The 144179-nt window shown below is 47.3% G+C and overlaps 2 protein-coding genes and 1 pseudogene across 9 annotated transcripts; all 3 read left to right on the top strand.

The window, feature by feature from the left end:
* The first annotated feature begins 5361 nt into the window (after nt 1-5361).
* Nucleotides 5362-22389, top strand: LOC144107014 (myeloid leukemia factor 2-like). 2 transcript variants are annotated; one of them, XM_077639991.1, is made up of 4 exons: nt 5362-5686; nt 6544-6654; nt 10980-11101; nt 22079-22389. In XM_077639991.1, exons 1-4 carry the CDS (start codon nt 5474-5476, stop codon nt 22209-22211), a joined length of 579 nt encoding a protein of 192 aa, XP_077496117.1. In that variant the 5' UTR covers nt 5362-5473; the 3' UTR covers nt 22212-22389. The 2 variants fall into 2 exon arrangements, with proteins under 2 accessions (XP_077496117.1, XP_077496118.1); XM_077639992.1 differs by having other exon boundaries at nt 5364-5635.
* Nucleotides 22390-60577: 38188 nt separating this feature from the next.
* LOC144107015 (ninjurin-2-like) lies at nt 60578-128693 on the top strand. Of its 7 annotated transcripts, none has more exons than XM_077639996.1 (5): nt 60578-60906; nt 85538-85649; nt 88824-89066; nt 116616-116759; nt 128263-128693. In XM_077639996.1, exons 2-5 carry the CDS (start codon nt 85611-85613, stop codon nt 128359-128361), a joined length of 525 nt encoding a protein of 174 aa, XP_077496122.1. In that variant the 5' UTR covers nt 60578-60906; nt 85538-85610; the 3' UTR covers nt 128362-128693. The 7 variants fall into 7 exon arrangements, with proteins under 7 accessions (XP_077496122.1, XP_077496123.1, XP_077496125.1 ...); XM_077639995.1 differs by lacking the exon at nt 60578-60906 and adding an exon at nt 82760-83431; XM_077639997.1 differs by lacking the exon at nt 85538-85649 and having other exon boundaries at nt 60586-60906.
* Nucleotides 119525-128693, top strand: LOC144107300 (uncharacterized; annotated as a pseudogene).
* Nucleotides 128694-144179: the final 15486 nt, after the last annotated feature.

The raw sequence follows: 144179 nt of genomic DNA, 5'->3' as shown, positions 1-144179 counted from the left end.
GTCTTTCTGACAGATATTCAAGGATAAAACTTTCATCTTCGGCCTCCTGCAGGGCGAAGTCGTTGAGCGGCACAATTTTTACTGGTGGCAGAAGGACCAACAGCAATACCAGGAAGGATATTACCTAAACGAGACTAGATTGCAAGATCCCACACGTAGGTAGAAGGCGTGCATAATACCCATGCGCGCTTGCAAAAACAGACCTACAGCGCAGTAGCGCATGCTCAATGCAAAATAACATGTTTTTTTGTTGTTTTTTTCTGAAACAACAGACTTCAACTTGAGTCGAATGTTTTTCTGCAACGAATATTCGCTGATTCTCTAGTCTGCAGCGGATAACTTTTATCGCTGCGTACATTTTAGTCTTGTTATTTCCATATAGTGATAACGCATTGAGGCACTAGCAAGTTGAATTACTAATGATTGCTTGCGAAGAATCTGTGCGCCGTGTGTATACGTAAATTCTAAATTGTGGGGCTTAACGTACCGAAGCTACACATGGACTATGAAGGACGGCGTATATCGGGACTTCAGGTTAGTCTCAACCTCCTAAGGTTCTGTAACGAGCGTTTACTACGCGCAGCACACTGTTTTTTGTATTTTGCTTGAGCGAAAATACGGCCACCTTGGCCGCGTTCTAACCCGCGAACTTAAAGTCAGCACCCGACTGGCAAAGACTCACAGCAAACACGGCGTGTATTGGGGGGGTACTGGCATTAAACTTTCATGACCATGTGTCGAACACAACATCGTCGAAGGAGCAAAGTTGCAAAAAGTGACAGCTGGCCTCAAAATCGACGTGAAATATAGCTTACCTGTGGAGGCTGAAATGAATGAATGAATGAATCCTTTATTGCAAGGAAGGGATGGCTCTCAAATGCGGTTGGGAAATTAGGAGGGATTGGGGTGTATGTGTAGAGGCAACTTCTACTCGGTCAAGAAATAAAGGCGAGAATTTGCTGATAAGTTCTTTGCTCAGCGAAATTGGCTCTAATGCCTTCACTGTGCATAGGTTATGCATATTTCCGGTTCGTGCCTGCTCTGCACAGTTATAAGTGTTTTATTTCTTTTGGTCGCCAATGTTCAGCCCATATTTCTTCGAAATCAGGCTGATTTTTTTGCACATAATGGAAAGCAGACGCGCTGGTAGGCATCTGCTACTTTTTATTGCTATTGTCATGAGTAAAAGTAACTTGACGCTTGGTTCTCGAGCCAACAGTGCAACGGCTTGATCACCCAGCCATTTTTTTTGTAATAAATTTGTTCTTACAAACAACGGACCTAAAAACCTCCAGGTTTCATCGCATAATGGCCAAGTCTGAGGTCTGAACTGCCAGAATGTCCGCTGCTACGCATCCTGAAATCCTCGTGTAAGGGAATGAAGCGCGCGGTGCGATGCCCTGCATTAAAGTGGCCGAAAACGTGAGAGTCTCCCCCTTCTCTTAAGTTCTGACGTCACTTCTTTCAACAGCAGAATCTGTTAGCCGTTGCGAGCATTTACTTCATAATTTCGCTTCTTCATGCAGAATCCAAATGTTGCAGAAGGCGTCTGTATTGACCTACTACCCTCGAAACGATGTTTTTGCGAGGCGGTTCATCGAGTTGCTGGTGAGTACCACCACCATCCCTACCACGAGCGGCCAGAGAACAAGTTCCACTACTATCTCCATTACCGCCATCAATCGAAGCCCTACAACACCCAAGTCTAAACGCAACAAGAAGCCAAACAAGACAAGGAGAACAAAGCTGTTCAGCAGAAGAACGAAGCCATCAAAAAAAAAAGACCAAGAGGCCCACCACAACCACCGAGGGTTCACCATGGTGAAAACATTCGGAGAATAAACCACCTGTCTGCGCAGTTCAGGGCAAAAATCCACAATGCATGTTTTTCTTTTCGGAAGCATGTGTGAACTGGAGGCACATTAGGAAAAGTGACTTGCATATACATGAAATAGGATTGTTTACTTCAGAGCTGCTCCGTCACGAAGGAGCGGCCTCAAATGATGCAGCTGATATGGAAAGCCTTGTTCCGCCGGGTACTAGGGCGAGAGGCCTCACAATTACCAGAACAGAACGGACGCCATAGCCTGGCACCAGCTTCCGACGCACAATTTCTCAAACTTTTATTTATTTATTTATTTATTTATTTATTTATTTATTTATTTATTTATTTATTTATTTATTTATTTTATATATTTGTTTATTTATTAAATACTGCCAGCCGCCTTTTGGTGGCCAAAGCAGGAGTGGCGATACAATTGCACAGTGCTTTGTCAATAGCAAACAACTAAATAAAGAGAAAAAGAAGGCCTCCAGGCAGGCAGCAAAATTTCTGCGCAACAACTCAAATAATAGACGAGTAACAAACACTTTACATTAAAATCCAAAATAAAACGCGACAAGGGCAACACTCAAGAATCGAACCAAATACCGTAACTTGACCGGCTGGGGTTGATTGCAGATAAAAATGTTTCGGCTGACGATAAGGTGACCACTTCGCGAGGTAACGCATTCCATTCGGCTATCGTTCTCGGGAAGAACGACTGCTTGTATGAAGTGCTTCTGCATTTGGGCACAACAATTGTTTTATCGTATTTGCGCCAGGTTTGTCGTGTTCTGTTGTACTGCATATAAGCGTGAAAGTCTATTCTGGTGTGATTATTGACGCTGTCGAATAACATTTTCAAGCGATGCATTTTGCGACGAGATTCCAAGGTGGGCAAACTGGAACGGCTAAGAAGATCAGATATCGATACCTGTCTTCCGTAGGCGTTGAAAATGAAACGTAGTGCTCTTCTTTGGACACGCTCTATACTTTTGGCACCCCTTTTCGTAGGCGGGTCCCATACTACGTCAGCATATTCGAGTAATGGACGCACTAGGGAAGTATGCGCCAGAAGCTTTATTTTAGTAGAAGCATGTTTTAGCCTGTATCTTATTAGTCATAGTCTTTTAGATGCCACTTAGGTTATGTTATTAATGTGCTGGCTCAACTTAGATTCGAATTGCTCGTTACGCCAAGGTACAGGTGCCCACAAAAGTTTTCGGAACGCCGTAATCACGAAAAACGTCGATTTCCTAGCTGACTAGAAGCACAGCCACGTTCTGAGGGTTGCATTCAGAAGGTCGCCCTGTGAACTACAAAGCATACCCTTCAGTTCATGGCTGCCTGCTTAGGCTGACGAGTAATTAGGCTTTGTTGTAATTTTCGTGTTCCGAAAGTCTCTGTGGGCGCCTGTACTTAAATTCATCTACCCGTTCAAGAGAGACGCTGTTAATTTTATAAGAGTACAACAATAGCAGTACAGTACAAAGAGCTCATCTTCACCAAGCAGTATCCAGGATGTTTCCCAACATGCAGCAGCCCTACACCCACACTCTTTTACTCCCTATGGGAATGCCCTTACCCACCGGGGCACCAACCACTCATCCTCCACCCCACTTTCCCCTCTTGTGGAGCTGCTCTGTCCAGTAGATCGAGGTCTACACGAGCAGCAGCAGCTGATGAAGCGGGCGCACAGGATAGCGACAGCCAGCGGATTCCTGAACTATGGGCACCGCCCGAGGAGGATACCAGCCAATTGCCGTTAAATAATGGTTTTTCCTACTCCTTCTCTCTGTAAAGCCTTATTTTTTCACATTTCCTAAGCGAGCATTCATGAATCTCCGAAGTCTTCTCTAATTAATATAATTAATAGCGCGAAAGCACTAATCCGGAGGATCAGAGCCTAGCAAAATTGTCTAGCGTTTGTCTGTCCGAGAGCAACCTGAATCGTACAAATTACACCGGGGGCAGCACCCGCCTGCCATCTCAGGGCAGTGGCCCAGGGGCAGCAACCTGGATCACACACGCTCCATTGGTGGCATGCACCTGCCATCCGTTGTTCACGAAGCAAGATGTTGAAAACCGTAACGGCGGAAAATACAAACAACAGGCAGTTAACGACGATGGTGACATAAATATGCTCCTCTTCGCATTCCTTTCGTCTTCTTCATCACATTGTGTCTGAAAAACCGCGAAAATCATTCAACGGCAAGTAGCTGGCATGTCCGAAACAAACGCTAAATGTCGTGGAGGAGCCCGAGGTAACTGAACATGGGTTAAATTTTCCTGTCTCCGGTGGGTGGACCCCGTTGTGTTTGTGGTTGGTCGAGCATCTCGTGAGCTGGGCCGCACCGTTCGACAATCTTGACGCCCTGCCTGACCTGGCCAGGCAGGCCAGTAATGGAGTCGAGATATATGAAGGATCAGAGCCAAAACTCGCTGTGCTCATTCCCATCCCAGTTCCCATGACCCTTCATCAAACCCCTTCCGCTACTTTCCAGGTGAGATCAGGGGAGTCTCCCCGGGCCCGCTCCCCTGGCTGTAGGTCGCTATGAAACTTTCTAACCCCCCCCCCCATTTTTGTCTATTTTCTCTACCTACGGGTAGTAAAATTATATCATTGCCTTCGGGCCTTTTCATTTATCTTTAATTGGATAAGCCTGTTGTACGTTAGTAGTGCAGGCAGGGGCTTATTACTTTCTTTTTAGGTTGCCCCAACCTAACGAATGTCCTATTTTACACATTCGCTACCAAAAAACGCAAACACTGAAACTAGGCAGTCTAGAGGTGGTGCAGTCTCATTTGGCAGCATGGCGGTGAGGACCGATCCCGACTTGGCCATGCCAAGAAAAAGTCGGGGTTCTCCAAAGTAGGTTTGCTTAGCAGGATACACCTGAGCCTACTTTAAACACAAAGCACGTGAAAATTGTCCACCTCTAGTAATTTCTTTGTTAGAAGTACTGCTAAAAATACTCGAAGGAGGGCATCACTTGGTGGAGGGGACAATAAATGAAGCACATAGCACACAGACATACATAACATATAAAAAATCCTATCAAGAATAGTAACGAATACGACGTCGTAAAAACAGGTGAAGATTCAGAAGCGAGAAAGATGTAATGAGAACACTAGTTCGGAACATAGTAAAAAAAAAAAGTCTAGTGTCGGCATAAACTACTAAAGACCGGACAAGAAATCTAGCACATATAAACGCAGTGCGATAAAAATGCGGTTACAAACAAATAACACATGTGCATCATGGCACAATTATACAGAAATACGAAAAACATTACAACACGAAAAAAATGAGAGAGCGAAAAAAATGGGAGACAGATTAACTGACAGTGTCTGAGCGGATGAGTTCTCGAAACTTCCTCTCTTTTCATTTATCCTCTTCGTTCGAATCTAGTAATAGGCCAAAGACGTGTTCTTGCTGCCGACCACCCGACTTTCCCCGTCAGTAGACATTTCTTTCTCTTCCTCGGCCGCCCAATGGCTAGTGTTCTGCAAACTGCACCAGCAGGTAGCTGCGTGACGCGCCAGCAGTCATCATCATCGTAGCCTCTGCTCCTCAGCCCGCCGCGCTCGTCGCCATCGCGAGCTGCTTCGCCTGGGCTTAAGGCTACCAGGCGCCTAAATTTAAGAGCCATGAGCGGCGCTTCGCCGAAGCACGTCCGCATGGCCAATCGCGCCAAGTCGCCTCCCAGCAGTGCCTCCAGTCACCCGCTGACCGACGACCTGCAGCCGAGCATCACGGTCTGCCACGGCGGCGACCACCGCATGCGGCAGTCTATCACCATAAAGAGCAAGGTGCGAGCTACTGTCACCAGCGACTGCACGTTCACTGTCCGCAACAAGACGGTAGGAATACGAAATGCGCCTTTCGTTGTCAGGCTACTGCGTTTTCTTTGACTAGGCGTCTGAAACCGCTGAAAAATATTGCGTAACCGAGGCAATTCCTCAAAAGAATTATTTACAGCTCTCGCTAGACTGCCCCTTTCTTCTGTGCCGTTGGCGTAGCGTGCGCTAAATTGTAGCTGGTAGCGTGCACTGAATTTTGGTCTGTACCTCACGCTGAAAGACTGAGATGCGATTCACACTGTCGTCGCCTGGGCAGGGTTGCTCATCGGAAAAGAACCAACCTACTTAAGTACGCGCTCCACTCAGTGACATAGTTGTATCGAAAAACTGCTGTGTCCAAAGGAGTTACTTTTGATTTTTTTTTTCGATGAGGCTACTGTGCCGGCAGTCGGCAAAATACCCGCAGGCAGCCGGCAAACTAGCCCTCAGGAAACTGCCGGTAGTTTAACCCCGTTGGCGGACGCCGGCCACATCACGGCAGACAGCCAACGAAACGGAGCTACCAGAATCTTGGAATGCTGCCTACGCTCCCAGGGGAAACAAGTATTTATTTTTCCAGCGTTCTTTTTTGTTCATAAAGACAAAGATTCCTTCTCATGGGGGCTGTGCACGTCACGTGACTACACCGAGCCAATCAACCAACATTGCCGTCAACCTAACCGGACAGCTTTTCTGCCGACTGCCCGCACAGTAGCCGCTCCCGAATTTCTTTTTGCCGTTTCCTTGGCCCTTGACCTTTACTCTTGAAATTGACATTTGATTTGAGACAGTGGAGACGATGCTTAACAGAGCTTTCGCTCGTATAACTTGGTTCACGAAACGTTGAACACCAGCCATTTTTGTGATCGACCACGCAGGTGGAGAATTCGTGCAGCGCCAAGACCGTGATGACTAGCGTCACGCAGAAAGGCAGCTCCACCCGATGCGTGGTGCAGCAGAGAAGCATCACCAGTAATGCACACCCCGAGGTGGGTGCACTCTTCTGCGACATAACCCTCACCAATTTGATGGATTTTCCGTCCCACACTACACCCGCGCACGCGGACAGCAGCTCGTTATTTCTAGAGGGTGCTTGAATACTCGAAATTGTCAAACTTCGAATCGAATATCCACGTATTCGATTCTTTAAAGGAACAGATCGCGCACGTGGAAATTATTCGCACCATATCGAGTATAGTTTCAAGTTTTCCGAAAGTTTTGGATAACAGGACGCACTCCGACGCCGCATAGCTTGCTTCTGCTATCAGACTATGTAGGATGAAGGCTTCAGTGCCGCTACGAGGTCCATTCGAATCACCGCGTTTATGATGCTCTTACATGGTGTCCAATATTAGGCAACACAGCAGGGCTGTCAGGTTTAGGAAACCCCGCTTTAATGCTCCATCCCGGAGGCCATGGCTCTTACCTCTCACATCTCTCATCTAATGATAAGCGGCGCTATATTATTCCTCGTCATCAGGAGCAAAAGGGCGCTTTTTCTTTGTGTTTGACAGGAAGGTCATACAATTTCATGTTAGGAAATACACTGAGATTGTGTTGACCCGTCCTAGTAAAGGGCTGCGTGCTTTGAAACCTATAAATCCGCGACTTGTAACACCCAACCGGATCGCCGCCTCTAGAGATTCCCCGTTTCGCAGGAATTGTCGTTTTTTACGAATAATCGCAGAAGCTATGAATATTCGCGCGAATGCTCGATTGGTATTCGTTCGGTTCGGGTTTATCACTATTCGATTCACTTTCTATCCTATGTTCGGTTCCGTACCAAATGTATGCTATTCGTATTGGATTCACTTTTGAAAAAAAAAACACTATTAGACGCCCATTGAACGTATTTTCATTGCTGAAATATTACTCCTATACAGCCTCACTGGGCTGTGGTAATTAGCATGGCTTTTTTTCCAGTTCAAAAGATGTAGTTAAACGGCTGCTCTCCGAGTGTGCTTCATATACACAGAGCTTTAGCTATGTATTCACCAGATTTATCATTTTGGGAAGCGCACATGTAGGTTTACAAGTTAGGACCAGACCGAGAATGCGAGATAAGCTGTCTGTAATTAAGACTTCTTACACATTGCGAAAAAAGAGCTAATTCACAATTTGAGCACGGCTTTAGCGGCAGTGTGTCTACCAGCCGCGGTGGCTCAGTGGTTAGGGCGCTCGGTTAGTGATACGGAATTACCGAGTTCGAACACGACTGTGGCGGCCGCGTTTCGATGGAGGTGAAGCGATAAAGCGCCCGTGTGGTGTGCGAGGACAGCGCACGTTAAAGATAATAATAATAGTAGTAGTAATAATAATAATTGAATTTTTGGGGAAAGGAAATGGCGCAGTATCTGTCTCGCATATCGTTGGAAACCTGAACCGCGCCGTAAGGGAAGGGTTAACGGAGGGAGTGAAAGAAGAAAGAGGTGCCGTAGTATAGGGCTCCGGGATAATTTCGACCACCTGGGGATCTTCAACGTGCACTGACATCGCACAGCACACGAGCGCCTTGGCGTTTTGCCTCCATAAATACGCAGCCGCCGTGGCCCGGTTCGAACCCGGAAACTCCGGATCAGTAGCCCCGCGCGCTAACCAGTGAGTCCCCGCGGCGGGTACGTTAAAGATCCCCAGGTGTTCGAAATTATTCTGGAGCCCTCCACTTCGGCACCTCTTTCTTCTTTCACTCCGTCCTTTATCCCTTCCCTTACGACGCGGTTCAGGTGCCCACCGATATGCGTGACAGATACTGCGCCATTTCCTTTCCCCCAAAACCAATTCCTCAATTTGAGGAGTTTCGTTTTCATATAGCCGGTTTCTTGTTTCTTCCGGTAGCGTTTCTCGCCGTCCGCCAGGCAGGACTCCTCAAGTAACGCTACAGCGGCTTACCATAAGCACTTCTTGAAGCGAGTACTTTGCTCGCTTGGTCCTTGGCATTGGAATCACAGTTATTTATAAAAGCTTCCTTTGTCGCTGCTGTCAATGAAAGTCGCTCACTCGTTCAAAGACAATCTGCGGTTCGCCATAAACATTTCCATTGTATGAAGGTATTATATTCGTTGGACTCTATATTCTGCAGAATTTAATGATCCGTTTGCCAGATAAATCAGCTAAACAATTTAGAGCGGTGAAAAAATGCAAATCGAAACTGCCGCTATAGTTACGTGGCTGCAGTCGTGGCTTCCCATCAACTCCTGGAACACCTTTCATGAGCGCGCCGAATGGCTAAACTGGAAACTGCAGTCGTAAACCCTCTCCATGAAATAAGCAAGATGCTCGAAATCAAGACTCATATTTTGGCTTTCACCAAGCGCGTAGCGACTACTGAATAACGTTTGTCTTGTCAAACACTGTTGTCCATACAAAACAGCACACTTGAGGTAGCAGCACGGGTCGTGGACGGGGAGCTTTGAAAATTATTTTGTCACAAACAAGTCTTACTCCGCCACGAAACTGTCGCGAATGGTTAGGAGAAAGAAGAACCTGAGTTTAAACTTCTGCCGTAATGAATGAATCTTTGGAAGCCACTTTAGGTCTCTTTCAAATTTGTCTGTAATGTGCACCACTGACTAAGGTAACTTTAAAAAAACTTGGGTATTGTACTCAACATAAGTGAAGGTGACCCACTCAGCATATTGTCTACCGTGTGTCTCATGTAACTGGTGTCGCAGATTAAAATTATGCTCTAGGATGTTGGAGATAGCAGCTTGAACCACTCCTTTGGAGGCTCTGGGGAACACGTCACAATATTTTATAACTGTAGCTCTTCGAGGAGCGTGTGTAGAAAAACCTGTAAGGGGGCGCTGGTGGATAAAAAATGCGTGGGAAGAAGGCTGCCGTTATTGAGCACTCAAACTCGGTCAGGCTTAGCGTTGCGAGGAAGTTATGATGAAAAGTATAATTCATGTATTCGAAAACATCTTGCAAAACCACACGTGTATGACACATATTCCATTGTAGTTCGCACGAGATTTCGGGTGACCTTTTGCAATGTTACGTATGTTGTCTGATTCAAACAGTAACCACTTATCCACGTATATTTGGGATTTCTGAAGGAGATTCTAGCTTAAAGTTGTACATTTAGAAAAAGCCATTTAAGTTTTCGCCTTGACATCTATTACTGGTTATTTTTTTCGCATTGGAAAGAACAGCTTCGCAAAGTGCCTAATAAGCTTTACGCTTGCTCCATCTAGTACGCAGCGACAGCTGCGCTTTATAAGCAGTAGCTTATGAATTAGACCTGCTCTTAAATTAGTGGTCACGTGGCAAGGGAGGGAAGTTATTCACCGGAGAGCCCCGTTTCCTCACTTATCCACCGGGTCAGGAGGACTCGGGGAATATAATAAAAAAAAACAAAGCCGGAGCGTTCGTACGCAATGATTCATGGCGTAAAGTCAAAGACGTACTGAGAAGACAGTAAACTCCACGAGCCACACCAAAGGCTTGTGGCCCTTGAGAATTAGCTGCCGCTGTGGTTCGTAAGCAAACTGTCGAATCCCACCGGTAGCTTACAACCACTCCACTCAACTCAACTCGCGAAGCAGTGGACAGCAACTGTCCCTGTGCACAGTACACACTCGGCACTATATCCCAGGAGCAATTGGTTCTTTGGCTCTCTTTCAAAGACATAGTAAAATGCATTTTATGCTAGTGCGAGTAGATTTTGTGCCACATGAACTGCATACACATTCTCTGCCAGCGGTTCTGGAACATCTCCGTTTTGATACTGCCCACAGTAGCCCCTTTCAACAAATCGAACTCTGATAGGCGCATGAACAGGATTTTACCTTATTGTCACTGTACCTAGTACATTTACAACTGTGGACCGTAGATTACGCTACGCTTACAGTGGGCAATGGAAAGTTGCAGGGTGTCCCCCATTGCTAACGGCTGAGCTCACGTGCGGCGCCACCATCTGCTTACCTAATAATAATAATAATAATAATAATTGGTTTTGGGGGGAAAGAAAATGGCGCAGTATCTGTCTCATATATCGTTGGACACCTGAACCGCGCCGTAAGGGAAGGGATAAAGGAGGGAGTGAAAGAAGAAAGGAAGAAGAGGTGCCGTAGTGGAGGGCTCCGGAATAATTTCGACCACCTGGGGATCTTTAACGTGCACTGACATCGCACAGCACACGGGCGCCTTAGCGTTTTGCCTCCATAAAAACGCAGCCGCTTACTTGCGAAAAAAAGGCGCGTAAATCATTCTTGGGCTTTAATTCGGAGCTTGTTAAGCGGTTAAACCAAAGAACTCGAACGGCGGCTGCATTCCAAGTGGAATATCTCGTTACTGTGCCGCCGTCAACGTGCAGATAGTCCGGGCCACGGCTTTTTCACGGGAGGCAGGCAACGGTGCTGTCGAGACCGTCGCCACCTACGAGGACAGCCGCACTGGTGTCCGGCAGCTAAGCGTTGGACGCCACATCGGAGACAGGTGAGCGCGTGTATGAGGTCCGCCTGCCTTCTTGGTGGTACCATGAGGCCCTCAGAAACAGGCTCGACAGCGAGCTGCCATCAGTAAGAATTATGAGCGCACAACCGACGATGTGAACTATAGCTGCTGTGAGGCAAGCAAAGCCATTGCGACCAGTTAGGCAGCCAGGTTATGCGACGGATTTCGCGGTACAGAATATGGGCGTCCGAAACCACGGTGTCAAAACAGTGTTACTCACAATTGTTATTTTTAACGTTTTCCCCATTTCCCCCACAGTGGCCTGTGCCTGCATCCCAAACTAAAGTACTTTGTTGTCTCATTAGCCAGTCAAATGATACTGTTATAGAGGATGGAAAACACATGTGTCCTCGTGCTTCTATGCATTTCACTAACAAGCTGCGCGTGTTCACAGCGCAACAATTTTTTCTGAAAATTTACATCCCGCAAACATTTATCCATGACTGTACTGCAAGACGGACAGTATTTCCGGGATAGAGCATACTGATTATGCGATTAAATAACTGCAATTAAATAATCACTGATTTTACTTTTGATATTATAATGAAATATTACACTACGAAATGAAAGGCCGTCAGCATTGAAAGTGAACCTAGTTTTTAAATTTTCTTAATACGCAATGGACTTCGAATTATCGAAAGGAAAGATTGCTTTGGTTTGGTTTGGTTTATTGGGGTTTAACGTCCTAAAGCGACTCAGGCTATTAGAGACGCCGTAGTGAAGGGCTCCGGAAATTTCGACCACCTGGGGTTCTTTGAAGTGCATTGACATCGCACAGTACACGGACTTCAAGTATTTCACCTCCATCGATATTCGACCGCCGCGGCCGGGATCGAGCCCGCGTCTTTCGGGTCAGCAGCCGAGCGCCATGAGAAAATGTGTATTTGAAAACTTGTTTTAATGGGCTTTTCCACATTGCATATCATAAAATGGTGTCACTGCGCGTCGCATTGTCGCCAAAATCACGTTAAATTCTTTCACGTAATCAAATACACAAACGACGTCTGTATTTGACGCATAAGAAAGGTGAGTAACATCATTTTTTTAATGGAATGAGGGAAAGCCAACTCAACAATATTTCAAATGCGTGTTTCTTTTTCGCTTGATATTTCGAACCACATTGCCGACTAAAACATTCTAAAAAGGGGCCTCACTTTTGATGATGACGGTCCGAATTCCACGATATCATATTGCCCCTTACAATAAAAATGGCGATCAGCTCGTTGCAGTTAATTGTCTAATCATTAAGCTCTATCAGATACGTGATGTCTGCCTTGCTGTACAACCCAAGTGCACAGAACGCACAAACTTACCTCTCACAGTTTTTGAAATGCAAATCTGTAAACGTTGAAAAAATCGCCCAGTATATTGTAGGGTTTCAACCGCCACTGTTTCCGCTACTGGCGTGCGCCGATGCTACGCGGTGCCCGAAAGCGACGAAGTTGAGAGCTGGATTAGTTCGATGGGAAAGAAGCAAACTGCAGAACTGGAAATTCCTGAACTGCAGAAATTGCGAAAGCCAGATCAGGAGTTACTCGTTCTACGACGACTCAAGGGGCAGTGCCCTGCTCTTTGTAGCTAGATCAGAGTGTGTTAGAACTCGAAGCTATTGAAACAAATTTAACCAAGAACATGACACCTTGACACCTGTTCAGTGTGTGGTAAGTCTGTAGAAAAAAATCTGAACGGCTGATACTAGTACATGGCAGTATACCTCCACATGTCGATGAAAGCAGAGTTAATCTCCCTGATAATAATTGTTTTTACCTTCTACGTACATTTTTGTTCCTATTTAATGTCTAAAATGCTCGCAAAAGCTACAAAAGACGTTTGGGGCGCACTGAAGGGTTAGTCAGCCTTGCAACACAGCAGTAGTTGGTTAAAACAGGGGGGCCAGAATTGCAGTTTACCGCACAAGGCGAATACGTTGTTGGTCGGCGGAGCGAATCACGGACCCAGTGAACAAACGGTTTGGTCAAAAACCCTCAAAACCAGCGTTAAGGCTCCTCTTCTGCAGGAAATCTGGCGTCGGCGTTGTGAGTGAAAAATACCCGGAAAAGCAACTTATGTACGCGGACCACCTAAGTCACGTGACCTTGTGTCGTCATCGCAACCTGCCCACCGGATTGTTAGCAAACTGACCACCACGGCAGGTGGCAGTGAAATAATGACTGGTCATGAGAGGTTTTCCGAGAAGAGCAAACTGGGTCGCATACGCCCCACCCACAGCAGCATCTGCCATGGGAGGGCAGTGCCGCATCGCTTAACTGCTGCACCACTCTGCCAAGAGCGGTATCACGACTCCCAAGGTCCTATGAATGCAAAGTCGAGAATAACTAATTCCGCGTATATGAGCATTGATCCATTAAGGCTATCGCGTCATACACTTAAAGTGGAGCTTAAGTGTACTCTCAGATTTCCTTCCTTTCCCCTTGCCCACCGACCAGGGTGGCCATGTGGCAACCTGACCACCGGCTTGTGGACAGCCTGCCATTCTCAACCCCAACTTTGGAGGTATCTAGTGCTAGCGCACTAAAAACAATATAGAACAAGTGGCACGTATCACTTGAACGACTAGCCAGCTTTTTGACGAATACGTCCGGCTGTTGGAAAGGCGTTTCGTTCTAGAAAAAAAAATTGGAGGGGACACTGAGCTCTGCCTTACGGGTATGACGCAATAGCATTAATGGGTTAGTGCCCATACATGCGAAATGGTTCGTTCTCGACTTAGCCTTCATAGATCCCTGGAATTCCTCATACCACTCCTGGCGCAGTGGTGCAGCGGTCAAGCGATGCGCCACTGCGCTTCCATGGCAGGTGTTCCTGCCGGCGTGGCTTTTGCGACCCAGGTTGCTCTTGCCGAGCAGCCAAACATTAACGTTCACCTGCCACGGTGGGCAGCATGCTCAAAATGCGGTAGACAGGTTCTGATGACGCCACAAGGTCACGTGACCTAGGTGGCCCACCTAGATTGCTGCTCTAGCTGGGCATTTTTTCGTCCACAACGTACGCTAACGACGGTGCAAGTCTCCTGGACTTTGCTTTATGGCATTTGTAATTATTCCCAAGCTCTTCTGTTCTTTTGCACGAAAATCATTGTTTTGCGGTACATTCTTCTGTAAACAGTCCTATCCTCCTTCTTGTACATAGTTTTCTAAAACTTTTCACTTTTTTCCTTACATGTAGCTCACCAATGAACCACAATAAGTAAAATTGTTACTTTTGTAGAGGTGCATTTTTTCTTTAAAAAAGTTTACATAAAGCCATTGTTTTTACCCATTTCAATATTATAGAGTGAAAATTCATTATACAATAGTTATGTTGCTTCCTTGCACAGTTCACTCTATGTATACTGCTGCAGGAGTAATGTTCATTGTCGCGCACTAAATTTAAGGTATAACGGCTGGCGTCAAATGTATATTTTGCACGTCTTCTGCAAAGTATGGATATTCGTTTTTTATCTTTTTCAATTCTTTAGAATAAAACAATATGGATTTTAAACAGCCCACTAATTTGCTGTTTTTATTTTCTAATAACTCTTTTCCGACATAGTGGCCTCATACCTTAACTGGCCAAGCAGACATTTTTGTATGTTCACGTCTTTATTTCTTCCTTACCTGTTCAGCGTGAAACAAACACAATATGCAAACTTCACTACCACAATAAAAAAAAGACACTGGCATCTAACCTTTGGTACCAGTACATTTCCCACGCACAAACGCTTGCTTTCAAGGGAAAAAACCAACGCCATCAAAGGCACAGGCCTCCGAGCGCTGCCTATTAACATCCAACTAGGTACGGTAGGGTGATTTGGCGGCAGCGGAAATTTGAAATCTTACCTTCCATGTCATCACACCGAGCTTCTCCTCACTGCTCTTTTGCTATGAGAACAAGCCTAAAATTCAATCGTCGATTACGTCAATATTTTAAATGCTAGCGCAAAAACACTTGGCATGCTTTACCTGCAGCCTATAGAGACTTAAATACTTGAATAGCGCGGAATTTTCAAAAACATGTGGAGGCGCCCTTTACGACGGAGCTTAAGGGTCTCCTCCAGTATTTTGTTTACGAGCAGAAATCATACTCCCTATTGCCACAGTACCAATGAATCCAGTGGCGCCATACTGCGGCCGAACTGTTTTAGATAGGACTTGCCGTGCCTTGCGCACTCTAGGGGCTAGAAGTTTTTATCTTCTTCCTCGATCGAGCTCCTCGCTGTCTTGCACGCCCAGCACGTTTAATTAAAACCTGGTTTGAGTGCTTCGACCGTTTATCAGTGACATAGTTGGTGGAGGTGCGGGGTTATGGTCCATGTACGCCGACCTCGAGGACACTCTTGACGTCAGTTCCCAACGCGTGGATACAACACCAATCCACAAGGCGAGCCGCCGGCTGCGAGGCCTACAACCAGAGTTCGGTCAACTCGCAAGATCAGCAAGGGCCATGACGTCCACTACGGCTAGCCAGACAGGTCAGCATTTTGGGAATGTCCCGCCGTTCGTCCTTCACACACCTCAGCCGCCCCCATCATTCCACGGTGAGAGGTTTGAGGATGTCGAAGACTGGTTGGCCAGCTTTGACCGTGTGGCGGGCTTCAACGAGTGGGACGGCGAGCGCAAATTGCGGAACGTGTACTTCGCCCTACAGGACTCGGCCAAGACGTGGTATGAGAACCACGAAGCTTCCTTCACTAACTGGGAGATCTTTCGCCGAGAGCTCTTAGCCGCGTTCAGCACCAGCGAACGAAAGGAGAAGGCTGAAATCGCCTTGCAATCGAGGTCGCAGCAGCCGAATGAGAGCGTCACCATGTTCATCGAGGACATGACGCGGCTCTTCAATCGCGCCGACCCTGCTATGCCCGAGGACAAGAAGGTACGCCACTTGATGCGCGGCGTCAAAGAGCAATTGTTTGCCGGACAGGTACGTGACCCACCAAGAACGGTGGCCGACTTTTCCAAAAAGGCAACAAGCATGGAGCGTTCTCTGCAAGAACAGGGCGCGCACTACGGCCGTCAGGCTAGTGTAGCAGCCGCTCACCACTATACGCCCTCGTCGCTACCCACTGAGGAGCTTGGAGAGCTTGTGAGGAGCCTGGTGCGCGAAGAACTCGAGAAACTTCGCTTCGAAGCTCCACAGGCAAGCGTCGCTGCCATACCGGACGTGGTCCGAGATGAAGTCCGGCGAGCTGTTCAGTCGCCACCAGCTCCGCAGCCAGCGCCCTATGTGATGACATGCAGTCAAGCACTACAAAGTCGTCCTGGGCCAGTGAGTCAAGCCTTTTTCCCCGTCACTCCTGTGCCTTCACCGCGGTACCCAACTGCAGCTGTACCCGTCGTACCGCAGGAGCCCCTGACCACCATGAGCAAAGCGCGCGTTTGGCGCACGCCAAACAATAGGCCGCTCTGCTACCACTGCGGGGAGCCCGGCCACATCCTCCGCCACTGCCCCTACCGCAAAATGGGCTTAAGGGGGTTTTCACCTGACGCACCTCGACCACGCTACGGAGAACGGCCGCGGGACATCGAGCAGTATCTGTCCGATAACGTGCAGCCAACGACCTCGCGGCGACGCCAGTCCCGGTCGCCATCCCCAAGCCGGTTTTCTTCGCCAAGCCGCCCGTCTTTTTCTAGCCAGTTCAGAGGCGCGTCCCCACATCGGGAAAACTGAAGACGGCGTCCCCCGGGGGTAGGGCCGCCGCTATTGGATCAAGTCAAGAGCCTCCACCCGACGATTTCAACGACAACGATGTGCTACGACCGACTGGTGTCTGTCGAAATCCCAGTAATCGCTGATAATCGCGATGTGACCGCACTTGAGGATACCGGCGCTGATTTTTCTGTAATGAGCAGTCGGTTAGCCACGGCCCTCAGAAAGGTTCTGACCCCTTGGTCTGGACCACAGATCCGCACCGCCGGCGGCCATGTGGTTACGCCAATTGGCGTCTGCACGTCAGGAATCCAGATCCGCGGTGCTACTTTCCCTGGTTGCTTTGCTGTGCTGCCCGAGTGCTCCAAAGACTTGATACTTGGTTTGGATTTCCTTCAGGAGTACGGTGCTGTCATCAACCTTCAGGAGCTTGTCGTGTCGTTTTCCACTCAACCCCCTTTTGACGGCAATCCCGAGCCACGCGGGACTAAGTTACCCGTCTTTGACGACCACGTATTAATCCCGTCGAGAGCTAGCATGTTTGTTACCGTAGATTGCGACAACATCACTGGAACTCGTAGCATTGCTGAAACCAACATGTCGCTGCTCCTTAGTCGGCAAGTCTGTGTTGCTCGCGGAATTGTTGAGCTGAACAATGGCCGAACCGAGCTCTTGGTAACCAATTTTGGCTGTGAACCTCAGTGTTTGCCGGGCCGAACAGTTATTGCGTATTTCGAAGTACTCGGCGACTTCGCGGGACAGCACTCTTTGTCCGAAGCCTCGGCATCAGTGGAGGCACCGACCACTCCCATAAAAACTGGAATGAACCCGAACCTCCCGTGTAATTAGAAACGCTGCCTCGAAAGCGTTATCCAGTCTTTCTGTGACTGCTTCGCCCCGACCTCTAAGGTTAGGCAGACACCGCTCACAAAGCACCGGATTATAGTCGACGCCAACCAGCGGCCGTTATGTCAGCCGCCTTACCGGATCTCTCCAAAGGAGCGTGATGCCATTCCCCGCCAAGTTCAAGAAATGCTCCGGGACGACGTGATACAGCCGTCGACGAGCCCGTGGGCGTCGCCTGTTGTTCTAGTAGCAAAGAAAGATGAAACCCTACGGTTCTGCGTTCATTACCGACGTGTAAACAAAGTCACAAAAAAAGATGTTTATCCTCAGCCGCGCATTGATGACTCCCTGGATCGGCTGTGCCACGCCAAGTACTTCTCATCGCTAGATTTACGCAGCGGCTATTGGTAAATCGAGGTGGACGAACGCGACCGGGAAAAGACAGCCTTTATTACACCGAACGGTTTGTACGAATTCCGGGTGCTCCCTTTCGACCTGTGCTCGGCTCCTGGAACCTTCCAGCGGATGATGGATACCGTTCTTGCCGATCTGAAATGGCATTCCTGTCTCGTGTTCTTGGATGACGTTGTCATCTTCTCTGATACGTCCGAAGAGCACCTGAGACGCCTGCGCGCTGTGTTCGAAGCAATTCGGTCGGCCGGTCTTTCTCTGAAGCCCGAAAAGTGTCACTTCGCTTTCGAAGAGTTGAAGTTTCTGGGCCACATCGTGAGTGCTAAAGGGGTTAGCCCCAACCCCGATAAGACAGCCGCCGTGGCTGAGTTTCCTTTGCCCACCGATAAGCTAAGCGTACGCCGCTTTCTGAATCTCTGCGCCTATTATCGGCGTTTTGTGCAGAACTTCTCCGAGATCGCTGAACCCCTTACCCGCCTCACGAAAGATTCCGAACCGTCTTTCTGGGGCCTGGAGCAACAGAAGGCTTTGAAGACCTCCGAACGCGTCTCCAAAGTACGCCCATCCTTGGACACTTCGACGAGTCGGCCGCCAAAGAACTGCACACAGACGCCAGCAACATCGGCCTCGGTGCGGTCCTCGTGCAGTGGTAGGATGGTCTCGAACGCGTAATCGCATACGCGAGCCGCAACTTGTCACGGTCTGAGGCAAACTATTCCACCGCCGAAAAAGAATGCCTGGCCGTTATGTGGGCAGTGACCAAATTCCGCCCGTACTTATATGGCCGCCCTTTCAGGGTCGTCAGCGACCACCACTCGCTCTGTTGCCTGGCGAACCTCAAAGATCCCTCGGGACGGCTTGCACGCCCCATACATCTGTGGCCTGTGCACGCTGAGGCCTTCGACTTCAGGAATTCGATGTCACCATCGTCTATAAGTGGTAGGAAGCACAGTGATGCCGACTGTGTCTCATGCTCCTATCGAGGACCCCCGAGCTGACCCCGACGACGATTCAGTTTTTCTTGGCGCCATCTCCACGTCCGTTCTGATTCAACCCCAAAGAGACGACAGTGAACTACGGCCCTTCATTGAGTATCTCGAAGGAAGCGCTCAATCTCCCCCACGAATCTTCTCACGCGGACTTCCGTCGTTCTGTTTACGCGACGGCATCCTGTATAAGAAAAGTTACAGCCCGATAGAAGCTGTGTATCTGCTCGTCGTGCCTACGGCTCTTCGCGACGAAGTCCTGCAGGCGTGCCATGATGACCCATCTTCTGGTCACCTGGGTTTTTGTCGAACTTTGGCACGAATACGGCAAAAGTACTACTGGCCCAGGGTTGCTGCAGTTGTGAAGCATTACGTAAGAACTTGCCGCGAGTGCGAGCGTCGCAAGACGCCGCCGACTAAGCCAGCCGGCCTACTGCAGCCTATTGATCCGCCTCAGCTCCCCTTCCATCAAGTCGGCATGGACTTACTCGGCCCATTTCTGGTGTCCTCACGGGGTAACCGCTACATTGTGGTCGCCACTGACTACCTCAGCCGATACTGTGAAACTAAACCTCTTCGCCGTGGTACCGCTGACGAAATTGGGAACTTTATCTAAAACATTGTGCTTCGTCACGGTGCACTCACCATCGTTTTAACTGACAGGGGAACAGCGTTCACCTCGGCCCTTACGCAGGAGGTTATGCGCCTGAGCGGCACCAGTCACCGCAAGACAACCGCTTACCACCCTCAAACCAACGGCCGCACCGAACGGCTCAACAAGACGATCGCCGACATGATTTCCATGTATGTCGATGCGGACTACCGGAACTGGGAAGTCATACTCCCTTACGTCACATTTGCCTATAATACTGCAGTCCAGGAAACGACATGCTTCACTCCTTTTCGTTTAGTACATGGTCGCGAAGCCACACCCATGCTGGATGCAGTGCTGCTTCCAGCTAGCACTACCTGCTCAGTTATGGGTGCTGCCCAATTCGTTCGTTACGCTGAGGCCGCCTGCCAACTAGTTAGAGAGCGCATCCGGCACCGGCAAGTTCTCGACGCTCGGCGCTATAACCTTTGCCACCGAAATGTGCGTTATTAGCCCGGCGAACAAGTTTGGGTGTGGAGCCCAATCCGCATGCGTGGGCGCTCCGAAAAGCTTCTACGGCGATATTTTGGCCCCTACGAGGTGCTCCGCAAGTCAGTGAGGTGAACTATGAAGTTCTCCCCGGGGAACAGTGCACTCCTCTAGAGGGCCGACCACCGAAGTCGTCCATGCCGCACGGATGAAGCCGTACCACGCCCGCTAGCTCTTCAGGCGTGTCTACACCAGCCGCCGGAACATTCGCCGTCCCTTGCCTTTCTGCTTCTTATTGTTGCGGCACCGAGTCGTTGCCCTTCAGAGAGGGGGAGTAATGCCACAGTACCAATGAATCCAGTGGCGCCATACTGCGGCCGAACTGTTTTAGATAGGATTTGCCGTGCCTTGCGCATTCTAGGGGCTAGAGGTTATCTTCTTCCTCGCTCGAGCTCCTCGCTGTCTTGCATGCCCAGCACGTTTAATTAAAACCTGGTTTGAGTGATTCGACCGTTTATCGGTGACAATATGATGTAGTCCACTGCAAGATGTCCCATAGAAATAGTGCGGCCCACCAATTAAATAAAATGCGGTTTGTGCTTTCCAATTTGCCACATTTCAGGCAGCCCACCAACCATGGAAAAACAAGAAAATTCGGTGTTGGCGTTGCGGCTTCGGCATTGTAAGATATAAATAGGTGACGTAGGGTAGCCCAGTCATCCACCTCCTGAGAAGCAACCTAGCTGTGAAACGTAGGTCACATGACCTCGTGGGGTCATCATAACGTGCGCACCCACTGGATTGTAAGCAAACTAACCACACTGGAAAGTGCAGGTGATCGTGACAGGTTGCTAGGGAAGAGCACCTTATGTCACAGATGACCCACCATCATGGAAAAAATATAAAGCGCACTCAGGACAATGGACAAGGAAGACCAAACAACACAAGCGCTTCAGAGGTTAACTTTAAGAAGCCTATCAGATCCGTAAGAATGAGCACACGTGTGTCGCCTACCCCATGGTGGTTCTGCATGAAAAGGAGTTTTCTCATCTTGACGCGCCTGCATAAATACTTATCCTGATGCGCCTGCGTGAAGGTTTTTTCTTTTGTTTGTGGTGCTTCTCTCTCTTTGCGGGCTTTTTGAATAAACACCCAGCTGCGAGTAAGCGCTTGTGTTGTTCGGTCTTCCTTCTCCGTTGTCCCGAGTGTGGTTTGTATTTTTTCCATGATGCTATACCAAATAGCTCAAATATCGATTCGTCTTCAATACCCCCCCCCCCCCCCCCCGTAACAGCACCCCCACTGCAGGGCATTGCCTCAACTCTTAATCGTTGCATTATGGCTTAAGGAGTGGTATGAGGACTCCCAAATACATATGAATGTAAAGTTGAGGAGGACCAATTCCGCATATTTGGGAATTAATTAATTAACGCTATTGCATCCTATCCTTAGGCGGAACTTAAGTTACCCTCCATTTTTTTTCTACAAGCCTTGGTTTAAACGGCAATGCACTGCGATTCGCGATACAGTGAATTCGTGAACACGTGCGTGGAGCGCGCTCGGACGGCTTCTGGGCTGCCGGTGACGTCACCGGTAATATACCGCTATTCTCGTAAGAATGAAGCAATGCCACGAACACTTGTGGGTAGCGCGCTACGGACAGCTCCGCGCTACCGGTGACGTCACCGGTCACGTCACATGATCCGTAACGTGACCGTGACTTCACCCTCACAGGGTGTTATGTGAGGCCGCTTTACCGGTCACGTCATGGGCTAATGATGGTCGCATGATCAAACAATGGTCACGTGATGTGCTACGCTGACAACGACGCCGCTCACGCCATAAGTGAGTCACCAACAGCTTCGCTGTAAAAGAAGCTCAAAGTCGTAGACATTACACGTCTACACTGCAACCTTGTGGTATGGTGCAGCAAACTCCTCCTTTGGCTCACGGTTACATCCCCTTCATGCCTCACGCGTTTTCCCGCAGGTCCCACCTGAGCGAAAAGAGTCGAAATGAGTTCACGGGAGAGGAGATGAAGCGCGAACAGCTGGTGAACATTCCCTACGAGGAGCTGGGGGGCTTCGACACCGAGTGGCAGAAGCGCATGGCGCAGAGTTGATTTCCCGGCCAGTGCATGGGCCCCTCGTCACGGGTGGCACCGTGATGGGAAGTGCCGTGGTCACCGCCCGTACCGTGGCCTCTTGCCTGGCGGCAACATCGAGCTTCGGCAAAGCTCCTGTAGTTTTAAATTTGACTGCATACTCTGTTGAGCCGAAAATAAATTGAAACGCTGAGTAGCATCTCTCCGTGCTTCATTCTCTGCGTAGTCAGTGTCCGGAGACGACGCGATTCAATGTTTCCTACCTCTCCTGCCTCGTTTCAGGATTGTCTTAAAAAGTAGCAGCTTGTTCCGCGTTCTTACATGGTCTTTAGTCAAGCGCCAAGCCATCTCACCCTCAAAGGTTGTCCAATATACCATGAAAATTTATGCACTACCACAATGGTCCTTTACTTCATCGGCTCTGATGCCAGATGCGGAGTCAGCCTACCGAAGCAGTACAGTCCCTTGTAAACATTAGGCCAAAACCATTTTCCAATCTCCGTACGAGCTACCACCAAACCAATTCTCTTACACGGGAACACGGAACATGCGTATATCTTAATGCACATTTATTTCAGCTCCCGTCCGTTGTCTACAGAATGCTTTCTAAAGCCGAACCTTCTGCATGGAATAACGATTTAGCAGTAGTGTAGGTGCAATAGCGTCTACGCACCATTTTCTTACATCCAGAGTTTACGAATAAGAATTGTGCTTAAAAATACAAGGAACTGCACAAAGCATTGTTGGCATTTATATAACCTCGCTTGCACAAGGTGACCATTCGTTGAGTAGGAGTTACTTTCAATCAGGCCCCATAGAAAATTTCGAGAACTTCATTACGGCCAGAGTTATTCATGCCAAGCGTGATCACTTCAGTTCGCACCTGTCGTTATAAATACCTATGGGCTTTCACTAAACAAAATTTCTCACTCGTCTCGTATAGTTTAGCACTTCGCTTTGAAGGTTACTTCGCTGAAGCAATCTTAAACACCTGCTATCCGGAAGCCTCAGGGATAGCATCCCACTGAGTGCCTCGTTTCTCCGACCCACGTATGCTTTCTGCCACCCTCCGATACTTGCGATTTCGATTCTGAAATCAATTCCAAGACCGATTTGCGTGTGTGTTTGTTTTCAATGAGTATCAGGTTGTTCCAAGTTCTTGCATGCTCTCACATTCTTTCGTTTCGAAGATGGCTTCGCTGAAGCAATGTCCGCTTCACGCCAACGGCGTTACAGTGATCATAATTTTCTTAACTAACCTCATATCTTGAGCCTGGAAAACACCACCCAAAACTCTTTAAAGCTCCTTGTTTCCAGCGCCGAGAGTAAGGAAAGCAAGGGGATGAAACACATTTATGGCACCGTTCATCATCAACATCGTGAGCCTGACTACATTCACTACAGAGCAAACGCCTCGCCACTCTCTCCAAGGGTAGATGAGACTATACGCGTTACATATTAACACCAGCAAATAACCCGCCGAAAATACCCTCCACTTCAACCTCATTACGTGATAGCCTATGCAGCTCGTTCAGTCGAAAAGCCCACTGCGTAGCAGTAGTTTGCACCGCGTGTCGGAAATGATTGGGGGCTGCGTAAAAAAGAAATTATCGTGGTAATTTCTGGTTCTAGTGATTGATGATTTTTTGGTGTGTGATAGGCGATGACCGGTTAATAAACTTGTAATTGATTAATAAAAGTAATGGAAAATGAGAAAAAAAAACTTGAAAAACTGGGTTCAAAGGTCTAGGAATGCTCAGCATTAAAAGCCAATGCTTGATGACGCTACTTAAAAAAAATTTGAAGTGTGTAATTGATCAATTAATTAATTGCAGCAATTGAGAAAATGAAAAACTCGTTCAAAGGAGTAAACTGCTCTGAATGGAAACCAGATGAGCAAAAAAACCTGAAGAGTCGCATTAGCATCAGATGACGCACCAAACGGCTAAGCCATCGCGTCAACTCGTAGGCGCAGCATAGGAGTCCTCGAACGTTTTTTTTTTTTCTCCTGCTTACGCCATGGAAATCTTTCGCTTATTTTCGACGCTTGCAAAATGTCAGTTTTAGCTGCCATCTGGAAACACTGTCGTGTCAATCTTCTGCCTTTCACTAAAGGTTGATGTGGGGCTGTAAAAAGCAATGAGCCTATGCTCGAATTCGATTACCTATTTATACATTTTTCTTCAAGATGTACACCGCCATAACATATAAGTCATAAAATACTCCCTTGAACAATGACCCCTGAAACTAAAATCTTCTTGGCGGAAGCCTTGCGAACAGGTACGAAAGGGGCGGTGCTGATTAGGGATCGGAAATAAAAGTTTTTTGTCTCATATTAAGGCGGTGACATAATGCACCACATCCTTCTCCTCTCGGTGGTTTACACAAATTATATCGCCTTGAAAAATCCTAATGGCTATAGGTACCGAGCAATTTTAAGTTCTAAAACTTCAACTTGGGATCGTAATAGCTTAAGGCTCTGTGCTTGACGCATAATGCGCGGCATGTAGTGACAATCAGCGGTCTGAACAATGCACTTGAGGATAGTCGCGAAGTTGAATGCTGGCCACCGCTGCTACATGGTTTCACCACGAACATATTACCGAGAGAATGCTTGCCAGGTGACACCAAATCTTTGTTATTCTACTAATTAGTATCTACATTTATCTATTTCCTTTCCTCATTTGCTTATTTTGTTTCTGTACTCTTTCATATCATTTCGTAAAAGAGCCCAGTAACTTCGTGGCAGGAAACATTTTTCAGAAAAAAAAAAAATGAGTGGCGGTTTAGCTACGCAAACCACGAAATATTGTGCGAAAACACAGTTTTTTGCAGTTGGACACCACCGCTACGTACTCGATCTAAAGCGCGATTGAGGTGTCCACTGACTAATCCGAGCCCTCAATTTTTTCATCGTCAGTGCCGATTTACCCAATGTGCTACGTCGGCGGCCTATGCTCACGTGTCCTGTTCCTGCCGCAACGTTGTCCACGCAAACGCATGCAGCGCACATCTATCTGCCACTACCGTCACGTGGCTCAAAGCGCGAATATTAATTAGATATAAGTATTATTTATAAACAAAACAATGTGCAATGCAGAGTGAAAGTGTGTGTTCCAGTTTATTATGAGGCGCGCGTTCTCTTGCGGCGATAGCCTGGTGCTCTCGCTCAGTGGCCTGCGAAGTTGATGAGTTAGCGCTGCCACGGGTTCGAAGCACAGTTGCGGATATTTCTTTCATTTCTTTATTTATTCATTTTATTTAGGACAAACCATGAAACATCGCAAGATCGTGCTTGGAGTTTACCCACTTGAATAGTGATTGCGCACCAATATCGGTAAATATTTAGTTACATGCAGAATGGTTGTTTTTTTTTCCACGATGAGCAGTCGATTCTCGTGCATGAATAATTAGGACTGTCTATCACGCATTGGGAAGTTTTAAACTCCCGCACAGATCTTCCGTGGGCAAATCAAAATGCGTTTCGTTTCGAGCTTAAGTTGTTCTCTTCGACCTGTGTCCGCAGACATGCTTGTCAGCCGCTAATGTGGGCTCTTACTAGTTCTCAGAATCTAAAAAGATACTGTGGATTTCTGGAGAATGAGTATCCGGATCAATGAGAAGACTCCTGCTTCTTCTGAAGTTGCACACTGACACGTATTAACGTCAAGGTGACTGGCATCGCTGCAAAATAGGGAGGCACGGCAATTTCCATGAGCTGTCGGTGCCTACCAACAACAGACCGGCAGAAAAGGAAGTGAAAGTGGTCACGTATTGAAGCAGCGCGAAATGGATGGCCCTTAAAATGGGGACACCAATATAGCAAAACTCATGCCACAATTAAATATAAGACAAAATTTGGGGGGGGGGGGTCACACTAAGTCGAAAACAATACCCGTTTCACAGCCACCACAGGAAACCTGCGTGCCTTGACAAATATAGAAACGCATTGGCACACGTTCTTGAATGCCTTAATTGCAGAAGCTTGTTCTCGCCGACGTAACTGTTGAACAAGCATGCTCGCGCGACTACGCGTAGCACAGTGCATGAGATGTAAGCGCATAAAGCGAAGACGCAGGGAAGAATGCAGCACATTTAGATGTATTTGATACACTCGAAACAGGCTAAGAACCTCTGTAGTAAACTTGTAAACTTGACGTTCTGTTTAATGCGATAGTGTTAGAAGGCCCGTACACGAGAAAAGCTGCCGTCCGTCGATGTCACGAAAAAACAGGTAGCCCACCTTCCATGGCGGCAAGGTGGCACCATGTTGTGCGTAATCTATATATTCATATTTTTATTTATAACACCTTACACAGCCCAGAGGCTAAATCCCCCGTGATTTTTTTCCTTGCACGTCTACGCATTACCCAAACGCTGAGTGTCAATTCCACATCATGCCTGCAAGAAATTTGGTTCATAAAAGGAGGCGCGCGATTACGTGGTCGCACGTTTTACCAGGGACATAAAAAAACAGATGTTTTAGTTAAATGGGGAGCAGTACACCTTTTTCATTTTTAGCTCGTGGTGGCTGCTTTATTTTTATGGTGAGAATACAGTGGTTGGCTTTGCCCACCACATTGCGGCACCATTTTCCTATACCGAAATTCCAGCGAAAATATTAAATAGAAAGAGAATACAACTGTTCTCAACTGCTCACTGCGTAAATGAAAAAAATCCACATCAACGCCATCTACAGGCTTTGATTTGACGCTGTAATTTCACAGGAGCATTTCTTGCGCTGCAGCCAGTTCTTTGAAACCTCACTGTGCTGAAACCAGATTTAGTTTTATGAAAGAAGGCTTAGAACTTGGAACTTCAACACCCTTACAAGGTATAATGTTTTACTCTATACTCTGATCATCTCACAGACTCGGGGCTGATAATGAAAATGCGGCGACCCGCACGGCCTTGCCAGTGCCACTTTGTTAGCGCTCTAAAAAGGGTGCTTCACCTAAGACTACACATTTTTTTAAATAGTATTTTTGAGTTAGAATAGCGCTTTTTTTCGCATAGCATTGTCAGCGGTGTAGTACATCGCGGCGACGCAGAAGGGGTGCGACTCTGCGTTTTTCGTGTTCTCCTCGTCTACCTCCAGACCGCAGAAACTACGCCTTCCCCGGGAATCTTCTCTTTAATAACTAGCGCTTTAAAACGGGATTTCATAACGGGCTGCACAGACAAAGAACGTTAGCCTTTAGAAGTTCGGACCACCACCCTCGCCCCCAGACAGTGCATCTTGCCCTCCCTCACCCTCACCTCATCATGTCTTCTCTCCCTCATCCTCACTTCACCATATCTTTCTTCCCTCACCCTCGTCTTCATTAATTTTAATCCGCCCTTCCTTCCTTCCAGTGAAATCCTCATGAGGTGAGTGTGAGGGCGCCCACATGATGGCCGCCTTCGTGAGGATGTCCACCTCTGGTTTAGGTTAGCCTCTGGATGGACAAGGTGGCTGTGATTCAAACAGCTACCTGCCGGGGCAGTGGCGCATCGCCTAATCAATGCTCCACCCCCGCGATTATTGAATCTGTGAAAGAGGAGGAGTACTTGCGTGGGCGGGACTTTAATGCTGGAGCATTGTACGCTTAACGTAAGGCTACTAGGTTGCACAGTACTTACAGTACGCTCAACACTAAAGCATGCAAGTATGCTGCCAATAATGTTACGTGACGGCCAGAAGAAGAATAAGACGGGTTGACTGATGGCAATGAGGTGATATAATGGCCGCTGGCATGCCGCGAGCGCTCCGTCCCGCGTCACTGCCAGCTTCGTCTTTTTCGTCACACTACCCGAGGCCACCGAGCGATCGTCCCGATCGGTGATAAAGAGGCGCGCGAAATGATGATGGGTTTCAGAGGATGGTTGGACAGGAAGGAGAAAGTGGTGAGGCGTTGGCCACCACGATGAAGGATATGGCTGAATGGTTCCTTGTCCGCGAAACTTCCGGGCCGCAGGTCCCCAGGAGCCGACGGCCGAGGCCCCAGGACGCGCCAAACGGCATGGGCAGGGGAACGGTGTCGTCACAATATGTCACGCAAAAACGTATTCATATGTAGCCCTTTAAACCGGATTCAATATCTACAGCTGTGTGGTGTAGTGGTAGTGTGTCCGCCTGCCAAGCGGTGTGCCCGGGTTTGATTGCATCCTGGTGAGTGTCTGGTTGGTTGTGGTCCCCGATCTGATGCGCGAACCTAGAAGTGTTGCAGTGTGCATCCACAGCGTGGCTAGTTTGACGCCTTTTTTTATGAACTGCAGTAAATGCCACATAATTCACGGCTCGTCTAATTGCGAACTGTTCCTGCTGTGAGGCACTTATATGACAGGGCAGTGATCCCCAGCCTCATACGCGAAGAGCCTTTTTGTTGTGCGAGCCTCCTAAACAGTTCGCTTTTTACAATGTAACCCGCTTTCTTTGTGAACCGATTGGCTGCTTATTGTGTGAGCCGCACATCCCTTGGGCTCCTTGAACGGCGAGCCGCCAGCTTTATGAGCCGCAGTCATGACGGCCCATCCACTAGGTGAACCACTTAAACTGGCCGTTTATAAGCGGCGAAATTTCCGGCATACTTATAAGCCCCATATATAATTGGCTGCTTACTTTGTGGGTCACCTGAACTGGTGGAGTACAAGCGGCGAAAATTTGATGCCGAGAGCTGGTATTGAAGTAGTGTTTTATGCAGGAATTCACTAATATTGTAACACAGCCCGCCATGGCAGCTCACCTCAGGACCCAAAGGCTTGCATTGGAGAATCCGTGGTTCACCAGTAGAATTGTCATTGCCTCCAGCAGGGTGCACCAGATTTCAGCCACCTGTTCGAGCAAGACAGTTGTCCACAGCTAATTCTAATGCGATTAACGCACAGCATTTCATCATCTATCTGCCCCTTGCATCAGCTGTTTACCTTCTTTGATCAGACGGCATCAAATGGGAGGAGTCCAACACGCGCATTCGCACAAACCATGGTCGCCATTAATAACGCTCTCCCTCAATTTCAAACTGACAGCGCCTCGTACTGAACTCGGTACCAAAAAACGGACAGCGTGAAGTGCAAGCATAATGACGTCACAGTCGCTGCCCTTTCGGTCTACCTACGGCTTGTAACATCATCCAAGCTTCGTTGGACTCCTCATGGCTCGGAGCCCATCAAAAAGCCGGCCTGCAAGCAAGGATTATCGTAGCCGGAGATTTTAGTGTACAACGCATAATCTGGAGTTGCACCAGAACAGCCCGCCGACGAGCGGCTCTTCACAAAGTCATGGAATAGGGTGGACTTGTGCTAGCCAACGACCTTTACTGCCTACCCGGCTCGCTTTGCACAGTCGACAGAGAGACACCACGTCTTACCTAATCTGGACAACTTGAAGTTTGGCTCAAATACGGCAATACCACAGCAGCACTTCAGGCAGCGATCATTATCCAGTATAGATACAAGTCTCCCCCGGCACATCCGCAACGAGAAAGACCCATAGAAAATTCGACTGAGCCACCTTTTGGCGGAAACTGCTCATATGTCAGCAGAGCATTCCCATATTGCTCAAGCTCCAAACATCATACAGGAATTGAAAACTAAACATTTTCACAGATTTGCCAGTCTGGTTGGGTTTGAAGACTTATAATAAATTGCACATCTCCAACCAAAAAATTTAATTTTAACCCAACGTTTCGAAACCGACTCGGCTCCATCAGGGTGACTGAGGGCAGTCGCTAGCATCTTTTAAGTATGGAGGGGAGGAGGGGGTCAAAGGAACGACAGCTGTGATGCGAAAGGCGTGGGGGAGGGGGAGGGGGCTTAAGGCTGTTAGTTACGTTGTCGCATTGCAGGGAGGTGGTCAATGGCGACTTTTTTTCGTTGAATTGAAGAGCGAAGTCCCTGGGCACATACTGGAGGCAGGTTTCCTTTTGTGCGGTTGATGTTGTTCGGGTTGGTTTGGATGTGCCAAGATTCCAGAAGGAGCCTTTTGTGGAAATTTGTTTCGGTTCCGTGGATGCGGGTTTCTTCGAAGTTGACCCTATGGTCGGAGCCCTCAGACTGTTCGGCTACTGGATTGCGATCTCTTGCGGAGTTGCGGACGTCGTTTTTATGTTGCCGAATTCTTTCTTTGAGATTTTTGGTTTCGCCGATGTAGCTTGCGTCGCATTCGGCGCAAGGAATTTTATAGACAATGCCTTGGGCTCTTTCTCTCCGCGGCCTGTCTTTGGGAACACGTTGGCAAAGCTTTGCCTACCTGTTCCCAAATACCGGCCGCCGAGAGAAAGAGCCCAAGGCAGAACAGGTAGGCAAAGCTTTGCCTACCTGTTCACCAAACCTTTGCCTACCGTTGACGCCAAACCTTGCAGCCATTTCTTCTCTAGTTTAAGGAAACTTCAAGCTAAGGTGAGCTTGATGCTCAAAGTGCTTCAGAATGTCTTGAGGCATGTAATATCAATACCGTCTCTTATGTGTTTAGAAAGACAATACCTCAGATTCAACCAGACTTAGGCCAAGTGGAGGCGTAGACCCAGCAAACATTTTGCGGTCTTCACGTTAAGACCGTTAAGAGAGGGAGCTTTTCACAGCCTTGTTCAACTTTGCAAGTCAGCTCGAACTTTTGCCCCTGAGACTTACGTGGTCCCTCAGAAAGCACCTCCTGCTTCAAAAGATGCTGTGGCGGACTGCTTAAAATTTTCGTGATTCGACTGACTAATGTCGCGTGTTGCCGTACTGTCGCGGTACGGTAACAAGCAGTACTGTTTAAACAAATAGACCGAAAAGGAAGCCTTTGGCATTTGCTGCAAAAGAAATTGCACTGCCGACTGCACAGGTTCCCATGTCTAAGAAAGACTTGTCAAGTTTGTGCGGTTAACACTCGACATCAAACATTACACAGTTCCCAATAGCGACCATTTTTTTATCCTCTCAGCTAGTATCAATTCCAAGGCTATATCGTCAAAGTATCCCCGCCTGATAAAATGTGTCGACGACGTCATGTGAATGGGTTCCGGATCCGTTGCCTTCAGGAGGTGTCGACGAAATGGTTCACGCATTTGGCTTTGTGAGATGCAGTTTGGAAACTCTTTTTATCTTTCTGTTTGTCGGGACCCGCCCCCGTAGGAAATTTGTGTTGAGACGAATCAAGGAGTCCTGGCCTAACACACTGCCACAGACACCACCGCGAGGGCGATCATCACTCTTGTGAACGCTGCAAAAGTGTACCTCGCCAAGGTCGAACAAAACTGGCAGGTGCACTGCTGTCGAGGGTACAAATCCCACGAAAGCAATCAAAATAATGAACAGGAGATGTGTGATATGGAGCTTGAAAGCAAAATCACTTGCTGACGTTGTGCTCAAATATTCAATGCTGAACAGTGAAGTCATCTGACAGTTTTCGACAATGCTCTCTCACGCTTGACGTTTCATCATTCTTCTTTCAGTTTCTGCTGGCTCATTTCTTTTGCCTAGAAACGACCTCTTTATCAATGCGTTAGCAATAAAAGGGTATATGCAAGCGGAAATGGCGACCGCCGTTACACGTGGCCACCTCGGATATAGCAAACCTTATTGTGTGCACATCGGATATAACGACAATAAGTATGCCACTGCGGCGCAGAGGGGTACGAGATGCGTAACGGGCACGTTTATTGAAAAATGAGCCCGGCCAAGGAGGAAGGAGGCGTTGCCAATCCCTGAGCGTAGCCTGATGTCCGCTGTGCCACCGAGGCGCTTGACGCGTTCTGATGGGCTCGCGCTCGAGGTTTTCAATTTCCTCGCGCGTGCACAAGCGGTGGCGCTACATAACCTGGCATATAAAGAACACTCGTGTGTTGATATCGGATATAACGAACCAAAATATACCCCCACAAGAAAAAGAGCAATCAGTGTGCGTGTGATCGAACCAAGCGATACACTGTGTTGTAAAAATGCAATTAAAGACATATGAACAGCACATGCTAACGCATTCAACTGATACACCGAGGATCGTTGAGTTTTTTTTTTTTTTCTGCGGCAAAGAAGGCGTTTAGATACTTGCGCCCTTGCGCGCCGATGACTGCATATGCGTCACTGAGCTTAGAGGTTAAAAGCTCTCTGTGAAAATAATGCTGGAAACTTGCATTTCAATCCTCTGCTTTCTTAAACGCTGTTTCCTTGTAGCTGCTTCCGCAAAGCCTAGGATGTCAACGAATGATGCCAGAACGCTGTTGTCTCCGTGCCCATCATTCAGCGACCAGACACTTGCACAGAATGGCGTAGGCGCCAGGATGCATAGCTACACGCAGCCCGCGACCGAATTGAGATGACGGCAACGCGCAAGCAAAACACTTGCGGCTTTGTTTCTACGCGCAGTTCGCAGTTTCCTTTCAATTATTTGAGGTTATTCCAGTGCTAGAACAACCTCTGTACCCCTGATAATCTCCTTCTTTCAACTCAATAGCTTTGTGCAGCTCGCTGGTGCCAGTTAACGTACGCGCGACGAGATAATGTGGACGCCGGATTTTGAGGCCGGAGATAGGCGTGTATCCGCTCAGTGGAATGCGTTCTGATGCCAACATTCTTCGCCGAAGAGTAACGGGCGACGCGAAACTGATACCCATCGTGCGACTGGAAGGATGCAGCATACGGATGCGTATTGGGAACGATATACGCGACACTGGACAATAAGTGTGATTCGCTTGCCTACGTCGCATTCGGTGTGTTTGAACGCGCGTTGCCCTGAAAATAAACTTCAATTCAAAAACGCAGACACAATCAAACATTAAGAGAACGCTGTGCGAGAAGGAAAGAAAGTAAGCTTGTTCTATACAATTTTCAAAACAAAAATATTATTTACTCATACGCAGCTGGTGGCTCAGTGGTTATGGCGCTCGGCTGCTGACACAAAAGACGCGGGTTCGATGCCGGCCGCGGTGGTCGAATTTCGATGTCTAGAGGCCCGTGTACTGCGCAATGCATTTGCACTTTAAGGAGCCTCATATGGTCGAAATTTTCGGAGCCCTTCACTACGGCATCCCTTATTGCCTTATTTACTTTGAGACGTAAAACCGCCATAAACTAACCAATCTTACGCAACTGCGCAGAAGTGAGATAAATGAACCTTTCTATTGACAGCATGTTGATAAATGCGTTAGCCAAGCTTATTGCACTCAGATAAGACAGAATTTCCCCCTATCTGACAAATATCATGACCGAGATTTTTCTCATTTTCTTTTCTCTGTTCCAGTAAAGTTTGTTATGATCTGCGCGTGCGCATTTCTTGATGGAAGCTGCTGTAGTAAGTAAGTTATTAAAATAATAGTAAAAAGGAAGGAAAAGATTTTTGCTAGCCCCAGCATCTGTCATCCGTACTGAAGAACCTGAGTTCGGGCTGCGGAAATAAAGGATAGCAGGCATAATGGAGAAATGAAATGAAAGAGGCGAGGGGACAGAAAGAGAAGATAGGGGGGAGAGGTGATATACAAAAACTATTTACACAATAAGAAATGTGTCCAGGTTGTGCGCCTGATTAGTTCATGATGGATAAATAAAAACACGCGTGCACAGCACTATGTACTTTGCAGCTGGAGTGGGGCGTCCAACTGTTAATCATCCAAGGTAGCACTCGCGGAGCGTTCGGTCACTGCGAGTAACTACCTGGCGGAGAACAGACGGGATGTCAAGCCCGTCTGTTCGAGGGCTTGATGGAACGTAGTCTGCGTTTTAACAGAATGGGTGCTCGTGCTACTAAAATTCGTGCCTTGCATGCAGGTCACAAAGCTCATCGGCCACTGGAAACAAAACATGTCCTTAAAGAAAAAGACAGTTATTGGACAACTCAAAGTCTCCCTGAAACAGGAGCGCTTTGCGTTTTCGTGGTTCGCAGCGTTTGGCAGACTACGGTGAATACAAAGAAGAGGACACAACTGCGCTGAATCCTTCTTATCTTTCCGTTGTCTGTCAGCGCTGGACTCCGCGAAATGACTGCAAAAAGCCTAGGGGGACACTTATTCGCTGATTACGTTTGACAAAGTGATAGCGTCGCTTTGCGTCCACCAAAGTGTTTGCGGCATATGTGGCCGACAGGCTCCCATAGACACGCTTGCATCTGTTGGTCGGTGGTTCGATTCAATAGTAACTTAACGGCTGAATAACGTTACGACTCGCAATTCTGTGGTACATCTCAAGCAGGTTAGAACACAACTGGCGCCGTACTTTAGCGACATCTTGGAGAGTCGCAATATTTGACTCGAAACCACATCAGTGGGCGGGTGCGTCGTTCTAGGGGTAAATAGAGGACTATATAGGAAATGGTGCTGGTAATGTTCGAACGGCAACGGCTCCGGACGCGGTTGGAGTCGTGTCACGACACTGAAATGCATTCTATTCTAATTATATTCTAATTCTATTGGATTCCAGTGCGTTTGTGCATTTGTAAGTGTCATTGCTGGATAAAAATAAAAATTGGTTATGACGAAATGAAATGACGCAGTAAATGTCTCACATATCTCGGCGGACACCTGAACCGCGCCGTAAGGGAAGGAATGAAGGAGGGACTGAGAGAACAAAGAAAGAAAGAGATGCCGTAGTGGAGGTCTCCGGAATAATTTCGACCACCTGGAGATCTTTAACGTGCACGGACATCGCACAGCACACGGGCGCCTTAGCGTTTCGTTTCCATCGAAACGCGGCTTCCGTTGTCGGGCTCGAACCCGTGTACTGCATTACTGGTTAACATTTTGTATTTTCCATCACTCAATTACAACCATTGGCAACTTTCGTAACGTCAATTTGTGGGCGACGCTGGGTTTTCGTGTCGACGAGCCATCTAATGCTTTCGCGTTATTATAATAACTGCTGCTAGTGCTTCTGCTCGCAGTGACATAACTGTTTCTATTACGCCTGCATACAATGTTTTTGCTGCGGTACTGGCGGGGTCTATAACAGCGTGACGAAGAGACATCATGCGACATGACATTGCTTCCTACATCACGCATATTTGCCTTGTAGAAGCTATAGAGGTACACGAAAAGAGCACAATTTCGTCTTTTTTTAACCGCAATGTTGCCTGGTTTAACAGATGCTAGCTTGAATAAGTGAGCATGGTGCGCAGTGTTTGCAATGCTGAATGTTTCAGAGGCAGGCTGTCGTGAACTTCGCCAGTGTGAATGAGTGACTATCGCCCGTAAGCGGCCACCCATATCCTCTTCATAGCGAGACACCCGCAATAGGAACCACCTAATCCTTTCAGACACTTTGGGAGTTACGGGGTGCGGGAGTTGGGGGAAAACATTGATTGTTGCACTGCCTCGCGTCCCAGTTGTGTGGTATAATTAAGCGGGTGAGGCATGCATCTCCCTCCAACTCGAAAGCAAGGGCGGGGAAATGAGGTGCTCATTATGACATACATATGAAGAAATTCAATAGTCACAGACAACAAGGAAAGGATAGGGGAATGTTCCCGTCTTTCTTTTATTTGGGGTGTAAGCAACGAGAAATTAATAGCGTAAATACAGTTTGTCTGAAAGATAAGTGATTACGAAGTTAAGCACGAAACAACGACATGCCCGCAGTGGGATTCGAACCCACGAGCTCCGAATTTGTGTACGGTGCCCTACCAACTGAGTTACGGCAGCGGCTGTGCAATCTTCTACTTTTTGGGGTATTCATGTGTGCGTGTAACCTAACCTTGGGAGTACTCGCCAGCGCCACCCTTGTCAATAGCTGTGGTGGTAGCACGGCACGTTGAGCGTAATCGAAATACGAGGGCGGAAGCTGTTCGATGACTCTCTTAGGCTGCGTACGGCATCAAGCCTGCCAGAATAGAGCCCCCGCTTAGATACTGAGCAGACAAGGAAAGAGGACAGAGGGGCTTGTTATGACATACATATTAAGGAAGCTCACAATCACCGAAATCATGGAAAGCATGGGCATAGGTATACCAAGTGATTGTACTGCCTCACTTTGAAATGACTTTTTTTCACACAACCGCATACTGCGGAACTTATTGCTGCTGATCGCTCCCAGCGTGCGCGTAACGAGCTCGCACTTTTAATTTAACAGCTTTTGAGACAGTGCTGCACTTAGCGGCGATTTCTCTGTCTCAAAACCAACTGAGCAGTTGTTATATCGCAGATGCGTTGTTTTTGATGCCTAGTTTATGGATTACGGGGGTTTAACCTCCCAAAGCGACTCAGGCTATGAGGGACGCCGTAGTGAAGGGCTCCGGAAATTTCGACCATTTGAGGTTCTTTGACGTGCACTGACATCGCACCGTACAGAGGCCTTTAGAAGTTCGCCGACATCGGTATTGGGCCGCCGCGACCGGGATCGAACCCGTGTCTTTCGGGCCACCAGCCGAGCGCCATAACCACTGAGCCACCGCGACGTTAGCTAGCCAACGCAGTGAAAAATTTTCGCAAAACAGAGAGCATGACCGCAAGTCCGTCGTCATTTTTACACAGAGATTTTTTGCAAAACTTACATTGTCTTTTGATTGCGTTTTTTTTCTCACCGATTCCAACTATAATCAGTACAAGGGATTCCAGGATACCCCGAATGCTTTTTAGATAAATAGCAGTATGCTCTGTCGTTGCTACTTGCAACCATGATGAGGCTTTGCACCTTGTTTTGTACACACCTGTAAAAAATTATCCGCTGTCATTGCATGTTGCATAAATGATTGCCTTCCTAGAACCTAACTACATTAATTAGGCGGAAGAAGGGTTGTCGTGATTAGAAATGACGAGGGGCACTTGTAAGGGTCAGTACACAGAGAAGGAAAGGGCGCAATCTGTAATCCCTTTTCCTCGGCTGCATGAATGCGAATGAAAAAACTGGCTTGCGGTTTAGCATTGCTAAGCACAAAACAATGTGCAAAAGCACCGTTTCTTGCAGGTGGACACCACCTCTACGTACCTGAAAGCGCGATCGGTATGTCCACTGACCCAGGGAGCCAGTTATGCGCTCCTTCGACTTTTCCATCGCCAATGCCAGTTTACTTAACGTGTGCCGACGGCCTACGCTCCAGTGCCGGCAGCAGGGTTTTCAACGCCAATGCGTATTGCTCTAGTGCCTTGTTTCTGCCACAGCGTTGTCCACGCCAACGCACACAGCGCGCATCTCTCTGCTACTACCGCCACATAGCTCAAAGAGCGAATATTATTTTGATAGCAGCATTACTTGATGAAGATGACGATTTGCAATGCATAGCGAGAGAGTATGTTGCAGTTTAACATGAGACGTGATCGGCTGATGCGATAACCTAGCGTCGCCTAGTCTCTGTCCGGGTGCTCCCTGTGCTGCCTTTTTTCAGTCATGTACCAACACGCCCCGTTAGCCACCTTAATAACCTAGCGCTCTCGCGCAGTGGCCTGGGAAGCTCATCTGTTCGCGCCGCCGCGGGGTCGAATCCCAATCGCGGATTTTTATTTCATTTATTTAGATCATGATGATGTTAAAGTACCCGTTGCCCAGAAAATCTGACGTCAGCGTTGTGAAGATTAAATCAATGGCATGGCTATGGCAGGTGGCCCCCCAGAGCAACCTGGGAGACAGTTGGGTCACCTAGGTCACGTGACCTTGCGGCGTCATCACAGCTTGCCCATCGGATATTCAGCAAAGGGCCCACCGTAGCAGGTGGCATTTAAATTAATGATTGGTCGCTCGGGAAGAGCTCCTGTGCAGCACAAGGCCCACCACTGCGAGCACTTGCAATCGCAGGGCAGTGGCGCATCGCTTAATCACTGCACCGCGGCGTCAGGAAGGGGTATGAGGACTCCTAGGGATCTATAGTGTAGAGAACTACCTTCTCCATGTATGGAAATCAACCCATTCAAGCTATAACGTCATACCCTTAAGGCGGAGCTTGAGTGTCCCCTTTAATTTTATTTCTTTTATTTATTTCACTTGGCACAAACCCACAAGCATCGCAAGTAAACAAACATCGCAAGATCTTCAAAGAAGTGTTTCCCCATCGGAATAGTGCCTTGGCAAAGTGAACGCGGGTTAGAAACTGAAAACAGCCAGCTGCACCATGCGTCTTTAACCGAAGGAAAAAATGAAGGTGCGCCTCGCTTGCATTCCCGCCCCCACTCTCGCTGGAACTTAGCGGAAGCTGTCGCTTCTTCTCCGAAACAACTGTGCTGCTCTATTTTCCAGCTTGCCAGTTAATCGCGGCCTCACTCTCCCTGGAAGTTTGCGGAAGCTGTCGCTTGTTCTCTGAAACAATTGTGCTGGTCTATCTTTCAGCTTACCAGCTCCTATCTATCTTTGTCTCGAAATTAGAAAGGTTATGGCTGCCGAAAAATCAGTTTTCAATAGGCTGGGCTTCTTCAGATGTGAGCATTTATTTTTTAAAGAGGTGCGATAGAAGGCGTAGCTTCTGCACATCTTACCAATAATGATTTCTGTCAGTGTTTTTGCATCATTAAAACGATGATTAATAGAGAGGCCATCGTGGTGGCTCATGGCGCTCGGCTGCTCACCCAAAAGACGCGGCTTCGATCCCGACCGCGGCTGTCGCATTTCCATGGAGGCGAAATTCTAGAGGCCCGTGTACTGTGCGATGTCAGTGCACGTTAAAGAACCCCAGGTGGTCGAAATTTCCGGAGCCCTTCACTACGGCGTCCCTCATAGCCTGAGTTGCTTTGTGACATTAAACCCCCATAACCTAAACCTGATTAATAGACCTGATCTAAATTCTAACAAGCATTAAATCCGTGTTCCTGCGCATTGCAATACGTGCAAACTCGGGCAGCACGTGTCGTCGGCATTGCGACCGCATCACTCATCTAACCTTTGTACGCCGCAGCCTCGTACAATGCGCTTTGTGTTGTGTCAGTCACTTTGCCATTTCACAAAAGCAATTCTTGTCGCGTCTTCACTAAAAAGTATGACGTTTCTCTTTCAAGCGGATTTTCTATTGGGCCATTTTATTTTCACTCCGCTATGAGAACGTACAGCCGTTTAGTTCGCAATCGTGGGGCGTCATACTCGCGTAAATACGGCACATTTGTTTGGAGCAGGAATAATCGTGAAAGAAGGTCATCGACGACAGAGAAGATGGTGTCAAAATCTGCCGCGATTAGGGCTCGCACGTAACGGCGTTTCTAGCGCCGCGCCCATGTCTGAAGGCCGGGCTGCAGCACGAAGAGGTTCCCGCCAAAACGGTGCGCGCGTAAAGCCAGACAGAGAGAAAAAAAAGACACAAATCCGCAGATAGAACCAGCGCGGCGGCAGCGCCGTCGTGAATACCAAGACACATTTGGGACAGCTGGCGTGCGCTGTCTTTCGAAACGCTGGGCGCGCGATACGGTCCCCTCGCTACGGCCACAGCTGCTACCGTCTTCGCAAGCCCACCTCTCCCACCCGCTACCTCTTTCTCTCACCCCTGCACAAGTCCCGTAGTTTTTGTTTGTTTGGGGGAGAAAGCGAAAAATCGGCCGCTTGCCTGGCCTTCAGGATTAGAGAAAGCCGGATGATAAGTTCGGTGCAGTATAGTGAAACGTCGCAGTGACCAGCAAGTATACGTTCTTTTGACCCAGCACGCATTTCACAGTGCTCGAAAGACTGAGCATATAGGCTGACTTGAGAAAACAAACCTGCATATCGCGGATATCATGACACGAAGCGCCATTGGCTCATGCTTCCTAAAGTAGATGTACAGCCGGCGTGCGCGACGGCCGTGTTTTCCGTAGTCCTGCGTTTTACGACGACGCAAACTTGGGGAAAGCTCGATATTAAGCACAGCCTTAGTGAGCCTGTGCTTAGCTTTGATATTTTTCGCAAGTTTGCTTCGTCATAAGCGGAAAAAAGGGCGCAAAACGCAGCCGTCAAGCACGCCAGCTAAAGAGTTGGCCGGCTGTAAAAGAATTTCGTTCATTATCACCTGCTAGAGAGAGAGAGAAAAACAGAAGGACGGAAAGGCAGGGAGGTTAACCAGACGATGCCCAAAATGGCTACCCTACACGTGGGAAGGGGAACAAAGGAATGAAAAAGGAAAGAAGGAGAGGCGAGGAATTGAGTTTTTCAAGTGTCCACCGACCACTAAGAAAAAGTGACAGAGGGCGCACACAAAGCTTAAAGTTTACAGTCGGGAACTGAACCCCGGGCCATTTAAGGAGGAGGATAAACTTTATTTTCGTCGAACAAGGTAGCAGTTGGTGTGGGGTTATAGCCCCATGAAGCGGCCATGAGCCCGTGGCGTTCGGCGACTTCTATGGCTCTTGCCACAACCCGGGTCTCTATGTCCGTGTCAGAACTGAGCAATGCGGCCTCCCACTGGTCTGGATTCGAGAGCTGCAAACCTCGTGGAGGGGAGTCCTGATGGCAAGCCCAGAGTATGTGGGATAGAGTGGCATGTTGGCCACATAGTTGACAGAACTTCAGGAGCGCGTTCACCGCTTTCTTTTGTAAGGCAGGTTTTGTCCAAGACCCCGGAATCCTGGTTTCTGTAAGAGGACGAGAGTCCAAGCGACGCAGTGTAGGAGGCAGGAAGGCACGCTCTCGCTAAGGTTGCTGTATTCAGACCACCTGAAAGCAAGAAAATGACGAAACTGCAGAGCCAGCGTGACTGAAAGCCCTGAATGGTGCAATCTTGGCAGTGACAGCGTTATTGTGAAAATTTACCCAGGCCTGTAAAAATAGCGCGCGGAAAATGTACGATGTCCTTATAGCGTGAGCAAGGGAATTGAACGCCCCACGTTTGCCGCTGTTGTCTCACCACGCGCCTCCTACGGGACCGCAACCGCCACTGCGACTGCGCAAGAAGGCGCTCTGCGGCGATTGTACGCAGCAGTCTTTACAACAGGAAACCTGAAGACGAAAACGTACCATGGGGGCAGGGAAAAGAGTCGGTGCCGCATTGACTGCACATTCTTATTACTGACTACTAGTCACTGTAGACTGAACAGAGACGTGGATTGCATTTTTCTTCGTTACTAAGGACAATACAGAGCCTTTGGTTACGACGCACTAAGTCGAGAACGGACAGATATATGCTGAGAACTGCATGAAACCTTAGGGATATGGCTACCGCTGCAAATGAATGAATCATGATTAACTGAACGGCGCTTCAACAGGCAGCACGAAACTGTGTTTATATAGCACCCTGCCTCTCCATTGCAACGCCTTATTATATGCACTCCGAAAGCCAGCGCAAAGCGACTTTGCGCGGGAAATGCAGGCCCCGTGGTAACCGCGCATTCCACAGATGAAGAAGGTAAATGCTTTGGATGCTCGTAGTAGCACCGAAAAACGCCCCAGTGCCTGGACACTGACCGTGAGCTCGCTTCTGCGAAAGGTCACACGTGGGAAACCCTGCGCTATAGAGTCAACAAGCTGCCGCTTCATTGTGTGGCCGGTTCTGCTTGGCTGCTTGTCGCGGGGTGACCAGACCTGTCTTCCTCGAAGTCCCGCTACTCGCTCCACGTCGCCCACACTCACCTGGCTTGTATTATCTCTAATTGCAGATCCCTATGCAGTTGGATTTTGATTCGAGAGAGCAGCGTTGTCGCTCACATTTAGTGGTCAGAAACACAGCCGCTCGACCTCCTGCAGGAGCGGCCTGCCGAACCGCGGAGCGAACAATTGGAAGAGACGCCGGAGTTCGCAGTGGATGGATGGATGGATAAGGCTTAACCCTTTAAATCGGGTGGTGGTTCAAGCCACCTAGCCATGACTTGTGAAATTTTGCTCTTGTCTTGATTTTAGCCACCAATCAGATAACCTTCGCTTGGTTACTTCTAACCACCCAAAATCTACTTTCCCTTCACTGTCCTTAAACCCCAATGCCTTGGATAAATCAGCCCCGCTGCTTTCCACTGTAGGGTGAAGCCCTTTACAGAAAAGGATCAAGTGTTCAGCCGCTTCCTCCTCCTCTCCGCACGCTACGCACAACGTGTCTATCTCGTGGTAATTGACGCTTTGTCTTAGTCCGCAAAACTCCCGTCCTGGCCTCAAACAACAAAGAGCTTCCCTTAGAATTATGATAGATATTTTCTTTGACAATTTCCTGCTCAAAATCCAGTATGTTCCCAGTGCTGATTTCGTCGGCATTCCTGTTTTGCACAGAGCTCTTTCTGTTTCTTTAACCTTTTTCTTAGCCGATAATTGCTGCTCTACCTCCCTACTGCTGTCCAGATATTTGCTTGTGAAATTTCTAGTTCGCGTTCTTCATTCCGCGTCAACATTTCCGTATGTACAGGTATCTGAAAACTTTCCTAGCCCACTACTTTTCTCCATTTTTTCTCAATCGCTGCTCAAATGCTAACTTACTGCTAGCTTCTCTGCTCCCGAACGACGCCCATCCCATATCACCCTGTACCCCCTGATTTGGTGTATTGCCACGTGCTCCCAAAGCTAGCCTCCCTACTCCGCGTTGTTTGATTTCTAACCTTTCATGAGCGTCTGGTCTCATGCACAGAACCGCATTGCCGAACGTCAGGCTAAGAACCATCACCCCTTTTCATATCCCTCTTACCACTTCATACCTATTGTAATTCCACAGTGCCCTATTTTTCATGACAGCTGCATTCCTACTAGCTTTATTCATTACATATCTTTCATGCTCTGTCAGATACTCAGCACATCAGCAGATACTCAGCAGTCTCAGCCGCCAGGGGCACCATGCATCGTGGAAGCTGCCGGGAGGCGGGCGCGGCGCGGGTGGTTTGGAAGCAATGGCCGTGTGTGTAATTCCCCTTTGGACCCGTGTCTAAAGAAGGTAAGTTGGAGAGGTTTTTACGCCTAAGTACTGCAAGCAACTTGTTTTACGCGAGAAATAAATTTCGCGATGAAACGTGACGATCTTAAAAATTTCCATATTGCGCTGCCAGGCCGGTACAGTCGCCACAAAAAAAATGATTAGCACTGTGACGTGCTACCGTAGCGGCAAATAGCAACACCCAGTGCTTCGATTAAGAACATGCCGATTACAAAGAGTGCCAGGCATGTTCGCGAAGCACGACGCTGCGCCAGTCGTACGGTGCGATTTTCGTTCTTCAGGTGACATCGTTGTGCCAATCTTTTTTCATTGCGACTGTTTATGGCTCATTATAATTGACGCTACACCCTCGCGGAACACATCATAGCAGGGAAAAAAGAAAGCATACTGACAGCTGGTGCCTTTTCTAGATATCAGTTCTGGAACCCACAGCCTACGCTAGCGCTGAACGTACGAGAGCATTTTATTGGTAAACTCTCCTCGCTCACATCGCAAGCGCAGAAAATGATGTTAACTAAAGTTCTCAAAAGCTCAAACGCGTTTCGAGCTCATGACTGGGTTCAAAAATATTATGAAGCCGCGTGTAAAAGTAAAAGATAGCGACATAATCTCGGACGACAAGTCAAGAATTTTTGCCCTTAGTAAGTCTGCCTGCCAACATCGAACAGGGATAATCACTAGAAAAGACGGCGCATTTTCTTTCAGAATATACTCACAAAGATTAAGTCCTTCAAAGAAATGCTGCATTCAGTACACATTTGTTTGTGTCAAGTTTACGCATAGTTCTTTTATGTGTACGTATAAACGCATACGGCAGCCGCCGCGATGGCTCAGTGGTTAAAGCGCTCGGCTGCTGGCCCAAAAGACGCGGGTTCGATCCCGGCCATTGCAGTAGAATTTCGATGGAGGCGAAATTCTAGAGGCCCGTGTACTGTGCGATGTCAGTGCACGTTAAAGAACCCCAGGTGGTCGAAATCATTCCGGAGCCCTCCACTACGGCGCCCCTCATAGCCTGAGTCACTGGGGCGTTCAACCCCCATAAAACATTAAAATGCATAAAAGGTATTTGAAATGTTTTATTGTGTTTCTGGTGATATTCCATGCTGCTGCTGCGCACTACGCTTGCGAAGAGCCGGACTCGTGGCGTGCTGTCGTAAACTGTAATCAAGACCGAAATACCATTCCTGGGATAGGTTCTCCGCTATATATGTTATCCCCGTAGTCATTTAAGCGACGTTTCTGCGATACCCTCCGTGGGCTTTTCGAGAATGTCCACGAACTGTTGCATGGCCCGTTGCCCATGAAATGCCATCCGACGAAATCTTTGGGAATGTGCGGCTGCGCAAACATTTCGCGGCAAGGCAGTGACAAGGTCAGGCATTGGCTGCAACGTTCCACGGCTGTTATGAGCTCACTACATTTCATAGAGGAAGATAACAGAGAAGGAATGCAGCCCATACTAACGAGGCCGTCGGTGGTTCCGAGACAGATTCCATTGTATCCGACATCCGACATAGATACAAACATACAAATAGCCAGTGTTCTCCAAGAAACGGAGAGCGCGGATTGGACGTATGCGCTCTCATATCTGAGGCAAGCGGTGCATAAGGACATGGTATATCGAGAGCACTGTTGGCCGCACTCTAGATCATGCGTGCTGGCGAAAAATGAAATGCACAGAAAGAACAGAATGAAGAAGCATGCATAATTAACACATACGCTCCTTTGTGAACACAGAACTTCGATCACATCATCATTATCATCAGGTAGATTACGACTATTGCAAAACGAAGGCTACTCCCACTACTTTGTATCGTTATCCCTGTCCTGCTTAAGCTGTCGTCACCGTGCACAAGCGAGTTTCGCAGCCTCATCTGCGGATTCTGGGGCCAGGTGTCACATGTACCAAGTTTGGTTGTGCTGCCTCTTATTGCCAAGCCGCCGTGGTACGTCATTGGTTATGGCGCTCGGCTGCTCACCCGAAAGACGCGGGTTTGATTCCGGCTACGGTGGTCGACTTTCGATGGAGGCGAAATTCTGGAGGCTCGTGTACTGTGCGATGTCAGCGCACGTTAAAGAACCCCAGGTGGACGAAATTTCCGGAGTCCCCCACTACGGCGTCCCTCATAGCTGGAGTCGCTTTGGGACGTTAAACCCTGCAGAAACCAAATGAAAATCTTCTAGAGCCGCCGGCTGTCTCGTGCTGTTCCGTAAAGTCTTATGACGCATCTCACCTGTCACCGGTGCGTTGCTGCTACCAGCGTGGCCACCGCCTACCGACACGTTTCGCCTCCGAGGATCTAGAGCGACCCCCGTTTCCTGCGGCTGCGGAAGGAAACACCGCAGTCGCCTACTTAAAGGCCGCCACAACCAGCGAACGTGGGAGTCTGCGGCCACGTGTTACATGCACTAAGTTTGTGCTCCCTTCAAGGTGAGTAACACCGTTCCTGTTACAAGCTTGAACCTTGTTGAAATGGCCGCAGATCCCAGTTCATTTCGCTGTCGTGAATTGCTGATATGGGAGTAGAATTGAACACGTACCTCATTCGCACTGGTTCTTTCCTTCGGCCCGGAAAGCAACGTGCTCAAAGGAGTTGTGGCTCGATGTGGTTCAAGGCTCGGTGATGGTGCTCCAGCATGAAAACAGTCCTGCTTGCACTATGAATCGCGAAACTAATTCTGTGTTCCGGTGATATAGAGCTTAACCAGGGTCTTGACCAATTGGATCAATTCTTGGAAACAATCAACAGCCTTTTAGAAAAGAATCAGTTTTAACGATGAGCATCAGAAGAAGATGGAATCACAACTTGAAACAATCTGTTCGGAAATCGATGACATTGCTAATCGAGTATCAAGGCTTGAAGGGAAAATTAGTGCAGTCACTAGAATAGCTGAGGAAATGAATGTAATTAAAGTTAGTATAGCTGTCCTGAGATCACAAATGAACGGAAAACAAGCTAGTGAGAGTTTGCATGTTGTTATTGATCCGAACAACCGACTTCTCAGAAACAGCTTAAATATTAAATATTTCCCTGAGTCTGAATCGGAAGCCTGTGTTGAGACAGGAAGTATTGTAAAAACATTTCTTTGCACCCAATTGGAAGTCGAAGCTGCCGAAATCGAACAAGCCCATCGCATCGGGAAGTATAATCCTAAATCTTGCCGCCCTATAATAATTACACTTCTGAACTACAAAAGCAAGAATGATATTTTAGGAAATTGTCACAAGCTGAAATATGTGTCCGCGCCTATAAAGTGTGAATAGAGGAGGATTTTTCACCAACAGTTAAACTCGATCGGAAAAAGTTGTGGCACTTCGCGAACGCAAATAAAGATGACAGCAAGTACAGTTTTTCTTACAACACATTAAAGCTAAACGGCAGCATCTGCGCATATCACGCTGTCGATGTTCGTGTCGTACAACTTAAAGAAACCCAGCGCTGTCCGAATGAGCACCAAAATCAGCATTTTCAGAACCAACTTGGTTAGCAAACTCAGTCCATTTTTTCCGCTGCCTTACACCAAAACAAGATGATGTCATCCTAGGAACAGAAGCACGGTTTGATCCAGGCATCTCAGACTCGGCGTCTCAGACCTGTGCGTGCAACGAGAAATTATGCAATGAAATTATTTGTGTTGTGAGGCTATGTTAGTTTGGGACATACATCAGTAAACTGTTAAAAAGGACATTGACATGCCTTAGACTTCAAGATTTCTGCCTGTGATGAAAGACTCCGGTATTCCACGTTAACTTTTCGTGTTACTAGAACAGTTTAGCGTTTTGAAAAGCTGCATGATGGATAAACACGCACAACCGCCGCGTTCAACGATGTCAGTTCAACACCCTGACTGGTTGTCCTTTTTTGACGTGTGCGCCTACCGGGATTTTGATGTACGGGTAAAGGAGTGGTGGTTGCGTGAGGCCCGGTCAAGTAAGGCACAAGGAGGATCAGGGAGGTTCCCGATATTCCACGCGACAATTAAAAAATGGCAAGGCTTTAACATAGTTAAACAGAGTAGACGTGCGAATGCATGTGTTTAGCCTGGTTGGCTCAATGTTCGCGCCGCAGATGAAAGTTGATGGAGACGATTATGTGGAATGCGCAGCGCGAGAGTGTGTTGCAGTTTAACACAAGGCATGACTGGGTGCGGTTAGTGCTCTCGTGCAGTGGCCAGCCAAGCTCATCTGTTCGCGTCGCCGCGGGTTCAAATCGCAGATGTGTCAATATTTAATTTATTTATTTATTTAACCAAGGTCAAGATGAGCGCTTCAGCTATGGCCCGGATTTTGCAGCTTTGGCCGTGAGGTAGAGCTTTCGCTCTAAAAGAAGCTTCGGAGATGGCTCAGTAGCCTATAGTATCAGTAAACGAAGCTTCTGTGTTGCGCCGCCACTGGCGCGAATCCCACACGGGGTTAGAGTATCGTAGTTGTTTGCTTTACTGCGTTTGCTCCTGTCACAAAAATCATCGGGTGCGTGTGCGTGCGCAGCCTACACTCTTGATGCTGGTAAAAATTCAACTGCACCCACCTTCACCTCCCCCCTCTCCTTTTCCACCTGCAGACGACCCGAGATTCACTGTTCTCTGGTATTGAGGGATGGATGGAGCGGAGGTTAGATGAGGCGCTCAGCGCGGGAGTTTGCGGTGTGTTCAGCAGACCAGTGCATACGCTCCTTCGAGAAATCCCCCACCGAGGTCCGCCTGAATCCGGTTCCTAGCCACTCGGTCTAAGGACTCGGCGGCCTCGTTGCCGGGATTTCCGGAGCGCCGGCACCCAGATAAGCTCAGTGCGTCTGGGGAGATGGGAGGTCGGCATATGCAGCAGGCACCGTGCAGAGGGATGACCCCTGCCCTGGTAAAATTTAGAATGGTGGTTTTTGAATCGGTAATAATGTAACGGGCGTCTGTGTATGCCAGAGCAATGGCTATAGCGGTCTCCTCGGCTTCTTCAGAGGTGGTGACTGAAGGAATTTCAAAAGTTAGGGGTTATGTGGGGTTTGTGGACAAGCGCGGTAGCTCGTTGCTCGTCGCAGGGCCGGCATCCACGCAAACAGCATCGGGCTCATCTCCGTATCCTTTGCGTAGCGCTGCCGCGCGCGCCTTCCTGCGACCTTGGTCAGGGTGGGGGTGCATGTTCCTCGGTAATGGTTTGGCATAGATTTAAGTGCAAATGTGAGTGGGGAGTGTTCTTATTGATGTATTGTTTCCAGGGACAGCAACGCCTAGCTGATTATGTGTCGTCTGGTAGTTGTAGCGGTTATAATCTAAGGTACTGGACTTCTAATTGGGCCTCTCCAAGTTCGTGTTAGGGCTCTGATTTCGAGAAGTTTCTCGTTTCTAGTGTTCTTCAGTCATTTAAGTGCTGCCTTGTTGCTTGCCGATCTAAGCAGTCCATATTTGCTGGACCTCATTGGTTTTGACTGAGGCATGCGTAGCATAAAGAATGCGGCTGACAGTATATATAGCCGTGAATTACGCCACGCTTGTCCGCCTCTCGGGCCCGTGTGCACGTCCTCTCAACCTTTTTATCAGTTGCGTGGTGGCTGCAATAGCCTTTTTAATAATAATAATAATAATTGGTTTTCGGGGGAAAGGAAATGGCGCAGTATCTGTCTCATATATCGTTGGACACCTGAACCGCGCCGTAAGGGAAGGGGTAAAGGAGGGAGTGAAAGAATAAAGGAAGGAAGAGGTGCCGTAGTGGAGGGCTCCGGAATAATTTCGACCACCTGGGGATCTTTAACGTGCACTGACATCGCACAGCACACGGGCGCCTTGGCGTTTTTCCTCCATAAAAACGCAGTGGCCGTGGTCGGGTTCGAACCCGGGAACTCCGGATCAGTAGTCGAGCGCCCTAACCACTGAGCCACCGCGGCGGGGCAGCCTTTTTGCGCCGCTTAAATGTGTCTGTTTTGTTTCTCCATCCTGTTGAAGGCGCAATACTATAATGCGGATGGTATGAGCCTGGTGTACCTGTCAGCCCTGAACTCGGACTTCTATGGGAGTTTTGTAAGTCCGTTCCTTATGCGGTGTGACAAGCAATTCCGATTATTTTGGCGAGGCCGCTAGTCCTATACTTGAGGTGAGTCTAGTAATGATATCGGCTGCCGTTTGTAGCGTGTCCTCGATTTCAACTCTGATCCGTAAGTTGTCCATAATGTGACATCATTGGCGTATAAGCTGTAAGCAAGATTAGGGTAGGGGTTTTCTGCAATTCTGTGACTAAAAAATTAGGCACTGGCTTAGCTCTGTTTAAGCCTGGATATACAAGCGAAAAGCTTCAGTTATGCTTGCTTTGACGTCATGGTTATACTTCGTAGCTTAGCTGGTATTGTATACATTGTTTATCTATAGCCGTAGACTTGGTTACCCAATGGCATATGTTTACGGGTTAGACACAGAAGTCATACCACGTGGTCGTTGTAACGGCGAGTCTTGGAATTTTCCTCTTCTGACTCTCTCGTTTCCTCTTCCTCACTCGACTGGCTGCTGCTGGCTGAAGATGCGGTCAAGACACGCTTTTCGGCTTCTTTCCGACGTCATTTAGCAAAGCTATTTCCCGTTGTTCAGGCGTTTAGGCTGCACGTTTAGCTTTGGCTTTATCATTTTTTCGCTGTTGTGCAGCCAACTCCCAAGCGAGTACTTCTGGATCGAACGAATTTATTTTTTTCAGCTTTTCTGCGTAGTCTACAGCAGCCGCACTCTCCTTCCCTTCCATGTCGAGTGCGCACGCCTATTCTCTGGCAAGCGCATTATATAGCCTCCTTGCACATGCACATGACGCACATGTGCAGTAGGGCGCGGATGCGCTGAAAGGTCAGGCGACGGATGCGGCAGCGGCGAGGAGCGACCACCTGCGCGGCGCGTGACGTCACTCGTTTTCGCGCATGCGCATAACTCACCATTTCGGCTCACGCAAAGCTGGGCGCTTATTGTGGATGCGAAGCATGGCTGTCATGTGTTGAAGGAAGGCTCTTATGTAGTTATATACGCTAGGTCCTGTTTGAATGTTCGTGAGTGCCCCCAGGATTCCTGTTTGTTGTACATTATCAAAGGCTTTCTTCAGATCTATAGCTAATATCGCCTTAGTATGCGTTGGTATAACTGGGCCAAGCACTGCTTATGGTGTGTGTTTGTGCGTCTGTGTACTCGTAGAGGGCACATGAAATCCCAGCGATAGTAAGAAAAATATAGCGACGTCATGAAGCGGCTGTAGGACGCACAGCAAGCCGAGCACCGCCACTTCAGGCAATGCTATACACGTAGTTCGTCAATATTTACTCCCCATTGGCCTACCTCAACGTGGCGCGTTTTCCCTACAACATTCGTACCAAAATTGTGACGCATCAGTTTGTCGTATAGAGCGTTACGGGTGGTGTCATACGATTTATGTTTGCATATAGCTTACATGTGCTAGTCAAGTTGGTGGCTATCTTGCGACAGGGATTCGAACCAGAGACACATGCACCTTCAGTTGCATGCATTCCCAGACTTTACCTCTTCAATACGATAGCAAGACGGGCGAGTTGGTGATACATATTAGAAAATATACAGCGCGGAAAACGGGGACTTTAGGGTAGAAAACACAGGACAAGCGCTGTTCTCAACTAAAGTTTAATCACATCAAACAGGCAAATATAAGCGAACAGGCAACAATCAAACCTTAAAACCACAAGGCACGTGCACTATGTTGGAACAAGATAGGCAACCTCACTGTCACGCAGGAGCAGGGATGGTTTGCTGACGCACAATCTAGATTTTTTGCTCATCTTGTATGCTTCTACGATTTCTCTGGTCAATTGATGTCCTGAGCGCTTGTCCTGTGTTTTCTACCCTAACGTCCCCGTTTTCCGCGCTGTATATTTTCTAATATTTACCTCTTCTCTCAAGGTGCGGTTGAGGCGCCCACCGAGATGTGAGACAGTTACTGTGCCACTTCCTTTCCTCTCAAACCAACTTTCGTATCAAAACTCTCATGCAACCGTTCGTCGTACTGTGTTCCGGGTGGTGCCATACGCGCGTGTGTGTGTGTATGGGCGGGTGACAATGCACCAAAGAACAGTGCTTTCGCATTGCCACACGTAAGCTCTCTTAAGTGTCTCAGCCGAGTTTTTTTTGTTTCTAAACTGAACAATTTCAGCGCATCGGCATAATGCAAAATCATTTCATCGCAGTTACATTTCATCGGAGGGGCATCTTTCTGGGTGTTATCGTAACGCATGCCAGCGAGCGCATGCATTTTGCGCATTGCCGCTTTGTGTAATCGTTATTTATTTTTCTGCTTGAGGTACCTCTGCCGCTGCTACAATCCCGGCTTTCCTTGGTTATTTCCATCGCGAGCAATAAAGAATCTTCGAATATTGAAAAAAACGACACACTAGAACAATATATACTTTATTTCGTAATAGTAGTAATTTCTGGGGTCTATCGCGGTGTCTATAGGAACACTGTAGTTGAGGACTCCAAATAAACGCAGACCAGCTGTAGTTTCTCAACATGGCCTCACATCGCACAGCACACGCGCGTTTTTGCATTTCTCTGCCATAGAAATGGGGCCTCGCGGCCGGGGTCAAACCCAAGACCTTGAGATCAGCATCTGAGCGTCACAGCCACTGAGCCATCGTGAGGGGTCTTATTTCGTACGTGCTGTCTGAGGAAATGAATGCGCCTCTGAAAGTAAATGTTGCACAACGTGGTTTCATCGTTACGCCTATGATTCACATATTTATGATATATGACGGAAAGAAAGGCAAGCCATTCTCACTCTGTGCTTTATGAGTTACAGCATGCAGTGCCAACCATTTGATTAAAATAGTGCGCAACAATGGAAAAGGTGGATAGTATTAAGCATTAGACTTCAAATAAATCTGGCGTACTATGCTTCAGAATTACTGAAAGCGCTTTACAGAAGCGCCAAATAGAAAATAGAAAATAGCCTTCCTTCAGTTTTGTTGTCGCATAGACTGGAGGCCATTTTCTCACTGCCTAGCGCAGGCAGCTTTCGGTGGGCAAATCTAAGCGTTAGCACATGTCAATTAGTCTAAAAAAGTACGCCGGGTTTCAAAATAAGTGGGAATGAACCGAGTTAGAACTTTGGATCGTTCCGGTTTGGGTTCATTTGGAGATGACCACCGCAGCGGTGGCCTAGTCGTTTGAGCATTCGCCTCGCATGCGGGAGGTGCGGGGTTCGATCCCCAGTGCCACCTGGTATTCACCGGAGATACAGTGGGTAAAAGCTTTCCCCTGGTCTGGTGCTCGGCTTAATCAGGGTGAAATGCTTGGGAAATGGGTCTTTCAGCCCAGCTTGCGTAGAAGAAAATACCTTATGCCATGGCGCTCTTTGGCCACAGATGCCCTTGCGCCATGAAAATCTATCATCATCATCATCATCCAAAATAACGAAAAAAATATAAGTTTCGTTCGATTACGGCTCCAGGCAAGAATACGTGTTCTGTTCACGTTTCGGGTTCGGGTTTGGTTGCGGTTCGACACCCTGCTTATGACAGATTCTTTTCCTGGTGTACATAAATGACATGCGTTTTAACATCACCTGAAGTATTCTTAAACTCTGCAGAAGTTTGGGTCATTTATCGTGCTAATAAAAGCCCTTGTGATCAAGAGGCCACCACGGTGGCTCAGTAGTTCTGGCGCTCGGCTGCTGACCCGAAAGAAGCGAGTTCGGTCCCGTCCGTGGCGGTCGGATTTCGATGGAGGCGAAATTCTACAGGACCGTGTACTTGGCGATGTCAGCGCACATTAGAAAACGCCAGGTGGTCGGAATTTCCAGAACCCTTCTCTACGGCGTCTCTAATAGTCTGAGTCGCTTTAGGACGTTAAACCCCAATAAACCAAACCAAACCAAACCTCGTGATCACACTATCTTTCAGAGCGACTTAAACGCGATTTCTCGTTTGTGCACAACGTGACAAATGCAAATAAATACTGACAAAATAAAAGTATCAAAGTTTACTAAAAAGCGACATATTGTACTTCATACCTACTTCATTAGAGACAATGCCATTGAACACTGTTAGTTTATGGAGGTTTAACGTCTGGAAGTCTCTCTGAGGGACGCCGTAGTGATGAACTCGGGAGATTTCGACCACCTGGGGTTCTTTAACGTCCACTGACATCGAACAGTACACGGGCGTCTTGAGTTTCGCCTTCATCGAAATTAGATCACCGCGGACGGGATGGAACCCAAGTCTGTTCGATCATGTATCATGTATCATTCATTAAATATCTAGGAGTGCATTTATCTTCTTACCTTACTTGGAATATTCACATTAAGCACATTATTAACAAGGCCGCTAAAACATTCGAATTCCTGAAGGGCACCCTGTATCAATCTAATCAACAAACAAAGCATCTAGCCAATACGTCCCTTTTCAGGTATCAACTTGAATATGCATCCATCATCTGGCACCCTCATTAAGCTTACTTAGCAAACTCCATTGATTCACTTCAGAGTACATCAAGCGTACATCAAGCGTACATTAAGCGTAACTGCTTTCGGCGTACATCAAGCGTAACCGCTATGAAGACTACCCTGGGCCTAACTTCACTTGCATCACGACGCAAAATTGCATGCCTGTGCCTTTTTCCCAAAATATTTCATCATGAGCTCATTCGCTACGAGTTACTTCTTGCCCCTTCATATATTTCACGCCGCACAGATCACATGCATAAGATAGGCATTTATACATGCGAAACTAAATCATTCTCGGGTCCTTTTATTCCTCGCACGTCATATGATTGGAACTACCTTCCTCTCTCAGTTGCTGCAATTCCTGACCCTGTATTGCTTCGGTCTGCGGTTACCGCTTCTGTTGAATGATATATTGTGTTGATCACTTATTCTAACTTATCTATGTTTTGGTAATTTATTGTTCTCTGCTGTTGTTTGTATTTTCAGTGTCATTAAGGTATTACCCACTCCCCTCTGTAATGCTTTGCCCAGAGGGTAAAATAAATAAATAAATAATAAATAAAGCAGCCAAGTTTATTGCCCACGACTATTCCTATTTAATTAGCGTAAGTAGCCTGAAACAACGGTTAAGCTTATTGCCCCTTAAAAATTAGAAGACAAAATGCTCGCCTACCTTTCATACATAAACCATACATAAACTATTTCATGGTTCGTCAGATATTCGAGCTGCGCTGCTCCCCACAGATCTCGTTTCGACAATTCATTTAAAATTATCCCCATATTTGCGCACACAAATTTGTTTAGATATTCCCCTCTGCTCCTTTCCATCTCTCAACGAAACACTTTGTCTGCAGATGTCTCCTCCATACCTGACAATACGTCATTTCTCAGGGTTTTGGAGGGAATGGAATGTTAAGTTGACTTGGTTATAGACTTTCCGGAGGGGGGGAGCGTTTCTGGGCTATCTCTTGTTCTTTCTTTTTTCCGCTTGATTTATACGGCTGTATTCTCTGTTGTATTGCATTCCGTGCTCGGTATTGTGTGCAAATAGTTCATTTGTTAAGACTGTGTAAGATTGTTGAAGGCCATGTAACTCTTGCATAAATAACATAGCTTTGTGATAATTCTTTAACATTCTTCTTGCATTTTTGCCCGCAAACTACTCTATGTGTGCTTTTTGAAGTGCGATTTTTACATATGTGCTTTCTACAACCAATTTTGATCAGTCGACTCCCCCCTCCCTTATGTAATGCCTGAAACGGCCCTCAGGGTATATAAATAAAAACCCGCTTGCCTCTGCATCCCGCAGCTACGTTTGCCCTTGTCCAGGAATCAACCTCGTTAAAATAAGCGGCACTCAGTGGTGGGCTCTCCGCATACCTGTATGTCTTGCTGTGTCAATTTCTACCCGATTTTAGCTAAGATATAATTAATTCGCGTTTGTTCTCTCACCAGTTCTGCTACTTTCGTGCCTCCTAAAGGTATACTTTTCATTTTCCTTTGCAGTGCTCGCTGCTCTGTTCTCGGTGTAATTTCTAGCCTTTTCGTTAGTCTCCATGTTTCAGCCTCATAGCTTAGGAGTGGCAAGATTAGATATTGTCTGCTTTACTCTTAAGCGATTTTCATAAGCTGCTAATCACGACGTGAAAATGCCCGCCCAATGCACTCCACACCATTATCGTTCTATTTCCTACTCGTAGTCCTTGATCTGCTGTCACTACTTCCCTTTAGATAGCTCTTTACACATTTTATTACTATTATTTATTACTATTTATTCCAATTACTCCTTCCCAAACTTTTGAACATTACGTTTCTAACTTTTAGTACCACCATTCTGTTTCCAGCATGCATTCAAAGTGTTGTGGCCACGTCAATGCTCCATCCTTCGTGGTCCCAAAGTGGCCACCTGATCTCAGTGTACAGATATTATTTACATTTTTATAACAGCTGATAAATGGCATTATCATCATCATCACTCGTAATACGTTCATTGTGAGACAAAGGCCTTTCCCCATTGACCTCCAATTAACCGTGTCCTACACCAGCTGTGATGACGCTGTTTCAGCTAATTTTCTTATCCTATTTACTCACCAACTTTCTGCCGCTGGCTGTTATGCCTCCCTTCTCTAAGAATCCTTCATGTTACGCCAAGGAACCATCGGTTGTCTCTACTCAGCATTAGTAACACAAATCAGCATGCTACAACTGCGACTCAACGCCTCTGCTAAACCTGGTTACACATTCATTCCTGTGTAACTTTCCGCATTCCTTCTACGCGGCAGCAACCATGGACAAAGCGACATGCCATCATAGCCAGCTTCCACTAGGTGTTGAAATATTTTTCGCTTGTCTGGAGCAACGATCAAACAGTCTAGGGACAAATAGCTTGAAACCACCTGTTCCCTGGACGAACTTATGCTATTGATAAAAATAAAAAAAGCAGACTGGAGGTGCATGCAACCGCCCACCATTCTTCGTAGATTGAATGGCAGTCAAGTAGTAGCATGGTGGAGACTCTTCACAGTCGCGCCGCCGTACACCAGATAGATATAAAGTAATTGCGACAGCCCTGCTGGACGCTTCTAACGTTTCTAATGAAAAGGCGTTCAGGGTGTGGAAAAAAACATGATATTGCATGGGAACTGCTAGGAAAGCACGACTGTTGGCTTAATCCGCGTGAAAATGTTTTGAAGGAATTAAACAAAAGTATGTCCTAATAACATAAACGCGGAAAATTGCGCACACTTAACACCAATTATTAACTCTCACTGATGGCTGATGTGCGAATCATTGACTATCTAGTCCACACAATACACGTAAAAGCCGCTGCAGAGGCTCGGTGGTTATAGCGCTAGTTGCTGGCCCGAAAGACGTGGGTTCGATCTCGGCCATGAGGGTCGAATTTCGATGGATGCAAAATTTTAGTCCCGCGTGCTGTGAGATGTCAGTAAACGTCAAAGAACCCCAGGTGGTCGAAAATTCCGGAGCCCTTCACTACGGCGTTCCTCATAGCCCTAGTCGCTTTGGGACGTTAAACCCCCTGAACAAAAACACACGTACAAGTGCTCAGGCGTACTGTGTTCTTGATTAATTGCAAGCTTTAAAAGAAGAAAGAGCTGTCAAATTTTTTTCTTTTTCTTGCACGTCGACGTACCCTTCCCTCCTCCTTCCAAACTCCCAGTAGTACACTTCCGATCTCATTCCCTCTCAAATCACGTGACCAGAGACGACGCGTTCTTCACAGCAATCACCATGCACTGCGGGGGTTCATACAGCATGAACAACGCAATAAGAATATCGTCAGGAAGGCAACATTTTCTTCTACGACACACTGCGCCGACTGCGACGCAATGCACCCCAGAAATAATCTGCCACACAGCTATCTCGGTGAAAGCATCTGTCCACAGTAATGTAGCCCTTCAGCTCACACCTGTCTTCTGTGCGAATCTAGCGGAAACATATAGCTTCGTTTACTCATGTTCAGGAGCTGAGGCAGCAGCATGTGTTGTCGTGAGCCGTCATCCAAGCCGACCGTTGGCAGCTCTATAGGGAGCTATTATTGACTGTTTGTATTGCGTTTAGCGCCCCGCGCTGAGCCGTCAGCAGTTGGCAGGAGCCTGGTGCGTTGCTGCAGCACCGACCCGAGCACACGATGGCAGGACTCACATACGTTGCTCGCTAGTGACCATTTCTGTGCAGCTTGTCGATACTTCCACAGCATATGGATTTTGGGAAACGCGCGACAAGTAGAAGAGATCGCCGCATAACAGGCGAGTGCACTCTTGGCTTGACAGAAAGTAGATACGATCTTAATTTAGAAAAAACAAAATTGGAGGAGACACTTAATTAAAGAGGAGGCCGGCAGGCCAATTTAACGTAAACTGTGCATTCGGAGAATGTTTATTGCGTAAGCTCCAAGAAGGTCAAGTGTACTGATCGTTCTGTTCTTGAGCTACGAGGCCGCTCTGTTTCCGCCGTGCGTCTGGCGTGAGCCGAACAAAAAGATCGAAAGTGATGTACTGCTACGCCCCCGAAAGCGGAAGCGGCCGCGCGCGAGTCTCGGTGCGTGATCCCGAACATGCACCTGATCACGCATGGCCCCCACTCCGCAGGTGAACCTGGTGAAGCGGCGAGTGTTGAAAAAATGAGTAACTTCGAGTGTTGTGAATAAATATTCGATTTTTAGTTAGGCCTCGTACAGTGAAGGAGACAAGCCCCGATTATTGTCAACTCGTAATGTGCGAACTACGAGCTCAGTCAGCATTGGTAGATTTGGAAGTCTAGCAACAATTTTTGAGTGTGACCTACTTTGGTGTGCACGGGTCGTCCGTATCTTTGTTGAAGTTTTAGGCAAATTTCAGCTTTTCTATCCTCTGTGTGCCGTGCGCTGACTCATTAAGAAAGGGCTCTCGCTATGCCGCTCAGAACAAATCAAGCGAACATCAAGAAAGGGAGGGGAGGAAAAAATTGTGGCTCCAATCCACGCACTGAACGTGGTTGGACACCGAAGCTACAAAACGCCACTCAATTACACATTGCGATGTAACTTGAAAATTCCCACACGTGGCTCTACAGAGTGAAACCAGAGACAATTGAAAGTGAAATGCGCTTCAGCGGTATGCCTGATTTCGAAGGAGATTCAGTTTTTAGCCTAACGTCTTTCGCTTACGACAACGACACGAAAACGCAAACGTAATCTTTACCGAGAAACACGAGCGGGGAGAAGGAACGTGCTTCGCATTATTTGCAGGTGCCGTTATCATACATGATGCCGTTAGCACTCCACACGAAGGCTTCAAATGACATCAACTCTTTTCGAAGCAGCTGCAAACATAATGCTTACCGGAACGCGTAGATGTAATTGTCGGCACCGCGCGTCGTATATATTCCTTGCCTTACGGCGCGGTTCGGGTGTCCACCAAGATATGTGCGACAGGCATGAGCCTGCCTTTCAAAATAAACAGCTCATTCATTCATTCATTCATTCATTCATTCATTCATTTATTCATTCATTCATTCATTCATTCCTTTCGTTAAATTGTCCAAGGGGCAAGACGTCGCGCCGAAAGGACGACGGCGTTCAGTACACCCCTTGGCAACGCTTCAACATGCTGTCGTGTCTCGCTTTTCAAGACGAAGGTTAAGCGTCCTCCAATTTTATAATTTTTTTTTTCGGTGGACATTTGTATTTACTTTATTATTTTATTTTTATTGTGAATATTTTATTTATTTTATTTTAGTTTTCATTTTTTATATACATTTTTTTACATTGCGACTGCTTTATGACCAGCAGAAAATACAATATCTACGCTGCTGGGTACTTTTCCAATCGGAGTAGCATTCTATTTTTAGCCTGGGGTTTTTGTGCTGACGACGCCAGCGCCACGAAAATTTCCTTGAAGGTAGAGATATACATAAATTGGTAATTTATGTGTACCTCTACCGTCCAAGGAAATTTTCGTGTCGTCGGCATCCTAGAGATGCACATGGTGCAGAGATCCGTATTAACTCAGAACACCCGGTTGTTTTGTTTAACGTGCAACTGCATTGCACAGCACGCATGAAGTTTTGCATTTCCCCTCCATCGAAATATGGACGTCACGCGGCGGGAATTCAATCTCGCAACATTGGGTACTGCAGCCAAACGCCATGGCATAGCCACTGAGCCAACCTAGCTGGTCTTTTCATTGTTATTGCTTCTTATTGTTGTTGTACTTTCGATTGTATCATTGTTGCTCTTGAAGTTTCAATGCGTGCTTTATTCCCTTTACTTAAAGAGAATTCTCTGAAAGTTATCGTCACCAGCCTGACTACGCCCACTGCACTGCAAAGGTCTCTCCCATGTCTCTCCAATTAACGCTGTCCTGGCCGTGGGAGCGGCGAGGAGCGTCAGGAATTGGGCAGCTATCCGTGTCAATAGTGAATAGGGCGAATTGGAAATAAGGCTTGTCGGTGGCAAATAATATCCTACTAGAGCGCCTAGTAGTCTGGTCTTGTTTCAAAATACGCTTCACGGCCTGCCCTCTACGTGCGTCACTTCCTCAGTATCTCATGGTAGGAGCTGCACTTCTGGTTTCAGCCTACGGTTGTTACCTTTATTAAGCTGTTGCCGGGTGATGCAATATCCATCTTTTTTTTTTTTTGCAGCCGTCCATGCCAGCGGCGCTTCAGAATACTGGCTGGAGTCGTTTTAACTGTGCTTTCGCGCGACCTCCCTGACACATCAAATAACCCTCGAAACCCATAACCCAAAAAACAAGTTTCGAAGTTAATTTTCAAAGAACGCTGTGGTTGCCGTGGAGGCGACAAAGCACAAACAAAGTTGCCTGACGAAGTGTCACCCCCTTTCCGTTCTTGCACTTCGAGCAGTGGACAATTTTTACAGAGAATTCACTAATTCATTCATCCACAATAATAGTACACAGAAATCATAAAAACATCCATACGCACATTATGATATAACACAGATGAGTACCAAAAAAACAGAATTGAAGAAAACTAGCATGAAGATTTGATGTGGCTAAACGGCAGTTTACACAAATACACAATAATTAAGACAGTATGCTGAGATAAAAAAAGGAATTGGAATGATTAATCGAAGAGAGAGTCAATAATATTAATAATAATTGGATTTTGGGGAAAGGAAATGGCGCAGTATCTGTCTCATATATCGTTGGACACCTGAACCGCGCCGTAAGGGAAGGGACAAGGGAGGGAGTGAAAGAAGAAAGGAAGAGAGAGGTGCCGTAGTGGAGGGCTCCGGAATAATTTCGACCACCTGGGGATCTTTAACGTGCACTGACATCGCACAGCACACGGGCGCATTAGCGTTTTTCCTCCATAAAAACGCAGCCGCCGCGGTCGGGTTCCAACCCGGGAACTCCGGATCAGTAGTCAAGCGCCCTAACCACTGAGCCACCGCGGCGGGTCCAAGAGAGAAACAAAAAGTGCATTTCTAGTACGAAATGGGAGGAAAATGAACGTGAGCAAACCGCACTCCCATGCTTACGTCACCCACTGACGTGATAAACTAAAAATAAAAAGAATGAATACCCACACGGGAGGCCTTACAATACACCTCCTACTAGAAAGGGGGCTTCTGCCCCGCTGTCTTTTCGGCGGCCGAGCTTCAGCAGTGCTGCACGCCTTCGCGTGGAGCGAGGAGCTCAGGGATAAGGGGCGAGATAGCGGACGCCACGCGCTGGCGAGGGAGCAACAACCCGGCTCTGAGGGGAAACAAAAGCCCGAAACACACGCATCGCAACCACCGGTGCGGCGAGCGCGAACGCCCTTGAGAGCCGCTCTATCGATGTCCTCCTCCTCCGCCTAAGCACCCTCGCCTGACTCACTCCTGAGTTTCCCCGCCAGCGCTGGCAGTCTTGTATAATTGCGCGGGCTTGTGCTTGTGTTGCTTTGGGGCCGCCTTCTCCTTCTCCCGTTGTCGTTCTAGTGGGGCGTCTCGCTCAAGCGCGCGCGGGAGTTTCTCGGCCAAGTCGCTCAGACGCTGTCCGTCCTCAGCCAGCGCGCTCTCGCCACACGGATACTTCGCGCGGTCTGCTACCCGGCTTCAGTGTGCGCTCCCCGCCCGCGTGGTTGCCTTCATGGAGGTACGTGCATCTACTTCATCTACTTCGAGACAGCAAGGGTACGAGGCCGCACCGTGGGTCCCTCTATATTTGTTTCTTTTTTTCAGGGTTGGGGGGGGGGGGGGGGGGGGGGAGGTTCCAAATTGCATTAAATACACCGACGCCAATGAGTAGAACAAAAAGATCTCTGGAAAGAGATCTGTGAATGGAGGAGACGCCAGCGGGGCTTTTCGCGGCAGTGTGAAGATAGCGCCGTAACGGACGCCGCGCTTTTTATATATTTAACAAACATTCGAACGGCAAGGTGAACAGAAATGCGTAATGGTACAGCATTATAAGCCGGAGCACGAGAACATAAAAATGAATTGTCAGGCATTGTATGTCTGCAGCGCATTGTTTTGTGTGTGCCATTATGTGTTTTCGTTTCCTTCTTTCCTTATGTCGACATCATGCCTACAATACGTATTCTCTTCCCCTACAATATTCCTATAGGGCGCCGCTGGTATTTTATATAAAAGATAAAAGCACTTAGAAAGAAGTGTAGTTACGAGATAGGAAACGGGAATTCATGGCTCCTTTTAAATACGGCTCATATTGCTAGTCTATACTTAATAACGCGCTCGTTATAGAGGAAATTATTTTCACTAGCGAACCCCAAGCTGGGTTTTCTCTACAAATCCACAAAACGTGAGGGCTTTGGAAGCAGCGGAAACCAGTAACGTAGCTGCCGACTTTCTGGGCGTATAGTACGCAGACAAATAAATCGGTTCCTCCGCTGGATCTGTCATTGCACACGTTTCCTTAAGTTAAGACTTCAACGCGCTCGTAGGCTGAAGCGACATCCGCATTCCAATGCCTGTGAGTAGTATTTCAAGCAGCTGTTAGTCGACATATGTTAGTTTTACAGTCACAGGCGCCACCTAGTATCGTCAAAACATTTCTAGGTACTTGCCGTAAAGGTAACGCTGCGGTGCGTAATTTTCCAACCTTTCCAGATACGCGGCCTTACCTCCAAAGGAGAACCCTACGGGGTTTTTACTTACAGCATGGTACGATGAAGAAGCTTTGTTGGTGTAGAGTGATATAGGCACTTGCTTTCACCCTTACAAAAACGTTGATAACCAGCCCGTAGAGTCTACTCTCTATGACAGTTCAGGAATTGGTGATTTCCATTCCATGCCAAAAAGCTCTCATTACACTTCGCATCGTAAAAAAAAAATACTCAAGTCGATAACCTCGAAGGCTATGTTCTCTTGACAGATGAAGTGAAGTAGAACACAAAGTTGCCTGCCTGTCTTGTAGATTCCGTTCCTGCTTTGCCTCTGCGCTGTTCCGGTTACAAATGTTGAGAGATATCAGCCTCCGTGCATGAGCGCCCCCAATGTGTCATTCTGCCTGTTTGCACTTGCCGACTAACGGTTCTGACGGCTTCCGGTGGCCTCCCGCTGTGTTTCTCCTGTGTTCTCATTTTCCGGCTTCCGGTACCGCAAGACACTTCCGCCACAGCTGCTTTGTTGGCTCTTTGGAGGCGTGACTTCCTCAATGAACTCTCTTTATTTTTTCTCCTGTCATATCGGCTTCGAATACTGCACGCACATTCCCGGCGGCGATATTTTAGCGTTTATATCTTGAACTCGGGGCGTGAGATATTGCGACTACCGAGTGGTGCAAGCTTTTCAGCAGAACTGGCTGTTCACCTCCGAGTTACGAGCCTTTATTTGTAAAATGTTTCAAGCTCTTTAACGTGCCGTCCGCATGCAATCATGTGTGCTAATATCACTTTAATCTGTGTCATATCTGTACGCGTTTTCTTTTTTGTGTGCTTTTTGCTTCCTTATTGACCTGCTCTCACGTTGGTCCTGATCGCATTTTTTGCTAACCTAAAGATCCTCCGCGCACTAGCAACCACCAGGCGCGAACCAGTGGCCTTGTGGTACAGCATCCGCCTCGCATTCGGGAGGTGCTGGGCTCGATCCCCAGTGCCGCCGGATACCCACCGATTTTTTAATGGGCACAAGATTTCCCCCGGCCTGATGTTCAGCTCTTCTAGGGTGAGATGCTTGGGAAAAGGGTCTTCGACCAAACCGTTGCCGTGAATAATTAGAGATAAGTTCCCCCGTCAAGCAACCCTAAATCCGCCCCGCGTGGTAGAAGCTCAACTTGTGGCCACCGCGCACTTGCAACCAAGAGTCATGCATTATTTGTCCACTATAAAACAACCCCCTCCCCCCTCCTTCTATCCAAAACAATGTCAAGTAGCTTGTTTCAGGAGTAAACAAAAGCCCAGTGTATGTACTTTTTTCTCGGGCTGCATTTAGTGAAGGCCCCGTTTCGTCGAAATGGACCCCATGCTGTAAAGCGTGTACGCGAACTGCTAATTTTGACAATGCAGTTGCGTTGGTTGTGCGTGAAATCCTACAGGCCTTCCACATCTGCCAAGAATCAAGAGTGTGTTTGAGCCAGGTTTGTATAGCATTGACTGAGCTCGAGATAAAGTAGTTAAAGCAGAAAACCAACCTACAGGAGCGCTCCGTTAGAGATTTAAAGATATCTTGGCATGGTTTCTTTTGTTAGCTAGGACACCAGTGTGGTCCGTGGTGGGAAAGTCCTTGTCTACATTTTCCGAATAAAAACCCCAGTTGTAAGTTGAGCGCTCGTCTTGTCCTGTCTTTGTTAAAAGCCATCGTTTTCCGCCCTGTTAACATTTTTAATATGCAATATACCAACTCTCCCTTACCGCTATGTCGCTACAGCTGAGCCTTAAATACTGCATAAATGACGTGCTTAAATTATACGCTAGACTTAGGCCGTTCTTTGATACCCTATGACAAGAACGCATACTTAAGTACAATAAGTGAACTAATGTGAAAAAGTTGGGTTTTTGAGGTTTAACGTCCTAAAGCCACTCAGGGCATGAGGGACGAGGTAGTGGAGGCCTCCGGATAATTTCGAAACTTCCGGAAATTCTTTAACGCGCACGGACATCGCACAGTACACGGGCCTCTAATATATCGCCTGCATCGAAATGCGATCGCCGCGGCCTGGATTGAACCCACGTCATTTAGGTCAATAGGCGAGCTCCGTAATCACTGAGCCACGGGGGCGGCTATTGTGAAAAGCGCTAAAAAAAAGCTTTCAGGTCCTGCTAAATCTTGATTTGCTCGCACGTAAACCAATGCTAAATTTCACTCAATTATGTGATAATTAGAGTTCCTTCGTGAAGCGTAACATCTCCTTCTTATCGTTCAGTGGCTTGAACGCATCCCATCAGTTTCTCTTAACATTTATGACAGAAATAGTGCGAATACTCGTACCTTCGCGTTCGTCGCGTGATGCCTGGAATGCTCGCTATTGTTCTTCAGCCGTGCGATACGTTTTGTAAGCCTGCCGGCTCATCTAATCAAGGTTATTGTTCTCTTCACTCGGGCGTTGCACCGCGCTATAGTTTCCTTGACCAGGAGCACGGGAAGTGCGTGCCCTTCAGTGCTGCCAATGCATCTCGATGGTCGCTCCAGAGCACTCTGGTAGGCTACGCCGCCTTCATCTGCTCGAAATCGGGCTGTGCGATTACATTCGGCTGGCTCTTTCCGAGAGCACACCTCCCGCCCAGACCACCTCGAGGCGCTCCGACTTCTCAAAGCGGTTGGGGTGGGTGGAGGGTGCTCCGGGCCACGTGGTTACTTCTCCCAATCCCAGCGCTGCAGAGCGGCGACATACGACGAAGACGTCGGCAGTAGCGGACGGACAAGTGGCCCTGTGGCAGCTTTTTAATGTTATTGAACTCGAATTATGCACAAGCTTCAACCCAACGAAGCAGATCAGTATCTTACGAAGTGCCTGAACGTGTCTTCGCTGAGCGTAGCACCAAAGATAACTGTTCAACGCCGGTGACTGCACCAGCGGCGTTTGTAAGTATGGAAAAGCCTTAGTGCGAGAGGCCTCTCGCGGTGTCTTCGCGCACCTGCATTTTTGACGAGACACTCGGGTTTGTGGAAATACAGTGGAGCTGTTCACTAGAGTTGAAAATGGAAAATATACGCGCGCATACAGCTATACTTCATTTTTTTTTCTTCACGAACAACAAAGCGGAGAAGAAGGACGGCATGACGGTACAAGTACGAGCTTAGAACTATTTTTTCGCGGAAAACAAAATTCTCAACAAAAAATGCGCCCTTCCTGCATTTCACATACCACTGTTAACGCTAGAAATCTTCACTCCAAATTTTCATCCACGTGTTATCCTGCATGGGAAGAAGCACGTGTCGCTTGTGCGGACGTCAGTCCATTTTTCGTTATTGTCATTTATGAAGTCATCTTCGCCATCCTAAATGGTGGCCTACGGTAAATACCAGCCAGCCCAAATTTCCGCGTAAAAAGAGCTATACTTTCCTTGCAAGACAAAGGCTTCTGCCATGTACCTCCAGCTAACCCTTTTCTGTGCCAGCTGCGGCCACCGTATCACCGCGAACCTCTGAATCTCCTCCGCCCACCTAACCTTCTGCAGCCCCCTGCTATGCTTGCCTTCTCTTGGAATCCGTTCTGTTACCTTTAATGACCATCGATTATCTTGCCTTCGTATTACATGCCCTGCCTAAGCCCATTTCTTCTACTTCATTCCGGCTATAGAGTATTAACTCTTCTTTTTCCCAGACCCGCTCTGACCTCTTCCTGTCTCTTCACGTTACACCTGCAATTTTCTTTTCCCTAGCTCGGGACGTTTTCCTCAATTTATAACCTTTCATTAGGCTGTAAGTTTTTGTCCCGCAGGTCCGTGTGCCGATGAGCTACAGCTGTTATATATTTTCCCCTTGAGGGAATATACGACGTGAAAGTCGTGTTCTCTGCTTCTCAAAAGCTGTCCAAGCTTTGCAGGATTAGTGATCCGGAGGCGACAAAGCAGAGTGGCTGTGGCAAAAAACACAGGCGGCCTTTTGTTGAATGCACAGAAGGTGTAGTTTACCGAAGTCCCTTAAGTTGTGGAAAAACGTATGTTGGGCAAACTGGGAGATGCGTGAACGAGAGGTTAAGAGAGCATGCCAGGAACGTGAAAAGTGCACGCGAGGGAAAAGATTTTGAAGGTTTTTCTCGAAAGTCGCTGTCTCACTTGCCAAGATTGTTCACCTGCACTTGATGGCACCTCTGGAGAAATCACACTAGAGAAATCGCAGAATCTACACAGACATGTAGTCTAGGAGAGGGCTGTGTCTGCAGCACCGCCTCTATCGCCGTTTCCCAAAAAGAGCTGACTTATCTGCGCATGCGTGAACGATAGCCACGGCTGTACAGAATGTTTATAAGAGTGAATTCTTCCACAACAAAAAATCTGTTGTAAGTTCAGCGCCCGTCCTTGTCGTCTCGTCTTTGTCGACGTCTTTTTAGCGCTGCTTTTCTGGAAAATATGATAGTGCCTGCGAAATGCACTCGACCCCATTTTTATTATCCTGGCTAAGGAATTTGTGCGCTCAAGTCCGTGCCTAGTATTCTCGTATGAAATCACGCTCACATCAGAGGAGTTCGTTTTTTGCGCGAGTGTCCCAGAATTAACATGCCGTAAAAATTTCCGGAATGCACGTCCGCCTGATGCAGTGTGTGGCGAGATATTCCTTCTGCTCTGGCAGCGCACATGCGTATTTATATTAAGGCGATAGCTTTTCATGGCTCATCATCGCGTCCGTCCGTTACATTTTAGACGACGTGATCTATCTGCCACGCTCGCGCCAGCTGCTCTTCTCTGTCGTTAAATGAATTCAAGAGCTGCAAATTCAAATCAGTGCAATGAGTCTCAAAACGGCTTTCGCCTTCCCGCAGTTAAGAGATATCTAAGTGCCTGGAACGAACTTTTTCGCAGCCTGTTGTTAAAACCACAGAGAACAATTTCATTCTGTTTTTTTTTTTTTAGTAATATTCGATTCTACTGCTCTTTCAGGGTATGTTGATATTTTTGCTCCAGCATGATGCGAATTTTGAGCTATGCAAACTGGATTTAAAAACTTTCCCACCAGTGGGCTTAAACTTGACACATCTACACCGAATAGGACTCCGAGATCCCCGTTGGATTGAATGGCAGTGCATCCTAGCCTTATGGATCCGCAATTTATAAGGCTGGGGGCAACTCATGTAGTTTAATTACGAAATCACGCGGTGATGGCGGCACATGCACGTAATATTTTTAACCTTTTTTACCTTATAGAAGTTTCGTTTTTGAGTACTAGTAGGATCTTTCTCTTTATAATGCGGCATTCCTTTGGTGCAAGAAAAGTTCAATATGTCCTCAGTGTCCCTTAACCATCTAGTTCACGTAGGCTCGTCCACTAAAGATGGGAAGCGCTACATTAACACTTTCTTTGCAACGCGCTTGCCACTCTGCACATTTCATTCAGGTTTGTCAGCTCCAAAAGCAATAGAATAAAATAAGTGTTTAACCTCACGCTTTCATTTCAAAGTCTTCAACCTGTACGACATTGCATGCATGTCGGGCACAGGAAGTCTTGCGTTCCTCTAACATGATGTGTCGCATTCACTCCTAGCCACCTGTTGGAGCTTTTTTCTCTCATGGTAACCATAGTCGAGGCATGATAAGCACTGCCTTGAAGCTTTGAAAGCGCGCTCTTATTTATCGCCACAAACACCGCACGAAGTCCTACTCCCTTATGTCAACCGTTGGAGGCAGGTACAAATCAAACAAACGCGGAGCTAGGAATGAACCGAGTCGTACTGCTTTGACTGACGCTATGCATCCGTGGGCTGCAAGATGCTGTATAACAAGCTAAAGGGCATGCAAACTAAACTCGGTTTTGCTCAAGGATGTAATAGTTTCGTGCCTGGCAGTAAGTGGTAAGCAAAAGCGAGTTCCCTCTTAATAAACCTCGTGAGTCTTAGAGCAAAAGCACATTTTTCCTCCTCGGGCTATGCATATGTGCACTCGATTTATAGTGTCTGAATCTCTTAGGACTAAACCTTGAGATGTCCAGGAACTGAAGTACCGAATGGTATCGACTTGTGAATGATTCCAAAACAGCTGTGTTTCTGATGTGACGACCTAGTTTACTGCTGTGCGCAAAAGCTTGTCATCAATGTATGCTCTTTTATGCTGCCAGATCCAACAGCAAAAATACAAAGACAGAACTGGAGCTATGCATTAAACGACGCAGATGCCATCCTGTTGTGCACATATCCGACCTTCATGTAGTCGAGGCCCAGAGACGTAGAGGACATTTCACATCACGACACACAGCACGGCCACATGCGTAGCATTCCATTAGTCGCACTAACGGAAAAACAGCTACAGTGCACAAAAACTCGTGCGCCCATTCCTGTGAGTAATAACACGTTACAGATGTGTCTATGTGTTAGCCGCTCACTATTAAAGGTCTCATCCGCAGGAAGGAAAGGCGCACTCTTTTGTGTTGGCGATATTGTTTGTTTTTTTTTTTGGGGGGGGGGGGGGGGCGACACAGTTAAAACGGTTGCATGCTAGCGCTGGCATACTCTCCTGTCGTAATTCGCCTTCGCTCTCTTTTTTTTGTTTCTGAAGCAGCGGAAGCAAACCAAGCTGCGGGAACAACAACCACCTCTGTTTGTCGATCTCAAACGTGTTACTGTCTGTCCTTCATAGCCCTCCACTTCGTGTTTTCGTGTAGAGGCATAGTACAGTGCCGGATATTAGCTCACGCGCCGCGTTACTTCTCTCCTAAAGTTCGGTTGTCGTTGCGCAAATCTGCGGTGAACTTCATTGCTAATGCGAGCACTTGGGCACTGTTATCAAAGTGCGCAAATATGTAGATTACTGTATTTTTGTTAACTTCGTTACTACAAATTGTGTTGCATTTGTGAATGGTGTCACCTTCAGCTTTACACAGTAAGGTGGTCTTAGCTGCATTAGGTAGCTCCCCAAAGAGAACCGCATCCAGGTCGAAGATATTTCCCTAGGTTTTGCTCATGACCACGTGCGCTGGAGAAATGGCCAGACATCACTGAGATCCCTTTTGTCCACTCTGGGGCACTAAAACGAGTGACAAACTCCTCATCACCTTACCACGCTCTGACTTAATCCTTCAATGTTAAGGTACAGAAAAAATTTGACGCCCTAGTCACATGATTGAGAGCTACAGGATATGTAGTTCGCCAATACCATTTGTTGGGCGAGTTGGTGCTCACGATAATCCATAACAGCGCGACAGACGGGACAGAGAGGAGAGGACACAACACAGAGCTATGTGTTGTGTCCTCTCTTCTCTGTCTCGTCTGTCGCGCTGTTATGAATTATCGTGAATTAACAGGATATGTAGCACCTCCGGAGCTACGCATCAGTTAGAACGAATTGAAAAAAAGTCAAGACACTAGGAGAAAAGCCGGTAAAGCAGGAGAGAGAATAACGCACTTCATCTCAAGTTAATTCTTAATCTTGTGGAATGTGATAGAATCTAAAGGTGGTGGAGGTCCGAAAAAAGCGTCTTCTACTTTCGTCAACAATCTAGCTGGTTGCTGAAAATTGCTGATTAGAAAACTTAAAAATGACGTGTACTCGAAAGATTGTGCAAACAAATTTTGAGAAGCACACGTTGGAGACGTTGCATGAGACATCGCTAAGCTGTCGCCTTGAATACTCTGGCCAGACGGGCCGATGCTTGAACGGCAAGGCAAAGGAACACAACATATGTAAGCGCAAAAAATCAGCGGTTCTTCTTGCTGAGCAGTGTATGAAACGTGCTGCCGCACCGATTTAACACTGAATTTATAAAAAAAATGCGAAAAAATAATCAGAATTAGAAATAATCGCGGCATATTTTGCCAGAAATTAAGACACAGCTGCGTTACCAGTAAATCTTAATCCTTAAAAAAAATTTCCCTGGGGCATCTTTGGTTTCCTGTCTTTATCAGTGCATATCGTCTTAGCTCGTGCACCTTAAATGCCGGGTTTTCAATAGGCGCCTTTCTTCTCTCAAGGTACAACTTTACGTGTGTCTGTTCGGTCAAACATCGAACTGCGTGTTGCCCTGCTCCGTCGTTCCGTTGAAGCGAATAGACTCCAGCTTTTAGTAACAGCTGTTCCTACCTTTTGTGCCTTTTAGGGTGCGTTACGTTGCCTACAGCCTCTTGGTATGAATAACTGTCAAGCCCAGGTCGGCGTCCCAGGTCTATATAAGCTACAAGCAAAACAATCGAAGGAAATGATTAGAGATGCTGAAACGCCGAGTCTGACACTGTTTGTTGTTACTCATATACAAAGCTAAGGGCGACAAACACAGAGACAGATCATATTTATAAACTGTTTACATTATTTCTGCAATCAACCTTCAATGAAACAAAGGCCAGCATTGAATAATTTCGATTTTTTTTATTCCCGCGGAGAGCAGCGCATCTCTCTTGCCTGGGCATGCGCCCACAGTTCCTGCCGGCCCTCCGGAATGCACTGATAACACTGACTGCCACGTGTTTCTGTGTTGCCGATATAAGGCAATGGACGCAGTAGCATTTCGGTTCCTGGGGGCGTATCAATGAACGCCTTCCTGGCGGCAACTTCGTGCCTCTGATCTGAACAACGGAAGTGAATCTCTGAAGTTGTGATCAGCTAAAATGCACCGTTGTAAAAATAAAATCTCGGAAGCACGGCAGGGTGACATTAGAATAAGCAAAGTACCCTTTGCGACTTCTTTAGTATGCACAGAGCGGCGTCACTTCCTCCATGCACGCCTCCAAACAATGAATGTATGCTCTCGCAGCCTCTGTTCCCTCAATCGTTTATTCAAGCACATTGACCGGTAGGCGTAAATGCACGGGTTATGTGGGTAAGCGATGTTGTGACGTCACAGAAGAAACTAAGGTCACTCTCTGCAATGCTCAGTGGGATTGGTCAGAGGGCAGTCAAGAAATGACATGATATTCCAGCCTTTTAGGTTTTCAAAACCTTCAACGGTGCCTATAAGCAGCAAAAACCGTACGTTTCTACGTATACATATACTATTAGCCATTTCTAAGATTTCGTTTTATATGTCAACGCTAAATAGTGCAAAACATCCTTTTACGCGCTTTACACCACCGTTGTTTTTTCCCGTTAGTATAAACTTCTGCTGAAAACAATTTTTCTGCACACCTTCAGTTTCGCGCATGATCATCTTAGATGCTTATGCGCCACTTAACCCTACAGAATATATATACATATATATAATACATACACATCGCTCTCTGACGTTTGTCCTCCAATGACATTCGAAGCCCGCTTTGTGGCAGTCGTTCAGGGACAGAATCCCTCGGTGACAAATATAATATAATAAACTCTAGGCTGCCCAGTAGCGGTGTATACATCTTGGCAGGCTCGTGGCCGCCTAGCAGCCAGCGGGAAAAGCGCGGTGTGTCTTTGCAGGCAGGCCGCGCCTGGACCGCGGGGCCTCTCCGGCCGGAAATAATTAGAACGTCGGCGCGCCAGCTTCTCGGTACTGCGGCTGGCCACTTGCCAGCGCTCGCGAAGAAATCGAGCGCCGGCGCTCTCTTTCTCCCTCTCCATTGATCACTCTAGGCGCGCCGCGGCTCCAATTATCTGCCTCGGAAAAAAGAAAAAAGCGAATTCAGCTGTGCCGTTCACTTTCGAAGGCTTTGCCACGCTCACATGTGCACGGCTAGCAATGGAGGTTGTGCCAAAGCAGTTCATAAGTACGTTTTCCCGTGTCCGCTTTCATTTTTAGCTATTTTGCTGCCGGTGCCGCACACAGCTGTACCTCAAGTGGGTGTGATATTGCAGGAAGACTTTTGCTGTGCTTTTCCGTGCCTGCCGCTGTTTAAAATGCACACCGTGCAGAGTGAACATGAATGTTCTGCACGTACCGTATATCAAGCAAGCCTGTGTACCGATTCTGTATGAAGCTCAAAATTAAAATTCTGCGGTCACTTTGAGCTATCCAAGCCGATACATCTTGCTACAAGGTCAGAGAAGGCAAAAAAGCTATTTTTACTTTTACTAGTTCATTTATTTTACCTGCGCATACTATAAGTGTTAACTGGGACCAAGATAGGTATGGCACAGGAAGCAAGAAAAAAAAGAGATGACGACGAGGCAAAGTAGTCACAAAGCTGTTCATACTGCTATAAGGTGCGCCGCTCCAAGCGAAGCGCCATCAATAAACACTAAAAACTGGCGACAGCAGTTGGTCAAAAGTAAATAAAGCTTTAGCTTCTATTTTTCTACGCTTCTTCAAAACAGCACTGAAAGTGTTTGCGATTTGAATATATAACAACATGCCCTGGAAGCTGGTTCAAGTCCCGTACTATATATGGGAAATGTGAATGTCTGAAGCAGTCTCCGGAAAACTGTACTGTCACGCGTCTGATGAGTTTTTGTTTTTTCTTCTATTTACGTATTAATGCCGAAGGAGGTTAACAGGTTATAAACCCATCAGGGAGACCTCCAGTACCGAATTTTCATATAAAATAATGAACGCAGCAAAACAGAACGCCACAAAGCTCCAAATAAGACTTTTTTGTTAGGAAGTAACCAACTGGTTTAATGTTTAGGGGCCGCCCCCAAGGTGGAGTAAATTTGTAATAAGGGAGTAATTACTCATTGGCTTCCACCCAAGCGTAGCCATACGGCTACAAAGCAAGTCTGTACAGCTTTCTCAGCAACTTCGCAGTTAAAAAAAATTCGTGCTGGTCCGAGGTTCGAACCCGGGACCACCGCTACACCGGAGCAGTCGCTCTAACAACTGAGCTAACCTGTACGGCAAGCTTGGCTGCGCATGGCTGCGCTTGGGTGGATGCCAATGAGGAACCACTCTCTTATTACGAAGTTAACGACTGCGTTGATGCATAATAGTTGTGCGATGAACAGAAAAAGCGAAGCTTAGAACAGGAAAAAAAAAAGCACGGAAAATAACAACAAATCAATACTTAAGGTCGAGAACCGCGTACAAAAGAACGCGTATAAGAAATAAATCGGAAAAAATGATTTAGTGTTACCTAACTTTGTCTTAGCGGAATCACTAGACGTTTTAATTAATGTAATTTCTTAGTGAATGTCACAGATGTTGCACATGAATTAATTTCACTTCGTAACTGGTGGAGAGATTTATACGCATGAATTCAGCAATAAATTTACCCTTCGTGTTAAGCATGATGTATCATCCTTTACGCAACGCTTTTGTCGGTAGGTCATTCATCAGGCCTGTATAATTGCAAAAGGTACAGCCGTGTTTGTTCGCTTCTAAACTGAAGGAGGGGCACGTCTAGACGTGCATAAAGTGGGGAAACTAGATCTTGCCTTCAATTTCACAAAACTAAGATACAAAGCACGCCGCTGGACTTGTCAGAGTCCCAGAGTCAGAAATTGGGTATAAGGATGTCCCACTCCACATGCATATTCCAGTATGGGGCTTACCAAGACCTATATAATGAAGATAACTTTGAGATGTGACATTTTTAAGCATTAACGTGTTTTTACTTTTAAAAGTATACACCCCAAGGTAACGAAGCTCTTCGGCCCATTTTACTCGTGGCGAAGATAGCTGGGGTGCTTAAGCCATTCCTTTTGAGGCATGTATGAGTTAGGCCTAAAATCAGGCACGCTTCTCTTTCAAACCACCGATAGCATAATGCTCCTTTTGACGAATACGTAACTTCTGATTATTCTGCCAAATGGGCTGCTCCGAGCAGCATCCCGCTCAGCAGGGCTTTTATCGAAACATGGTTGGGTTTGTAAAACTGCTATCGCTGTGGTAACTGCTTCACAGAAGGCTGCACGTGTCATCAAACACACTTCGCTATTCCCTGAAAAGATGTGATCTCTGAACTCCATCAGAAATTCTGTGTACTCCAAGGCACATTATATCCAGGTGCAATGCTTCATCAAATGCTCTATGACGGATAAGTCATTGTTCTTACGCGGACAACGGAACTTGACTTTCCTACGTCCGCAGATTCAGTTAAACCCTGTGTCGCAGAGCGTATGCAGGCGTCGACGCCAGGACGTGTACTTTGTTTCCAGTTGCCTGCACTCGCACTCAGGCACAGCAAACGCGTGCCACCGTAGATGCTGCTGCATGTGAAAATGCCACCCTTTTTGCATCACCGCATCCGTTGCACCACGCCACATCCAAATTGCCCAACGTTCGCGCCTATCACGGTTCCGCCAGGGATCAAGCGAAACAGTTGATTCTCGCCTATTGTTCGCTCCATGCGGCCAACGCGGACCCTTTTTCCCCCGATGCACGTTTCAGTCATCAATCACTATCCTGCGAAACAGCGCACCAATCAGTCGCGTTGGCGCATTGCCGGGAATTCGGCTTGGGAAAAGTTAATGTAGAGCAAACTGCCGGATAAAATAGGGGATTAGCATACTGTTAACTCACGCACTGTTTCTGCACCCTTACACAAACAGCGTCTTTCCAAGACTGTAGGACAAGATGGCGTCGCACTTCAGAGTAACAACGAATAGTTTATTACTTCACAAATCCGAGGTATAACCTCTGGTGTCAGCATTTGTGGAGGGATCCGGACATAATCTCCACAACGTGGCGTTCCTTGGATGCATTGAAAATGTCGAAGAACTCTTTTCTTGATTTCGCTTACATCGAAACCGCATCGTCTCAGCCTGGGGAAGGAACACGGCCACGTGCTCAGTACGAAAGCGCATAGCCACTGAAACAACGCGGCGCATCTCATCGAAGTAAGAGGCCATCTATTCACGACGGGCTTGCCGGAGCTCGCTTACGTCTTCGACAAGGTTGGTCGGTTCATTTTAAAGAACTACTCACGGACATATAGCCAAGCTTAAATAAAGAGGTTCCCTAGCATTACCACATTTAAAGAAACACAAATTACTTCGTCTTGTCCTTCTTTCACAAGCTTTATCGTACTCATTGATCCTTTTCTTCGCTACACATTGCACCACCCCATCGGGTATTTCTACGACTAGATCGCCAGCACAACGTGCAGCCCATGTCTGCCCGTACAAATCTCTTCTTCCACTCACCGCTGCCTCTCTTTGTTTCGTTACGAAAATCAGGCTCCGGATAACGTGGCGTCTATCACTGACCGCGTTACATTTGTTGATAGCGCACAATATTTGAATGTTGTGGAGCAGCACATGAATGCCTGCAAAGACGTCTTTATTTCAAATGCGGATTATATGAATTTATGCGTGCTTTGTATGTGTGTTCTGTGCATTCTAAACCTTTACTGCGCCTCCATCTCCTCCCCTTATAAAATTTCCGCTCGGTTCCTTAGGGTAATTAAAAAAATAGATTGTTAACGAAATAATTACGGTGCCCCATGGATTTTGCTCTGTCTCGGCGTGTATTCAACATAACCCTTCAACTACGCACCGCCATCTCGACCTTTCACCTATACATAAAGCTTTTCTATGGCTAATATACGGGACCATTGCCCAATTCTTAAGAAAAAAGATAAAAAAAGCACGACATCAGGATTATGGGGACAATAAAATGGAATGAATTTCCTTGCTCAACATAGCCGCAACAAAATAATTGACTAAATAGGTTTGGGGCACACTTTTTCTCGGTGGTTCTTCAATAATTGGCCACCAGGAACTATAGACGGAACGCATAAGTCAACTTTCCTATTGCTTGTCAAAGGCGGTAAACCTTCGGACGCGTCGCGAAAAGTTGTGTGTTAAAGGAAGCCTGTTGTAAAGTTAGTACAATTAAAACCTATGAAGAGGCCGGTGTCCAAATCACACTTGCAGCGCCAAAAAGTTGATGCTACTAATGTGTCTTGAGACCTATAGCGTTAAACGCCTGACGTCGCTAGGGAACGAAGATCGCTCTGCGTTTATACATCACAGGAACAGAACGCCTCAGGCCAGCTCTTGCCACGTCGTAGTCTTCTCGTGATGGTGATTCCATAAGACGTTCGGCGCGTGAAAAAAACTTGCTTCAAGGTTTCAAGTGCCGACAAACAGCTCCGCAACGGAGGAGGAAACCCCTGTCACCAGAGCGGACAGCGGTTTTGCTACACCGCCAGCTGAGAAAAGGACGTCCACGCTCTGCAACATGCAGTGCCCGTCAGTGTCCTATAGTTGTGTTCACTGCTGTGTCGTTTTTAGCCTGCACTGGAGATGTCTCGAGAGCTTCTAAATTACTAGCGATCGCGAGAGCAGAGAGAAAGCCTCAAAAATAATGACAAGTGCAATGTTTAAGGCGTCGGTGCAGGGAATAAAAACACTATATTTAAGTGCCACCTATTCTTCTTGTCTTTATCGCTCTATGCTGTACTACGAATATTCTAGCCTTTCTTGAACAAAATGGTTAAGAAAAAATTCTGCGGAGACACTTCAGACTACTTACGCGTGGTAATGGGAAAGCATGTCGTGGACGCAAGACGTACACGCTTGGCGGGGATCTAAGGCGATGAGTCTTTTTTTTTTCTTTCGAAATATGCTACCACCCACATATACGCGCGCGTATGACACCACCTGGAATGCTATGCGACGAATGGTTGCAGCTCAGTTTTGATACGAAAATTGGTTTTTGGGGAACTGAATGGCGCAGTAACTGTCTCACATCTAGGTGGGCACCTCAACCGCGCCTTAAGGGTGGAGTTAAAGTCTGGGAATGCATACAATTCAAGGTGCATATGTCGTCGTTTCGAATCCCTGTCGCAAGGTAGCCTCCAACTTGACTAGCACATGTAAGCGATATGCAGCGAGAAATCGTATTATTTCTTTGTTGGTACACAGCGCAGAGGGTAACCGCGTTTACGAAATTCTGAAAACTGCTATGCATATTACTTACGGTGGGCTACACGCCTCCCAATAATTAAGAAGCCTAACAGTAACAGTTAAAAAGTTAACTATTCAACATTAGTTAACCAGCCTGCTAGTTAGACCGCTTAGTTTTATTCTGATGTACTACATCACTGACAATGCTATGCCGAGAAAGGTCTCTTCTAACTCAAAAAGCCTACGTTTAAAAATTGCGTAAACTCCTAGGTGAAGCACCCACTATATGGACGAACGACATGTATAGGATTGTCTGAAGTATCGGTGCTCGGCTTGCTGTGTGCGCCATACGGCCGCTAGATGGCGTCATCCTTTTTTTCTTGCCATCGGTGGGATTTTCAGCACCTTCTGCGAGCGCATGCACACACACACACACCGCAAGGTTTCCTCGTAATTGGACTAGTAATGTTTTTTGCGTTAAAATTGACACCGTGATTATGAAACTTGATGACGGCAAGCTGCGACTGACGCTCTAAGAGGAGGCTTGCACACACGAAAAAAAATTCTGTGGAAGGGGGGGGGGGGGGGGCGCTTCTGGACGGTGCAGGTGAGTGGAATTTGGGTGCATAGGTGGGTCGAGGGTAGAGATGTGAGGGTGGACAGCCTCTTATCGATGGGGGTGGGGCGGGAGGTGGCCGGTGAGTGGCGCTTCCCTATAGGGCGACTGGCTTTCCTATTGCGTCCTTGAATCCGATTTCGTCGTCGCTTTTCGTAATGCTGCTGCGTCGGCTTCTCTGCGGAGGCATTTTTGAGGCTGGTGGCTGATGACGGGTGGCGCTTTTCGAGTGTGGAGGCTGCACTCGCCGAGGCTTCACACAAGAGAAATTTCCTGTCTTCGAAAAGATAACGCTGGCATTTTCGCCACGCGCCACTCTTACTGCTACGCAGTAGAATTAATTCTATAACAAACCTCAGAAACAGACTTTTGTGTCACAAATTTGTTACAGTGCGATCGAAGAAATGCCGGTCAGCGAACTTATCGCAAGCTATTACTGCGGGAGACTTTCTCGTGTGACGAAAAGTAAAGCACTCAATGAGTCCGATTTGCACCTCGATTTGCACCACGGCTCCGATTTGCACCACTGGTCATAGCCATCCCTAAATAACTGCACTTTTGCTAAAAATGTTCACACGTGGGACCACCTCTCTTCACAGTTAGAACGATGAAATTGCACTGACCAGTCTGCGTATGTGTATTGCCATCGTTGAATATAGGGAAATTTTTTTCGCTCATCGCCTGCAGACCATTCGGCCTGCTTTTGTCGGCACGCGTACCCGATAGACATCGCAAATACAAGCCGGCCCCCTGCACACAGCGGGCAGAACGCGACAACGACCCAGCGCACTTTAATCAGGTTTTCTCATTCAAAGCGCCGATTCCTCAAAACCGTCGCTGCAACAAACAGGGGACCGTCCGAGTACTAATTAAGTTCTCTTTGTGTTACAGGAACCGCACATTTGTATCGGGCTGTGCAAGTGGAAAGTACTCATCATGGTCGGTCGGAATGGAAAAAGGAAATTGAAAATTGTTCTTTCGGTAAAAGAAAGGGCGCACTCTCTCCCATATCTCGGTGGACACCGGAACCGCGCCTTGAGGGAAGGGAAGACGGAAGGAGTGAAAGAAGAAAAAGACAAAGAGGTGCTTACGTGGAGGGCTCCGGAATAATTTCGACCACTTGAGAATCTTTAACGTGCACTGAAAAGGCACAGCACGAGCCGGAATTCCAGGGTTCGAACCCAGCCGCAGCAGCCTCGTTTCGATGGAGGCAAAACGCAAAAGGCACCCGTGTGCTGTGCGATGTCAGTGCAGGTTAAAGATCCCTAGGTGGTCGAAATTATTCAGAAACCGTATGAATGGCAGCCCGAAATGTTTTTTTTTCTTTTTGCAACAGCTGCAAGTACAAATTCAGTCACTTTTATGCTCATGAAGCCTGCAGTTGAACTCGAGGAACCCTCATGGAGGAAGCAGGGCGTACAAAACGTGGCCATCTCGCACCGCATGCGCTTTCAAACGACAAACTTGGGCGCAGGGTATTTGGGTCGCACCAAATAGTACAAAATCCCAACGAATGAAACACAACAGAAAAAAGGCTGTGCACGTAGGAAAATACGGTATTTGAAGTTGGAGTAGCGACTGTGATCGGGGCTTGGCCAGTGGGCTTTGAGGTGCAGCACTGAAGCGTAAGCCACCGAAGCATCTGTCGACGGGCGCGAGTGACTGCACTCCCGCGCTCTTCCGACGCTGCGAGCGTTTTCTTTGAGGGTTTACGAACAGGCCCGGTAATGGTGCCGGTTTCAAAGGACACTGCAATCGTCTCCGGTCAGTACTGAGACAGACTGCATCCATTTATTTCGGGCAGTGAAAACGCCCAGTCAGTGCGCTCGTCAGGTCCAATTTTTTATTTGCCTAATAACAAATTCATGCCTAACAATTCTGGCCAAAAACATTTTTTTATTGGGAAACAGTGTGTGAATCAATTTTTTCATATATTGTAAGATTTTTCTACAACATTCAGTATACCCTGAGCAGGCTTGCATTGTTTCGTTTGCTATTGACGTTTTTGCTGTCGTCAAAAACGTTTCCCGTTGCATGGTTTTCTAAGGTAGTCTTAACTGCTCGATGCGAGTGGTGGAAAAACTTTAAAATAAAAATTTTGTTACGCGCCGGAAGAATGAACCGTTACCTTCAATATTAGTAGTTAGCTTACAATATTCCAATATTCAAAATGTTTGTCCAAAAAAAGCTGGAGATGCCATTGCACATTTCATGCTCTTTCTTTCCTCTCTCTTCGTACTGTACGGCGCAAGTTTTCGTACTAAGCTGAAGGCAATTCGCCCAAGTCGTCACCATGATATAAACCCTCTTCTGAGCGTAATCCTATAGACCCTAGACGTATCACTCGAACTTACCTCGAATTTGGAAAGAAACAAGCCTTGTGTAGGGAACAGTGCTCAATACATTGCTCAGTAATCTCAAGAGTTATTCATGTAGACAGAAGCTCATAATCTTCCTTTGTGAGCGTCTGGCTTCATCGAGAGTCAAGCGTTGACACGGCACAGCACGGTGCTATCTCAGCGTCGCACCACATGGAGCAAGAGTGTCATTAGGGCTCTTGTCATTCCGTTTTCAGCGGCTCATTGTAAGTCGATATGGTCAGCGGCGACAGCATACGTTTCTTTACTCAGTTCACAGGGTAGCCGTGCTTGATAGCGTGCCTGTTTGATTGAATGCGGTCCCGAACAAAGGAAAGAAAACGGAACCATTAGCTGCATCAAGCATGCACCCTGCGACGCTGTCCGATCGGTGGTTGCCACGCAAGGACAAAGTATAAAGGAGCAACGCAACGAGGAGACGGGTATGGCACCCAGCCACGAAACAGCGACCGCTACCGGCCAGTAGGGTTGCCATGGAAACACACGGCGTCCGCACGTATACATAGCGGCAGTGACGGCGCGGTCTGACACGGAGGTGCACTGAAAGACACTTTGCGAGGAGCAAGGCGAGCTCATTACAGCCCCGTCGATATGGCATTAGCACCTGAACGAAGGCACTTATAGACACGTGTCGGAGCTAACAGCATCCTAACAGCGAGCGCTTCACTTTGTGAATAGGCAGCGGTTGGATTCATCGCTGCTCGTCTGAAGACGTTCGTTTAGTCGTGGCATCGTGCTCGGCGTCATGGCGAAATGTTTGTTGGTCGTTCGTCGTACATGTGTCGTCGACTGCAAGGTCACTTGCCTCCAGCCGTGAACTGGGGCTGTTCATTAACTTGGTACCATTCGTGCAACACCTGCATTGTCCTTTGTGCCAGTGAAGCGATATACGGCGTCGAACTCCCGGGTTCTTGCTCTCAACTGCGGAAACTACGTTGACTTCGGATGAGCTACAGCTACGCCCAAAACGTGCAGCATCCTGTGTTTCTCGACTCCGTTGTATAAAGTTGCTGAGCACCCGTCTCCGCGATTCCCTCTCGTCACTAAGTTCTTGGCGCGCATAGTTGACAGGACCCACAAGCGTGGCCCTTGGAGTGTTCCGTGTTGCTCCAGCTGTGGTCGTCGCGGGACCTTTGCCTCGAGTCCGACAACTGCCGCTCGAAAACAATCCGTTCCAAGGAACATTACGAAAGGGGCACTGTCCCGCCGGCTGCGGATGACGACACGTGTTAACCCAGGAATGGTGAACATAGTAAGCGGGATTTTAGTCCTTTCCACTTTTATTCGTCACCACTTGCGTTTGGTGACGCGCTCACGTGTGCTGATTTGCATGCGCCATGCGAAAAAAATATCCACCATGACTTTTTTGGCCTTACATTTTTATTTGCGCGTGAACACTGGTTCTGGATTTATAAAGAGTGAAACTTCGATGTGTTAAAAAATATAACATGATGCGTGAACAAATAACTTGATTTGAACACTCACTATCGTCAGTTTTATCATACGGGCTGTTGATAAATGCTTTTATTCCACTGCTCGGACTGATAGCACGTACTAAATGACATTGTGAATGCGCACTAAATGGGGCGGGAAAAAATGCGGACTAATGTCCTTATCGGAGTCGTTCAGTACTCGTTGAAACAAATTTGGCCCCTAAGGATGCACTAAGCTCTGGCGGCAGTTGATAATTGAAAATTCTCGATCATCTAGAGCTGTGTAGTAAATCTCGGCAACAAAACCTTGAAGTAGCGAGATCTAAAACTGGTGTTGATGTAGACATTGATACTGAAACATCTGTGTTAATACTGATTCTATGTCACTGTCTATGGTATGTTCTTCACCAATCTCAGCATCGGATATCAGTGTTCTTTGGGGCTATGCATAAACTACCACTACAGCTTAAGTAGCGAAGGAAAGACTTGTCGCGCGGTAGAGTATGGTGTCATTACACCGATGTTAAAACTTTACCTATCCCTTTCTACGTTGGACCATGGTCGATGACCTTGCAATAGATGCACAGGGTCCAGAAGCATGCAGTGCAAAGGCTAGGTCGAGGTCCGCTGCGGTTCTGCGCATGTTGAGAGCACTGATTTCTTCATTAAAACAGGGGACAGTCTAACCCAAACCCCCAACGTCTACTGTGAAGCGTATCGCCGCAATCACAACCACGCTGTGCAGATCTAGTCGCGGAGTTTGTAGCTCGTTAACAATTTTCTGCAGCCCTCGAATCCAGATCACACACCAGGAAGACAGGGGCTACTCTGCGTCACCAAAATGCGTGTAAAATGCATTTACAAGAGCCTGAGAGAATTCACATGCTTGTCTCAGGTTGCTGTAAATAATAGTGGCAGTAATCAGGGCAGAATGCCTTTGCAGGAGCCACGTATTCCGTAGGCAAGCGCCTTTGCAGGAAAACAAAAAAAAACACCAATTTGCTCTTGGTTTAGTATAACTTTATCAACTTTTCTGGCAGTAAATTACAAAATTAGCATTCTCATGCCTTCGGTCCGGAGCGCAGACGCATGCACAGGCGGTAGACTCCCAAATAATGCATATACACTGAGGTAGGCATTCTCCCATGTAAATGGCTTCACTTTAACTACAGACGTATACACAGGGCAACGAGTCCCCACCGCTAAAGAAACGCAAGTAACTGTTGTCAGCGCCATTCACATGAAACGTTATTTTACACATTATTTCCAAGCATATAGGATGCCTTCAGTACCACTACCTGAATATCTCAGCAGTGCTTTACACTCTAAACAGAAAGGAGTAAAAAGGGTGTAGGCTGTCCTCTCGTTCTGGTAACATATATGCGTATTCGTGTTTAGAGTGTACTGGCGCGCTCAGCTTCATACTTAGGCCTCAGAAAGTGACGCGTCGGAATTTCAATGTGGTTACTTCCACGTCATTGTGACGGTTGATTTCACAACATGCGAGGCCGAAAGCCAGCTACACGGCGGCAGCGATAATGTCATTTACCGAAATTCCTCCGGCTGAGCGGCCGGGAAACACACCGTGCCGCATCCCTCCAGCTGCTCGTTGTTCTTCTATCATTTTTGTCTTCTCTCTTTTGTCACAAAACGGCATGGTTGGCCATCATACCTCACATCATCCATACTCGATTAGAACACAGACGAACGGTCAAAACAAAGCGGGTGATGTATTCGCAGTCAGGGTTATGTGACATTGGCTGCGTCGCTGTCACTAGCAGCGTGCCCGTCAGAGCGAGACGCGCCTCTGTTGCGCTCGTAATAGCGTATACCGGGAAGAGACGCCATCGGCCCGGCATCCGGTGTGTCGTCATCGGTTTGAGTGAACTACCTCCGCGTGCTGGGCGTCGGTGCAGACCCCTCTGGCCACCACGCATGACTGAGCGATAGTTGCGCCTTCCGTCACCGGGGACCGGCGAACAGTCGTCAGTCCCGGGCAATGTTTGCATCTCTGTAACCGCCTGAGATAGCAAGGACAGCGCCTATGAGGCCTGTACATGTAGCATGAGAGCGTTAGTTCTCCGATGTTCGTGCATTCGCCCGAGTTGTGCTGTCGCGTTCGGCGCCCGCTGCGCAAAGCGGTGCCCTTGTTCGGACGCTCGAAAGCGGGAAGACTCGGTTGAACCATCAGTGCCCCTTGAGTATACGTGCTAGCTGGCCGCCGAGTGTTGGAGTACCGTTCCCCGAGACTTGAGCACGACGCAGTGCTCCAACCCTTCGGCGATTTCGTGGTTCGCCTTTGGACGCCCGACGGAGTGGGGAAGCGTCTGATGCCTCCCTGGAAAGTGTGCTGAATATGAGCGGGTCGTACGAACTGCACCGGCTACCGTCGGATGCCATGTCTCCAGCGCTAATTGCCGACGACTCGCCGCCCTTCGCCATGATAACGGTAAGCATGAGGTGACGGTAAACTCCGAAGCTCGGAGGAAACAGTCTCCATATCTATGCGAGGGCCATTGACACTCCAGGCTCTTTGTGCCCACGCACAGAGCGTTTTAAATTGCCTTATCTTACTGCAGGCTCTCATGTCTATTCCTGTAAGTCTCAGTTGACAGCAATCGCATGACTCATTTTATGCAGCGAGAAGTCAGTCTTATATGCATATTTAGGGATTGGCGAGTAGCAATCTTTGGTAGCGAGTCCAGTGCGAATTCAATAGCCATAGCACCGAAGATAAAAGGGAGTACTTTCCGGGCAGTTTCTGTCGTGTCCAAAGAAGGGTTACGATGTTAACGCAGTTAAACCGAGTAGACGTGCAAGCACATGTGTTCATTCTTCACCTCTTTGTGGCATCTGCATGTGTAGGGAACCGCGTTTCTGGCTCTTCGTCGTCTTTTCTCCACTCGGCGGCAGCTGGCCTGACGCCCTCTTTCCATTGGCGGCAGCTTGCGGGACGCTCCTCCGAACTAACCCGTGCTTACCCGAGTTACTTCGATCGCACAAGACATCATTCTTGCTCGGGGTTGGTACGTCTGGAGCAGTGCTTTCAGACTAGCAGCGCGAAGCTGAAAAGAAAACGGCTCTGGACTGCTTCCTAAGCGGGACCCTTGAATTGATTCTGCGGTTCCTTACGGCTATGCTGACACTTGTCCAGCATCAAAAGGCTCATTGACCGGCGCGAAAATTTTGATTTAAAAATCTCACCACCACTTCAGTAAAACTCGTGACATCCTTTAGTGTCGACACAAAATAGGTGTCTATGCATGCATATCACTTGTGAAATCGGTCGGTGATGGCGGCAGCTGTATTTCGTTTTTTTATTGCTTGTAAACCTTTGTATCGGATGAGAGCGACCTCTTTTTAATTATAACGCAGTACCCTGCCGATACAGGCGAACTTCTATTTCTCCACAGTGTCCCTCTAACAAGCAGCTCGGCCTCGGCGGCTGCAAGATCGCCACGTGTAATCGGAGAAATGCTTTTGCTTCGTACCTGTGCTGAAGATATTTCAATAATTTTGGGGTTTTTCAAGAGAACAATATAGAATTGAATAGTTGATGTAATTAGAGATCTGCTTCAATCAATCTGCCTCAATAAAAAGTGGCCAAAAACTCCAATTTTTTGTAGTTTAGATTTTTCCTTTCAACTAATCTGCAGCCGCGCAACCAAAACAAAAACTTCTATGCAATAAACGACAAGTCTTTAAAAGCTGGACAGGAAAAGAAAGTGAATTCACGCTTCTCTTGGCAAAATTAAACTTTCGTAAAAGCCACCTAGCAGCAGTTTCACCTGCACTATAACCGCTAACGTATTTTTTTTCCACCTCAAACATTGGAATAGATAGAGGTCGCTGCATTACAGATCAGTTTTTCGTTACAGATATACAGAGGTGTAGCCATGAAATTTAAACATTTAATGCTCGGCGATTTGACATTTTTCGATATGGCACTGCGGGCCGGTATCGAAACTTTTCTTCCAAGATTCACCAAATATTCGTCTTGAATTTAAATGCAATAACTTTTTCCCCATCGGTACCGAGGTCACCTAACGAAAGCCTTTCTACCGTTCCCCAGTAACTGAAAATTGAACTTATAGCTGAAGCTTCCTTCCAAGGATGCGCATCTGCTACTAACTATGCGCATAGCCGTTTGGTTGTCTTGTTTGCTTCTGAATACATCGCCTATACTCTGTCCAACAGTTGATGTTGGAGACAGTGCGTGAAAAAGTGGGAACAATTCGTAAGCCAACTGCGACGTTCCTCTTACACTGCACACTAATTTATGCACTCTAGAAACTTCAACATTTCTACGAGTTTGCTACATGCGCTTCAACGAAAAACTAGTGTAGTGGAAAACCTGAGGTACATGAAGGCGACACACACTGACATAGACAGAGTTCTCCGAGCGTGTCGTCTTCACGTCCCCCTGGTTTTCCGCTGGTGTTCGTTTTCGCCAAATCTTTTATGCCCTCGCAGGAACATTAAGAAGCTACTGGCTTTTTATCAGGTTCGCAGACTTAGAAACTGTGTTCAAACGAAGTTCCTCTATATTTTTTAGACACAACTGCAGCTTGAAAAGCACGAACACATAAGGAAGGAAAGCAAAGATCAGACCACATGCGAACTTCTGCATGGACGCCTACCATATAAGGAAAAGAGGCGGGAACTGCGTAAGCGATGCTTCGATTTTCTTGTATATATAGCTCGGAGTAGGGCCTTTTTTCTGCCACATAATACGATATACATCCTTTGCCAATAGTAACCAGGCTGCACGGTTTGCTTCTAATTCGAATAGTAGATCATAAAGATCAAAACGCTCTCGGTAGGCGAGGACAAGGGTTCTCCTGAACATACGGAGATTTAGAGCTTCAGGGCTGACATAATAGTTTCAATATACGACTGAGAAGCAAACCGTATAGCCTGGTTATTTTTGGCAAAGACTGTACCTTTCGATGTGTCGTTGGCAGGTGTCTATCTTTCTGTATTGTGTGCGCATGCGCGATGCAGCCTTTATATTCACCTTGCCTTGGTACAAAAAGTCGGTTGCGAGTGCAGCGATTGCCCGTGTCTGTGGGTATTTCTTCCTTATGTGTTCGTGGTTTTCGCGCTGCAGTTACGTCTGAAGAAAGTAACGAACTTGACCAAAACCTCGTTTTACTGAAGTTTTTTTGTTGTGTCATTATTTTACCCCTCTGCTTTCCGCTGCTGTTTCAAGATGAGCGACCAATTAACACGCACATCCACTATTCTGGACCTAATAAATATGAAAAGACACGCGGAATCTTGATCAGAGCAATACTGCCGGCCCTCGCGTTTACACAGGTGGTTTACAGTCCGGAAGATTGCATCACTTGTGAAATAGACCAGAGGAACGTCAGCAGGTTAGCTTTAGGCGCACATGGTCGCACTATGAATGAAACCATTCACTAAGGTAAGAAGGGCTGAAGTTTCTAAGCTCACTTAAAGGAACATTCAACATGAAGCACGGTTGAACCAATTCGACGAGAAGCGATCAGTCGCTAGAGTTTTCAAGTAGCACTGTGGTTTGGATAGCGCGTAGAAGAGAACTGCATATATAGTTTTAGGGCCAAAGTGTCTATAAAATAAAAGGACGAGAAAGGAGGGAAGAAAGTACGAGGTTCTGAATTATTTGCGATGAAACTGAAGAACATCAGGAGCTTTGCGACTGGGAGAGTGCAGTCATTATATTCTTGTAAGCAATTCCTTGATGTCTCAACGTACCTTTCAGACCTATGCATTTCGCTTTATGACTTACTGGCCCATTCTTCAACAATTTTGAAGGCATCAGATTGCGAAATTAATATACTCTGTGATACTTAAAGATTTTCTCCAAACTTTTTTATTTATAGAACAAATATTCGTACCCAGTTAGTATTCGAAACGTTTTATGGTTGGAAACCCCTACGAAAAGTCGACTACGTTTTGCAATGTGCCAAGTGTTTCATTGATTTCTAAGAACAAGTCTACAATACCCCTCGGTAGTGGGGATGATGACGATGATTATTTTTATAGCGCAAGGGCACCTGGGGCCAAAGAGCGCCATGGAACAATGTGTTTTCGGCTACTCAGGGTGGTCAGAGGACCATGTCCCACGCAGTTCACCCAAAAGAAGCCGAGCACCAGGCCAGTGGAAAGCTCGAACCCCGCACCTCCCGCATGAGAGGCGAATGCTCAAGCCACTAGGCCACCGCTGCGGTGCAGTGGATACTTCTAATGTGGATACTCCTACGTCGGACAAACGGGTCGGCATGTAACCGAACGCTTGAAGGACCACGCCGGCACCATCTTGTCCGGCACTGGTACTGCGCTGCGCTGCAATGACACTGCTGGTTGAAGCCGTCTTTTGAACAAAATGCTGGATTGCACAACAGCAGCAATAGAGACATGCGTACGCACGAAATCGTCCAAATCTATGATATCCACAAGCAGCGCCCGCAGCTGTAAGCGTCCCATTGGGGTCTATGTTCGAAAAAGGTATACAGCTGAACCTCGTTATAACGAAGTTGAAGAGGCCCGGATATTACATCGTTATAGCCTGTGTGGATCGAGCTTCGAAGAGATATTATCATTCCTTCATTATATATTTTATTTCGTGAACAACCGTTTCGTTATAGCTAACGCGGTTCGACTGTATATCTAAGGAAGTAACTTTTGCTACAAAACTATCATGTGCCAGTAATGTTTTCCATTGTTCTTTATCCTGCTTTCTCTTCATGACTACCTTATTTAGGCGCAGGATTATTAAAAAATTTTATTTGTTTGAAAGTGTTGCTGTTTGCTGCTGTTTTCGCCGTCTTACATACCGTCTCTTCCGGTTATGGCGTCTGAACCGTTCTAACTAGCCGAGCTATGCAGCTTATTTCACTGGTTTGGTTTTCTATACGCTTTGCCCCTTCAGTGCGGTCGGTATTCGCACCTATTAATAATTTTTTACCCAAGTTAACTTTGAGGTTGTGCATGTAGTCTGTGAGGGCAGAAGAAATAAAGCATGGTAAGTTCTTAAGCGCCTAGCAGCAGGCTTTGACTAGCGCCATGTCACTCGCAACGTTATGGCTCAAGCGGCGAAACGAATGAACTAGGAAAGGGACACTTCAAAAGGGACATGAGCGCACGGCTCGGATGTTAGTATGTATAGGTCATAGCGTGGTAATATGGGTGAATTAGAACCGCAGTGGTGGCCTAGTCGTTTGAGCATCCGGCCGCCTCACATGTGGGAGGTGCGGGGCTCTATCCCCAGTGCCGCCGGGTACCCACCGGTGATACAATGGGTACAAGGTTTCTCCTGGTCTAGTGCTCGGCTTATTTAGGGTGAAATGCTTGGGAAATGGGTCTTCGTCCCCACCTTTAGTATTCGAAAAAAACAGTGTGCCATGGCGCTCTTTGGCCGCAGATGCCTTTGCGCTATAAAAATTCATAATCGTCATATGGTTGCATTTGTGACTTATTATGAACCTGAGCAAATGGGGACTATACCTTGGTGCAAGTTTAAAAAAATAAGCTTTTGAGGAAAGCAAAGGCGCTGTAAGTGTCTCACTGAATTGTAGCCACAGCCCAAGAGACCTGAAGAAGATAGGAAAGCTCCCATATAGCCTGTACCTTGTCCGCCATCTAACAAGTATGTCGTGCTTTGCAGCCGCAAAACCTAAATACTTTCCCTGCACCGAAGGTTCCTTCGAATCATTCCTTCCAGTTAGCCAGTTGCTACCAATTCGTCTGGCGCGTAAAACAACACCCGTGCAGAATCGTGCGGTTCGATCGCATTGTGCCAGGTCATCTGCAGCACCATTTCATTCCGCTTACCAATGTGCTGTTTTCGCGCGCAGGCCGGGTCAGCGGCGAACGGTGATGGCCCCGTGCCGGCACCCAGCAAGTCAGGCTGGGTGCGCACCAGCGGCAGCATGAACCCCAACCTGTACGCCACCAAGAAGACGGTGGCGCAGGGCTTGTTGGACGTGGCCCTGCTCTCGGTCAACGCCACGCAGCTCAAGAACATCATCCAGCGCGGCGAGGACCACGACTTCTACACGCTGCTCGTGGTGCTCATCTCCGTCTCCATCGGGCTGCAGGTATACATCTGTGCGCAGGCGTGTACAAACTGTGCTGACCGAGGCACGAATGGTTTGATGTCAGTGCCGCGATGAGCGCGGTGCGGGTAATAAAAACGTGCCAGCTCACCAAGTGTTATATGGTGTTAACAAAAACCCCGTAAACTCTCACTTTCCTCCGGGCTAACAGGTGACAGCAGTTGGCGCCCCTCGTGCAGTACGTGAGCTGGAGCTCAAGCAGGAATGAAGCTTCTTAAACTACCGCAGTGGTATCGATATTGCGTATAGAGTGTTTTGCAGCATATTGAGCGAAGTAGTGCGAGAACAGAGCGGTATTCGCTCTGTGCTCGAGATCTCCGTGTACAGCAAACACAGCTCCGATGTCAAATTTCTTGCAATGCAGCACCTTTTATACGCGTTGGCATTTCCTTTAGCCGATATATTTTTTAGCCGGGTATATGCGTAAGCATTTCGTTTATCCGAGTAATTCTGCCTCCCATAATTTTGTATTTTACTTCCTACAGAAAATCTGAAGGTCTAACATGTCGCTTTCGCCCCTAATTGTGCAGTGCTCATTATTGGATTCTGTTTTTGTACCGTAAAAGTTACATCTTGTGTTATCATCCATCGGCAGCGCATTATCTGATTATATTTCTCGATACCGTGTTTGTCACTCTCACGTGGCTAATCACTTGACAGATTGTGTCGCATTTCGTCCTATAAATGCCAGAATATGTGCCTTGTTGGAACTAATTCAAGTGAAACGAATTTTTCCGGACTCAAATTGACCATCAGTCTCACCATAAGCATAGCCAAAGGGTGTTCGAGGATTTAGCTCATTTGTGCTCTTCAGTTCCTACATCCTCGAAATTTCTGCACAGTCATTACTTATTGCAGCGTTCCTGATGTTAAAAATGAATATGAAATGTCAACACGCCCCACAAGCAACAGACGCTACGTTGTGAGCACAAAAATATGATTTCGCTCATGGTGACACTTCTGTGGATGTACAGAAGCAACACAATTTTTTGTCTGCGCATCGGCTGAAGGTTGAGCGCATTTTAGGTAATGGTCCACGTGGGTGTTTTCGGCGCCTGATGCGCATGCGTTGCTGGATTACCTGGGTAGGTCATCTCTCAATAAAACTGCAGTTGTTATTCTAGCGTAGCCCTGTGTACCTCTTTTGTTGCCGTTTTTTGCTGATTGCAAGATGTTTTATCCCCAACAACTAGCCCACATGGTTACCCTGTTACTTTCCATGTTTGATAAACATGTCTCCATGTTAGGATAAACACTAGGCGAAACATCCTGGCAATCGATGTGATGAACCCGAGCGCACTGATCATACTACAACATGTAACGCAGCTGGGAAACATCAAGGTCCGATCCATCGTGCCAACGAATGGTGCCACAATAACAGGAGTCATCTATGACATTGACAATGAAATATCTAATGCAGACCTACCAATTCTCATAAATCAGCAAGCGAACACAGCGTGATTGTGCATGTTGGTCGCCTCGGCAACTCACGTTGTGTGAGGATAACCTTCAAAGGCGACTGCCTTCCACCCTACGTGAAGGTCGGCCACTTTCGCCACCAGGTTCGACCATTTATTCCAAGACCTATGCAATGCTTCAATTGTCAGAAGATTGGACATGTGAAGGGTGTTTGCAGAAATTCGGCCCTGTGCCCTCGATGTGCCGAACCCCACTCAGAAGACAACTGCAGCGCAACCACGTTGAAGTGTCCTAACTGTCAAGGTGATCACTGCGCCTCTTCCAAAGACTGTCCCCAGATCCAGAAAGAGATCACCATTCTTAAACAAATGGTGAGAGACAACTCTACCCACAAAGAGGCCGCTGTGAAAGTACGGCGAAGACGACGTCACCGACGAAGGTCTTCACGGCGGAAAACATCAAGCTTTCAGGAAAAGTCACCTCAACAAGCATCATCATCAGCGGACGTTTCCAGCACTCCGAACACCAATGTTGGAAGGGAGAAAACTGCCAGATCTCTTTCCACAAAGGAATGGCCGCCACTTCCGCGTACACGACCGCCAGAAGAGCCGCAGAAGAAGCCGCCCCCAGTACAGCAATGTCCTGTATCCGAGGGGTCGCGGAATACAGATGAGCAAGTGATAGCACTTATTAGGCCTTTAATGAATGCCATTCGCGTGCTGCTAAGCAACATGCACACACCGTCTGCTAGAAGTGCGCTTCAAGTACTGGACGCTCTGAGTCCGATGCTTGCAACCCTTGAGTAGATCATGGCTCCAGAGCCTTGGTCTTTTAGGGAAGAGGTCCTACAAGCAGCTATTTTTCAGTGGAATGCCCGCGGACTCAAAGCGCGCCTTTCGGATTTCTGTCGCTTAGTGTACGCCAATATGTTTCCCATTATCGTCATTTTCGAGCCGAACTTATCGAACAAATCAGGCTTTCTGGATATAAATTATTTATGTCGTCAGCTGTTTATGAAAACAGTAAGGTTTTGGTATTTATTCGCCGTGACCTCACCCACACTCATCAGCCTGTACCACCTAATGACAGTAATCAATATATATGCCTAAACGTAAGGAAAAAGAATCTGGCCTTTACTTTTGTAGGCGCCTACCTATCTCCGTCAAGTCGATTTGATTACAAAAGACTACGAGACATCCTTTCCTCAACTTCCAATCCCTGGGTCATCAATGGAGATTTCAACGCCCATCATACGCTCTGGGGAAGTCGGATCATCAACGCAAGAGGCAGAGCTCTGGTATCTTTCGCCTACAGTAATGAACTTTGGCTGCTGAATGATGGAAGTCCTACGTTCTTACGTGGCTCCACGTACAGCAGCTGTCTTGACTTGGCTTTCGTCTCACGAAGCCTAGTCAGACGTGCAGGGTGGTTTGCGGACATAGAGACGCACGGAAGCGACCATATCCCCACGTACATCAAGATCAGAGGATTGACCGCTTCCAAAACACAGGATACGATCCAAAGAGTGGACTGGCCTGAATTTCAGTCTATTATGGAAGAACACTGCGACGCCAATTCATCTTTCGACTTGGAAGAGGCATTCAAGAGCGTGGTGCAAGACACTATTTGTACTCTAACATGCTTTTCGAAACTTAAGGATTTTGATGTGGAACTAGAACGACTACGAGCAATCCGACGACGAGCTGAACGAAGGTACCGACGTAAGAAAACAATGGACGATCTACGGACCGCCAGGCGCACGCAAAAGAAGATACAGCGCCGGTTAGACAAGCTCGAATCGCAACGTTGGGCTGCCTTCTGTGAGTCGCTAGATACACGCAAGCCTTTATCGCAACTATGGAGAACGGTGCGCGGGCTGCGGACACTTCCCGTACAGCGATTCCCATTCAAGGCGCTTGACCTCTCTCAAAAGAGATCGGAGATTGACGTGGCAGAGGATTTCTGCGCCAGATTATCCAGCCAACTCACAGCTACCAACATTCCATCGCCTTCGAGCAGCTACCCGCCACCACGTGATTTCCGGTTGGATCTACCATTCTCGATCCACGAACTTAAGGCAGCATTAGCTTTGTGTAGCCGCACATCAGCGCCAGGACCTGACGGAATTTCCTACCGAGCTCTGTGGCACCTGGGGGAGCGAGCGAGAGGAGTTCTTCGTGAGGTTTACAATGAATCTTGGAGAAATGGCACGCTACCAACAACCTGGAAGACAAGTCGCCTTGTTCCACTGCTGAAGCCTGGCAAGTCGCCGTTGGAGCTCTCATCATATCGCCCGATCGCTTTGGCGAGCTGTGTGGGCAAAGTAATGGAGAGGATGGTCCTAGGACGCCTGGAGTGGTACTTGGAGTACCACAACATCTACCCAGATGCCATGGCGGGCTTCCGACGCGGTCGATCATCGATCGATAACGTCGTCGACCTGGTGACCTACATTCAACATGAGAAATGCCGTAAGCGTCTCTGCGCATCCTTATTCCTCGACGTTAAAGGGGCGTATGACAACGTTACGCATGAAGCCATCCTCTCTGCTCTCGCAGAGGTAGGAGTGGGTGGTCGGATGTTTCAATGGATACGGAGCTATCTATCTATGCGATCCTTCTTTGTGAGCACCGAGGAAGGCCATACTTCTCTTCACTATAGCTACCGCGGCGTCCCCCAGGGCGGTGTACTTAGCCCCGTGTTATTTAATCTAACACTAATTGCTCTCCTTGAGCACGTGACAACCACAGTCAGGCTATCAATGTACGCGGATGACATCTGCATATGGACATCTGCAGTAACACGCCTACACTTGCGAGCGAGAATTCAGAGAGCCGCCACACAAACTGTTATCTACCTCCGTAATCGAGGACTGGAAATTTCCTCCGAGAAATGCGCACTAGTGCCTTTTACGCGCAAACCCATGGCAAACTACAGTGTCATGATAAATGGCCAAATAATACGACGGGTCCGATCGTACAAGTTTCTAGGTGTCATAATCGACAGGGACTTGTCATGGAGCCCACACATATCATACGTGAAAAAACTGTTGACAGGCATCTGCCACCTGTTCAAGTTTTTCGCTGGCAAGACCTGGGGAATGTCGCCTAGTGCCATGGTACATCTGTACAGGGTGCTTTTCTAGGATTTCTGCGATACAGCTTGCCAGCAATAAACAACACAGGCAAAACGAAACTACGCACAATACAAAGTCTTCAGGGTCAAGTGCTCCGGATCTGTCTAGGCCTGCCTCAGAGTGCTTCAACAGTGGCTACGATAGGAATCGCTAGAGACCACCTTGTCAAGACCCACATTGAAATTGAAGTACTCAGGACCCATATAAGGCATCTAGCCAGGAATCCTCGTCACCATTTAGCCTCTCTACCAGCGGACAGGCCACACACATCTTTCAGCCAAACGATAACTGCATATGATGAATAATTGCCAGCTTGTTTCACTCCGGCTGCGAGACCTTCGATCCCTCCATGGTGCCTCGCTCAGCCAAAAATCAACCTCGCAATACCCGGTATCTCGAAAAAAGTGATCTGTCATCACCAGCCCTTAGACAGCTCACGCTACTACATTTGTACGAGAACTACCGTGACTGAACGCATATTTACACTGATGGATCTGTCCTTCCAAGCAGCCCCGCGGCGGCAATCGTCATTCCAGCGAAAGCTACAACAATCAAATTTAAGGTGACCCACGCGACAACATCGACGGCAGCAGAGCTCGCAGCACTCTTAACTGCCCTTCATCACATTGGTGATGAACCGCCACACAAATGGACAATATTCTGCGATTCGAAGGCGGCACTGCAGTCTCTACTGTTACCTCTACGACGCGGACCGCACGAACAAGTGATCTTCCATATTACAGAGACGTTACACCATATCAGTGATGCCGGCCATGAAATAACGTTTCAGTGGCTTCCAAGTCACTGCGGGATTATCGGCAATGAACGGGCGGATCACGGTGCCCGCTCAGCCCATACTGAGGAGCGCCACGTCCCAATTCCTCTTTCTAGAACTGACGCGGCACGGAAGCTCCGCCTACTTGCTCGGCAGTGCACCGAGTCGTAATGGAATGAGCCACATTTAAGAAATACGCGACTGTACTCATTTGATCCAACATTAAGTCTTCGAGCGCCATCACAACTTCGCCCTAGAGACGCCACGCTTTTATATCGACTTTGGTTGGGTGTTGCCTTTACTAAAGCCTATGCCTTCCGCATAAGGGTGACCGACACCCCAACCTGTGACCACTGCGGTCATGAAGAATCAATTGGCCATATATTGTGCTCCTGCCCGCAGTACAGTCCACAGAGGGCATGCCTTAGCCACGAACTTGACCAACTGGACGACCAACCGCTATCCGAAAAAGGAATTCAACAACATCGAAAGGACCTACCGTCGCAGAAGAAGGCCGTGCAAGCACTTTTGCGCTTCTTACAATCTACCAGCCTGTGTGAAGACTTGAACTGGAACGCCTTGCGTGTGTGTGTCTCCATGTGTGCACGTTCCTTTTTTTTTGCGTTTTCCTCTCTGTCATCTTTCTAACCCCTATCCACTATCCCCATTGTAGGGTAGCAAACCGGAGACTCACATCTGGTTAACCTCCCGGCGTTTCCTTTTCATTCTCTCTCTTTTTACATGTTTGAAATTTTATTGACGTTTACGAGCTCGGGATCCAGTTATGAAAAGTTTGCAATACAAGAATGCTTTTCTCACAATAGAAACCTATGCGCTCCGAGCTGAGTCTGAAAACTCGGCCTGAAATGACCCCACCTGACTACAAAGACCGTATGAAAGACAGCCACTGCTGTGCGCAGTTCCTTGCTGTCCTTTCTTCTCTGTATCGGTTGCGCAGTTCTGCGCTAAACCCCTCGCCTACAAAAAAAAGCGGTTGTCACGGTTCACGGATATCTGCATGCGAGTGCATTTCATCGCTATGCGCAGTCATGGAGAAGATTTTACGTTATATAAGTTGCAAGGAAGCAATAATACTGTTGCCTTGCCTCGCTACTTAGCCAATTGCTATGCAACCCAGCGGATGGCCTATGCATGTCCATCATGCTTCCAGTCATTTCGTCGCAGTGATCTGCCTGACCACATATGAGCACATTTTATTCTGCAAGCCCACGTCCTGAAAAATTTCTGACATGTCTGTACAATGTCATTATTGTCATTATTGTTCTTACTTGCTACCAGAGACGGTCCACGCTGTTGTTCATCGACAGTTTCTTCACTGGTGTTCCCGCAGCTCCTGGTGGGCATGGTCTTCCTGGTGCTGGGCTTCATCAACGTCAACAAGGAGAAGAACCAGCGGCTCGCCGAGATCCTTAACAACGTGGCCACGGCGGCCGTGTTCGCCGTCACGGTCCTCAACATACTGTCCGCCTCCTTCGACACCCGCAACGCGGCCGACGTCCCTCTGTACCAGCGGCGGCCCAGCCAGACCGAGCCTCTACTGCCGCGGTGAAAGTGCCGACGGCCCACCAGTGTGCTGGGTGGACCGCGGTGTTGTTTAGCTCGTTCTCACATCGGTCACGAGTAAAATTGAGCGGTTTGGGAGCTGCACTCTAAGGAACGCGTTGATCTCACTGGTGGCCATCGGTGACCTGAGTTGTGCGCCAATTATATTGTCTTTTTCAGTACAAACTGAATGCAAAAATTATGCCTTGGAAGAGGCCCCCTGGAAATGAGACTGGGACACTTGCCTCTTATTTGTTCTTCTGTGCAGTCATCTCAATCGTCCCCTGCTATGACAGAGGTGATCTGTAGCGGAGCCTTTCGGCACTTCGGTGATCCGGTATCCGGGTGCGTCTGGAAGTGGCGCTACAAATCGATTTTTTTAGTCAAGAATATCAGCATGCCTTTTTAATAGTTTCATTATAGCCCTCTCTCTCTCTTTCGGTTGTTCTGGTTACTTGCCTCGAGACTTTCTCGAAGGAACACTGTCTCATTGAAAGAGCACCTGGAAATTAGAGCATTCACAGTCGCGTTTCACAGAATGCGAAATGTAACACCGAGTGGGAAGTCGATGCAGGAACGATCAAAATGACAGCGCGTCCCGGCCGATAAACTACGCGAATGCGTCTTGGCATTCACTGTGTGGTCTCAAAGAGCAGCGGTGCGCTTGTATAAGAGGACGCTGCTTCGACCTACAATCATGCACTCCATGCAAATGGTTAGTGTGCCATCGGGCGCCTTAAGCGCTTTTATCATGATGTGCATCTGGATTTTTCCCGCCTGAAAAGAAATAATCGGTAGCGTCAAGGTGCACTTGAAGGTGCATTCTGTGATATGACATCATCGGCAACACGGCTGAAAGGCCCGTTCACTGCGCTGGCCTCTGCGAAGCAGTTCGGTGTACTACAGCGACGCTTGGTAGGTGCGCAAAGCATTTAACTATTTTCAGCCACTTGTGGTCATTTACTCGGAAGTCACAGCCAACTTATGAGCTGTGAATCCACATTTTCACTTCATGCACGAGACAAAAGGAATATCACGGGAGTGAACTCGGAATACGAAGTAAAGATTAGGTGTAAGTCCGAAATCATGTGTTCGGCGGTGAGGTTCCCTTTCGTAGAAAGTTTCGGATAGCCTCATGCGAGGCTGCGGTCTGTGAAAGTAAATGAACATGGTCAAAGTTGCGATATTCCGCCAGCAGGAGGAGGAAGGAAGGGACTTTAATGGAGTACATTAGGGCGCCAAGAAAAAAAAAAGTGCTTGCTCCGATGAGTACTGTTGGTCATCTCCGCTTTGTCACTGAGCGCACAATTTCATCCAAGCAAACGGGAAAGCAATTCCGATGACGCGGAGCTGTGAAACATTGTATACGCATGATGGGGCCCAAAAGGCGTTTTCAAAACTGCGCCGGTACCTTTGCACCCAATGGAAGCTGTATTGTTACTTCCACGCATTCGCTCAATTGATGCGTGTTGAAAGACGGGGGAAGAAGCCACGATTTAGGATTTAGCAAACGCCAGGTTGCAGGTTAGTTTACTGAGTACGTCAAATACCAAAGCAGTGGCATGTCACTGTTTGGTATTTTCACTGGTTGGAATTTTTTACCTGAACGTCAGCATAATGTCGCGATGTCTGAATAGGTTCTGTTCTGGTGCATGTTTTTCTGCTTACAGAGAGAAAGTGCTAATCTGATATCCTGCAACCTCCCCGAGAAAATTGTTTTTTACTGAGTGGGGTTGCTAGCTTCAACTTATTAAAAAGCGGCTGGGTGTAGATTTTAATTGTCCTTAAAAACTTAATATTTTGCTTAAAGTGGAGTATTAATTTCCGATGCCTTCAGTATTGTGTTTTCAGCAACTGCCAGCAGTACATGTTTTCGTCCTAAATTTTGTACCGAGTTCGACTTACATCTGGAACCCTATATACTGTTTCGGCCCGAGGCAGAGCATCTGGTCCTTTCACGTGAGTTGCAGATATTGAAGACCACGCTTCACCATGCCTGGAATGATAAATTCGTGTATGGCTTCAATTCACATTAGCTACACTCATCAGATACGACCTTCTGGTTGCAGGGCTGGTCATGTGACCGCACTGAGGCTCCCCCTCAACCCTTGTTCACTTTGTTTTCTACTTTCAACTGCGTGGGAAGTTATAGAGATGCCTGCGCGATTTGTACTACGTGTACGCGTGCATAGGTTAAAGGTATTCTATGTGCAAGGAACTAGAATCTGATATCAAAATTTTTGCATTTTTCTCCCTTCGAGTGTCCCATCACTTAATACCTTTGTGCGTGTACTGCTTGCGAATGGAATAAAAAAGAAGTGTTCTGTAAAGGTTGAACGTGTCCTTAGTCTAGAAGGGACTTCGCCACATCTACCATAAATATACATAGTGCGTACCCAAATTGACCCACGGTTTTTAATATACCATGTGTCATTTCGTGAAAGAGAAATTGGAGCAGTCTTTCTTGCCGTCACCAAGAGAACCGGTGTCTTTTTTACCTAATTTATTTTTAACTACTTTTTCAAATGCTCTATATTTCCATTCAAGTTAACGTATTTATAATTAACTTTCCAGCCGCTGCCGATTGGGGAAAGGCGTCAGTTAAAATTCCGTGCGCCGTTCACAACACCAAGTAGAGCAATTTCTGAAACGGAAACTTTACGCTGAAAGTTCGTCTGAAGCGCGAGGAAGCCTGCAGGAGCCCGAAATTCGCGGCTGCTGACGATTTTTGATATCCACAGCGGCTGCGCACACAGGGGAGCTCCGATTCAGGTGCCATTATACGTGTATAGCACGCCGTCAGGAATTGCTCATCGAAGGTAGTCGATCTCTCCGCAAATATTTCGGTTTCGTGCGTATTTTCGCAAACGCTTTCCGTAGCTGAGAATAACATGCCTTCACTAAATTGATGGCATTACATGGTTTCTTGTTAACGTCGGCGTGCAACTTTGTAATCAAAATTTTTCGTGTATCTACAACACTTGCATATATCATAAATTTATTCTATTTCCAGAGTCCAGTAACAAATGTACTCTTGAGCGCACCAGACAACAGACAGAAATGTTACTTAGGTTTTTACATATGCTAAGTTTAATATTTTCTTCTTAAAGAGTAGGTGCTAGTTATTGGAAATATTTTGCATGTAAGTGATGGGTCACGGGTACTTCGTTATGACAGGCATTAGAATGGGATCTATCCAAGAAACTGTTATGCCTAAAGCACTATCATCTTTGTCAGTGGTAACGACTTTACCACCCTTGCAACAAGCGTCATAGTCTTGCCCAATCTCAGTGGTCTTGCTGGCATCTGGGGCGAGTGGCAGCAGTGCTAGCATGTGATGCACTGGGCGTTGGTCGTTACCTACTGTCTATTCCTTTATTATCGCACTGCATGCTGGTGTCAATGGCAACCCGTCTCCCACTACCTCTTGAACGACGACGCGGGACAGAGTAAGCTGTGACACTTATTTACCTCGTTGGTATACCGGCCACCATATGAAATCATGAGGTTACAGGAACTGTAAAAAAGAAAGGAAATCTGAATTCACGTTCTGTTCGGTGGTGCTTTGCGACCCGTAGGACCCCGCGCCTTGACTTTGGGAGGGTGGAGCATTTCATTAATTAACGACGCCTAACTTTTAAAGGTGAAGTAATTTGTAACTTAGGCGAAATGATTCTGCGCATGTGCACCGCAAATCAACTCAACGCTGACGAGGTTTGTCTTTGCTAAGGCGAGAAAAATATTGCGAAGTGAGCCTTGGTGAACAGAAAAACGGTCGAAAGAGGAGCGAATTTATACCCAACAATTCTAGACAAAAGCATTTTTGCATGAAAAACAGCTTATTAACGCAACTTTTCTACGCAATATCTCACTGTAACAATCACTATATCCGCAGATCTCTCGCCGACAAGCTTGCGTTTTTTTTTTCTTAATAACGCTTTTGCTACCGCCAAAAGCTTTCCCCATTGGTTTTCTAGGGCACTCTTAACTGCTCGATTCCAGGGATGGAAAAACTTTAAAACTAATATTTTACTACATATCGGAAGAATGTACCATTAACTTCAAGCTTTCCATAACAGTAACTTACAATTTTCCAATATCTAACATTTTTGTCCAAGAATGTTGGACATGCATGCGTGCCACTCTATTCGGCACTGCGCAGCGCGAGTGTCTTTTATAAACTTAAGCATTTACTTGTTGCAATTAGTTATTCGTAAGTACTTATGAAATGAACAAGAGGAATTGCTGCTTCCGTTCTTACTGAAAATTTCAAATGCTTTTGTTGCTCCCTTAACAGTTTTGCCCTAGTTTTATCGCACACTGGAGTCATCTGAAAGTGCAGAAAAAAAAAAAGAAAAGCTTTATCGCCGGTTAGCGCGAAGACAATAGGAAGAAAGTTCAGCAGTACATCAAGCAGCGACTGTTCCTCCAAGCGATTTGGTGCCCCTAAAAGCGCCGCTCACAGAACAGTAAAGCAAATGAAGAGTTTTGGAAGGCAGAAAATTCACACGCTTTCTTTGGAACCTAAATGGTGTAATCTTTCCGGCCATAAGCTTGATTATTACTACAACCCATTCTGACAATGAAGCAAGCGCTGCTCGGCCTAGCCTACAACTGAGCCCAAGGGCTCGTGTTCAGGTAGTGTGAACCAATTTTAATGGCATGCCCGGTCGACGGAAACAAAGTGATAGAGATACAAGTATGACACTAAAACAGAAAAAAAAGTTTAGAAGGCAGGAACTTAAAAGGATCGCGAATAGAGAGGATACACCAGGTGTTTCATGGAAGCCCGCCACTAGTTTTTGACAATACTTTTTGAGGTAGACATGCTTATTGCGCCATAGTAATACCAGTGTTGGCGGACGGGAAGAAACTGGCGGATAATGTTAACTAGAAAAGTGAATAACCAAATTTGAATAGCTAGTTTTTTAACTATTACTCATAGTAATAGTCATATCAGTTTTTAGAATTTCGAAAACTCGATTACACTTGCCGCTGTAGCTCAGCAAATCTGTGTTTTAATCTGCGTTTTTATGGAGGAAAAACGCTAAAGCGCCCGTGTGCTGTTCGATGTCAGTGCACGTTAAACATCCCCAGTTGGTCAAAATTATTCCGCAGCCCTCCACTACGGCACCTCTTTCTTCGTTTCTTCTTTCACTCCCTCCTTTATCCCTTCCCTTACGGCGCGGTTCCGGCGTCCGCCGATATATGAGACAGATACTGCGCCATTCCCTTTCCCCCAAAACCAATTATTATTATTATTAATCTGGCAATTCCAAAACTACGAACCTGCGCAGAGCGACTTCCATCAAATAGCGTCGCTCTGTGGCGCACGCGGTTCACGTCACATCCTATGCACCGCCCGCGCTGGACCAGCCACGTGGCGAGCTGCGGTGACCTACGCCACGTGTGCCACGTGCGCTCCTGTGATTTCTCAACATTTTTATTTGATAATCAGATCACATTCTTTAGAGTCCTCTACTCAAACTATTGACTATAAGTATTCTAAAACAGCAGAGACCCGGAAAACGAATTTCGGTTTCGGCTTAACTATGACGTCACGACGTACCAACCTATGACGTCTGGATACTGTCCCAAAACGTATCGTGTGCGAGTTAATTGGTTAAAATGGCGACCGTAAGCGACAGCTTAATTGTGTCATTGTTTGTCTCTGGTGATCGAATACGAGCGCGAAATTTTATCCTTCAGCAAACGCAGAGCGAACATCAACGAGCGTGCCAACCTCTGACGTCACACACGCAAGGTTGCCGGTAGAAATCGCTCTGGCTGAGGCCACGAAATGTAAAATTTTAAAATTCATTTGCGCCGTAAGACGTCGCTCTGCTGCGAGGTTTGGCAGAAGTGATCAGAAAACTCCAAAGAATTTGTTAAAGTTTCATTAAAATCCGTAGAGGTTCGAAAACGCAGGAGCTGCCCTTGCATGCTCTGCAACTATGACTACTTATTCAGTTGATCTTCTGTTGCTCACAGGATCCTTGCACCAGGCGAAAAACGTTAGAACTGCCTAGACTTTGAAGATAATCCAGACCGGAGCTCCCTGTGTGCAAACAACATCACTTCAAGGGTTGTAGATTATGGTGTGTGAAAGCTCCCATTTTGACATCTGCCCATGGATGGCTCACACGTGCCACGCTCATGAGGCCTTTTTTTCGCTATTGCATCCAGCCGCCACGACGCCAGCAGCCAAATGTTTTGCCCACCGCATACTACACCTGCTCTGGTGACGCAGGCTGGGATCAGGTTCATTGATGGACCAAATTTGATTTCGCTCAATTATACCACTCCGCTTTACCTGGCCGGGCAGATTTCTGATTAACGTGCTTTCCTTCCGGAACGTTTTTTCGGCTCTTGCACACAAGTAACCATTCTCAGCACTGCACACGCACGGCCCCTACTGAGGCCTCTGGCTGGAGATCCGACCAATTGCGCACACGTTACCGACCGCAGCATTCGTTACAACAATGAGGAAGAAATCGAACCGGTCTCGAAACCTGTAGATATTTGGCCTAGGCTACAACGTACGTATCAGTCGATATGACATCTGGAACATATATAGGCTAGAGCGCCGGTGCACGAGCGGCTTGCGTTGCCTTGGTTGCCGAAAAAATTTGGCTGCTGGTCGCGCGACACCGAGAATTATTGCTCGCGTTAGCGGCAGTTAAGAGCTGTATATTTCTGAGTGCTGTTGAATTGTAGCGGGGTGAACCGCGCTTACCTCGGTTTCTTCGCTTTTGGAATGAGCAAAAAGGGCAAAAGTTGTGTTTACGGATCATATATCTCTAAGCGATTTTTCGTCCTTTCGGGCCTAACTACGCCCGTTAATCCCTGACGATGCCTCTTGGCTAACGAAATGACTAACGGCTGGAAGAAGCGTGCCGCGCTCCGATTTCAAGGACTATGTGTTGAACCCGGAAGGATCAGGAAGACTAACCGTTCGCCTGTATTTGCAGTTATGGCGACCTCCCCCCGTCCACCAAAGCAGAATATGTTAATGACTAAAACCAGAGCACGGCCACCGCAACCGTCACTCAATAAAGCAAGCAAACTGTGTCCGATGGAAGAAGCTCGCCTCGCAACTGCAGTAACGCGATCGGCGGCTGGCGGGGAGAGACGCCGCGCCGTCGGGAGGTTGGTGCTATGGGAGCCGGGTGAAGGCGACGAAAGACGGAGAACTAAACCGTAATTCCTATTTCGTCCACCAATTTGGATTTACTACGTTTACTATGCGACCTCAGCGGCGTTACTAAGTGCTGATGGGAATGGGATGTGCAACACCTGCGCATCAAGGAAGTCCGACGACCCTCCGAAGTGAAATGCTGAGTGCTCCTTGGCACGTACCGGGCAAAATATATAGCGTAATATCACGGCGCTTTGCCTCTGCTAGCGCCCCTTCTGCATTTCAGCTTGTATTGTGTTCTGGCATCGGCCGCTTTACGGACACCCAAAAGCGCTCCGCGGTCTCGTTGCATGCGTCGGCGGAGAGGTATACGACCGTCTGCGATACTTGCTGGCGGCAAACGAGCATCGGTATGACTCGTATTTGTGGTGCGCAACAGGTGGCTGGCCTGGGACGTAAGTTATTCTACAAGGCTTGTATAACGATACAATTAACTCTGCCTCTTGTGTATAGAGGGCCCTACAGTTAGTAGGTATCACGAGCACCATCTACATTCATCTGGATATATACATCGTTGGTTGGAATAAACGGGGGATTTGGATGGCACGCCGCCGCCCATGGAACATCGCGTCTTCACTCTGGCGTCGACACCTCGACACCAGCACATACTGGCGCAGTCGGCATCCGACGGCTTCACGTTTGGGCATCTTGACTATAGGACTGCGGCTAGTCACGCGCAGGAGTCGTGTCAGGCGTGATGGATTCATTTGCGCTACAGCCAGTGGCCCTTTTTCTGGAAGTGCCTGGACAACCGCCTGTACCTGGCACCAGTGGAAGGAGGACTTCACGAATTTTCTACAAGCTACAGGACTGGACGAGAAGTGACAGCTTCGGAAGAGGGCAATTCTGCAACAATGTCTAGGTGTTGAGGTCGTCAGGTTTTCCGCATGCTGACTCCGGGACCGAAGACTGCGAGCGCCGCATCGGATTTGCTCGGCCAGAAGTCGGAGGAAGCGAGTGCTACTGCGAACGTTTATGATGAAGCACTCGGCCTGCTGGAACGCCATTTCACAAGTACTCTGAGCGTCCTCGTTGAGCGCCGCAGGTTCACGCTGCGACGGCAGCTCCCAGATGAACCGATACGCGAATACGTCACAGTTCTCCGACAATTGGCGAAGACCTGCGACTTCGGCGACTTTCTTGAGGCAGCTTTGCGTGACAAGGTTGTCGATGGCGTTCGAAGTACAGAATTGCGATAGAAGCTGCTGTTTAAAGGGTCGGAACTTACGCTGGATGAGGTAGTCGACATTCTGCGGGCGTATGAAGAGGCATTAGACGGCGCCCACTGTATGAGGACGGTTACGACGCTTCCCATGTCCAGCGAGTGACGGAGGCAAAATGTCAACCGCTGAAGGGCGGTTCCTCAGGTTTCTCGTCAGGTCCGGTGCGCAGGTGCTACCGGTGCGGCTCAGCAGGACACCTGGCCAACTCTCGGGAATGCAAGGCGCGTGGGAAGCGTTGCGCAAGGTGCTACAAGATTGGGCATTTCCAAGTAGTATGTGAAGGCAGCGGAGAAGCAGAAGTGCGAGCTATTCGAGATGAAGACTGCACGGAGGTAATGGGCGTGCTGACAGTGACGCAGGCGTAGCGGGGGACTCTAATCGCAGATGTGTATGCCGAGGACGAACCAGTTCAGCTGCTGATAGACACTGGCTCAGCTGTGTCCATTTTACCACATCATGTATATCAAGAAAAGTTCACCTGCCGATTTGCTTTGGGTCCTGCTGTAGCGACGCTGCGGGACTTCTCTGGCAAAAGGCTTACGGTCATCGGTTGCTGTGCGCCCAAAACTAGTCATGGGAGTGTGTGGGCCAACGTTCGATTCCACGTTCTAACACAGGGCATGGCGTTATTGGGTTTGGACGCAGTGCAACAGCTACGGTTACGCATTGATGGAGCATCGTTGGCATGTCGGCCGACAACGGCGAGCACCGGGCCACTACCCCCCGAACTATGTGAGTTCTCTTTTCTTTTTGCCGACAAATTAGATTTGGCGAAAAACGTAGTACATGAAGTGAAGCTGCGCGCCAATGTGAAGCCCGTGAGAGCGAAGGTTCGGCGCCTGCCTTTGTCATTACGAGAGCAAGTTTCTAATGAGCTATCAAAGTGGGAACAGGAAGGCATCATTGAGCGTGTGAATTCCTCGGAGTGGGTGTCGCCGGTTGTTGTAGTGAAAAAAAAGGATGGACGGATCAGCCTGTGCGTAGATTTGCGGGAAGCAAAAAAGCAGTATTGGCTGATGGGTTTCCACTGCCTCATACTGAAGAACTCTTGAATGAGCTGAATGGGGCAGCATGGTTTTCAAAATCGGGCTTGGCATCCGCGTACTACCAAGTGGAGTTGGCTGAAGGCAGTCGAGAAATAACAACGCTCGTGACGCGTGAAGGACTGTTCCGTTCCCGCAGAGTATTTTTTGGCCTCGCCTCGGCCCTGGCTGCATTTCAGTGTATGATGCAGGAGATTTTGAAAGGTTTCAAAGGAGTACTGTTTTACATTGACGATATCATTGTTTTCGGCAGGACAAAGAGGGAACAGCTGAACCACTTGCGTGGGGTTTTGAAACAGATTCCTAAGGCTGGCCTGCAACTAAACAAGAATTGTGTGTTTGAGGTGCAAGAACTATAATTCTTGGGCCACCACGTCAGTGCTAAAAGGCTCCGGCCCCTGAAGTTGAAAGTTGACGCAATTCTTTGTGTACAGCCACCGACTGATATGGTTGGTCTCCGTTCTTTTGGGGACTTTTGGGGTATTATTCTCGTTTTATTCCACACTATGCAGAAGACGTGGAGCCATTATGGCGTCTTCTTCGCAATGGCCAGGAATTCTGCTGGGACCGGAGCGCCGAGGACAGTTTCTGCAAGGCCAAGGCGCTGCTGGCATCGTGCGGGGCCGTGGCCATGTTTGACAGGGCGCTACCTGTACAGGCGACGGCTGATGCCTCGTCCTATGGGCTAGGGGCCGTGTTCCAACAAGTCGTTGATGGGGAGTCGCGCAAAGTGGCATTTGCATCCAGGACTTTGACACCACAAGAACGTAGATATTCTACAGGAGAACGGGAAGCATTGACATGCCTATGGGCTTGCGAGTACTGGAATGTATATTTGTGTTGCCGAAAGTTCATTCTAAGGACCGACCGTCAGGCACTGGTGACTTTGCTATCCAGCGGTGGCACAGGACGGCGCTCGCTTTGAACAGAAAGGTAGTGTGCAAGGCTCATGCAGTGCAACTTCACTGTACAGTATACAAAGGGAGAAACCAATGTGGTGGCGGATGCACTGTCCCGGTTGCCTGTGCCATCAGTGGAAGGTGAGCCTTTGGAGGAGGTAGTTGCTGTGGTGTCAAGCGTGGTTACGAAAAGTCAACTACAGGAAGCAACAGATAATGACCCAGTGTTGTAGGAGGAGATGCAATACATCATGTCTGGCTGGCCAGAAAACAAGGAGCTCACAGGAAAGCTCTTCTTGTTCGCACGCATTCGGGATGAACTTTCTGTTGTGGAGGGATTGCTGCTTCGTGGAGAGCGAATAGTGCCTCCAGCGGATCTCGTATCCAATTTTGTTGCAATTGCTCACGAATCTCCTCCGGGCATAACACCCACGCATGTACAGCATTCGGTACGCTTCGTGCAACTTACCTCGGACCTGACGATTGAAGAAGACGAAAGCCTGGTCTCGTTTGACGTGATGTCGTTATTCTCCCATGTTCCAGTGCACCTAGCTGTGTCCGTTGCTCACCGCTCACTTCAAACGACCAAACCCTCCACAAGAGAACACCGCTCAGGTCGATGAGGTATGCCACCTTCTTGATTTCTGTCTTCGCTGTACCTATTTCACCTATAAAGGAGAATTTTTTAAGCAAACAACCGGAACAGCCATGGTGGCGTCGATATCAATCACAATGGCTAATTTAACCATGGTAGACGTCGAAAGCCAGGCGCTCACTACCTTCAATCCCAAGCAAAAGTTGTTCCTTCGATATGTAGACGACTGCTTTTGTGTGATGGAAACGTCAGAAATAGAAAACCCCTTAACCCATCTAAATTCAACTGAACCAGCCATACCATTTAGAGTTGAACGTGAGCAGCAGGGCAGTCTGCCTTTTCTCAACGTTCTACTCACAAGGCACGACAAAGGCTTGTGGTTCTCGGTATACAGAATGCCAACCCACACGGGACCCCAAGCAGCACAGGTAATTGGCCCAATAAATGGCCTGTATTGGCGAAAGCTGGTCCTACAAAGAGTCAATCCAAAGCCATTCTTTTATAATATTGGGCCAATTACCTGTGCTACCTGGGACGGTACCTTCATTTCAACTCGAACCATCGCACTCACCACAAGGCGTCTGTCATTACATCTTTATTGAGGAGACCGACGCCATATGTTCTTCTCATGAAGAAAAAAGAAACAAGAACCGAGTAGTTTCCGATCTACAAAAAGATGGGTACCCCAGTTCATTCATCCACCGCATCAGCCAAAAACAAAAACAGCTCTATTTCTTCCCCAAGCACACGTCAGAAGCAGAAATGCGCTTGCATCCTATACGTGAAAGGCGTGTGCGAGACGCTGGCTCGCATTCTCGGTAAAGAAGGGGTGCTAGCAACGCACAAACTGACTACCACCATCGAACGCCTTCTTCCCCGCCCGAAAGACCATCACCCGAACGAAAGATCACAAGGCGCTGTATACAAAATCCCCTGCCCGACCTGCCTGGCCTCGTACGTAAGGGAAACGAAGAACTTCGCGGAAAGAATGAGGCAACACAAAGTGGACGTCCAACAAATGAACTGTCAGCGCTGTGGCCGAACACTGCGAGGCATGCGGCCACCGAATTGCATTTGACGGCAATTATGTACTGGAAACCGAAGCCAACCCACGCAGGAGGCTTCTACTCAAGTCTTGGTACATCCGACAGACACGGAAGAATGTTAATCGCTCCCTAGGGACACTTCCCTCTTCTTACATCCATGGTTTGTGGTCACTGACCCAGAAGTCTTCAACACGAGGGCTTAAAAGCCAAGCTGCGCCTCGCCCGCAATTGCACCATGAAGAAGAGACCGAGCCGGTCTTGAGACGTCGTGTTTTTTCGAAAATTAACTTGGTTGGCGTCAGTCATCTTTCTACTAAATTAAATTTCCCAACCAGACAGACTTCTGTCAAATGTTTTCTTTTGAAGCTGATTTGAACTAATTTATAAAGCATTTTATGTAGAGACGTTCACCACCTCTTCAGGGCTCTTGGCCATGTAATAGCGTCTTATTACAATGTGTGGCAAAGTGCTGACAGTAGTGTCTGTCTACATCTACGGCAGGGCCTACTGTAGGTTACAATGAATGCCATCAATGGGCAGTAGCTGACAAGAAAGATTACCGCACCTATGTCCTCTTTTCTGAAACAACTCTTTAAAACCCCTTGAACCGCTACATTTCGATGAGCACTGGAAAAGGTATGAGTGGGCACATATTTCCACACGGAGGCTATAAAAACACATGGCCGGCCAAACTAAGCTATCAAAATATGCATGATTATGTCACATAAACATGCATAAATTGCGTGTGTACCAGTGCTGGAACGTGAGCCAAGGTGCGGAGTTGGGCCACTGCATCTGGCACTCCAACCAGCACCAGCCATGAGCAGAAGGGGCCATTTTCGTAGAATCTCACTACCATGTGGCCTGAGAGATGGGGCACCCAGATGAATGTGTGCATGACCGTGCAATACAGGAAGCATCCCTTGTGTGTGAAAAAAATGAGTATTTGTTTCATCTGCTTGTGTTCTGTTGAGAATTGCTTGTAACATTTGTCTCTGTCACTCTAATGTGATATTCAGATGCAGGGACGAAATTAGTCTTTCAATATGGACTCACTCTAAATTTCATTCCAGGGCAGCACATGTGTAAGCCAGTCGAACTCTGCTAGATAAAAGAGTTGGCTTTACTTGGCCATGACTTGAAGTAGTGCAGCTGTTGGCTCTGTTTGGTTCCTGTGGGTAGTTTGTCATGTATGTTTCACTAATACTTCAGTTGTTAGTCTAGCCGTCGTACTTCATTCTCATCACCATGTGCTGTCATTTGCACTGGTTATGATATGCTGTCCCAAAGCCTGAATTTATGTCCGTGCTCTGAGATTGAATGGTTCACTACAGGCTAAACTTGATGGAATGAATATAGCTCAAATAGTCTTACAGAGCACTGTGAAAGGCAACTTATTATCAAAGGTAAAGAAGCAGGAGTAAGGGTTAAGCTTATTCTTCTTTTGCCCAGTGTGAGAACTTGTAGATCTTGCCTACTACTGCAGAGCAAGGAACTCAATAGCTTTATAAGCCTGTGTGATTTATGTTGTCAAGGAAGCATAATGATGTAGTCGTGATAGATAGATAGATAAAGAGGAGGAGGGAAAGACAGGGATGTTAACCAGAAAGGGGTTCCGGTTGGCTACCCTGCACTGGGGAAGAGGGATTAGGGGGCTAAAAGGAGGAAGAGAGAAGGGGAAAAAGGCATAACACACACACACGCACAACGCTGTCACAATTTGTCACTCAATCCAGTCGCTCTCAAGTAGGCAAAGAATGCCTTCTATGCCTTGAGGGCAGTCGACTGCTGTGGCCGAGGACCGAGGATCGTTTGCTCTGTTAATGGGCGAGGATCGAGGCGGTCCAGGGAACAACACATTGTATGTCTTGCACTCGCAATGCAGGGCACCCACAGAGAAGGTGAGCGATGGTCTCCTCACAACCGCAGCTTTCACAGGCAGGACTGTCGGCCATCGCCATCAGGAAAGCATAGTGGTTGGTAAATGCAACGCCGATCCATAAACGGCATAACAATGTTGCGCCGCGACGTTCTAAGTTACGTGGAAGATGAAGGCGCAGTACAGGGTCCAGTGCCCTGAGGCGGAGGTTGCAAAACTCTCCCGTCCAAGCTAAAAGTGTGAGCTCCAGCGCCAAAGGGCGAAGCCCACACGCTGCGTCAGGTCCTGATATTGGGATCCTCACTGGAAGTCCGTCGTTGTGAGCCGAACGCGCAGCCGCATCGGCCTAGTGATTACCGTTAATACCACAGTGTCCTGGCAGCCATTGAAAAATGATGTCATGACCTTTGGAAACGGTGCCGTGGTACAGTAGACGGATCTCAGCAACAAGTGGTTCCTGCGACCCGCGGCGTAGCGCAGTTTGGAGGGCTTGAAGGGCGGCTTTAGAGTCGGTGAAAACCGTCCAGTCATGTGGAGGTTCCTGACTCATGAACTCTACCGCAGCCCGTAAGGCTGCGAGTTCCGCACCAGTTGAAGATGTTGGATAGGTCGTCTTCACTTTCATGAAGATGGATCTGGCCGATATCACCACCGACCCCGCAGAACTGGTCGAGTGAACTGATCCATCTGTGTAAACATGTATGCGGTGACTGTGATAAGAATGCAGGTGATTCAATGTCAGCTGTTTGAGAGCGGGCAGTGATACACCAGCTTTCTTCGTAATTACAGGAATATAGAGGTGAACCCGCGGTTCATGAAGACTCCATAAGGGTGAGCACGGTCTTGACGCAGGGGTGAACTCCGATGGAAGATATGCGCGATGAGGTTCAATGACTTTGGCGAATGCAGTACGCGGCCTAATTATTGGGAGTGTCGCGAGGTGATGACAGGGAACCCGTGTGAGGTGCCGAATATGTGTTCTCATGGTGTCAACAGCAATGTATGTAGTAACAGGATGTTCCCGGGCAACATGAACAGTTGCTGCTGTTGCTGCACATTTAGGCAGTCCAAGGCAGATACGGAGAGCTTGCGCTTGCACACTTTGAAGAGTCTTGATATTTGTCTTTCTAATGGAACTGAATATCGGAAGACTGTACCGCATGGAGCCCAGAAATAGGGAACGGTACAGTTGCAGCATAGAGCGCACTGATGCGCCCCAGGAATTTCCCCCGAGGAAGGAGAGGAAGTGGGCAATCGCAATTAGTCTCTTTCTCATGGCGTAGACATGTGGACTCCACGAGAGGTTCCTGTCGATGACAACACCAAGGAATCTGTGGCTTCTCTAATAGGGAATGGCTTCATCTTTAATGCGAATGGTGTGGCGTGACATTATTTTGCGTGTGAACGCTACAAGTGAACACTTTTCGGTCGAAATGTTCAGGCCCTGCAAGCGAAGATAAGATGTCAATATCGATGCCGCCTTTTGAAGTCTTGCACGAACTTGAGGACGGGTCACCCCTGATTCCCAAATACAGATGTCGCCTGCATATACCGAGATCTGAGAAGATTGTGGCAATACGTCGACCAGGCCGATGAGAGCAAGGTTGAAGAGAACTGGGCTCAGCACTCCACCCTGAGGTACTCCGCGCGAATTTCGGTGTAAGGACGTTGGTCCGTCCGCAGTCATTACAAAAACGACCTCTCTGATAAATAGCTGCGTATCCAGCTGAACGTGCGGCCTCCAATCTCAGCAGCTTCCATTGCGTCCAAAATGGCCTGATGCGTTACGTTGTCGTACGCGTCTTTGATATCCAAAAACTATGCCACGGTCAATCTTTTCAAACTTTTGCAGTGGTGCACCGACGGTACAAGGTCAACCACGTTGTCGATAGAAGAGCGGCCCCGTCGGAATCAAGACATGAAGGTTGGATAAATCTGATATCGCTCCAAGTACCATTCCACGCGTGTGAGCAGCATTCTTTCCATGACTTTGCCGACGCAGCTGGCGAGTGCATTTGGACGGTATGATGAAAGGTCGAGCGGTGATTTCCCCGGCTTAAGAAGTGGAACCAGACGACTGGTCTTCCAATCATGAGGAACTATGCCAGCAGTCCATGACTTGTTATAGGTGTCCAAAAGAGCCCGTCGAGCTTCTTTGCCAAGGTTGGCAAGTGCGGAGTACGTCACACCATCGGGCCCTGGTGATGATGACATTCTAAAACAAGCCAGCGCAGCATCAAGTTCTTCCATGGAGAATAGTGCATCCATCCGAGAATCCCGTGAGGGCGGAACATTGTTGCAGTGCAGCGTTGCGCCTGGATTCGGAGGGCCTGTTATTCTTGCGCAGAAATCTTCAGCTACCTCAACCACACTGCGCCTTTGGTGGAGCGCTACGGATTTGAACGGGTAGCGCTGTTGAGGGTACGTGCGAAGACCCCGAATTACACTCCAAACGCGTGACAAAGGCTTCCGTGGATCAAGTGTTTGGCAAAATGTCCTCCACCGTTGTGTTTGCAGTGCCTGAATTCTGCGCTGAATATTCTTCTGTATGCGCCTAGCATCTCTTAGGTCTAGGCGCGACTTTGTGCGTCGGTATCTGCGCTCTGCCCTGCGCCGTTGTGATCGCAGTCGCTGCAATTCGAAGTTAAAATCGGTGTAGTTAGCGACCGGGTTAAAGGGGCAGGTGGCGTGTTCCATGGCCTCCTTAATTTTTTGTTCAAGACCGGTAGAGAAGCCCTCTGCGCAAGCAGCCTCCATAAGTAATTTAAAAACTGTCCAGTCGATGCGCTACCTACACGCGGCCGGGAAAAATGTGGAATGGCCGGTAATAATCAGATAGGTTGGGATATGGTCGCTGCCATGGGTTTCTACATCCGAAAACCACCAGACGCTGTTGTTAAAACAACACTTTGAAACGAAAGTCAAGTCCAAGCAGCTGCTATAAGTCACCCCTCGTATATGGGCCGGACTTCCATCATTCAGGCACTGGAGGTCATGGTCAGAGGCGAAGGACACAAGCTGTCTTCCCCTAACGTCCATCCTAACGCCTACCCACATGGTGTGATGAGCATTGAAGTCACCCATAATAACCCACGGAGCAGGTGTAGCTGCCATCAAACCACTCAACCTTCTGGCGTCGAAACGACTTGGCGCCAAATACACCGCCAGTAGCGTAAAGTTCAGGTCTCGGCTCTTCACTGTCAGGCAAACATATTGATTGTCCTCGTTCGGAGGAACTGAATGTTGCACATATGTAAGTTCACGTCGAATGTAGACGATGCTTTTGCTGTATATGTTGCACGTGGGTGATGAAAATGCCTTGTAACCGGATATTCGCAAAATTGTCGGGGTCTTCGGTTGACAAATCACAAGAATGGGGAAGGGATTCTCGTAGACGTAGTGCCGTAAATCGGAAATCCGGGACTGGAGCCCACGAGCATTCGATTGGAAAATGAAAGCTTGCTTGACTTTCTTTTGAAAAGACAGGTGCGAAGGAGCCATGATGCCGTCTACTGTAGAGCCGCAAGAACTGGATGTAGCGCGTCCAGCACTTGAAGTGCGCTATGTGCTGCTGGCGTGTGTAGGCTGGAAAGCATAGCACGCATGGCATTCATTAGTGTCGTGAGCATTGCAATCACTTGCATATCTGGGCCATGGCCTTGATCGTGCCTTTTGGCTGGATCAATCGTAGGCGCTGCACACTGCCCTGAGTGCGCCAACATCCCTGACGCAGTAGGCGTAGAAGGCTTTGGCAGTGGTGGCCAAGTTGCATCTGAGGCAGCAGGTCCAGCCTCACCAAGCGCCGGGCTCCCTTGATTTGGTACGGTTTTTGGTGGAGGCGGACAAGCTGCCATTGGGTTTGGGGCATTATTGTCAAATGTGACTGCTTTCTTTGACGACCTTCGGCGGCGCGAACGACGCCGTCGCACCTTTGCGGCGGCTTGTTTGTGCGTAGAATGATCGCGCAACATTTGCTTCAGTACCGCCCGCTCGGTCTTTAGACGGGGGCAGCCTTTCGAGGAAGAGTCATGAGGGCCATGGCAGTTGGCGCACTTCAAGGTAGTCGCGCGGCAAACATCACCGCTGTGTGACTCGGAGCATCGCCGGCACACGATGGAGTTGATGCAGACGCCGCTCACGTGGCCAATCCTCATGCACTTCCTGCATTGAAGGGGCTTAGGCACAAAAGGTCGAACTGGATGACGAAAGTGCCCAACCTTCACGTACGATGGTATGCAGTCATCCTTGAAGGTCAGCTTTAGGCATGGAGATCTGCCTAACCGCTGAACTTGAATGATGGAAATGCCGTCGGTTGCCGGCTGGATCAACATGGGTAAATCTGCATCACAGATGGCGATATCGACGTTGTAGATTACGCCAGCCGTAGTGCCGCTGTCCTGGAGAATAAGGGGCGTACACTGATGTTGCCGAGTTTTGTGATTGCGGTTAAATTCTCTAGTGAACTTCGCTTCACCACATCAATGGCAATGACGTTTTTGAACGGGTTGATTCTGACATCTTTTATGCCTCCCGGTACAAGGCTCTCCAGATAAATAGAGAAGGCTTGCCTGTTCAGTAGGTTCAAGTTGTCCGTTGAGTTCAACGGCACAAACAAGGCTGTATGCGCTGAGGAACTTCGCGCCGTGATGATCGTTGGCGTTCTTGATGAGGACACCGTTGACGTGCTCGATGAGGACGATTCGGCTTGTCGACGCAGTCTGCGCTTGGCCTTCTTGCCAACAACCGGTATGCAACCGTCGTCGGCCGAGGACGAGGAGTCTTCACTTGGCACCGAGTACACAACAGTGCACTGGCTGCTCGAGTCACTCTGGCGGTGCAGGCGCTTCCTCTGGGCGGCTGCTGCCGACCCACCGGGTTCCAATAGAGGCAAAGCAGCCTCCTTTTCCATCGCCGTGGCAAAAAGGGAGCGGCGCCTCCCTGATTATAGCACAAATTACCAAAAAACTGCACAGACGTGAAGGCAGCGTTCTGATACCGATGTAGTCGTGCCTCGCTATTGTGTACACTTCGTTAAGACTACTCATAAAGCAAGTCTTACAATATAACGAGTGAAGCAGAAAAAAATATCTATATTCAGAAAAGCCCTAAGGGACACTGAGGACAGCGCTATCAAATTTTTGTTCTTAGTAAAAATTGATTTTACAGCTCTTTCTGGATATTCTGATGTTTGTCTGGCAGCAAAAGATGCATGTATCGTTGTGAAAGTTACATTTCAAATTTTGCGACCACTCGATCCAAACTTATATCACCTACACCTGAAAAGACTTTGATTAGTGCTTAGGGGTTAATAGTGGTATAACCTAGCCGTGGGCATTTGTGCTGAAGAAAAAAAACTGTCAATGCCACACAATTTACTTAACTCCGCAGTGATGGCCACACCTGTACATATTTTATTTTTGGCCTTTTCTAGCTGTTTTCAGTGCAAGTAGTGCTTTTTTTCTTTAGAATGTGGTAATCTATTGATGCAGGCTAACTTCAGTTTGTCCTCAGTCTCCTTTTAATTATTCTAAGGGTCAGCGTAAGCATAGCTGCATGCAGTGAGGGAAAATTTCGACAGAATTTCGGCAAATGGAAGTGCATTATGCCATTATTTTCAAGCTTCTTGTGGAGCCAACTTTGAACGACCAATAGAGTGCTTCTTATTACACCTGTTCATACCTCATGATCCTCTAGAACATATCTGAACCTAAACAGCTGATAATGCGGAACATATCAAACTAGTTGGAGCTTCTAAGAGAGCTTTGTTCATAGGTATTTACTCAGTATTTTGCAGAATGCGAAAGACGCATTAGCCAACTGGTTTGGACTGTACAGCATGGAGGCACAAAAAATATGGTCCTCACTACGGAATTTGAGCTTTCACAATGAATTTGACAGCTGTATCCGGCACTCTGTCTTCAAGAAAGCAAATGCCTGGTTCGGGAAATCAATATCTTGCTTCCATTGCTTTTCATACAAGTACAACAAAATTTCACGGGCATGTATAGTGGGCTATGTATATTTTCACCCTGTCTGTTTCCTAAACAGCAAGTTTTCTTGTTAATGAGGGGTAAATACACTGAAAAACATTGCTTTCCAGAAGAGCTGTCTGTAATTTGAGTAGTTCATTTTAATACAGGCAGTAGTAAAGGGTGCACTACTGTACTTGGCATATATGTTGAATTTCTATGAGTAAAGTGTAGAATTGTTAATAACCATGCACAGATGTTGCCTATGGTAAATAATTTGAGATTACAGGTGACATCTTACTAAAGGACCACTTTCAGATTTTGCAAAATGTGGCTGTACAACTTTTTTATTGCTGCTTTGTGTGTGTGAATATGGGTTCTTTTTTTTTCATTTTGCATTAGCGACCCTGGGAAGATTTGTGAAGAGGTGGCCAAGGCACTTGTTGCAAAATTCCCCATTTTGGCAGACGCTAGCTACTGAGAGAGGATATGTAAGCAACCATCAGTTGTTTATGCTGTGCTTTTATAAATAGGAACACAATCGATCTTGATTGGTACACTTATTTGCAAAGATCAGATGCATCCAACAAATGCCTACCACAATCAGTGCACTCTGATGTGAATTGCTATCTAAAATAAACAACAATCACAATTTTATTGCCATAACAGCTTTCTTTTCAAGTTTCCTGGCATATATGTATTTACACTTGTGTATCCCATACGTGCCTTCGTCTATAAAACCTAAGATATGATGCTTGGACAATATGACAATGAGGCAATTTTCAGGACTCATGGCGTCAAGGTCTTCGTTTCAAAGCGAAGTTTGAGAGGATGAAACTCAGGCTGGCATCTGGAAAAAGTAATGCTCCAAAGAAGCGGAGAACGGCACCCAACACTCCTACCATTCACAGGGCTTCACGTTCTTCTGCCGTATGTATTGGCAATTCAGTTTAAGTAATGGATGTGAATTTTACCTCTTGTGATGTATTTTATGTCTTAATTTGTTTAGTTTTGTAATCTTAATGATGGCGAAGACGAAGATTCTATTGCCAGCCACATTGAGGCAATGAAGAGAGAGCTGGCCAGACCAAAGCCAGATTTTACTCGATTTCCGACTGCATGGTGAGGACATTTCAAGACCGCCGAAAGTGGATCGCTAATAGCGCTCCACCCATTATGGAGACATTCGGTAAATGCCCGCGCCTTGCCATGAGCGAGATGGTAAATGCTGATCCATTGCTATTATTTTGCACTTATAGGCTTATTTGCTCCCTTGCCCACCTAGCATGTTGTCTCAAAGCTACGCCTGAAAAGTTAACATCACAAGTTACTTTGATAGCACTTCCCATAGATGATGTCCATGGGCTGCCAATTTTATTTTAGCCGTTACTGGTCTGTAGATGGTGCTTATGTGTCTTGTGTTGCTGTGAGCAAAATGGCTAACCTGAACTACAGGCAGGAATAAAGGGTGCTGTTTTGCTAGGCATGCTGAATAGATATAAAAATGGACAAGGAGACAGCATGCGGCTGTAAAAAGGGAGCAGAACAATGCAATAAACTGGTGCATTCAATATGTAAAAAAAGGCAGTTAACAAAGATGTGTGCAAGAAATATTTTCCTTCTGACACCGGCCAGAGCTAAAAACCGATTGTAATAACAAGTATTTATCAATAACATCCACCCAAAAGCAGCCATTTGGCTCCAAAGGAAAACTTTCTCGGGAACTTTGTAGATGAAGAAAAATTCTTCCTGGTCCAAGGTTCAAGCCTCGGGGCACTACCTATCCTGGGTAGTTTCTGAACCAACTGAGCTAACCACAGTGTCCCGCAGGTCAGACGGTAGGGCGACAGCGAATTGATCAACAGCTCAAATGGGGAGTGGAGTTGTTGATCAATCAGCCATCTCCCTACCTGCTGATCTGCTGACCGTCCTGGTTAGCTCAGTTGGTAGAGCGACTGCCCCTGATACGCAGTAGTCCCACGTTTGAACCCCAAACCGGGACGAATTTTTCTTCAACTGCGAAGTGTCTGAGAAAGCTGTCTAGCTTTCATTTGTAGCTGTATAGCTTTCCTTTGTATATGACTACAATTGGGTAGATGCTAATGAGCAATCGCTCCCTTATTACAAAAATACTTCCCCCCCTCCAAACATTTGACTAAAAGCTGAATGGAACAGGAGCATCCAGGGATGTTTCAAATAAAAAGACATAACATATTGCTTACCATCAACATCTGTTCCTATTTAAGGAATATTAGCGTATTCAAGTCAAGTGTGAAATGGCTGCTGCGCTCCAAATTTGAACATAGGTGATGAGATATGCCAGCTATGTATTAAGGTCATATATAGCCACTGGGTGCCTGAGATTGTTTTATGACTGATCCGGTTAATAGCGAGAAGCTGCTTTGTGTCTTGCAGTGCAAGCACATCTTGCTTTTGATAGGTTTTTCAAGAGAATGTGATGGGACATGCGGAACTATTCTTTGCTCACATTGCCATGTCTATTATACTTGGTCTGTCACAGTTGCTTTCATACGTCAATGACGTATTTTGCAGCGTATGGAATCTCTTTTGAAAATTATAATAAAACAGATGCATTAGGTGGAAATAACCTTAGTTATCCTATAAAAAAACTAAAGGTGTTGCAGAACTGCATTGTGCATAAAGCATAGTGGCTGGCTAGTTGGTTCTGTACACTTGGGACTACAATGCAGTAGTAGCATGGACGAGACGAGAAAAGGACGCCGACAAATGCGGTGGTGTGTTTACACCCTTTTGAAGTGAAAGCTTCTCTACATTGATAAAGCCGATTTCGCCGTGTGGCTATAGGGCTTACCATATGTGGTCCACCATGGTGTTGCACCACTTAACCTTTCAATTTGTCAATAGAGGGCGGTAGAATAGGCCGCAGCATCATTAGGTGACCAACCTCTCTCGATCAACCATTAACTGCCACCTGCCAGAGTGGCAGGGTGGGCGCGCTGCCCATTCAGCGTGCGGAACGCACTCAACGTTACAGACGCCAAGCCGCGTCTACTTGCCCGATACACCACAGCTTTCGCTCTTTAACCAGATTCAGCAATAGTTAAAACTCTGCTAATTTTTTCTCGTCTCGTCCATGTTGCTACTGCGCGGTAGGCCCAAGTAGTGCACAACATCAAACGTTGCTCTGGTACCTGAAGGTGCTTAGAGATCAGAGACAAAACTTGACGAGATACCATTGAAACTAGGCTGTCTTCGTGAACGACATTTTCACGCATTTGGTAGGTTGTTCTATTACTAGCAGCCAGGCAAGAGGATACGAGATAGAGCAAGCACTACATCATCTTCCAATTTACCTGTGCACCACGTGGCAATGCTATTCCCCCCATCGAAAAAAGAACAGCATTGCTGTGATGCCAATGACTTCACAATCAAGTTGAAGGTCAAAGAGAAAGCAAAGAGAGGTAGAAAAAGGAGCAGAGTCACAACTGAAGTGCGTGACGACTCAACCACGTATAGTATGGTTTAATGTGTGTAACATACACAATATCAGAGCTGGACTGTCAGTGTCGCAGTTGCGCGACATAGTCTCGAAAGATTCATAGCTATCATCCCTGACGCACCACAGTACTTTGTAAGCATAAAAGTAGTGGCAGAGCATCTTTTTTGGAAAGGGGAATAGTGCCACCTAACTGGCAAGTTAGCAATGTAACGACATGGTTTACGGTGAAAAGCAACACTTTGTTTTATTGAAAGCGAATGGCAATGTTTTAACATAGTAAATCCTGAGTACTATCGTGTGGTTCATGCAAATACATATGCTGCTTCATCTTAAAAAGGCCGACAGCTGAACAAAAGAGCTCACTACCTTCTCAACACTGCCTGCTTAGGGGCGTTCAAGCTGCTTTGCATGTTTTTTTAATTACTTGCGAATATGCTGACTTGTGGCATTAGCTTGGCATTTTCAACTAACTGCGAAGACAAGTCCTTTTGTCAAAACACTAGTTTGCACCCTGACGCTTCCTTTGAACATTTATTGACGGCTACCATGCTGAGGCTTCCCTTCAAACCTTGTTCATTTCCTTTGTGTGCTAAATCAGCGTTTAAGAAAAACATACACGCATGATGTTTCCCTCTGTCCCGTTTTTCTGGTTCACATGGAATTCTGTCTGATCACGAACATCTCACTGCGTGAGAAGCTTAAAAGCGAGCTCTCATGCATTTCAGAAAACACGCTGAAAGTTGCTAGGAAAAACGGCACCTTGCAGAAATGGTTCGAACTGTTGAAGAGAGACTCGGATCCTCTTAAGAGCTTGAACAAAAAGGTAACAAAAATAAGCTGAAAGGTCAAAGCACTGTGCATAGTGCCAAATAGTGCCAAAATGATTTATTTGCATTTATTAGCCACTGATTTGGTAACAGATCAAAGGAAGCTCTTCAAGCTCTTTAGGACTTGGCTCCATGCGTCTTAGTCAATTAAACGTTTTAGTGTTTGTCGCATCGCAATTTGAAATAAGTATAGAAGTGGAGTTTTCAACCTTATATTGTCATTACTTGCTATGACACTGTCCTGAAGCTGCAAGTCGGGGTTTTCTGCGGGGACATCCCCGCAGGAGGATGATGGTGAACCGTGCATCACCACGGACCCGAGCACCCGCGCTTCTCCGTGCGTGGCATCGCCGTGTCCGGGGAAAAGGGGATCCTGGTGGTTGAGCCGATGCCGAGCGTTTGGACCTTTAAGGCCCCTCGCCGGAGGCAACACACCACTTTGGCCCCAGCTTCCTGTAGACGGCACCTCCGGCCTGACCCGACCGGGGGAAATCGGCAGTCGCCTTTTCTTGTCCTCCCCTCCGTCTTTCACTTTCCTATCTCTTTCTCACAACTCTCCTATCTCCTACTCACTTCCTGGTTTTTCTTTTTTCCTGACGGCGAGGGTTAACCTTGTGTGACCAACTACCCTGAGTTGCGTCATATTTGGTTATAGTTCAGGTGTACAGCTGGCGTGGGCAGGACTTGCTTTCAAGTTCCTGTCCCGTCCCCTCGTTGGACTCCGTGGTGGGTGGCTGGCACCATGACCGAATAACTACATTTTTTTATTGCTCCCCCCCCCTTTCAAAACCAGATCGCTCTCTCAAGAGAGGGCGGAACGAAGCAGAAGATTTTTTCTCTAAAAAGAAACAAGCATTTTCAAAGTTTCATGTTATTCGCAGTCAATGCGAACAAAAGCAAGCCCGAATAATATCACCATTTCTTGTGTCCAAATGTTTAACAGATGCTTTGGGCCCTGGTTACAAGTTATCAAAAATGGCCAGCGGCGACCTACTTTTTGAATTGCGTGAGAGCATCCAGTGCTCAAAACTGTCAAGCATTGCTTTCATAGGGGACATCCCTGTCTCCGTGACTCGATCCCCACCGATCCCTTAACACAGTCCGAGGCATTATCTCAGAAAGTGACTTCATCCATTTAACAGAAGCCGAAATGCTTCAAGGGCTCACCGACCAGAATGTGATTGACGTTCACCGAATCAAAATCCGCAAGGACAATAAAGAAATAGACACTTAACACATGGTGCTCACATTTAACACCAGCACTTTGCCTGAAACGATCGAAGTTGGATATCTGAAAGTCAATGTCAGACATTATATACCCAATCCCCGCCGGTGCTTCAACTGTCAAAAGTTTGGCCACGGCTCACAGACCTGCCGCGGCCGCAAAACCTGCGCGAAATGCGCCTCGAAGGACCACCATTCTGAGGAATGTGACGCAGCACTGCGCTGCGCAAACTGCGAAGGAGACCACGCTGCATACTCCAGGGCGTGCCCGTTTTGGAAAAAAGAAAAAGAAATCATCACCGTAAAGACCAAAGAAAACATTTCATTTAAAGAGGCAAGGAGGCGTTTTGCGCTTACCAACACATTCTCTTTCACAGCAAAACCAAACTTCGCTGATGTGGTGCGCAGGGGCTTAGCACCACAAAGCACTCCGGCACCTGCCGAGGCCACTTCCACCGAGCCGATGGCAGGGCCCTCCACACCCCAGGCAGCGACAGCGAAGGCTGCTCTGCCACCATCACAGCAGGGACCGCCGGTCCATGGGTCGGCATCCCGCAGGACCTCCCCCCATCGGGAGAAACCTGAAACTAACACAACCGCGGCTGCGCGGTCCTCCGGTACCTCTGTTGAGGTGACGGATTCAACACCCACTCCGCCTCCATTACAGCGGCGGAACCGCTCTCTTGAGCGAAAAAAAGACAGACCCCTCATAACGGGCCCACTACATAAATAAGTCCCCTTTCATATCCTTTTAAAAGCATAAACATGGCTTTTTTTAAATCAATGGAATTGCAGAGGGCTTATGCGGAATTACAGTAACATAACACATATTTTAGGGTCAATGTTACCCATAGTTTTATGTCTTCAGGAGACCAATCTTGGTCCACAACATGTGCATGTCCTGAAACATTATAAAACTTTTAGACGCGATCGCGAGAAGGTAAACCGACTCTCGGGAGGCGTCGAAATTGTCCAAAGCGGCGTCCCTGCTCAAGAAGTCAAACTTAACACAAAACTTGAGGCAGTTGCAGTTAGCGTCGTTACCTACAAACCAATAACAGTATGTTCTGTATATCTTCCGCCGCACATCACATTAACAATCGAAGATTTATAAAGCCTGATTGATCAACTGCCGGAAACATATCTGGTAGTTGGCGATTTTAATGCTCACTCCCCATTTTGGGGAAGCGAACGATGTGATTCAAGGGGACAAATAATCGAAGATTTTATCCTCTCAAATAATATCTATCTTTTAAATACAGGAACAGCCACTTATTGTTGCCCAAGCTCGGCGAAAAAGAGCTTCCTCGATTTAGCTTTCACATCACCTTCGCTTTTTATAGATTTTAAATGGGATGTTTTAAATGACCCTCTGGAAAGTGATCACCTACCTACTATCATCAGACTCTCATTGTCTACTCCAGTCATCCCCACAAGACCACGGCGCTGGGAACTTTACCTCGCCGACTGGTCACTTTTTACAGCAAGTGCCACGCTAGAAAAAGAATTTTATGAATATATCAGCATAGACGAAATTAATGAAAAGTTTACTACATGCATAATATCGGCCGCTACATTAGCCATACCACAAACAACAGGTCTTGTACACAAAAACAGAAAGTATTGTGGACACAAGAATGCACATTGGCAAAAAAAAAAAATAAAGCTTGGGGCTCTTTGCGTCGGTATCCCACAGCGGAGAACTTGATTGCCTTTAAGAGGGCCAAGGCCAGAGCGCGATTCGTTCGAAGAAATGCCGAGAAATCCTCGTGGCAGAAATATGTATCCTAAATAAACAGCTCAAAAACCTTAAAAAAATGTGGGAAAAGGTTCGTAGATTCAGTAGTGACCATACCCCTTTCACACTTCCCCTATTGACTACACTCGGGACAAAAACATCATTAGAACAGGCCAACATACTGGGCGAGCATTTTGCTGAAGTTTCCAATTCGTCCAATTACACAAACACGTTCCAGAAGTACAAATCAATAGCAGAAAAACAAAAACTTCCATTTGCAGCAGGTATGCACGAGGACTACAATCAACCCATCACACTCGAGGAATTGATTAGGGTATTATCTTCTGGTAAAAAGACACCACCAGGCCCAGATAATGTGCATTACACTATGCTTGCCCATCTCCCTGAGGCTGCCGTGCAGGCATTGTTGAAATTCTTTAACAAAATATGGACAACTGGGAATATACCTGAGGAATGGAAGAAAGCAATAATAGTACCTTTTCTGAAACCCGGAAAACCACCAACAAGTCCTAACAATTACAGACCGATAGCCCTGACCAGCTGCATTGCTAAATCTTTCGAAAGCATAATAAGCATTAGACTGACCTTCACACTTGAATCTCGTCGACTCTTAGATGTACGTCAATGTGGATTTAAGAAAGCATGCTCGACCACTGATCACCTTGTCCGCCTAGAAAACACCATCGGGGAGGCATTCATCCACAAACAGCACTGTATCGGGGTCTTCGATTTGGAGAAGGCCTATGATACCGCGTGGAAGTTCGGCATCCTCCATGACCTAGCAGAGCTAGGGATCCGCGGCAGGATGCTGAACTGCTTGAACGACTTCCTGACTAACCGCACATTCAGAGTCCGTCTAGGAGCAACTCTCTCAATGCAATTCACCCAAGAGAATGGCGTACCCCAGGGATGCATTTTAAGTACGACACTCTTCATAGTAAAAATTAATTCTTTAGCCAAAGTAATACCGAAGTCCGTAATGTATTCAGTTTATGTAGATGACTTACACATAGCATGCACTTCTTCCAGCCTACTGTCCTGCGAGAGACAAATACAAATCACACTAAATAAACTGGCTGCTTGGGCAGGGAAAAATGGATTCAAGTTCTCTTCTCAGAAAACAGTTGCAGTTCTGTTCTCATTACGACGAGGCCTGCAGGTCGATCCCAACCTGTGCTTGAATCAAACCACACTGCCAATCAAACAAGAACATAAATTTTTAGGCATCACTTTTGACAAGAAACTTACATTTCTACCGCACATTAACAACCTCAGAAAGAAAGCATCACAAGCCCTCAATGTATTAAAGGTACTCTCACGAAAACGGTGGGGGTCCGATAGAGCATGTCTATTGCAAATATATCGCTCTTTGGTGCGCTCCAAGCTGGACTACGGGTGCATGGTATATGGTTCGGCAAGAGCATCCTACTTAAAACGACTGGACCCTATTCATAATCTTGGTTTGCGCCTTTCAACTGGAGCATATAGAACATCCGCGGTAAATAGTCTTTATGTTGAAGCTAATGAGCCCACACTAGAGGATAGAAGTCACACTTACATGCACGTTCATCCTAAAAACCCGTTCTCTTCCTAAACATCTCTGCTATCCCATTGTTACCAAGTGCCCATCTAGAAGATTATTCAGTAATAAACCACATTTTATCAGGCCGCTAATAATGCGCTTTGAAGATAAATGTAAAGAGTTAGCAGTGCTGGACGCCCTACCGAATATTGTACAAAGACATGAATATCTGCCACCATGGTACAGCCTCCCTTCGGTGTGTGACTTCACACTGACATACGTAAACAAAGAGGAAATGCCACACGAGCACATACTGCAAGAGTTCTTTGCACTACAAGAAAAATATGACACCTACACTGAATTTTACACTGATTGCTCAAAAACAGAAAGTCATGTCGGAAGTTCAGTAATTCAAGGAAAAAACGAAAAATGATACGATTGCCACAGTATACATCGGTATTTACTGCGGTGTGTTATGCCATCCTCGTAGCCGTAGAAGAAATAGTAAAAGAAAACATAAAAAATAGCCTCATTTACACCGATTCACTGAGTATGCTCAAAGCGCTGCACTCCACAAATGCTGCAGAACCCATAATAGGAAAAATTATACATAACATAGTTAAAATCACAAAGCAAAAACATAACATTATATTCTGCTGGGTCCCTAGCCATGTTGGAATTTTTGGTAATGAGAGAGCAGATGCTTGCGCAGCACAAGCTCGAATTGGTCATATAAAACAAGTTAGCATACCACAGAGGCATTTTTCTAAATTACTGCACAGTAAACTCAGAAATAAGTGGCAGATTGCATGGGACGAACAGGCAAACAACAAACTACATTCTATAAAACCCGTTTTGGGACAATGGAGATCATGTAAACATCAGGAGCGTTTTACAGAAGTTATTTTGTGTCGACTACGCATTGGGCACACACCTTACACACAACTTCTTACTGACAAAATAGACAAACCTCTCTGCGAAATGTGTGGCGATGAACTCACGCTAAACCACATTTTAATTGTATGCACAATACTGGAACAATTGAGGAAAAAATATTTCACAACATTCTACAATGAATACATCCCACTACACCCCATGTTACTTTTGGGAGATCAAGCACTGGTTGATTTTTCAAGCATTTTTAAGTTTCTCAGAGAAGCCAAAGTTCTAAAAAAACTTTAGATATAAAAGGCGTAACCTTTAACAAAAGCTCTAACCGTGTATTTGGCGCATCATAGCCTCAGTTGCTTTTGAGCCATTAAAATCAATATAACTAACTGATGCAGAGTTAAAAAAAAAGCTGATTCAATTTATGGTCACCTGGCATTACATGACCAGGAGGCATGGAATGCAGAAATTATTTAAAAAACAGCCAAAAGCAGCTGACTAAAATTGATTATCTGGGCGCTCTCTTACCTGATATTAACCCCTTACAGAGCTATGAACTCAACTTCGTATACAGCATCATTGAAGCTTATTCTGAGAATGCGCGATGCCTTGCAGTAATTCCTTTGTTTTTGTGAACTGAGCACTCTTTATGCTGTAAATGTGATGCTTTCTTTTTCCGGCTAATGAACACAGTTTTAACAGTATTTCAAAACAGTGGGCTTAGCACCACAACCTCCACAATTTTCATCCATTGCATTTTGCCACAAATATATTTCTTCTTTTAGCATGTTCGTTTTCAAAACAATAACTGATTCCACGATCCGTTGTGCATTTATTTCGTAATCCTGGTACTTTTATGTCACAATTTACAACGGTAGTGAAATTTTGTGGGAAATTTGTGCATGCGTTCAAAAAGTTAACCGTTGATGTTTCATATTTTAATATTGCTTTCTTGAAATTAGAATACGTTACTTAGGTGCATTAATATTTTTTAAAATTGAAATAATGAGCAGCGTCTTGAAGGGAGTAATCTGGACCCAGTGAACTGCTTTCTGCCATCAGCAAACACCTCTGTTTATTAAAAAATGGTCCGACAAATTGTCACAGGTTGTGAAGTGACTAAGACCGCATGTCTTTTTCTTGCTTATTATTCATGAAAGTGCACGCAGACCTGTCCAATGGTTGCTAACACAGAAGCACTGCTGCTATTCCCGACACAGGACTTTTGTGTGGCGGTCGTGGGGTTATCCCCGAGAATGTAAGAGCTTCAGCTCTTACATTTTCTGCTTCACGACCGCCCTCATGAAAAAGGGGTAACAAGGCCAGTTCGCACACGTTACTGTGAGAATTGCCGCCGCCAACATATCGGCCTGCCACTGGTGCGGGGCCGTCGAGTCAAGGCTGCAGGTGATTTTGTTTGTTCAAACCATGCTTGAGAGCAGCACGACCGTGGTGTGCGAATGCACTAGTAACGTGGTTTATTTTTGTATTTCGCAGGCTTTCTTTGGAGCTGGGAAAAAAAGACACCCGTGAGGGTTTCCTTATCGTAAATGATGGAGTGGGGATTTCTGGAAGTGCTCGACAACTCTTCAAATGCAATTTGTTGTCTAAAATCAATATTTATTAATTTATATAATTAAACTATTAATTAATTGCATAACAAAAGTTGCCTGTGGTGTGCAAGATGGCTGTCACCAATATGCAACTGGTTTCACTCGCCTGTCTCAAGTAATTTTTTTAACCCTTGGCTCAAGTTAGCTGGCACACCCGATATACCACATTAACTTGATTCAAAGAATTCGGCCGCCGCGGTGGCTGAGTGGTTATGGTGCTCGGCTGCTGACCCGAAAGACACGGGTTCGATCCCGGCCGCGGCGGTCGAATTTCGATGGAGGCGAAATTCTAGAGGCCCGTGTACTGTGCGATGTCAGTGCACGTTAAAGAACCCCAGGTGGTCTAAATTTCCGGAGCCCTTCACTATGGCGTCCCTCATATCCTCAGTCGTTTTGGGACGTTAAACACCCATAAATCAAATCATAAATCAAAGAATTCGGCTTTAGTCAGATACAACTCAAGAATGCAGCGGCAAATCACCTCAAAGGAAGTTCCACTGATGTCAGCCGATTGTCATGATGTTGGGGTTAATTCCATTTCACAGATGCACCTGCCATTCACCTGCGATTTACAATAGGGGACTAACACCGATGTAATGAGAGCCAGTTAAAGCCATTGCTGGGGGCCTTTTCTGAGGAGCAGTCACTGCCGCATTCTTAGTTGTATCAAACTGTAGTTTCAACAAGATAGGAAATAAATATAGCACAGGCAGGCGGAAACAACACAAAACAGGTGTGTTCTGTCACACGCCCAGGTGCAAGCGGCTAAGGTGCAGCAATAGTTTTGGGGCTACAAATTTAAGACCAAGGCACAGCGGCCACATTTTAGTCTGGTATGATATGCAACAGTGCGCATGAAACAGCTCTATGTGTTTGAAGTTCGGCAAGCTCTCCAACAATGCACAGAGTCAGTGCATTAGTGTGTGTGACATGCTTTGTCAAAGTGAAATGTAGGATCTGCATTCGCCTGCAGAAAGGCTTGCAAAACACTTGACATAAACTAGCATCAGTGCATAATTTTTTAACATGGCTTTAATACTAGGCTGCAAAGTATTCTTTTTTGATGAAATGATTGTTCTTAAAGTGTACTGACTAATGGGGAAAATTATCTTACCGCAGGACACAGCTGCCACAGCTTGCTACCCTGCAGTTATGCACGAGGGAGAACATGTTCTGGAAGCTACAAAATTTTGTGTGCTTAGAAGTAAGCATTACTGAAAACACTCTCGCTGATGCCCTCAGCGCACTGCAGTGCCTTTACTGGTCTTTCGATATAATGTTCGTGCCAAAAGTCCAGAAAACATTGAGTCTTTGGTTGTCACTTCTTGGTGTGGCCAGTGGTGTTAAGCCAACACCACTGAGGCTTTTTAATTATTCTCTGGTGCTTAATTATTTTTTCTATGTTATACCTAGCCTGTTTATTGTTCCCTTGCGCGTTAATGCTGTTCTTTGACATGTTTTACATTGACGTCCCCCTCCCCCTATGTAATACGCTCAAAGGAGAGCCTTTAGGGGTATGCTGAATAAATAAATAAACCGTGGCCAAGGCATTCTTTAAATGAATGTTTTTTTGGTTTCAAATAATAAAAGAATTTCAAATTCTTCTTTTCTATTACTGGATGAGTACATCCGAAATGTCGCATGTCATGCGAAAGCCATGAAGCTGTATGCAACCACAGATAAAAAAATGCTGAGCACAGCCTAGTGCATGCCCTATTCCTGCCCTGCAGGAAAACCTGTCAAACCTCTTGGAAGCACTGGTAAGGCCAAACCATTTATCTCTCCAGAGTAAGTTATTCCTTGGAGGAGCAACTGCAGGACATAGTTTATCCTTTGGTATAAACAGTTAGTCCTTGGAGGAGCATATGTAGAGGCTGACTGTCAGTCTCTGAAGGAGCAACTGTTGGGCGCACAGTTTATCCCTTGGGATAAACAGTCCTTGGAGGAGCAAATGTTGAGGCTAACTGTTAGTCTCTGAAGGAGCAACTGCTGGACACAATTTATCCCTTGGAATAAACAGTTCGTCCTTGGAGGAGCATATGTTGAGGCTGACTGTTAGTCTCTGAACATAGCCTCCTCTATTTTTTCGTGCCCGCTCAACCGCGGGGAACGCCGTTGTTAGACACAGTTCGCGCTAGTACGCGAAGCTGCCGACGAGTGGCGCGCGCATCCCTGCATGGAGCAGAAGACGACGCGGCAGGAGTAGCAAGCAGGGTAAAGCGCGGCGCGCAATTCTGCTACTGTGTATACTCCTCTCCTTTTAGTAAGAGTGATATGCAGGCACGATAGTTAAAGTGCTGAGTTATTTCTGTTGAGCCATGTGCGCATGTACTTCAATAAAAGCTGCTCATCAAGGAAATTATGAAGGCGGCGGCCGCGCATACATACCGAACGTTACTGCAGTACCGAGAATTCCTGTTTTCACTTTTATCGACGGCTGTGCGATGTCAGTGCACGTTAAAGATCCCCAGGTGGTCGAAATTAATCCGGAGCCCTCCACTACGGCACCTATTTCTTCCTTTCTTCTTTCACTCCCTCCCTTATCCCTTCCCATACGGCGCAGTTCAGGTGTCCAACGATATATGAGACAGATACTGTGCCATTTCCTTTCCCCAAAAAAACCAATTATCATTATTATTATTTATCGACGGTATTTATTAGTGTGCTTCTTTGTAAAAAACAAGCATTCTCAGCAAAAGTCGTATCTGATGCAATATATAAGCAGGAACATTAAAGAAGCATTTTTGTGAGCGGTGATTGAATGGAAAAATTTTTACTGGCGGAGTTAGAATAAAACATACATGCACAAAAAAGTTTTCATAACTTTAACATCTTTCTAGATAGAGGCTTTGATGTGAGCAGCTTCACTACGTCGTTCTTGTCAGCCACTGATAACGCATAGTTTGTAAAAACAGGCCGGAAAAACTTTGTGCAGATTAGTTTCAGAAGCTGGCTGTCGTGTTCATTGCAAGCAAGCTCACATTTCAGTGCTCCATGTTCTGCAAGAGCATCAACTGCATTGTTGACTGCCGCTTTCATGGGTTTTGATAAGAACCTTCTTTTGTTGAGCAACACCTCGACGTAGTTCTTGAGGGCGTACAAAACATACACAAACTGCGTTGACGGATGAAGGAGACTTCCTTTGTCCTGATGACGGATCAAACTATCATTGGGCGCAGACGAGGCTGGTCGCGTAAGAAGAGCATTGCAGTTGCTGCAATCAATTTTTTCTTGAACACATCCATTAGAATAAACCAGCGTGCATCGTGTCCATAAACATGACGGTTGGACCCACAGCTGCAAAGCTCATGTCACACGTGTGTCCTGCTTGTTCCTCGAGGAGTTTGAGCGCAGCAATGACCGGATGTGAGAGGACCTGGACAGCCCTTGAAACATTCATTTTGGATGCTTGACGGAAAGACGTGCTTACGCGTTAAAAACGAACAGGTTTGCTTCCTTGTTGCACCTTGTAGAGGGCTTTGAGGTGGGAGGAGGAAACCTCGCCGTCCTTACCGAGGTCACGGGCAAGGAATTGGTATCTCCCGTTCTTAATTATGTGACATTGGTCGAATGCCAGAAACAACTTTCGTGTCGGATCTTGAAAGTGCTGTATGCAGTACGTGCGTGAAATTTCCATTACACAGCAGTTGAAAAGCAAGAACGTTGATTTTGTGATTATCGGCCACAATCCGTACAATCTTAAAGCGAATTCTTTCCCCTTCTTTTAGGACGTACTTTATCAGGGAAAACAGCTTCTGGCCAGTGCAGTTTCTCGAAGAAATACCCCACAGGTATCCGGATGCGCACCGAAAGTCCTACTAGCACAAAACTCGGGAGTTGGCTAAAACATGTACGATCACTACTGGCTCTGTCTTCCGTACTGTTCCCCAGGTCTACTTCCCCCACAAATGAATCTCTCTGCTTGTTATATTGAAGCCTCTGCTGAATTCGCATCTCATCAACTAATAACGAGCACACCTTGGCCTGCTCGGCTTTTAGGCCCGTTACCTCCGCCACAAGGCGTTGCTTAACAAGGGATGTGAAGCCTACCTCGCCTGAATTGCCTCCGAGGAATCTTTGCAAAGTAGAGCTGCATGGCAGTTTTAGGAGACCTTCTTTGCGAACGTGCTCGTATGCCCGTGCTGACAGGTTCCTTAAAATTATGCAATGACGCACAACAAGCTCGGACTAGGTTGGCCTGATTTTTGAAAAGTTTTTGACTTGGTCGACCAGAAGGCTTGCACCTACCCAAGCAGCACAGGTCATCGGCCCAATATTGCAACAGGATGGTCCCATCCTGGTCCTTTGTAGGGCCAGCTTTGTCAATACACTTCGAATGTTGGGCCAATTGCTTGTGCTGCTTGGGTAAGTGCTTTTCACTCGCTGCTTTGACGACACCGGCAAAAGCAGCAAGATGACAGTCCTCTTTCAGTTGCCTTAATTTAGTTCCTCCTTGTACTTGTCCACTGTTTGTTTCAGTTGCTCTATTCGGGTTTTCAAGTTCCGCTCTTTTCGTCGCCACTTCTGGCGTTCGACAACAGAAATATAACTGCGGATGTCAGCCTGTGTCGCCTTGTTTTTTGCAGTTCTCGGTGTTGAGGCTTCCGGCTCGACCACGTGCTCATTGTTACTGATTGAGTCATCCATGTTTGCGGAGCTTTCAAGTGCAGGATACGACGTAGTTGGTGGTGGACACCGACCCTCGACGTTGTGACAAAGGCTACTTGCATCTATCAGCTTGGAAGCAGCACGAACCAGGGCCGCGGGGCACGGAATGGACGCTTCTCGTTTTCGCACAGCAGCATCGCTGCGCGGTCTCTTCGCAGGTGGCTGCGTATATTGCGGATAGTCCAGAAAAACGCTTCGAGTCGCACCTCTTTTCAGCTTCCGGGTTTTGCATTCTTCCTTGTAGTCGCTTGAAAGGAAATGCTTCCTGCAGACGACCGAATACCGAGATGTGGTATTCGGCACCCAGTCCTCTCTAGGGGTAACTTTTAACCACTGTGCTCTTAGTTCGTTGTCGCTTGGAATCTCGTGGAAGGAAATACCTTCGGTCTTCCGCTTTGCGTCAGACTTACATCCCGACACACAGCAATGAGCCATAGCACATATTAATTTAGGTTGAAAAAATGCCAACTAAGAAAGTCGCCAACCACGACGTTACAAAATAACCTACTCGGTCTCTTCGTCAGGTACTGTAGGCGAGTTGCAGAGAGAGCGCCCCTTCTTGGGTTAAGCCGCTCTCTCCCTTGGCGGCACGTGATGCAACCTGAGGAGCAATTGCGCAACACTGGATACCCTGGAACATCGTTAAAGCTGTGAGTCCCGTTGTAGGACTACGGTGACGTTCACTGGGAAGCTGCAGAGCGCAGTCCTTGTTAGTATACACGTATACAGCGGGGAGGTTCCCTTTGTGCTGTTGATGTTGTTCGGGGTCGTTTGAACGTGCCAGGATTCCAGGAAGCGCGTGTTTGCTAACTTGTTCCGGTTCCGAGTATGCTAGTTTCGTCGAAGTTGATTGTGTGTCTTAGGAATGTTGAGTTAGAGGACTGCGCTTTCTCGCATAGTTGTCCACGTCGTTTTATTTGTTGCTGAATTTTTTTCTTTTATATATTTTTGATTTCGCTGATGCAGCTTGCGTCGCAGTCGGCGCAAGGAATTTTGTAGATAAGGCCTTGGGCTCTTTTTCTCCGTGGTCGATTTTGGGAACACCTGGTAAGCAAGCGCAGCAGTGCTTGTAGACTTGGGCGCAACCTGGAGACCCCCTTTTCTCAGGATTCGGGAGATGGTTCCGCTGGCATTTAGGCATAAGGCAGAGTGACGCATTTTTTGTAGTGGCGGTGATTGTTATGCGTTGATTTCTCGGGGCAGTGAACACAATGCATGTTCCCTCAGAGTCAGCCAGGAGTGTTATGCGGTCGCGCTCCTTTCCCTGTTAATGAACAGGGCAGAACACTGCGAGGCATATGAACAAGGTTGACTTCGAGAGAACCATTGCAAAAATTTGAAAGAAGAAAACACACAAGAAAAAGTTTGGTGTCGAGGCGCTCGGCGCTCCTGACTCACAATGAACTGGCGTTTATTTTCCAGATGATATAAAAGAGCGGTCCTCTTTGTTTTAGCCGTGAATTGGTATTGGCTTAAGACGAGTTGATCCTTCTCTAAGTAGGCAAAGCCCACGTTTAATCTGCGGCCGCAGAAGCCCCTGCATGGAGCCGGCCGCAACTACGCGCACGTCCGTCCATCCAGGGCTGGCAGCGCCGCCCCGCGGAGAAACATGGCGGAGTCAGACGGCGCTTCAGGAGTCTTTGACCAGGCACGGGAAATATAGAGGAGGCTATGCTCTGAAGGAGCAACTGCTGGACACAATTTATCCCTAGGAATAAACAGTTCGTCCTTGGAGGAGCATATGTTGAGGCTAACTGTTAGTCTCTGAAGGAGCAACTGCAGGACAGAGTTTATCCCTTGGTATAAACAGTTAGTCATTGGAGGAACATATGTTGAGGCGAACTGTTAAGTCTCTGAAGGAGCAACTGCTGGACACACAGTTTACGCCTTGGAATAAACAGTTAGTCCTTGGAGGAGCAAATGTTGAGGCTAACTGTTAGTCTCTGAAGGAGCAACTGCTGGACACAATTTATCCCTTGGAATAAACAGTTCGTCCTTTGAGGAGCATTTGAGGCTAACTGATAGTCTCGAAGGGGCCACAGAAAGGGGTGTTCGAGCTTGGCATTAAAATGCTTGCAATATGTAGAGTACAGGCCACCGAGCGTCCATGCCGCGTACGAGACCTCAAAAGCGAGCGGGAAATTTACAATACATTTTTAAAGACTCCCGCTTTAGCACCTCGCGGCGACGCGCGGTGCCGGGCTTTCGCACGAAATCCTGGCAGACGATGTCACGTCTAGCAAATTACGTCACCATACGGGGGTTATCATTGGTTCACAGCGCCAAATTCTTTCAGACCGCGGCCACTACGCGCGCGCCGCAGCCTGCGGACGTAAGGAAGGGGCCGAGTGAGCGGGGCCGGCGGAAAAGCGCCGCCGTTTTGGCGTGCGAGAGGAGAGGGAAAGGTGCGAAGACGCAGAAGTCCAAATTTTGTCTGCATATAACTCAGCTTCCACAAAACGCAATATAATAATTCTTGTTGGGGGAAAATTATGAACCGTCGTCTTTTAACATCCCAGTCATATCGCACCTTTATTGAGACCCCCTTTCTGGGTCCCTTGAAGGAGCAACTGCAGGTCACACAGTTTACCCCTTGGGATAAACAGTTCCTCCCTGCGGAGCATGCACGAAGGCTAACAGTTGGTGTTTCATGAGCAACTGCAGCAAGACAAACAGTTGATCTTTCCACCGTTAGTCTTAAAAAGGAGTAATGGTTGTGGCAATGTAGTTCGTCCCCAAAGAACGAACCTTTTGTACAAAAGGATGAAAAATATACCGCCCACCGGCGCTGAGGTGCTCGCCACTACTCTAGGCAAAAGTGAAGTTCACGTGCACTATTGGACGCTGAAGCGCGCCATATTTGAAATCTATGCAAAACAGCCAAAATTCGCAGAGCCTCACTCCTATGGAGTAGTCGCGTTTTTGAAATTCAAAATAAAGTTTTATGGTTTCGGCTATGCAGAGGCAACCCGGCGCCTGACTGAGGTAACTGTTAGAAATTAATTACCCAGGTTAAGAAACAATGTTGTTCATCCGTTTGATGGCCGCGGTGGCTCAGTGTGGTTGGTTATGGCGCTCGGCTGCTGACCCGAAAGACAATAGTTCGATCCGGTCCGCGGTGGTCGAATTTCGATGGAGGCGAAATTCTAGAGGCCCGTGTACTGTGCGATGTCAGTGCACGTTAAATACCTCCAGGTGGTCAAAATTTCCGGAGCCCTTCAATACGGCGTCCCTCATAGCCTTAGTCGCTTTGGGATGTTAAACCCCATAAACAACACAAACCGTTTTCTGATGTCCGCTAACACTGGTATTAGAATGCCTCAGAAGCCATATCTCCGTAACTAAAATGTCTTTTTTTAATTCTGTCTCATCTTCGCGTAAGATGCCTGTATATATGCGCGTACGTGCACATGTCCCGGCAAGCAACGTACCTCCCCATATGCACCCAGAAACGATGGAATGTCCCAGTCCCACTACATTTATCAAACATTTTCAGACCGTAGAGGCAGGACATAGAAGCACAAGCAAAAGGGCAGTACCTAAGCAAAAGGGTCTAGAAACATTTTTTCGAGGGTGTTAAGCAGAAACAAAAACGAATCGTAGCATTGTGGTCCCAGAAAGGTAACTGGGTACAACGTTTCGGGCCCCGGACGCTTTTCGACAAAAATAAAAAATCAATCCCTCGCTCTCTTTTCACTCTCCCCCGCGCCACAAGCTGCGGGGAAAGGTTTTGCTCTTGAACTCACCGTTTTGAGAGGTCAAACAGTTTCGCCCGAACAGCCGAAGGAAGCAGTTAACCCCGCATCTCGGCGCATGCGTTTCTCGTGCACGTGGGCGATCGGTTCCATGCTGTAGGCAGGCGAAGGCAATCTGCCTTTTCATCGCGCCGCTTTCCAGCGGCGGTCACCAACGTGCCCGTCTTCTATAGTGTTTCCAACTTCAACAGGGTGCGGCGGTCCCTGCAGGCACCTCCAACTATCAGCAGTTCTTGCTGCGCCGCTGTCTAGTACAGGTGCAGTAATGGCCTCACGGCAGCTTTCCCGCGCACCTCGGCATGCCCACATAATTCATTTTGGGACTGATGCAGCGCCGGCGCATAGCAAGTCCTTTGCGCAGCTTCACGGCCCTACTCTATGACGCCGCTGTTCCAGGCTCTAGTAACGTTGGTTCCAGGCGGCGTTCGCGGCGGCGGAGTTCAAGGCAATGGGCGACTCCTAGCACGCAATCTGCATTCCCCAGCGCCTCCGACGACTGCGGCGTGTTGTTGATGGCAGCGTGGCCGTCCACTGCAGTCATAGGCGGGAGAGATCTTCGGAGGCCCACCGTTGCGAGTGCTCATGGATTAACCTGCTTTACTTACATTGCCGTCCTGTCGCAACCATATAGTTTGTGTTGTGTTCGCGTTGCTAGTGACACCCCCCCCCCCCCCCACCGAATTACTTGTGCCTTTATCACCTCGATCTCGACTCCCAGGCCGTATTGTGCCGCACGCGCGGTCTGCTGTATCATGTGTGCGGCGCGCCACGGATCCTATCTCAAGACGTACCCCCCCCCCCCTTCCCGCGCGGATTCAAGCAGTCTTACTCTACACTTAGTAACAAGAAAATAAAACGGGTGCAACAAGAATGCAACACGTATGTTTGAGCGTTCGCTGTGCTTCGAGAAGGCGCAGAACAGAAGGCTGCGTTGAATTCATAGTTGCAGCTGTTGCAGCCTTTTATTTCATCCCTATGTTTCCGTTAACAACGTCGTCTAGGTAAGTTGGTTTATGCTCATTTTTTTTTAATTTCGCCTAGTAGAATTAAAATTATTGTTTTTTTTTTCTCTTTTGATAACACGTCGCTGAAGCTTACTCCGAGGCTCGTGCGAGAGGCAAAGCGAGAGGGAGGTTTCAACCTGCAGAAAATCCGTGACCTGAAACCGTGTATCTGTAGTGCACGCCCGTCTCTTTTCTTTTGGCAACCAAGTTTCTCTTTACATGCGTTTGGTTCTGCGTCTGCATAAATGCTTTGTAGCCCTTAGAATGCTTGCTTAAGGCGCATCAACTTTCAGCCTTTAGCATGTTTTTCTTGCTTAATTTTTTTGATTTCTCAGAGCTAGAGAAATAAGTGGCCATTATTATCTGCTGCGTGGTGCCGTAGTGCTACGTACATTGTGTACTGAATAGTGCATACATTAGCGTCTGCTATTTGTATTCATTTAAATGCAAAAGAACAAATCTAATAAACTGAAATGACATCTGTATTGCGCTGCTATTTCCTGTTATATGAGCGGGATCGGGCGACTTTTTGAATTCATGTTTCCTTTGTGTGTAAAATTCTAGCACATTTCGGGTAAACTGGTAAGTCCAGGACGGCCAAGCCAGCATGCATTCACACTAGTGGACAGATGTATTACACCACCTGTAAGGTAAGAATGTGCCTAAAATATTGCACATATGCGCGCTTAGATGCCTGAAGGCTGCTTGAAGGAGAAATAATTTTATTGAGCCAGAGCCGAGAAATCGAGCATTAAACTTTTGGGGCTTTCTCCGGGACGCACAACTTTTTAGACACAGCTAGTTGTGGAGACGTTTTTTGGATGTGATCTGGAAAATTGAGCACCTGTTTGGAAGATTCCAAATGTCCCGATAGAGTATTTTTAGAGATTCTCAGGAGGTTTGGTGTTTTTTGGGGCATAACTCACATACGGGCACTAATCGAGATCCCCAAAACATCTTTTATTTGTCGTTAAAAATTTTGTCTGTTATATAGGGCAAATTTGTTGAAACAAAAGACTGCGACACAGTTAAGTAAGAATCTCGATAGTTTTCTTCGAAACAAATTGCAAACCACAAGATATATGTGAAAAAAAGTCCCCTAAGTTAACTTGGTTTTGGGGGAAAGGAAATGGCGCAGCATCTGTCTCACATCTCGGCGGACACCTGAACGGCGCCGTAAGGGAAGAAATAAAGGAGGGAGTGAAAGAAGAAAGAGGTGCCGTATAGTAAAGGGCTCCGGAATAATTTCGACCACCTACCCAATGAAAAAAGCTTGCATGGCACATCGATGGGCCGTCTCCGGCTGCCAACCAGGCCGTCCATGGCCCGAGCTTGGCAAACCAGCTCGGGCCGTGGTTGGGGATTGACATTGGCCTTGCACGAGCCGATCACCGCTTACCGACGCCGGGCCAGGCTCAGCCCTATTATGCCGTAATGACAAAGTAGCTTCTATACTAGAGAGTACACTAGAATGGCGGCTGTACAAAGGACATGAAAAATATTCCCAAAGCCTCATTTGCATTTTCCATAATTTAGACATAAAAAAGATAGGTCTGCAGCTTGTCGCAATGGTTTGGTTTATGGGTGTTTAATGTTCCAAAAGCGACTCAGGCTATGAGGGACGCGTAGTGAAGGGCTCCGCAAATTTCGACCACCTAGGGTTCTTTAACGTGGACTGACATCTCGCAGTATACGGGCCTCTAGAATTTCACCTCCATAGAAATTCAACCACCGGGGCCGGGATCGAACCCGCGTCTTTCGGGTCAGCAGCCGAACGCCATAACCACTCAGCCACCGCGGCTGCTCCCTTAACACAATAGAATTGTACTTTGGCACAATTCCGACATACCTTTCTTTCTTTACTTTTTTCTCAGACATTTGCCTAAGAGAGGGCTGAGAATAAAGGCTTAATTGTATCGCCTGACGAGGCCTCAGCCCCCTGGGCATGACAGGGAGGCAAAAAATTTATATATATATATATATATATATATATATATATATATATATACATACATATAACAGTGCGGCTGGGCGGCACACAAACAATATCATTGGTCAAAACACAAACGCATACACTGAATTACATCTGTAAAAGGAAATGGCACTCAAAGAGAAAATTGCACAATAAATGTGGAATGGGTACAACATAAAAATGATAAGAGTCATGATACATATGCAACATAATGCACTAAATCAGAGATTTTTCCTCATTTTTCCCCTTTCCTCTTTCCCTTCAAGCACAGAAAGAAAATACGTCCATGAACAAATATCCGCACATATACGAACAGTACAGGCATCGCAAGTAAGAAAATGAGAGATGGCAAAGGGAACATGATTAATTGCAAAAGAGACAAAACATCTATACACTACACTTCCACGGAAAAGATATTAGTGAGAAGAGTAGACAACATCACTGAACAAAAGAGCTCTCTTACAATCCTTTTTGAAGGCAGGGAACGGTTTATTGTAATTAACGGGAATGTCTCTTCTATTGAGCATTTTCGTAACCTGAAAGGGTAGTGCTTGGCGGCCATAGTTTGTTCTAACTATTGGCATTCTGATTTTCGGATCTCTGATGTCGTACGGGCTTACACTCTCCGTAGGTACGTTATGCAGTCTGTTCTTATGTATCCATTGTAACAGCTTGAAGTAGTATACCTGGTCTGCCCTCAGAATATTGTACTTACTAAAAAGTGGGTGAGTTCTTAGTTTCCGTTTATCCTCATAGTAAGTTTCGCATATGCGTAGCACTTTCTTCTGCAAAGTAATGAATTTTGTTGTAATTTGAGTCAGTTGTGCCTCAAACTAGTATACTATAGCTTATTCTAGAGTAGAACAAAGAATAATATAATGTCAGCTTCAACCAAGATGGAATTAAGTGTTGAATTCGGTAGAGGCAGCCTGTAAACCATGATAATTCGGACTTAAGGCTATCTACGTGGGTGTTCCATGAGAGATCACCACTGAACCATACCCCCAAGAACTTTTGCTCGGTGACCTCCGCCAGCGGGTTGCCGTCGTACCTGATGTTGATGGGACTGTCATCTCGCTTGCTTGTGGGTTTGAAAATTACGTATTTAGATTTTGCTGTATTTAGGCTTATACGATTGGCTTGCAGCCACGCAGATAGTTTTAGTAAGTATTCATTTACAGATTTTTCTAAGCATGCTTTTGTTGCTCCCGTAGAGAATATATTAGTGTCATCTGCGTACATGATTAATTGAGGAGATCCTGGTATCATAGTTATATCGTTCACGTATATAAGAAATAGTAAAGGCCCTAGAATGAATCCTTGAGGGACGCCGTACTGTAACTCCATTTTACTAGACATGCAATTGTTTATAATTACATACTGGGACCTACCCATAAGATATGTTTCAAGTAGTCTGAGCGCTACACCCATAATCCCACAGATCTCTAGCTTCGTTAATAGTCTATCGTGTTGTACAGTATCAAACGCTTTCCTAAGATCTATAAATAAGATCCTACGATTCCTAAGATATACCGGTGAAAGCTGAATATCATATTCACTGGTGAAATCTGTCACAAATACTAGTGCCTAACGTCAAGCAGATGCGACATGAAGATCAAGCTATAGAAACACTATACAAATCAGGAAATGTCATGTAGCACCAACATCCACAGAATGAAGAATTTTCACGAGCTTATATACGCCACATCTCAGACCCTGCTGTTGAAGCCACTGGCTCTTGCACGTTAAGCAATATTATTCGATTCAACTGCGATTCTGCGATGACACAAACGAGAAATCCAAATGAGCGGACTACGTTGTAGATACGTCCTATTAGAAAAACCTTACTTCACTCTGCATCTTTGTTACCAACATTGTGCAAGCGTAATGAGACTAATTTTTTCAGGCACCATGACTGCGCGACATGCGTACGTGCAACGAAGGTAACACTTTCGTGAATTTTAGAAAAAACGTTCTGCCGGCTGTTACACGCACGATCAACACCTGTAGCGTTTTTACTAGCGGCTGTGCACTAATTACGCAGAACGTTTCAAAAGTTACCTGAAGTGGCTGGTAACCATCGGTGGCCCGATTTCGGCCTGTGTTTACTTGCCTACGCGTCGGTTGCCAAGCGTTTGCCAGCGGCCGGTTGTTTGCCCTTTGCCAATCACATGCCAGCATAGCAGTTGGCCAGCCGTTGCCCGACGCTGGCCCGAGATAAGTTGGCCGAGCACACCGGCTACCAACTCGACGCCGGCGAGTTACCAACCATCGGCCAGTGGTCAATTTCTTTTCGGTGGGGATCTTTAACACACACTGACATCTGTTGCAAATGGGTTGAAAGCCCCAAGGGTAGCGTTGGCCTGGCGGCCTGGGGCACAGCTGGAAACATCCGAAGGTCCCGGCAAAGGATGAGTCGACTGGCAACAGAACAACTTGTTTATTCTGGCATCGCAAAAGAGCAGCAGGTCAGGGCGACCACGTTACTCGAAGGAAGAAATCGAAGTCTCTCTTTGGCGTCCGGGGCAGCTGCCTTTTATACCCTCGGAGTCGAGGGCAAGAAGGAACGGCACGGGATGAGGCGCCCGATACGGCGACGCTCGGACATGTTCAGACGTGACGTGCGCGTCCGCCGGGCCGGCGCCGGTCAGACCTCCTCGCCTCCCAGTTGGGGAGCTCCTCTCCCCGGCTGCCGCACTTTGACAAGCGTGGGCACCAACATGCACACACACACACACACACACACGCACACACGACGACACGTGGCATTGAAACCTGCCTGGACGCGCTTGGCGGGAGGCGTTACGGCAGCACTGAACGGGCCCAAAATGACCGCCACTTTGAACGAAGCCCCGGCGTCCGTTGCATCCGCGCCGGCTATACCGCGCGTCGTAGGCGAAACGTAACAGACCGCCCCGCCGGGAGAAGGAGATCCCGATGGTCAGGGGACTGCATCCGCTGTCCGGAGGGATGTCGCTCGATGATGCTCGTAATCGAAACCGGTCGTCCCTCGACGTTGCTTGAGCGCAGCGCACAGAGAAAACCTCGTTCTCAGGTTCAGGATCACACAGGACACTGCAAAGTGACTTCGGGAGAGTTGCCATTTTTGTGCTCGTTCCCAGCAAGCGTTAGAACTACGCCGAAACGCAACCGCTCAGTCAGCAAGCACGAGACAACCCTCACTAAGCTCTGCCAGGCTCTTTCCCCTTTTATACTACTGCCTAGTTCCTTACAGTAGTCAAGCAGCACTCAGAACGCGTCCACAAATTGGAAAATTGCACTAGAAAGCACATCATCACTTTGAAACACTAACAAAAGCAATATGTTAAAAATCCTGCCTCAGGAAGAAAACATCAGTAACAAACAACTTTGAGGCGGATTCCTACGTTAGGGGCTTCGACTTAAGCCATCGGCGTTACCGTTGAGACTCCCCTTTTGTAACGCACCTCAAAGGAATATTGTTGCAAAGCGAGGCTCCAGCGCAGGAGGCGGCCATTTTTGGGAGAGATGGTCTGCAGCCATTGGAGAGGGCAGTGATCCGTCTCAATGATAAACCTCGAGCCGGCTAGGTAGCATGACAATTTCTGAACGGCCCACACGAGACACGCACACTCTTTCTCGGTGGCGCTGTACGCCTGCTCACGACAGCTCAGCTTACGACTAGCATAAAGGACGGGGTGTTCCACTTCTCCATTTTCCCGTTGGCACAGTACAACGCCCATGCCTCGCTCACTAGCATCGCACTGAACAACGAACCCTTTTGTGTAGACTGGCGATCGTAGCACAGGCTGGCTTGTTAGGGCGCTCTTTAGGGCGCTAAAAGCTCTTTCCTTTGTCTCGCTCCAGACGACTGTTTGGGGCTCTGCTTTTCTTAGAGCATCCGTCAGGGGAGCCGCGATATCGGAGTACCTGGGGATGTACCTCTGATAGTAGCCGGCGACACCTATGAACGACCGAATATCGGTCTTCGTGCGCGGTTGCGGGAAGTCTCGCACAGCGGCCACCTTTATTTCAGAAGGGCGGCGACGACCCTGTCCAATCACGTGACCGAGGTAGACAACCTCGGCCTGTGCTAATTGGCACTTGGGAGCCTTGACTGTCAAGCCCGCTTCGCGCAGGCGGGTTAGCACTGCCCGCAAGTGTGCCATATGCTCAGACCAGGATGCGGAGAATACCGCTACGTCGTCTAAATACGGTAAAGCGAATTCTTCCTGTCCCCGCAACACTTTGTCCATGAGGCTTGAAAAGCAGTATGGCGCGTTCTTCAAACCAAAACTCAAAACTTTAGGACGGAATGTTCCCATTGGTGAAATGAACGCCGCATACCTACTAGCCTCTTCTGTAAGTGGAACCTGCCAATAACCCCTGACAAGATCTAGGGTGGAAATAAACTGAGCGCTACTAACTTTCTCAAGGCGCTCCTCGATGTTAGGGATCGGATAAATTTGAACCTTAGTGATGGAATTAAGCCTGCGGTAGTCGACGCAAGGACGAGGTTCCTTGCCCGGTACCTCAACTAAAATCAAAGGGGAGGTATAATCACTCTCACCCGCCTCAATAACACCGAGCTGTAGCATTTTCTTTACCTCAGCCTCCATAATATCGCGCTGGCGGGGTGACACCCGGTACGCCTTGGATCGTACTGGCTCTGGGGAGGTAAGTTCTATATCATGAGTAAGGACAGAAGTCCTACCAGGCCTCTCAGAGAACTGACCTTGAAACTCTTGTAAGAGTTGGTGTAGTTCGGTTTTCTGCTCAGGCGACAGCGGTGCTTTACTGAGTAAGTCACTAATGACCTGATCGGTGTCTTCCCTGTTCGTCACTGAGCCTAGTCCCGGAAGCTCGACCGGAAGCTCTTCGGGAACGTTTACCATCATACACACCACTGCTTCCCGTTGTCTATAGGGTTTGAGCAGATTACAGTGGTAAACTTGCTGCGCTTTCCGTTTTCCTGGCAGACTTACCACGTAGTTAACGTCCGACAGTTTTTGAACAATCCGTGCTGGGCCCTCCCACTGCACGTCGAGTTTGTTTTTTAGCGATGTGCGCAATATCATTACCTCATCGCCCACCTCAAAACGACGGGCCCTGGCTGTCCGATCATAATATACCTTGGCCCTCTGCTGGGCCTTTGCCATTGCTTCACCTGACAACTCCTGTGCCCTTCTTAAGCGTTCGAGGAGACTAAGCACGTACTCGACCACGACTGGGTCGTCGCCCCTGCCTTCCCACGAGTCTCGGAGCATGCGAAGCGGAGACCGCAGCGAGCTACCGTACACCAGCTCAGCTGGCGAAAACCCCGTAGCCGCATGCGGCGCGGTCCTTAATGCAAACATCACCCCAGGCAGACACAGCTCCCAATCACTTTGTTGCTCAAAACACAATGCTCTCAACACGCGCTTCATGACGGAGTGGAGCTTCTGAACGGAATTCGACTGTGGGTGGTACACTGAGCTGTGTAACAGCTTTACCCCACACCTTTCGAGAAATGCTGTCGTCAAAGCGCTAGTAAACACTGTGCCCTGATCTGACTGGATTTCCGCAGGAAAACCAACTCGCGCAAATATGGACAGTAGTGCACTGACTATCTCAACTGAGCTGAGTTCCTTAAGCGCCACTGCTTCAGGGAACTTTGTC

This window comes from Amblyomma americanum, chromosome 10 (genome assembly GCF_052857255.1).
Source record: "Amblyomma americanum isolate KBUSLIRL-KWMA chromosome 10, ASM5285725v1, whole genome shotgun sequence".
Taxonomy (NCBI): Eukaryota; Metazoa; Arthropoda; class Arachnida; order Ixodida; family Ixodidae; genus Amblyomma; species Amblyomma americanum.
Note: the sequence above shows the minus strand (reverse complement) of the source record. Positions and strands in the feature narration are given on the sequence as shown.

Excerpts from the sequence above, each read along its gene's own strand:
- LOC144107014 (XM_077639991.1), top strand. The coding sequence starts at position 5,474 with ATGAGCGGCGCTTCGCCGAAGCACGTCCGCATGGCCAATCGCGCCAAG. Across the intron at positions 6,655-10,979 it reads CCAGTAATGCACACCCCGAG|ATAGTCCGGGCCACGGCTTT; the intron begins GTGGGTGCACTC and ends GTCAACGTGCAG. Across the intron at positions 11,102-22,078 it reads GGACGCCACATCGGAGACAG|GTCCCACCTGAGCGAAAAGA; the intron begins GTGAGCGCGTGT and ends GTTTTCCCGCAG.
- LOC144107015 (XM_077639993.1), top strand. The coding sequence starts at position 83,339 with ATGAGCGGGTCGTACGAACTGCACCGGCTACCGTCGGATGCCATGTCT. Across the intron at positions 89,067-116,615 it reads CCGTCTCCATCGGGCTGCAG|GACTCATGGCGTCAAGGTCT; the intron begins GTATACATCTGT and ends GGCAATTTTCAG. Across the intron at positions 116,760-128,262 it reads GGGCTTCACGTTCTTCTGCC|GACACAGCTGCCACAGCTTG; the intron begins GTATGTATTGGC and ends ATCTTACCGCAG.